General features: G+C 32.7%; 10 protein-coding genes, 1 long non-coding RNA gene and 1 other non-coding gene across 18 annotated transcripts; 5 read left to right on the top strand and 7 right to left on the bottom strand.

Annotated features, from left to right (window-relative positions):
- The first annotated feature begins 4,245 nt into the window (after positions 1–4,245).
- LOC137826417 (LOB domain-containing protein 21-like) lies at positions 4,246–5,080 on the top strand. Its single transcript, XM_068632376.1, has one exon. It carries the CDS (start codon positions 4,407–4,409, stop codon positions 4,959–4,961), a length of 555 nt encoding a protein of 184 aa, XP_068488477.1. The 5' UTR covers positions 4,246–4,406; the 3' UTR covers positions 4,962–5,080.
- A 10,188-nt stretch (positions 5,081–15,268) lies between these two features.
- LOC137826964 (U-box domain-containing protein 1-like) lies at positions 15,269–17,856 on the top strand. The gene has a single exon (XM_068633129.1). The coding sequence runs from the start codon at positions 15,702–15,704 to the stop codon at positions 17,751–17,753; it is 2,052 nt and encodes a 683-aa protein (XP_068489230.1). The 5' UTR covers positions 15,269–15,701; the 3' UTR covers positions 17,754–17,856.
- Positions 17,857–20,173: 2,317 nt separating this feature from the next.
- Positions 20,174–25,341, bottom strand: LOC137826398 (uncharacterized). Its single transcript, XM_068632357.1, has 4 exons — positions 24,699–25,341; positions 23,689–24,174; positions 21,056–21,568; positions 20,174–20,564 (listed from the first exon to the last, which is right to left on the bottom strand). The coding sequence occupies exons 1-4, from the start codon at positions 25,227–25,229 to the stop codon at positions 20,481–20,483; spliced, it is 1,614 nt and encodes a 537-aa protein (XP_068488458.1). The 5' UTR covers positions 25,230–25,341; the 3' UTR covers positions 20,174–20,480.
- A 4,353-nt stretch (positions 25,342–29,694) lies between these two features.
- On the bottom strand, positions 29,695–33,766 carry LOC137824398 (probable inactive receptor-like protein kinase At3g56050). 2 transcript variants are annotated; one of them, XM_068630032.1, is made up of 9 exons: positions 33,376–33,766; positions 33,155–33,293; positions 32,665–32,736; positions 32,425–32,568; positions 32,195–32,335; positions 31,654–32,036; positions 30,956–31,146; positions 30,730–30,862; positions 29,695–30,565 (listed from the first exon to the last, which is right to left on the bottom strand). In XM_068630032.1, exons 1-9 carry the CDS (start codon positions 33,488–33,490, stop codon positions 29,988–29,990), a joined length of 1,896 nt encoding a protein of 631 aa, XP_068486133.1. In that variant the 5' UTR covers positions 33,491–33,766; the 3' UTR covers positions 29,695–29,987. The 2 variants fall into 2 exon arrangements, with proteins under 2 accessions (XP_068486133.1, XP_068486134.1); XM_068630033.1 differs by lacking the exons at positions 33,155–33,293; positions 33,376–33,766 and adding an exon at positions 33,097–33,119.
- Positions 33,767–43,206: 9,440 nt separating this feature from the next.
- On the bottom strand, positions 43,207–44,664 carry LOC137826281 (uncharacterized). The gene is made up of 2 exons (XR_011083472.1): positions 43,837–44,664; positions 43,207–43,607 (listed from the first exon to the last, which is right to left on the bottom strand). It is a non-coding gene; the product is annotated as an uncharacterized lncRNA (long non-coding RNA).
- A 2,061-nt stretch (positions 44,665–46,725) lies between these two features.
- On the bottom strand, positions 46,726–52,052 carry LOC137826935 (sister chromatid cohesion 1 protein 1-like). 6 transcript variants are annotated; one of them, XM_068633095.1, is made up of 21 exons: positions 51,912–52,052; positions 51,757–51,835; positions 51,455–51,523; positions 51,280–51,338; positions 51,124–51,166; positions 50,973–50,994; positions 50,811–50,887; positions 50,570–50,690; positions 50,414–50,471; positions 50,256–50,334; positions 50,070–50,173; positions 49,338–49,411; positions 49,109–49,261; positions 48,769–48,934; positions 48,623–48,702; positions 48,393–48,534; positions 48,218–48,293; positions 47,935–48,053; positions 47,742–47,823; positions 47,543–47,655; positions 46,726–46,988 (listed from the first exon to the last, which is right to left on the bottom strand). In XM_068633095.1, exons 2-21 carry the CDS (start codon positions 51,807–51,809, stop codon positions 46,906–46,908), a joined length of 1,773 nt encoding a protein of 590 aa, XP_068489196.1. In that variant the 5' UTR covers positions 51,810–51,835; positions 51,912–52,052; the 3' UTR covers positions 46,726–46,905. The 6 variants fall into 6 exon arrangements, with proteins under 6 accessions (XP_068489196.1, XP_068489195.1, XP_068489192.1 ...); XM_068633094.1 differs by lacking the exons at positions 50,973–50,994; positions 51,757–51,835; positions 51,912–52,052 and having other exon boundaries at positions 48,623–48,690; positions 49,338–49,396; positions 51,122–51,166; positions 51,455–51,626; XM_068633091.1 differs by lacking the exons at positions 50,973–50,994; positions 51,757–51,835; positions 51,912–52,052 and having other exon boundaries at positions 48,623–48,690; positions 51,122–51,166; positions 51,455–51,625.
- A 162-nt stretch (positions 52,053–52,214) lies between these two features.
- On the top strand, positions 52,215–53,579 carry LOC137826936 (protein VAPYRIN-like). Its single transcript, XM_068633096.1, has 2 exons — positions 52,215–53,000; positions 53,078–53,579. The coding sequence occupies exons 1-2, from the start codon at positions 52,356–52,358 to the stop codon at positions 53,492–53,494; spliced, it is 1,062 nt and encodes a 353-aa protein (XP_068489197.1). The 5' UTR covers positions 52,215–52,355; the 3' UTR covers positions 53,495–53,579.
- A 19,282-nt stretch (positions 53,580–72,861) lies between these two features.
- Positions 72,862–77,203, top strand: LOC137826934 (probable methyltransferase PMT23). The gene is made up of 8 exons (XM_068633088.1): positions 72,862–73,640; positions 73,894–74,043; positions 74,587–74,857; positions 74,972–75,082; positions 75,296–75,467; positions 75,960–76,214; positions 76,446–76,640; positions 76,784–77,203. Exons 1-8 carry the CDS (start codon positions 73,176–73,178, stop codon positions 76,980–76,982), a joined length of 1,818 nt encoding a protein of 605 aa, XP_068489189.1. The 5' UTR covers positions 72,862–73,175; the 3' UTR covers positions 76,983–77,203.
- Positions 77,204–77,402: 199 nt separating this feature from the next.
- On the bottom strand, positions 77,403–83,648 carry LOC137826932 (peptide-N4-(N-acetyl-beta-glucosaminyl)asparagine amidase A). The gene has a single exon (XM_068633087.1). It carries the CDS (start codon positions 79,405–79,407, stop codon positions 77,545–77,547), a length of 1,863 nt encoding a protein of 620 aa, XP_068489188.1. The 5' UTR covers positions 79,408–83,648; the 3' UTR covers positions 77,403–77,544.
- TRNAK-CUU (transfer RNA lysine (anticodon CUU)) lies at positions 80,625–80,697 on the bottom strand. The gene has a single exon. It is a non-coding gene; the product is annotated as a tRNA-Lys (tRNA).
- A 1,854-nt stretch (positions 83,649–85,502) lies between the features above and the next one.
- On the top strand, positions 85,503–87,921 carry LOC137825660 (small ribosomal subunit protein eS4z-like). Its single transcript, XM_068631388.1, has 5 exons — positions 85,503–85,721; positions 86,113–86,190; positions 86,272–86,452; positions 86,950–87,047; positions 87,323–87,921. The coding sequence occupies exons 1-5, from the start codon at positions 85,719–85,721 to the stop codon at positions 87,755–87,757; spliced, it is 795 nt and encodes a 264-aa protein (XP_068487489.1). The 5' UTR covers positions 85,503–85,718; the 3' UTR covers positions 87,758–87,921.
- A 3,333-nt stretch (positions 87,922–91,254) lies between these two features.
- On the bottom strand, positions 91,255–94,024 carry LOC137827228 (ferritin-2, chloroplastic). The gene is made up of 8 exons (XM_068633484.1): positions 93,584–94,024; positions 93,404–93,487; positions 93,243–93,303; positions 93,046–93,133; positions 91,935–91,996; positions 91,741–91,806; positions 91,546–91,609; positions 91,255–91,426 (listed from the first exon to the last, which is right to left on the bottom strand). Exons 1-8 carry the CDS (start codon positions 93,856–93,858, stop codon positions 91,383–91,385), a joined length of 744 nt encoding a protein of 247 aa, XP_068489585.1. The 5' UTR covers positions 93,859–94,024; the 3' UTR covers positions 91,255–91,382.
- Positions 94,025–109,567: the final 15,543 nt, after the last annotated feature.

Raw genomic sequence — 109,567 nt, 5'->3', positions numbered from 1 at the left:
TCATTTCATTATTGATGGCGGAAAACCAAAATTTTCTCGTAATAGCGCGTTCAAGTTATTGTATATCATGTAAAACATTTGCTTACAATTGTCTCATTCTATTATGTTTGTGAGGATACAAGTTAATTTAGAGTGAACCATTTCTTAACTATAAATTCTATTATTTTTCTCATTATTATTCTTTCTCAACCATTCCTTATTATATTGCTAAGTCGAAGTGGAAATTATCCTATTTACGGAAATGAGTGTTGTACTATATTAGCAGTTTGTTAGTTCTATCAAGAGACAAATTCAATTTCAATAAATACATCATATAATAGAAAAAAAAGTGTTTGTTTTGTTTTATATTAATTTATAGAGAGAGAATTATTACTTGTTTGGATAATTTTTTTTTTCAATATCTAAAATATAAACAATGTAAAAAGAAAATAATATTTTAGATTTATTATAATAATTTTAAAGTAGGTTCTTATATTACTTATTGTTTACAAAATTGGATTTTGTTGACCTAGTGAGAGAGATGCTTAAATATAAAGATTATCTGTTATTAGATTATATATTCTCTTTTTTTTAATCAATAAAAACGTAAATGAGATACCTCAATCCATAAATACAATTCTGTATGTAAGAAGTAGGCTATGAGATATAACTTTAGTAAAATATATCAAGTTAGGAAGGTGAACAACTATGAGATAACTCTAGATTATAATTTGGTTTGTAACTATATATTAAGAAGTAAATTTTAGACATAACTCAACCCCTTAAAACTCAATGAGGTGAGGTTTGCATCCATTTATATACTATGAAAGACTCTAATTTCTAGTCGATGTGGGATCTCCAACACTATAGTTGACATAACTTTGAATAATATTTGTTATTATAATTTTATTCAATTTATCTTTATTTGTTTAAAAGTAGGTTCAAGTTTTATTTTCATTATACTATTATATCACATATCTATTTCAATTTGTTTTATAAAACTTCTTGTTATAAAATTAGTTGTTAAGATACCAGTTATCACAAAAATTATAATCATTACACAAACTAATTGTTACAAAACTAATTATTTCTTAAGACAAGTTTTTGCTGTGTAATTCAATATGTACAAAATCCAATATAATGGAAATTGATTTCGAATTTTGAAAATATTCCAACGCCACAAAGAGAAAACAAATAGTTGTATAACCAAATTTAATAAGAAATTATGAGGAAGAACTTTTTCAAGTGTTTCAATCTTAATTTGTAATTATACATCGAACAACTTACACTAGAAAAAAAAATATAACGTATTTTTTTATTGATAAAAGAATAAAAAAAAAACTTTCAAGATGTTTCCATCCATATAAAAATATATCACAATTATAAAAATTCTATTTCTCTTTTCCAAACAACATCCACCTAAATTAGTATAAAGTTTACACTTAGACTAGCACAAATGAAAAAGAATATAATGTATGCAAGCATTATAATACAAAGATGATATAATTATTAAAGATAAGAGTCAAACATATGATAATAGTTTTGAATATGATAATGAAAGGAATGAGATATCACTCAAGAATATTTTTAATATCCTAATTTTACTTACACATACGTATAAAGGAGAGTGCATCTTCGTGACAAATAATTGCACGGAAAATTTCAGTCTAACTTTAAATAATATATTTGGAAATGTTTTAGGCGGCAGAATGATCAAAATAATTGTGTAATGTAATAAACATTTTACTGTTATTTTTTTATATTATAAAATTAAACTTTTTATACTTTAAATTTGGTAGACGTGTTAAAATAATTGTTTGGATGTTATGAAATTTTGTATGCATGTTGAAATATTATTTATTATATTTTTAAAAATATTTATTCATATTAAATTAATATTTAATTATAATAATTAATTCAATTTAACAAGTTAAGAAAAAATAAATTGCAAATAAAAATTAAAAAAGTTTACAATATGTATATAAGAATCCACCTTAGATTAAAACTTATGAAAATGTAATATATGAACTTATTATGAGTGATGTGGGAACATTCACTTACTTAAGTTGTTTAGTCAATTTTTATGCTTTTATTTTGAAAACAATGGTACAATGTACTTTAAAACATGATATTATTCATTACGAGTCATGATTATTATAGGGTGATAGTTATTGTTAATCCAATTAAGAGATCATAATTGAAAATGTACTCAAAAGACAGTTTGTCTCTAAAGCTTCCACATGCCTAACTCTAGTCTAGAAAGAAGATCAAATAGATTAAATCAGAAAAAAATTATTGGATTCTCATTCAACCTTAGATTGAATGATCTCTTTTTAGCCAACAAAGAATTTTAGTTTTTTTCTTTCATATATATTTGTATCTTTTGCACATTTCAAATGCTCTTTTGATGTTACGTACTTTCAATTATTTTTTTATTTATCCATATACTTAAACACAAAAATAGTTAAATATTTATATTTTTTGAGTTTTAAGTTAAACAAATCAATTATCAAAATTATTGTGATTGGTTAAGATATATAAGAATCTATCCGAAAATCTTATTTAAAGAAAGGAGAATTGTTAGTGGTGTCAACCTCATTTTAGGAAATCGAAATTGAATAAAGAGGGAAAAAGAAAGTAATATTTGATATTTACATAAGAAAATAGAGAAAATAGTGTAATTTGAATAATTTAAAAGTGTGAAAATGTGGGTCCAAAGGTGGGGTTATGATCAGTGCACCTAACAATGCAATCTGCAATTATTATATTAGATTCCATAATGAGATAGGAAATCTTTACAGTTGCACCCACACAGTGATGTGCAATGATAGAGAGTCACTCCGTTTAACCTTCTACCTGTTCATCCATCTTTTCTATCCCAAAATGCTTAAACATAAAATCTAATAATAAACTCACTTTGCCCACGCTTGCAAAATGGAAGTCAATCACTTTATCATTACCACCTGCTTTTGCTTTTATCCTAAACAATTCATTTTTTATTAAATATATCAAATTAAATATATTTTTTCTTCCAGAATTTTTCAGCAAAATTAGTTTATTAATTTTTATTCATAGTTCAAGGTTTAGGTCTAAATACTTGCAATAAAAAATGAGTTATTATTATTTTTTATGTGTCAAACATTTTCAGTATAAATTATGATATTAAAAAAATTATGTTAACTCTATATGGATGTATAGTTTGTGTAAAAAATTTGATTGTTAGGCTAAAAATTTATTTCAACAATTTTCTTATTACAAAATAGTTTTTTTTAGAGGTTTTGACCATTATGGGATTTTTTTTCGTTTTTATTAAAATGGGGTTGTTTTAAAAAAAATTATAAATTTGGACAAGTTGTCAATTTGGCACGACTTCATATGTAGAAGTTGTGTCAAGTTGGCACGACTTCTACCACATCAATCCCTGAAGTCGTGTCAAGTTGGTCACATCACAATTACTAAAACATCAAAAAAAATATATATAAATTTTGACTACTAAAATCAATTTTGAGTTATCCTTAAATATATTACTTAAAATACTATAAAAAAAACATTACTTAAAATTCATTACTTGCTAACCAAACTAATTTGGTAAATATTAAAGATAAAGGGTACTCACAGCTGACACCTTGTATTTCTTCTTTTGTGAATAAAAAGGAAATACTTAATTAAAAGTTACTATATGCAACAATATGTTTAATTTGGTGTGGTTAAATTTGACAGGTATTCGTTGTTATGTTTACATTAGTTATAATTAGTTCCATCTTAATTTTTGAAAATTTAATTTCTGAATTATGTGGTTAAAAAGCAATATATAGTAGTGGATGTAATAAAAGGGAGATTGATGAGGGTGGTAGCAGAAGTAAAAAATAACGGAAAAAACGAAATATCTAATGATAAAGAAAGCATAAAAACAACATTTCACTAGCTTTAATTTTGGCTCCACTCTGTTGTACTGAAGATTCCAACTACATTTAAAGTACTCAATTCGATCTTATTGCTTTCTTTCTAATGACCATACCTCTCACTGCCAAGGGATAATTTAGCTTTTTTTGAGAATATTTCTTTTCTTCTATCAATCAAAATATCCTCATCTTTATTCATGAACTATCATATCTAACTTGAAAACTACCAACTCATACCACCCATTGTCCACATGAATCAATTATTTGGACCTACTTTTGCACTCCCAATTTGAATGGATGCCATAGGTGCAAAAATAAATAAATAAAAATTATGAACAAATGAAAATAAATGCATTAAAAGAACAACACTGGCCCATGCAAGTCCCTTACCTGCGACCTAGCTGAGCCAATGGGCAAGGTAACATGGTTTGCCTTAAATACCAATTCTGCAAAATACCTTTGGAGAGAACCATATACTTATAAGTGCAAACACTATAGTAAAGTGGAAGGAATATTTTGAGAGCCATGAAGGGTTACGAGCCACGTTCAAGTTCCTCTTGTGCAGCCTGCAAGTTCTTGAAGAGACGATGCATACCCAATTGTATATTTGCACCTTACTTTCGCTCTGATGAGTGCAAGAAATTTGCCAAGGTGCACAAGGTGTTTGGAGCCAGCAATGTGAGCAAGATCCTCATTGAAGTTCCCGAGGAGCAGAGAGAGGACACGGTGAATTCTCTTGCTTATGAAGCAGAAGCCAGGCTCAGGGACCCCATTTATGGATGTATTGGTGCCATAGCTCTTCTGCAGAGGAAGATGGTGGAGCTTCAACACGACCTTGCCATTGCTAAGGACCGTCTTGCTCGCTATGCTGCTGCTGCCACCACTCCTTCCACCACTACCACTACCGCCACCACCACCACCAATACCTTCAATTCCCATGTTAGTTTGCCACCCTTCCCTGAATTTTTCTCTTGCACCGATTTCAACGACAACTTCTTCCACAACTCTTCCTCTCAATCTCCGCCATTGACCAGACATGAAATGGTCGATGATTTCATTCCAATCCCTTATATATTATGATCTAATGTTCCCTCTCCTTTGTTGCAATTGTTCTGAATTCCGATCAATCAGAAGCAGCGACTACGTTGTATATGCTAATAAATAAACACTCCTGCAATGAATTGGTCTTAATTTTTAAATATTTTGCTTCGTGATTCCTGTTCAGCTACTTGAACACCACTTTCACCTACTGTTATTCTTCTATACATCTTGATTCGAAATTCAAAATAGTTTCAATTTTTCAAGTGAATCATAAAATAATAACGCAAATTATATTAAAATAGGTTATAGTCAAATAATAGACGTGTATATAAATTTTGTCCATGCTAGAAACTACAGGATGATAATGATTTTCTTGGTCTTATGATGATTTTTCAAGTTGATGCTCCTCTTGATGGTACACTGACCATAAATTTGGGCCCCTAAACACACGTATATTCTAATAATGTATCTCCATTCATCAAAATTTTGGTGTTATCTCTTCTTCTGAGAGACGTGAAATGCATAAAAAACTTGAAAGAGAGAAGAAGAAGAAGATTTTGCAAAGTGAGATAAGGTATTTGTGATGTAAAGTGAAGAGGGTGGAGTGTTTGGTAGTTTGATTCCCTTAATCCCTCTTTGGTGGCTGGAGAGGGAAGTGGGTCTAACAGTAGTAGTGCGTGAGGGTTAGGGATTGATCTTGATCGGACGGTTGGCGTGGAAGGTTGGTTTCCACACCCAATGGTCCGTTGTTTGTTTGAAGGGAAAAGGACGCGCATTAAAGAAGTGGGGTCTGTGTTAGAAATTGGAGGAGGATAGGTGCATTATCATCTTCCATCCCTTTCCTCACTCACTCTACCACCACACCATCACTTTGAGTTTGAGGTGACATTTATCCTCCTATTTTATCACCTCCCACTCCATATACCTAATCTAAATCAAACATCAACACAACTTTAACATTTCCTCTAAACATTAGTTTAACTTAATTAAAAGGTAAATCATTTCTCACATCAACAATTACTTTAGCGCACTGGAAGTTTGGCACTGGAAGTTTGGTACTAAGTAAAGTGCAAAGAATCCGGGATATGTTTTTCTTATTCTGATTAGTATCTTAATTCACTTATGTTTGTCAAAAAAATATTTGGAGGTCTACCTGATAAATATAGAGATTTTAATGGTGTATCTTATAGGTGTTTGTGGGTTATGACCCACCTTTCTGTTTTCTTGCAATAATAAGGAAGTTACTTAGCGTTGACAATTAATTGCAATTAAATGGAGGTTACTTGCCACAATTAATTGTAATCAAAGGGAAGTTATTTTCAATTAATTGTTTTTATTATTGTTGTCTCCTAGAACCACTATATATAGTGACTTCTTTCGAGCAATGTAACACATAACACACAACAACAAACACTTGCTTCCTCTTTTTTTTTTTTTTCTATACTCTCTATTTCTTCTCTTGGGTATAAGTGTTTAACCCATATAGAGAGAATTTGTTTTCGGGTTATTTATCTATTAGCCTGAGAGGAATTCATTGTACTCCCAGTACCATTATAGTGGAAGTTTTGACTCTCTCGCCGGTGGTTTTTTACTTCTATTTAAAGGGTTTTCCATCTAAAAATTTCTGGTATCATTCTCATTTTTTCTTGTTATTTTAATTTTTCATAATCTTTGGTTGAAATCTTGAGTGTTTGTATCTGAGATAAAATTTAAAGTATTTTTGTCTGTGCAACCGAGAGAAAAAGACTTAGATTGATATTTTGTATAAGAATTGAGGTATTCCTAAAATACCTCTTATTTATTTATATTTTTTATAAAAAAGTCAACAATTTCTGTTAAAAAAAATTAGAATCAAGTTAATATTTAAACTAATCCACCACTACATTAACCAAAACATATTTAAACTTATGTTTCACTGTTTTTTTTTATTAATTATGTAATCAATGTAAAGTAATCAACAATCAAGATCAACCGCCTTTTTTTTCAACTAAAGTAGTTAGATTAAAATTGGATGGTCAAATTAAAATAATAAAGTTACTGTATATTATATTTTTAGATATAATATTTAGAATATTAATTATGTGATTGTAACTGAGAAAAAACTTCCATTTTAAATTCATTTTACTTTGAAATAATCTTTTTCTTTTTCTTTAATTCTAATTTTATATTTTATGTCATTTTATAAATTTTAAAACTTCATTCTTAAATGGGAATATATGTAAGAGTTTTTTTATCTGTCGTTGAGTTGAGCATTATACTTTTTAATATTATTCTTAAGTCTTATTTTTGTAATATTCTAAGGATAATGAGAAATTTTAAAAAATATTAAAATTCATATCAAATTTTAAAAAAAATAAGAAACTTAATTTTACACATTTCTAATAAAAAATAATTTTACTTAATCGATGCTAACCCAATTTTTTTACAAAAATTAAAACATATTTAATATTATTAGAGTAATATATTTTTTAAAATATGTTTATTATTAAAACATATTTAATATTATTTGAATTGGTTAAATTCATTGTAATATCTTATTTTTAAAATATATTTAATATTTATTTAAATTGATTGACGTTAAATTTTTTTTGAATATTTTTATATATCATTAAAATATATAATAATTTTATGTATTAAATATTATAGAAAAATTATAAATATTTGATGTCGTCTTAGAGTCGATTTCATCTATTGTAATAATATCTCATGTTACTAGACGTTAAATTTTAAAGCTATCTTTACATTTCCTTGTAGTGAAATACTCAATAAAATTATTCTTTTTAATAAAAAATCAATTTAAAGTTTTTAAATTTAATTGATAGTTAGTACTTAATTAATTCTTTTTATTTAATGCAATCTTAACTTAGTTATTAAATTTTAATTTGATGCACAAGTTTTTCCACTTTAAATGAAGATTTGGAGAACAAAAATAAACAAGATGTGAGGTGTATATAAATGAATGGCCCTAGCTTGACTCGGTCAAAAGCTTGTGAGCGGCAACCGACCATACTCCTATCTCACCAATTTATTAACTCGAATACCATTATTTAAATCAGGTTCTCTATTATTTATTTTGTTTTATTGAAAATTCACTCTATCAGTTGAATTACCATTTTGTCTTAAAAAAGTGGTTTGTTAAATTTAGAAAAATATAAACTATAAATGAAATATAGACTTTTTTTTATAATGTGATCATTAATTTAAACTAATTGAAATATTTACTAGCTTTATTTTTAATTTTTAAAAGAGAGAGTTAACTTTATCAATCTTGTTTCAACCTTTTCAATTTTTCAACATCAAGAGAAATTATTTGTATCAATCAAGTTTCAATATCAACTCTATTGAAATTATTATGATCAATCACGGTATTCGAAGTATTTCAGAACAGATGGAGTACTCTGCACTGATCTTGGACCCGAACTAGTATCAAACACCAACACGACCTTTACCTCAAAATCCTGACTTCTTTCGCTTGAAAACCTCAAAAATAGAAACATGGCTAGAGAAAGACATATTTACCTCAAGAAAGAAAAAAAAAACATTCTTGAATAGTCGGACGATCAAAGACAAGTTTGTGAGTGGACCTAAGGTTGATCCCACTCGCTATTTATAGGTGCGAGGATGAACATGGCGAACCAAGAGTCACGAATCCCTAACTATTAGATCCCCTTGCATCTTACGACCCATAAAATGTAATGTTTCAAATGCTTTTGTACCGCATGACAAACATTTATTGCGCTTGCTATCGAAGGAGGATATGACTCTTTGTAAATTATTTCAATATTTCGTTGCTTGAGCTCATGGGGCCACATGTTTATACCTAATACCCCAAACTAATGGGATCTGACCTATGAACATCGTTGGAAGAAATGAATTTTTCTTTCCTAACTCTACTATTCTTTGAACTTTGAGCTTGGAGGCTAGTGTAACGTTCAGTATCTCGACCTCTCGAGATTAACCTTCATCCTTTGAACACTCGAACTTGAGAAACCTTTTGTACCATTCAGTTTCTCTGCCTCTTAGTCTTGTCGATCCAATGGTCGAACGATCATCAATCCCCATTCGTGTCACTTGATCCATAAGTCAAGTTGGCTTTCCACATGAATTGCCTAATCAACATACCTTTAAAAAAATGAGAACTTAATAGTAGACCTTAATCAAAGATTATCTTGCTAGGCAAATTGTAAACACAAATTAACAAAAAAATTTGGTATGAGCAAGCCCATCACAAAAAGATATAAATAGATTGTCATGGAATAGGTAGAAATTATATTCAATATCATTTATAACTCCTAAATACCCTATACTAACTTGTGTATCATAGTGTATAAAAATATCATTCCTTCCTATGCACTTTAAAGAAAGTACACACACAAAAAGAAATATGTAAAATGATTGTGACTTAGTTAGACTCATTCTATCTTTGTAAGAATAGTTTGGTTTAGATTGTGAAAAAGAATTTTACTTCGTTATTCACAAAGACCTAGACTTTTGTAGTGAACAATTTCTAGCTATGTCTCTTTAGATATCCTCCAATATTTTTTACTAGCACAAGTTGTTAGAACTTGTCTTTATCACACCCCAAAAGTAGAACGTTTAAAATCTGAGCATTTTCCCACTTAAACGCATCTAAAGTTTTTCCCCCCAATGGATCAATATACTTGTTTTTCTCTTTTTGTTTAACAAAGCTGAAATGAAATCAACATTTACAAGCCACTACTAAAACTAAACATATTATAAGTCTACTAAGTTGAAATGAGTTATTATCTTTATTTTTTCCGATGGTAATAAGAAAGGTCAAAATAGGTCTTATATAGCGTGTCAACGAATTTAAATAATTTTAATTGCATTTTATAATTTTATTATCACTAAATATATAAGATAATATTTTAAGATGGTGACATTAATTTTTCGATTACTTCACTTTTATTTGTTTCATGTAATGTCAAATGTTCTATAATAGTGCAATAGAAAATATATGTTGATTGGAGGAAGAAGCATCTTTCTGGTGTGTTCAATAAGTGAAGGAAAAACATAACAGCCAAAGATGAGGTAGGGGAATGGTACTAAGCCAGACCAATTACAGTTTACTGAAGGTATTCCAAATTTTTCTCTTGCTACTAAATAATAAATACAAACACAGTGTTTGCTGCTTCTTTGTTCAGAGATCACAACGTTAAAGTGAAACCAAAAAAAGTAAAACCAAATATATCATCAACTGTTTCACTGCTTACCATATCAATGACATGCACAAACTATTTTGCATCTTTTTTCTTTAGTTTGGAAAGTGACTGTCACACAGTAGTGGAGAGATTCTGCATTTGGAAATTTCACTGTAAACATTATGTTCAAGTCTTTTCGTTTTGAATCTTTGGAAATCAATTCTTCTATCTATAATAAAGCAAAATAGACGTTTTCAATGTATACCTTTTCTTCTAACTTTTTTTCTTTTTAAAAAATGAAGTGTACATTAGTTTACCCTAATGTTAAGTCTCTTAGTAAATTAAGAAAAGATAATCAATTTAGCTGTGCGATGTGGATTTTTTTATAAATAATTGTTTTTGTATAGTCTCACATCATTTAGGAGTTGAGGTCAAAGACAGTTTATATACTTCCTCCTTCTCAATCCTCTGATACGGTTTTTCAAGACAAAATTGTGACAGAACACCAACCTCCAAAACAGACAATACCTTGAATACGATAATTGACCATGACGGACTTGAGGTCGAAACAATAATACATTTTAAAAAATTACAAAATGAGTTCAGAAAAACTTTATTTTTCCAAATAGCATCTATCCCTATTCACACTTTGAGAATTCGACTATCTGGATATTGAATCCTAATTGCAAAAAAATTCAGTTTTTATCAGTCCCTTTATAAAAAAAAACAACTCAGAAGAACCAAATTCCATTGACATTTTAGACGACAGAAACTCAAAACGAAGATCCCTAGTGCAAAATAAGGACGATTCTATGGAATTTTTGTGGTGGTTGTAATGACAACATAAATTCAGCAACATAAAATTTTTATATCGATTAAAAAACTGATAATAAATCCATCGACTCTTTATGAATTGAATTCCCACTATAAACAGTGATGTGCTATTTAGGAAAATAAAGTTTCTCAAGTCCATTTCGAGATTTTTTTTAAAAAATGTATTATTTATTTATGGAAAAATTTCGTGCGATGTGTTTTGAGCTTCCGTAAATAAAGGGTACTTTTTTCTGTTTTTGTTGCACGAAAATATGAAAAGTTGATGAGAAGAATGAAAAGTTGAAAGAAATAGTTGTAGTAAGATATATGAAGAAGATGGGAATGATTGAGAATTGAAGTGAAATTGGTTGTAGCTGCTAAATGGCTATGGATGATGATGAAGGCACCTAGCCTAGGCTTTGTAGTTGACTTCCTAGTCAACTGTAAGTCATTGGCTAATAGAAGTTCCATAAGATTGGAGACTTCATTCAAGGGAATCATGGGCTCAACAAGATCATGGGTTGACTCACCTTAAAGTTTGCATCAAATATATGCTTTTAACAGTCATATTTTTTCATATCTACAATCTTTTTATTGTTTCATAAAGAAAATATTACGTAAGAGTAAATGCATAGTCTCTCTAAACCCAAATGTAAATAAATCTAACTATATATTATTTTAATTAAGAAAGCTAACATATTAATTTTACTTATTATATTAAAATAATCTTTAAAAAAATATCTTTCATTGGAATTTAATATAAAAATAAGAAAAATTATCATCGAAAATAAAAACTTAATTAATTCAAGATTTCATATAGCCTACTTTATGTCTTCTCTAGCATATAAATTGTATGTACGAAACTTCTTATAAATATAGTCAATTCTAAATTTTCGTAATAATTAATAAAAATATCTATTAATTGATCATTATAATTGACAAATTTAGTTTTGATATATTCATATATAATATTTTTTTCAAATAAAATAACAATTAATTTCAATATTTTGTACTATCATCATGAAAGATTATATTTGAATTAATATGATTAGTAACTTATTGTACACTGTGTCAAGTATTTTAAATAATTTTAATTGCATTTATATTTTTCTAATCATTAAATATTAGATAATATTTTATGATGGCTAATTTTTCAACTCTTTCCTTTTGAATTTTTTTTTTCATGCTTGTGATCTACAATAACTATGTTGTGTGTTGTATTTAATTTAGTTTTAGTACTGTGTGTTTTGTAGTAGGTATGTGAATAAAGGTAAACAATATTTTAATATTTGTTCTGGGCTGAAACTAGAGTGACCCATAATTCAGAAGATACTCTATGACTCATCTAGCAAAAAGGCCTAGGGCACTGCCATTCCCACACTACATTTTCTAAGTTCATCCTATACTATTATGTTGTTTTTTCTTCTAATGATACTTTTGAGGAAACATTTTTTCTCTCAATATACAATACAAATGTATTTTTATTATTGTGTAAGGGTGTGGTGAAGTAATACACAACCAAAAAATAATTAATCACGGACAATGACACCATTTACATTCATTCAATATTTTAAAAAATATATCATTTTATTATAATATAATATTTTATTTGTGGGATATATGCATTTTTTAAGAGAAGTGTAAAAAAGAAATTTTCCTTTCATCATATACCATGAGCTAATAAACCATTGATTTAAGGACCATACATTTTATGGTGACACTTTGTTTATGAGTTATTGTTTTACGCAAAATATGATGAGAAATCCAAAGAAGATTCCCACTAGACACGAACTTAACCAAGTGGTTAAGTGTGAATGTTCACTTCTATAGGGTAAATAGAAAACACAATTATAAGGTGAAGATGCACTTATGTTAAATGGAGTTAGAGGATCTAAATATATTTTTTGTGTTGCCGGAACTTTTATGTCTAGTATATGTTATGAATCTTATGCATCTAGTATTTGAGAGTTTGTTTATTTGGATTCATGTTAGATTTTATTGAAGTATTATGTAGAAACTTTATGAAGCTACTTCGTGTAACATTTAGTACTAGATTTAAATATCCTTTAAATACTTCTATTTCTTTTTCGATAAAAAAACAAAGAATATACACATGTTTTTCTAATTTTTTTTGTCATTTCTTAGCTTCTACTTTGAACATACTTGGATGTGAAAGTTTTTGTATGTGACTTACTATTACCCTATCCACTTCGACTTAAAATGAGGAATCCCATAAAATTGTTGGAATTTTTGTCCATTAGGGCCAACAAACAACAATGCTAGTTAGGATAGTAATGATCGGTATCTAACCCACTTATTGTGATTTTGTTAATTATTCGTATATGTGAAAAGATGTTTGTAGATTTTTTTTTACTCCTAATATTCATGAATATTTATAGATATTTTTTTATTTTTATAATTTTGAATAAAATTATTTAAAAACAAATTTTTAAAATATAAATTCACATAAAAATATAATTCAAATAAATTTGTATAATAAAATATTCATGCAAATAAATTTTTTCATTTCGAAAAGCAACTTTAAACTAGTTACACACAAAGTATAAGTTTTAAAAATTGATAAAAGTAAATAAAAATTCGGACAATTTAACATAAACATCAAATTTAGGTGATAATGCAAGGAGTTAAGGAAGCTTCTATTAATTCTTCACTCCAAAGGGATACATTGAATTAAGGGATTGGTTTCCCGGTTTATAGTTACTTTTATTAAATAATTATTCAAACTAAATATACAAATTTAGTTTAATTTTAATATAAATTCAAACCAAATAAAACTAATGTTTTATGATTCAATTTGGATTGATTAGGTTTTGTTAATGTAAAACATTTTTTATAGAATTATTGTTAAACTTTTTTATAGAAAATTGTTAAACATTTTTTATAACTTTAAATAAAACAATATATTGTAAATTATTTTGTACAATTATTATTATATTTATAACTTTAATTTGTATATATTTATAAATAAATTATATTATCTTGTTTTAATAACGGGCACAAAATTTAATCAAATCATAAAACAAGTAGGCATAATTATTATTTAACTCTAAATATATAATATTATATTTAAATATAATAAGCAATTTTATATAGTTTTTATTTTTCAATCGAGAATTTGAACAAGCCGTTTATATTAAGAAAATAAAAAAAATGATTTTCATCAGGCTTTCAATTTTTTAGATTAATTTTCATTTTTTCAAAGAGTTGTATTCAAAACACTCCTATATTGAAACCAGTAAATTAAAATTGTTGTCCCTGTGATATAGACAAACAAACATAAAAAATTGAGAAGTGAAGTGGTCTTAGTTGGCTAAATAATGTTCCCCTATATATGTCCTAGCTACATACATATAGAGAACACTATATTAGCTTCATTTGTTTGTGACATGTAATCATAAAATCATTATTGTAGGGAAAAAGTTTGACCTACATAGCCCAGGAACCGGCCAGAAACATAAAATTTTTGCTACAGTGGAGGAGACCTTTTACTGTTTCAAAATTCCAGAATTTGTTATATTCATTGATTTTATGTACAATCTGGGAGTTTCTTCTGAGGTCAAAAGCACCAAAACAGTATAATTTTTCCTTGAAATTATCATAGAATACATTTTTATTATGTGAGTCAGAAGTATCTTCATTGAAGTCATCTTCCATACGTGTAAAAAATATTTGTGAAGAAGTCGTCACTATTATCTATAAATTGGTGAAAATTCAGTAAATTGAACTCGTCCTCTGCATATACGAATTCGGTGTTTAATTGTTTTTTTTTTCCCTTTAAAATGCAATAATAAGTTTTATAAAGTTTTGAAAAAAAACACTTTAAAATCATAGCTTTATTGAATTTTTACAACGACTTTTTCATAATTGTTTTTCATAAAAATATTATGTGTATGAAAGAAGACTTCAATGGACAGGACTCGTGCGTGCTTGCTTCGGGCGCTTGCCTATTTTTATAATAAAAAAAAAGTTTTGTAACCATTTTGCTAATTTTGGAGAAAAATTGTACAATTTTTGGTGCTTTTGTCTTCTTCTATGTTTGCAACTAGTTTTAGATGTAACTCTGTGTAGCTAATTTGCGTCTAATATCTGGCCTTTGACATTTAATACATGATGCAAAAGCAAGAACAGTAGTTGAAATGGAATGTGAAAGTTTGGATTCTATTGTAGAGAAGACAGATATGACATCAGAAGCGGTAAGTGGATGGCACGATGATCCGTTGAGGATTTCAGGAGTCATGATCTAAGTATAATGCTTAACTTTCATGAAACGGCAGATCAAGAAAATGAAAATGTTATGCATCTGTTGGGGTGCTGTGGCATGAACATTTATCAAATGTCAAGTTGCATGAAAAATATTCATTTGGAGATCGTGAAAAATATTTTCAAAGGTGGAGAAACCAAGCAACTGATAGCTGTTTAACAAGGCTCATTATCATAAACTATTCACGTTTGAATAGAAAAATGGCTCAAAGTATTCATGTTTGAATTAAAAACTGGCTGGGGAATACCACTAATCTTGCATGCCAGGAGAATCCTCCAAATGGCAGCCCCCCAAGTAATCATCAACTCTCTTTAATACTTTTCTTCTTGTCTTTATACAAACTTGACAAATAGAAAGAGCCAAAAATACGATGCATTTAACTAAACAGCTAACCTCTTTGACAATTATTTTGATGTAAAAAAATGCCTTAGAAAAGGTCTCAGAATAATCCAATTCCTTGAAGAGGCAAATTTTGTGAACCATGAGAATGAAGGAAACACCCTCTTTAAGGTGAGGGACACAATGAATGATGTTCTATCTGCTATGATGGTTTCCCAAGGCTTGTTACCATCTGGATCTCTGCTAGATTCTTTGATTCACATATCCAAAGAAGTTGACTCGATGGAGAAGCTTCCCTTCGTACACACCAGAAACGTTTCATCCATGATCAGGAGGGTCAAGATTCTTTCTTCTTTGTTTGAAGAGATGCAAGAAGCGGGTACTCCACTTCCTCCTTCTTCAATCCTGTGTCTCACAGAACTCTTCTCTGTGATAAGAAGAGTTAAGGTTTTGATCCAAGATTGCAAGGATGGAAGCTCTCTTTGGAGTCTCATACAGTTAGAATTCATTTCCAACCAATTTTACGTGCTAGTAAAGGAGATGGGAAGGGCCCTTGAAATCCTTCCTTTGAGTTTGCTTAATGTAACATCAGATATTAGGGAACAAGTGGAGCTTCTTCACAAGCAAGCAAAGAGGGCTGAGTTACTCATTGATCCTAGAGAGCTTCAACGAAGAGAACAACTTAAACAAGCAATGACCAACAATAGTTTACAAAACAAGAAGAACAAAGGGTTTATTGACTTTGCAAAAGTGGAAGAAATACTTAGCAGCATTGGTCTGAGAACCCCATCGGATTATGATGGAGAAATATCCAAGTTAGAGGCTGAAGCTCAGAACCAAGCTGGCACAGGAGGACTGATCATTGTCTCCAATATAAACAACCTCGTATCGTTGGTCTCTTATTCCAAATCCATGATATTCAGAGATGGAGAGAGTGGTAGAAATGAAGAAGATTGTAAGCCACTGTCTTCATTTTTGTATAGCAAAGTACATGATAGTTCTTCATCCTCTCAGTCCATGACACCGAATGTTCCTGATGAATTTCGTTGTCCAATATCACTTGACTTAATGAGGGACCCCGTGATTGTGTCATCAGGGCACACATATGATAGAACATCAATTGCACAGTGGATAAACTCTGGTCATCATACTTGCCCCAAAAGTGGGCAAAGGTTAATTCACACTGCTTTAATACCCAACTATGCATTGAAGAGCCTTGTTCAGCAATGGTGCTATGACAACAATGTCCCTGTGAATGAGCCTACGACCGAGGGAAACAACAAGAAGAAGAAAAACTCGAAGGAGGAGGCTATCGACCATATTTCTGCAAACAAAGCTGCTGCAGATGCTGTCAAAATGACAGCAGAATTTCTTGTTGGAAAGTTGGCAACTGGTTCTGCTGATATCCAAAGGCAAGCTGCATATGAACTTCGGTTACTTGCAAAAACCGGAATGGTTAACCGAAGTGTCATAGCTGAGGTAGGAGCTATTCCCTTTCTTGTAACACTTCTAGGATCTCAAGATTCAAGAATTCAAGAGCATGCAGTGACAACGTTGTTCAACCTCTCGATATTTGACAACAACAAGATTTTGATCATGGCGGCAGGAGCAGTTGATAGCATAGTAGAAGTACTTGAATCAGGGAAGACGATGGAGGCAAGGGAGAATGCAGCAGCATCAATATATAGTTTGTCTATGGTGGATGAGCTCAAAGTGCAAATTGGAGGAAGATCAAGGGCAATACCTGCCTTAGTTGGACTCTTGAAAGAAGGCACTTCAATAGGGAAAAAAGATGCTGCATCTGCACTGTTCAATCTTGCAGTTTACAATCCTAACAAGGTTAGTATTGTAAAGGGTGGGGCAGTTCCTATGCTGGTTGAGTTGCTGATGGATGACAAGGCTGGCATAACAGATGATGCACTTGCAGTGCTTGCTTTGCTCCTTGGTTGCTCTGAGGGGTTAGAAGAGATAAGAAATAGTAGAGCATTGGTGCCACTTCTTATTGATCTTATGAGATTTGGTTCAGTGAAAGGGAAGGAAAATTCAATAACCCTTTTGCTAGGACTGTGCAAACAAGAGGGGGAAGTGGTGGCAAGGAGGCTCTTGGCAAATCCAAGAAGCATTCCTTCTCTTCAAAGCTTGGCTGCTGATGGATCTTTGAGAGCTAGGAGAAAAGCAGATGCACTGCTCAGACTCCTCAATAGGTGCTGCTCTCAGCCTCATCAATCTCTTTGATGAGACCACTAGTAGAGTAGGCTCTGTAATCACATCACTTCACAGTTGTATATTTTGTGAATCAATGGTATACTTCAAAAATAGTTCATCATTTACTGTTTACATTTTTGGTTTCAAAACTATGGAGCTTTGCTCAATGACTCCTGAGTAGGAAATAATCCCTGGATGAGTGGTTTCTGAGACTAATTATTTATTTATTTTACTTAGTTTTAATAATTATATATGAAGTTTATATTAAATTAAATCAATAATGCAAAGAGAAATTCTATGTAGTCATTTAATCTTAGTTTATTAACTATGTCAGCTGGTGTAGTAAATGGAAGGCTAAAAATTGGATTGGTGAGGTATGTTACAAGGTGTTGAAGATTTTAGATACATTTTTTATTCTACAGAATGTGACACATTATTTGAATTTTGATGGTAGAGGTTATTCTATTTAAACTAATGTGGTTGAGCTAGCCTCTTAACTATGTAATTATATTAAAATCCATTGGATATTATAGTGTGATATTAAACTTAAATGGTATGACATGTTTGATTTGGTTTTATTTTCAATTTTATATATACAAGTGAAAATATTTGTAAGTGAAGTTACAAATATGGTGTTGTTTTTTCTTACTACTGTTTGATGTGGTATATTAAGAATAAAAGTTATATTAAATTATTAGCAATTTAACTATTAAATCTTGAATCACTAATATATATTGCTTCAATTTCCATTTCAATTTCAAAAACATTATTACTTCATTCCTTGGGTGGGAAATGAAATTTCTTTGAAAATAACGATTATACCATATACTAAATATTATTATGGTTTAAATTGAAAGATATTTTCGTTAGGCAATTGCTTCCTGCACCTATCATTACACCCAATTACACTGGAAAAAGACAAAAATACCTTTAGAAAAATGGGTACATATAAAATTACATTTTAGCCTTCTTTTTTAGAACACAATAATCTCTTCCGAATAAATATTTTTGGAATGTATTATTTTCAATTTCAGATTTTTTTATCTGGAATGAGATTTTGATTTTTCTTTTTGGATTTTTATATCCAGAACACAATAATCTCTTATGGATCAATTTTTTCGGAGTACATTATTTTCAATTTCAGATTTTCATTTTCGGAATAAAGAATATTTTTGGAATTTTGAAATTGTGTTGGGTGCAGGTTCAAAAGTGTTGGGTACAGATAGCAATTGCCTTTTTGTTAACGGGCCTAAGCCCAATAACTAAAGAAACTAGCTATTCAAATGAAGAATACCGGACGTGGAGGATCATGAAACTCATTTAATTGTAATATTTTGATAAATATACGATTTAATTGCAATTTTGATCCTCCAATATTATAATTATTTGATTTTAATTTTCAATTTTTAATTATGTCAACGTCGTTAAGGTCTTCTAAGTTTATATTATATTATTCATTTTTAATTTTAATAAACTATTTGTTCTTTACAAAAGAATTTGGCAAGAATTGAAAAATATGCAAAAAAATAAAAATAAAGTTGTAGTTACCAAAAAAGTTATTTTATTATAGAATCATAATTTATATAAATTAAAACTGCATACCCTTTGTATGTCATCTAACATTTGTTTCAAATTTAATGACTAAATTTATCAAGTATAATTAAATGAAGTTGTTTATTATATACAAAATAAATAAATAAAATAGCAAGCTACATCCAAACTTTTAACCAATAGTTTTTCTGCTTCAATTTAATTTTATTGAGTACACTTTTGATATTTATATACAAACAAATACCAACGCATCATGGACTAGTTCATTAATAAAATCGCTTCCCTACACCAGCTATTTTTATTATATTACTTATTATCTTCTTTTTCTTAATTAATTAGAACTTCTTGGCATATTTTTAATTATATTATTACTTTATTTTTATTTGTATAATTGATCTTCTTAATAATTTATCCATTTCAATTTAAAACTAACTTTATTTCAAAATTTAAATATTTTATTATAAATTTAAATGATCATTTCTATGTTCTTACCAGAAACTAGTCCACCTTTAAGTCAAATGGAGTGAAATTTCGATCACTTGAAATGAGTAATCACATATATAAACAATAATGAGAAAATAATGAAAGTTAATCGCATCTTTTATAACTTACCTTTTAGTTGGATACTTTTATAATATTAAGTCTTATTGTAACTAAATAATATATTAGAAATATAATAAAAAATAATCAAGCATATAAACTTTATCTAAAAAATAATTATTAATTGATACCTTAATAATAATATATTTCTGAAACATCCAAGAGTATATTATTTATCCTAAAATAACTTATTTATAAAAACTATTTAACCATTAAATTTAGAAATCATAAGCTTTGTAGTCCGTGCATATGATGGGTCTAACTGCATCTTACAAAAGAAACAAAATATTACAGAAAAATACGCAGAAATTACAAAGTATGACTAAAAAAATCTCCACACGGATGAAATCTCAACCAATGAAAGAGTGGTTTGTACTTTACAATCCAAGCAAGCTGGAAAAAGTTAAGAATTCTCAGTGGCAATGCATCTAAAATTGCAGTATAGAGTGCGTTATTTTCGGTGAGAAAATATGCTATGAATGAATGCCCTCGTATTTTGCTACACTTAAGGTAAGAAAATGAAAATACCGTGCCGAGATAGCAAAGAACTATTTAACGATTGGAGAACTACATCAAAATATAACAAAAAATGGTAGAGAACGGCTGCTACCAAGGAGCTGAAAAACTAAACCTAAATCCAGTCTTCCCACGATCTTGCTCACCCTTTCTGAGTATGTAAAAGTAGTTACCCTGAAACAAGATATACGTTCGTGAAGAAACACATAAATAGCAAATTAGAAAGAAAAAAAAAAAAGGTATGGTGGAGTGCGGGAGATGGGTACCACAAGAAAGAGATCTACTAATCCTGGTAACAATCCTAACCTATCAATTCAACAGATTGTTCACCTAAACTTACCTTGCTAAATTCAAATACCAAGTGATATCATTGCTGATAAATACATACAGATATGTCATAAGTGGTCAGTTCAAAACTGAATGTGGGAAAAGACCAAAAAGAGTAAAATGATTTAACCCACTAACAAGACTTCAAGATTAAAAAAATTCTATAATTCTCTTTTCTTTTCTTCACACTCTTTATTGTCGAAATATAACATGTTTACCCAAAATCCTCTATTTTGTCTTCATAACTGACATTTTACTTCAAACTCTCCCCAAACTCTCAACTTTTAGTTAGTTTGATCTTTCTAATTAAATATAAAGAAATTAAAATAGATGCAGACCTCTAGGCGGAAGAGTCTAGTAGGAATAACAAATCCACATCCCACAGACATTCGAAAGGATTCCAAGAACTTCCGAGGAGAGAAGTGCCTGTATTCATTCTGAGATAATTTCGCAGCATTCCCAGAACCAGCAAAAACATGACCATGTATTCCATGTTCTCTCAACCACCTAATTGGAAGATCAAAAGAGAGATCAGCAAAAGCAGTAACAGCAAGATCTCCGCCAATGAAGTCCCATCCAGAGGAATCAACGTTGTCATCATCAGATCCATCTCTATTTACCCTCCGAGGTTCACTAGGACCTAATCCTCTAGTTTTAAATCCCCATAAGGTTGTTGGCCCTCCTAGGGTGCAAACTGGAGAAAAATCACCGCCCAAATAAAACCTTTCTGGAAGGGGAGATGGCTTGGTTTTGAATCCATGACCCCATGGAAAAACAGCACCAGCAGATATCCCAAGGTTTAGAGCTGTATTGTAAAACCCAAAAGGGACGGCAAAGCGAACATCAAACTCCTGCTTTAGAACTTTAGAGTTAACAGAGTTGCTCAATAAAGAGTTTTCAAATATAACAGCACCGAAAATAAAAATTACAATGTAGAAGAGTAAACACCATTTTTGTCCCCAAAATTGTAAGGCACTATCATAATAGTCTCTGCATGTAACTTTTCGCAAATAAGTCTCAGAAATTGGATTCTGTTAGTCAAGTTAGTCCTTATAAATAGTCATTCACTAACTTCATTAACCAACGTTTGATGTGCCATGCTATCTGCCCTTTTGGCAGAAACATGGATGCCCAGTTATTTGTAGTAATGGCCACTTCTTCCTTACATTGTCATATGTTACTGTAAAATACCAGGGTGTCAAAATGGCAGATAAAGTACCACATGAAATATTGGCCAAAGGAATTAGTAGACGACTAACAACAGGGACAAACGCAATTCAAGTTCAGGGACTTATTTCCCAGCGTTAAAACCCACAGACTATTATGACATCCCTTTATAATTTCAGGAAGAAAATGGAGGTTTACACGATGTTTTCTACAACAAATGTTATGTTACTGTGACCATAGTCCATGCCTTAAAGGCTGCCTCATCCTCAACAATTACTACAACCAAAAGCATCCAGCACAAATCACCAAGAAAAAGAATGAGCAGGCCATGCATCTACCATCCAGTAACTGATTCCTTTGCCATACACAGTGCAACCGCACAAAAATTATGGGAACTATCTTCCTACCACTGGTTAAAGTTATTAAAGAGAGGTAAAAATAAAGAAAAAGAAATATAATTTACCATGAACTAACTCATAGAAAAACAAGTGGAAAGAAAGAAGAAACAGCCCCATAATGTTAGTCATAATGATGTCCAACAACACAAACAAACTATTTTGGGGTAGTTTGATTATTCATTTCTCTATTTCTTGTTTTTATTTTATATTATTTTATTCAAGGTCTCAATTAATGATAAAAACAACAAGATTTAACCAGTAAGATTTAGATTCATAGAAAATAAAAATCTATGTCAGATGAAAGTTGCACTTGTTAGCATCATCCAAGAAAGACTGGAAATGGGAACAAGGGAAATTTTTACTAAAATGCATCCGTGACATAGCATTTATTATACTTCCCCATATAAGTGGTATCTTAATCAGAACCCAAGTCCCTTCCCTCTACAAAATAGCCCTCCTAATGAAAAATTTGTTTGACTTTTCCAAATTATTGTTCAAAAGGAAATACATATTTTGGTCAGTAAGGTTTATCTAATTATCTTGGCTGAATTTCTTAGTTATAGGCTAATCTCACATGCCCATATATGAAGCAAGTACATAAATATTATCTCTTTAAATTAGAAGACACAAAGCATCTAGAACTGATTTGATATACGTTAAAATATTAAAGAGCACTTTGCATCTAATTCATGCAGGATAGGCTGCAAATGGCAAAGAGTTCCTTGAACCTCGTACTTGTGAAATCCTTCCTTGGACATTTGCACTGAGGTGAGATTTCAGTCCCACCAAGGGATATTGAACTCAAAAATGAATAATAAGGCTATAAGCAACCAATCAAGTTCTAGAGACAAATTAATTACGAAAACGAAAAATAAATATATCTATCATTCATCACACGCATTGTCCCAAGGGAGAGTAGCAAGTACCCCTTTATCATCACAAACAATAAAATCCAACTGAATGAGGTCAACATGGTAACAAATGACGTATAGGGGGCCATTTGTTAGTGCACTTCTTAAGATAAAAATATTTAATTTTTTTCTACAATAAATAGATTTTGAAAAAACAAAACTTAAAAACAGAAAAAGAAGAAGCAATTTCAGTGTTTTTCCAAATGCAACGACTACTTATAAGAGAAGAGATCTTTGATGAAGGAGATGAACTCCTTCCATATAAAAAAATATAGTGTTTTGGTCATATATTTCTCTACTTATTCATTCTATCAAATCATTTTAAAATTTCAGATCACATCAATTTGTGAATTCTAGCCACTCTCGAGATTATTTCAATACTTCTTACACCAAAATCATTTAACACGAGTGTTAATATGTATTAAGCATTGTCCTTAAATTTGCAGAGTATCAGATTAATATTAATTGAAGGAAAATAAAAGGATTTAGTCACACCTGGCGCAGAAACCGCAAGCTCCTGGGATCTGGAGTAAGGCCACCAACATGTGTGGAGGAAAGAAAAGCATATCCTTTTGTTGGTCTGATAGGAGAATTTCTCCTATCAATTTTAAATGTATACTTCAAAGAAGACACTAAACCATGACCAAGCTGCCTTCTTATAGACCTGGATGACATCTGTGATGGATCTGATAAGGTACGCCATCCAAGAGTGTATGCTAAGTCATGGTGCTCCGTCGAGATCAAGCCAAGAGAAGCACCCAGTAACTGATCTTTGTACGAGGAAGCCTCTTGCCAATCTTGGGAAAGCATGGATAGCCGTGCCACAATAGGAGTTAAAAACCCTCTAACTCGAGGGGCATGCACCCCGGCACTCACCTCAGTCCCTTGGTTGGCCCCATAGGCCAAAGAAGCATCCCATAGATCACCATAGCCCAAAAAGTTCTTATACTTAAGAGCACCTTCAGCAGTCCAAGAACTAGTCTACAAACAACACAATTTTCGCACAAATAAAAATTAGATTCCCTTGCCCTTGTTGACACCTCAAACCAAACAGGAAAAAAATTGTTCGGACAAAACTTAGATACATTCCCATAGGTGTTGTTTGTATTGTTCTCTCATCAGAATTAGAGTATCATCTCAGTAATCCAACAATAAAGCTTTGTATTAAAGGATTATATAAATTACCGAGATGAATATCCAATTCTGATGAAAAATAGTAGAGACAACACCTTAGGAACTTAAAGTAAGTTTTGTCTAAATACTATGATGCAGTAGAATATACTTAAAAAGCGTGAGGCCATAGACTGTCAAGGTTAGTTTCACTTAAATCTATGCTCGACTAGCTAAGTAATACTAAAGATCACAGTTAATTTTCTCACTTCTCACTTGATACGCTCTCGTATATTTGCACACTCGTTTCTGTACAATGCAATGCCTCAAACCAAAGTTACATGTATCCAGTTCAAGTCAATGCATTATATCAAAATGATGAGAAGAAAGTGTACCGAGGGTTTGTTATAAACGTTGAATTTGGCTGAAACTTTGTTACCGGTTTCAACAACGTCGACAATGACATTGACAGTGTTTGGGAGTTCTCGCGGCCCAGCCTCGAGGCGAAACATGCAGGAATCGAAGGTTTGGAGTTCCTGAAGCCTGGCAATGGCGATTTGCGAAACTTGCATAAGCTCCTGCATGCTGGTGGCGTTCTCTACGCCTCTGAGCTCCGCTTGAATTACCCAATCCTTGGTCTTAGTGTTGCCGTTTATGACCACGTCGTGCACTCGGATCGGAACCAGCTCCGACGACAACCGCCGCGATAGGGTTTCCACCTTGAAACGCTGCTCGCGCAGCTTGGTCGCTGCCGATTGGGGAATTCCGCGATTCGGTTGCTGAACGACGTCGTCGTCCTCGTCGTATTGGTCATCATCTTCTTCTTCTTCATCATCTTCAATATCGTGGTGGTGGTTAGGTTCCGCATCGCCGTTGGTTGAGTGTTGAAGAGAGGGTTCTTCAGTGCTTGTCATTGTTATTGGCATGGAACAACACACCAAAGACTGAGTGCGAGTAGAAGTAGTTGATTCAGTTCAGTCTGTTACACACTAAGCAATAGCCGTTTTTTAAAAAAAGCTTTCCGCTATTAAAAAAAAACTATAAATTACACATTTCCAAAACATTTTAAATCTATAAAAATATCTTTAATTTTTAAAGTTTTTTTTTTATAATTATCTTTGAAAAAGATTATCCACACTTTTTCTGGGCTAGGCTAAATTATACTGTCCTTTTCGCCAGATGTGCCTAATTAATTTTTTTTTTAATGCAATAGTATTATCTCTGTCGAAGACATAAATATCTATTATATATTTACATTTGATATAGACAATTCTTTTGAGAATATTTTTTATTTCAATTTGACTTTTGGGTAATTATTTTTCAACATTAAAATTTTGAAAGATAAAATAACATTATGAATGTAATAATAAATAGTGATGTTTACAATTTCATTTTTCCTTTGCTGAGAAATTTTTTTTTTTCATTTTTCCTTATACATTCTTAAATAAATAATAACAATTAAAATTGATGAGCGTCGAGTACATTGAAAATTGCAAAGATAATATTACTCTCAGTTACGAAGAAATTTATTCACATTAAATTATATTAAAGTATAACATATATTTAATCTGCAATTAATAATTTTTTCAGCATCAATGTAACGCGTAAACCATGCAAAGCGCAGGAATTTGTCACCAATCTTTCAAAAAAAAAAGTATATAATTTTCAAACTAATAAAAAGCTTTTGGAAAAAAGGACGAAATATAATTTACCAATTTTATCATAAAATGGTAAAGGAAATGGACAGTTACATAATGCCATAATCATATTTTTAATTCAATTATTTAAGAAACTAAATTATTTATTAAAAATGATGATTATTTGTATGGATATGCTGGATGAACGTCATAAAGAATATTAGTGGGCTAGAAAATTTCTCTGCAGCTATTATGATATAAAGTGGAAGAATTTTGGTTCTGTCCTCTTCAGAAAATCAAAACTAAATTCTTCCATATTTGTGTAAGTACAAAATGGAAGTTTAGTAGAAGGAATAAGTAGATAAAAAAAAATATAGTAAAATAAAATAAAATTATAGATTTTTTTAAAATAGATCTTTAACTTGAGAAGTAAGAATCCACGTAACATAGTCCATAAAATGTCTTTATTATAAAAATATAATTATAATATTTGGTTTTCTCACTCTATAAGGATAACGCTTAATCTCACATAAATATGTTGGAATACAATATCTTTCTAACCTCACTAAAATTTATAATCTCAAACTATGGTGAATATCAATTCTCTTATTTACTCTATGTTGCTCTTCTCACTTACTTGTCTTTTCTTTTCCTCACAAGTTCCTTTTATATAGAGAAGAAGAGAGAAACTTTCTTCATAAAGAGATAATGGATAACTAATACTTGTCACATGGATATATTATGAATAAAGATGTCACTTAGCCTAAGCGTAATTAGAAATATACTTGAAATGTTGATTGTTTTATAACATTTGTTCGTAATAATAAGAAGTTTTTATAAATATGCGAGAAATCGATATTTAGGAGACTCTCTTAATAATTTTGTATGCGATGAATCAATATGAATGATTTTTATATTATGCATCAATGTTAATCAAGATGGAATATTATATGTTTCTGAAATACAAACGAGCAAGAAGGATGAATCTCAATCCCAATTGACTCATACAAATTATTTACTTTGTTTTATTTAATTTCTTACAAATGCGTCATACACACAACCTTTCAACAAATTTTTACATATTGTCTTATATTTAATGAATATTATACTTGAGAATTTAACTATTTCTTGTGAGTTTAATATTCGTCCTTAAGGACAATTTATTACTTCTATCACGGTACACTTATCGTAGAATAGTCATCAGTCTCTTATTAATTAAGGAGAGATTCCCAACAAATCTCCCCCTTCCCGACTTAATTTAGGGGTTTATTAATCCAGCTCCCTTGCAATAGTCTGTTAGCTTCTTAACTGAAATTGTCTTGGTCAACATGTCTTACTATTTGTCATATATATGAACATTCTCTAGTTGCAACTCACCATCCTCAAAAGCATTTTGTATTCAATGATAACAATAATCAATGTGTTTTGCCCGATAATGAACTGTAGTATTCTTAGCTAGGTGGATTACACTTTGATTGTCAGAATGGATAACATTTCTTTCTTGAACATGACCCAATTCATGCAAGAGGTTTTTATTATGTTTACCTTTTTGCCAACTTCAGATGCAACAATGTACTCTATTTCAGTTGTTGATAAAACAACACATCTTTGTAACTTTTGAATTGTCAAGATACAGTTCCCCTGCAAAAGTAGTTAGATACCTTGATGTAGATTTTATGGAGTTTACATCTCCAAGCATGTCTACATCTATGTATCTTACCAACATAGGATCTTCATTACCAAAACATAAAACATAAACATCTTTTATTAGTTCCCTTTAAATATCTCAGTGTCCACTTCACTGCATTTCAATGCTCTTTGCTAGGATTGGACAAGAATTGACTCACAACACCAACTACATGGGCAACATCTGATCTTGTGCAAATCATGGTGTACATTAGGTTTCCTACAATAGAAGAATAAGACACTTTGCTCATCTTTTTCTTTTCTTCTTCACTAGTTGGACATTGCATTGTGCTTAGCTTGAAATGTTCAGCAAGTGGAACACTAACGGGTCTTGCCTTATCCATGTTGAATCTTTTGAGAACTTTCTCAATTTACTACTCTTGTGATAGTCATATCAACTTCTTAGAACAATCTTTGATTACCTTCATCCCAAGGATCTATATCACTTATTTCCTCAGTCTTAAGATTACTCACAACAGTAAAAGCATACATGTTTCTCAGTGCAAATACACTCTAGACCTTCTCAAATAAACTAGCATGATAACTTGTGTTCTGTCTTATACACCACTGGCTTACTCTTTTTGTTTTGATGCTGAGATTGTTAACAAACTTAATGATATTGATTCTTCTCTCTATAAAAGACTCATTGGTTAGCTCATATATCTTACTAACACTTGATTATATATCACTTATGTGGTTCATCAATTAAGTCAATTTGTTTCCCCTCCTACTACTCATCATCAAATTCTCAGATATCTAAAAGGAGTTCTTGGTCATGGTATTTTTCTAAGCAATAACAACATTCTTCAGCTCAAAGCCTTCAACGATTCTTACTGGGCAACTTGTCCTCGGACTCGTAAATTTGTCACAGACTACTCAGTCTATCTGAGTAACTCTATTATATCATGGAAATCAAATAAACAAGTCACTATATCCAATAGTTCCTTTAAAGCAGAATATGTGTGCTTGCTCCAACTAATTGTGAAATTCAATGGACCATTTACCTTCTTAAAGACCTCCATGTTCCTTTTTAAAAAATGACTCTCCTTTATTGTGACAACCAATCAGCCATACAAATTACTTCAAATCAAGTGTTTTATGAGAAAATGAAGCATATCGAGATAGATTGTCACATCATCTGACAAAAAATCAATACTGGATTACTAAAGCTTCTTCCCATTGCCTCTTTTCTTCAAGATGCAAACATTTTTACTAAAGTCCTTCATCCTTCTATGTTCAAAAGTTTATTTTCCAAGCTTGAAATGATAAATATATATTCCCACTTTGAAAAGATGCTAAAATCTATAGATTGTCTAGTCAGTTTGTGTGAATCATCTACCACTAGATCGTCTCATGAGTTAGTTTGTTGGCTTTGGTTTTTCTGTTTCAGTCTTTTATGTTGTATATATACCATCTTTGTCTAGCTCTCATGGACAATAATAAGAAGTTTTATTTTTATTTTCTTCCCAAACTCTTTCTCTCTCTCGTCTCTTCGTGTTAATCCTAAATGGAGAATTTTAGGAGTTTTCCAAACCAGTTTCTGAAAGGATGTACGTATTGTTACTTTTTATGTTTAATTTCGTAACCGTTGTGAGCAAGAATGTCATACTAAAAAACACGTGGATCAATCGATGTGAAATTATTTTAGTTTAACTAATGTTCAAATATGAATGTTAGGTACATAATAATGTCAAATACTTGGAAAGTGAATTTTGTTATTTACAATAATCAGATCAATTCAACCAGGATTATCTCTCATAAACATATGTCTATAAGAAACTTTATAATTAGTGGTGCATCTTTTTAAGAAAGAAGAATAAACTTAATAATTGATCCTCTAAACTAATTGCTTGTTCGTATTAATAATTAGTTGTTTTTGTAGCACCTAAGGGACCATGCGCAAGAAGAAGACAAAAAGAATGATGAAGTTTTTGAATTGTCATCAGCAAACATGATCTCCACCATCGAAATGATGGAAGAGAGAAGTAAAAATTAAGTTGAAGGAAATTTTACTTTCCCCGAAATCTAATCCTAGAAACTATAGTTTGTTTGACCCATTTGAACAGAATGAAAGAGTTTGAAATATCTTGATTCGCCTCATGAACTGAATTGAAATGAACTGATATACAAAAAACTGCTTCTCTGTGCAATTCCATAAACTACAATTGAAAGAAGCACCGAAAGAACATCACCCCACTTTTTTGGTCTCCCACACGTCATTTGCGACCATGTTCTACAACATAACAAAAATAGATACATCTTAGCAACTTTTTATGCCTTCACCTAAGGAAAAAAGGATCACATCACAATGCTAAAACCTCTGGAGCTTAACTACAATCTGCTTCACTGGTTTCAAAGCGCTTATGTACAAGCAATCTCAAGCTCTGCCCACCAAAGTGGAGAAAGTTTTGGAACTGCTGATTCGGGTGTTATCTTTGTTATCTCTCTTAGTCTCTCACTGACATCTTTCATTGTTGGTCTTTGCTTTGGATCAGGGTGCACACAAGATCTAATCAATGCAGCAACTTGTTCCAGCTGATCCTCTTGGTAAGATACAAGAATTGGATCCACCATATCTTTGAGGGGTTGGTCTCCTTGTAAATAGTGTGATGCCCAGTTTTCAAGTGAGTCCCTTTGTTCCACTGAATAAGGGAGACGACCAGTAACCATCTCAAATAACAAAACACCAAAGCTATAAACATTACTTTCAAGAGTTGCTTTTGGCACGTCAATAGCTTTTCTCTCAGCTGAGGTTATGTCATAGGAGAAACTCAAATCTGAGAGTTTGGAAGCATAGTCATCAGTCAAGTAAACAGCTTGAGAATTCAGCTTGATAAGGGCCATAGGAGGATCCAATTGGTGCATATGCTGCAAGCAGTAAGCCATACCCGTTGCAACTCTAAGCCTTGTTAACCAATCCAAGTGCTCAGCCTCTTTTACTGCCATTCACAAGAACAAACACATCAGCCTATTCACCAACTCAAACACAACAATAACTAGTTCTATGACTTTCAACAACGTTAAACAATAATTTAGAACGTGTTAAAGAAAGCATGTTGCTATACTTGGTGTTATAATTACTCTAAAATGATAAAACACTCACTGTGTAAATGCTCAAATAGTGTTCCATTTGGGGCATATTCAAAAACCAACATTCTGGTGAAAGGCTCCTCTTCTTCACAGTATCCAATAAGATTGACAAAATTCTTGTGGTTCACTTTCGATAACGTATCTATCTGAAACCACAACGGTTAGTTATAATTACAATGCTTAAATTGCAATTCTACTGTTAAGTTTGTTTGGTCTTTTTCTGTTATGATAATTGATACCTTGTTTCTAAATTGAACTTCTAAAGTCTTTGACCAATTCTTGGATAATGTCACCGGAACAGAAGTTACAGCTATTTCAACTCCACTAGACAAAGTTCCTTTGTACAGTGTGCCAATAGGTGAAGTACCAATTACATTACTAAAATCTTCACATGCTACTTCAAGATCCAATCTCCTTAGCTTTTGCGCACCTGAAAATGTAGAACTCTGTTATGCATGTACACAGGCAGAACACTTGCATATGAGCATTACAAATCTTGCTCAATAATATTGGCATGCAGTCATTCAAAGCCAGATCAATAAGATGACCGAAGAACCCTGAAAACAAGTTAAATAAGTTCCTATTGTTTGTGGTGTTTCAGGAATCCTGAGTCAGTATGCATTATGGGATTTAGATCTTCTATTTTTTATTAAAAAGACATGATCCTTCCTAGAAACAGAAGTACAGTTTTTTAATAATAAGTAGTAGACCTTGTACCTAATGATGTAGGTCCTAGCATGATAGGCAATTCCTTAGGGATATTTTGTGATATTCTCTTTTTAGATTTGAAGTTTTATTTTGATAATATGTGTAATAAAATTCACACGAGATCATGTAATATCAAGTAAAACTTCAAATTTGATTTGAGAACATTAAAACACTTTACAACTGTATCTAAGTTTTATCATGATAAAAATTGTGTGCTGCTTAGATTTACCAGTTACAAATGCCTTCTGAAGCTGTCCACTTAGTCCCGTGGTCCAAGGTCTGACATTAGCCACCTTTGTTTTACAAATATATATGCCAATGGATGAAAAAAGAAGAAACACTGCACCACCTATAACTCCAACCAACATATGAAACTTTGGTGAAGTGCTTTTTTCAGTTTTGGATTGTGCTCCAGAACCTGGTGTAGAATGGGGAGAAGGAGAACTAGAAGCATTTTTCTCAGGGGGAGTTAGCTTTGGCACTGGTAAATGAGGAGAAGGCTTCTCTTGAGGTGGATTAACCGCACGATTACGAGAGTCATTATTTTCACGATGGAATAGTTTTGGACGTTGAAGTAGGCCACGAGTAGTACCTTTACCTTGACCAATATGCCTTTAAAAAGAAAAATGTGTGAACTTGTTTTTTAGAAAAAAGAAATAGGATAAGCCTATCATACTAAGAGAATATATATATAATGAACACGACTAGAATACAAAATACAAGTACATAATTCCAGAGATGGACCACCTTTCAATTAATTAGTAACATACCATGTGGTGGCTCTTTCTATGCAAGCTGGCATTTTAGCAGCATAAGTTAGCTGATTTTCATCTACTTGGCACTCAGAAAGCATCCTCAGTTCATTGATTTCCGGAGAGAAACCAACAAGAAATTCATTGTTATCCAGCAAACTACAATTAGAAGAAACTGAGTGAGTATATGTGGCAGAATTTTCTGAAAAAGAAAAGTGAAATTGAACTGTTCAAAGAGGGTCATCTACAGGATTGCCAGGGAGATATTACTCCCAAGATCAGCTGGTAGAAGTCCACTGAAGTTGTTGTATCCCAAATCCAAAACCTCCAATTCTTTTAACTCCACAAATCCTTCAGGGATGGTCCCAGAGAAAGAGTTGTTCCGCAAAATACTATATTCACCCTCCAATTATTAGAACAAAGGCCAAAATAGAATTAATGAAGGAAAGGAACTGAGATAGTGAATGCAACCAGGTAACGAAAATTACATGGAGTTTATGTGGACAAGTTTCACAAGCTCAGGTGCCAGAGTTCCTCCAAGGCAGAGATCCTTCAAATTCCTGAGCAAAAAATCACTCTAGTTTAAAACACTAGTGATTAGATAAAACACAGGAGACAAATGTTCAAAAACTGTTATCGTAACAGCATGTTTGTGGAGTTTTCAAACTCCTGAGCAAATCAATCTTTCGTGTTTAATAATATGAACACTGGTGAATAATTTAATAATTTTAACTTGAGAGACTAATTATGAAAATTTGTTATATGACAACAACCACTGTCTGTGGAGTTCATAAATTGAGTTAAAACACTTTTAAAATCCATTGAGCCAAATGAATTTGATGACACAAAGAGAACTTAGAAAATTAAAAAGAAAAAACATAAACACTCCTCTTCTTTTCTAATGTGACCATAAATTATACCACAGCATTGTTTCCAAATAAGCAGTTTCTGAGAAAAAGGCTAAAAATCAGCACTTACAAGGCCACAACTCTTCCATCTGAGCACTCAACTCCAAACCAATTACAAGGGTCAAAAGACGCCTCATCATCAACCCAATTTGACAAAGCACCAAAAGGGTCACTCACTATTCTCTGCCTCAACTTCAAAAGAGCATAACCTGCACACAGAAACCACGTTTCAGCATGATCCAAGTAGCCACAAGATTCCACAAACCCAAAATCCCAGCACTAGTCAAGTACCTTCTTCATTCAAAGAACAGCACAAACCCAAGTTCTGAAACAAGAAAAAAACCGCCACAAGCCGCCAAGCTATATAAAGATCCTGCAACCGACTGAGTTTCCTTTTCTTTTCCATTCTTGCTGCAAGTACACGGTCTTTCTTGCAAGAATTAAAGGTTAATATCCAAAGGAAGCTACGTTGGAGAAGATATAGAAAGAAAGAAGCAAAAGGGTGATGTCTAAGGTATAAACCATGGACTGGTTCTAAGTTCTAAGGTAACATGTAATGACACATTCAGTTGAGATTGGTGTGTGTTTTGTATCAGTGAATGGACCCAAGAGACTTGAAAGCGCGTTCGCTGTCACTGAGCTAACAAGTCATAATAGTAGAACGGTGCAAGCACTGAGAGCCAAGGACAATAACATGTTCACATAACCTTTTTAATACGTTATAGTTAATTTCAGGGAAATATATTAAAAAATATCTTGTGATGCTATTAATTGTTTCAAGATTTTAATAACTATATTATTTTTAAAAATAGTTTTTATTGTCTCTTTATGAAGTCTGATTGTATATTTTAATATTCTTATTCTGACAAAATTTCACCTCAAAATATCAAATATCAGATTTTTTTTCACTAAAAACTTTTAACGTAATTTGAGTATATAGTTTAATATATTTCAGGCATAAATAGATTTTAAAAATCTATAAATTTGATTTTGTTTGATTTTAGTTATTATGAATAATGTTACCTAAAACTCGTATTTTTTATGCAATTAAAAAAAGAATATAAAAAGTAATTTTTGTTTATGATATATTCTTTTACTGATGTTTTTTTACGTGGAAAGTTATAAACACGTGTCATGTATTATGCAATATAAAATAAAAAAAATAATATGTGATTATCTTCTTTGGATAATAGTTGTTAAAAAATAATGATTATATAATAAAAGGAATATACAAAATAGTATTCACACAATATTTTTAATTAAAAATTATTAAAAAATGTATGTATTTGTATTATTTTAAAAAAAATATTTAATGGAATTGTATACATAAAAATAATATAACTATTTTAATTTGAAATATTTTTATCATCTTAAATATTTTAGCTAATATTTCTATTTTTATTTAATGTTAAAATTAGTGGTAAAAATTTAAATCAAGATATAAAAAATTTCTCAAACAAGATAAAAATATATTTACATAGAAATAAAACATGTTAAAATCTAGATTTTATCATTCATATATATATATATATATATAAATGGCCCCAAAACTTACCTTTCTCCCACATCATATCATCCTTATAAAAAAAACACAGCCATTCATTCATTCTTTTATGTCCATTTCTTATTTCTTCTATGCTCTTAGAGGCTATGACTTGACTATAAGACTTGTGCTTGAATATATATATGGTGATCATACCAAGACAATATTTTCTCCTATTGTCATTAAAAAATCATATAAATATTACTTGACCAAAAGTTTATTGAATAGTTGCTTGATAATTATTTATTAAATAATAGTTGAGTTATAAATTAAGTTCTAAGCTTGTTTTTAATTCAATAAGTAAGTTTTAATTTTAAATATTTACAAGAAAAATTGGTGTAGAAAATGTTGGGTATGAAGCTAGGACCAATTGGGTTGGGCTCACTAGACACATGTTTAGTGAGTGAGCTTAATCATTGTGTCACTTTATTATCTCTATTTAAATAGATCATTGTGCTTGTAATTTTGTACGCAACAGGAAAGAAATAAAACCTAATAGTTGCTCGTGTGGATGTAGGTTGCAGTTGGTGATCAAACCACGTTAAATCTTGTGTTGTTTATTTTCTGCAATTGATTTGTGATTGTGTGTTTTCACATCAGAAAAGCTTATAGACAACGATTTTTAGAACTCTTAGACAACAATTTTGCAATTGCAACTATCAGCATGTAATTTATACTATTGAGTAATAAACTACAATCTGCATACAAGACACATCTAAACGACGATTATTTTAATTGTAGTGTATATGAAAATCAAATATAGTCAAAGTATACCCATAGAAGGGTATAAACGGCAATTTTGGCAAAAATCGTCATCTATACTCTTCTTCCTGTTACTTTTTTTCAAATAGTCTCATTATAGACGACGGTTTTGGTCAAAATCGTCGTCTATATTGTTTATAAACAACGATTTTGACAACAACTACTGTCTATTATGAAACTTTATTTTAGTCAATTATGTATGTGTTTCCACCTCTTAATTAACCTGTTCATTTAAAAAATCAGCTAGATATATATTCAAACACATTCTTTCAAACAATCAAATTATATACATTGATAAATCTATTACAAACACTAATATATATTCCTATCTATCTAATTTCTATATATTATTCATTATCTATCCTAGAGTAATAATAATTAATCATTGTGTCCCTTTATTATCTCTATTTAAGATCATTGCGCTTATAATTTTGTACGCAACAGGAAAAAAATAAAACCTAATAGTTGCTCGTGTGGATGTAGGTTGCAGTTGGTGACTGAACCACGTTAAATCTTGTGTTGTTTATTTTCTGCAGTTGATTTGTGATTGTGTGTTGTTTCCGCGTGCGATTTTCCCATCAGAAAAGCTTATAGACAACAATTTTTAGAACTCTTACACAACAATTTTGCAACTACAACTATTGACATGTAATTTATACTATTGAGTAATAGACTACGATCTGCATACAAGACACATCTAAACGACGATTATTTTGATTGTAGTGTATATGAAAATCAAATATAGTCAAAGTATACCCGTAGAAGGATATAAACGACAATTTTGACAAAAATCGTCATCTATACTCTTCTTCCTATTACTTTTTTTTCAAATAGTCTCATTATAGACGACGGTTTTGGTCAAAATTGTCGTCTATATTATTTATAAACAACGATTTTGACAATAACTACTGTCTATTATGAAACTTTTTTTTAGTCAATTATGTATGTGTTTCCTCCTCTTAATTAACCTGTTCATTTAAAAAATCAGCTAGATACATATTCAAACACATTCTTTCAAACAATCAAATTATATACATTGATAAATCTATTACAAACACTAATATATATTCTTATCTATCTAATTCCTATATATTATTCATTATCTATCCTAGAGTAATAATAATTAATCATTGTGTCCCTTTATTATCTCTATGTAAAGAGATCATTGCGCTTGTAATTTTGTACGCAACAGGAAAAGAATAAAACCTAATAGTTGCTCGTGTGGATGTAGGTTGCAGTTGGCGACCAAACCACGTTAAATCTTGTGTTGTTTATTTTCTGCAGTTGATTTGTGATTGTGTGTGTTGTTTACGCGTGCGTTTTTCCCATCAGAAAAGCTCATAGACAACGATTTTTATAACTCTTAGACAACAATTTTGCAACTGCAACTATCACCATGTAATTTATACTATTGAGTAATAGACTACGATCTGCATACAAGACACATCTAAACGACGATTATTTTGATTGTAGTGTATATGAGAATCAAATATAGTCAAAGTATACCCGTAGAAGGGTATAAACGGCAATTTTGGCAAAAATTGTCATCTATACTCTTCTTCCTGTTACCTTTTTTTCAAATAGTCTCATTATAGACGACGGTTTTGGTCAAAATCGTCGTCTATATTGTTTATAAACAACGATTTTGACAACAACTACTGTCTATTATGAAACTTTATTTTAGTCAATTTTGTTTGATGCGTTTCCTCCTCTTAATTAACCTGTTCATTTAAAAAGTCAGCTAGATACATATTCAAACACATTCTTTCAAACAATCAAATTATATACATTGATAAATCTATTACAAACACTAATATATATTCCTATCTATCTAATTCCTATATATTATTCATTATCTATCCTAGAGTAATAGTAATTAACGAAGTATGTGACCCAAACATTTTTCACATAATCTGGTGCTCTCAAAGGTAGTGGTTGATCATCTGTAAAAAATTGTATTACAAAATAAGTTCAAATTAGTGTTAAGGTATATATATTTTTATTATAAAAAAATAATTTAAATATTATTACCTTCTCCCAATATTTTTGAATCCCTACCCTTATAAATCTTTCATTGCATAATGTAGTAACCACACTCATAGCCTTCTGGTGGTTTATTACACGAAAATTCAATATAAATTAAAAGTTAATATTGATATTTTGATAAACAATGAAGAGAGGAAGACAAAAATTATAAACTTTTAGGTTCAACAATGTCAACTTCTGATAATTTGCACTATGTGGACCTCTGAAATGATATGAACCAAAAGTACGTAAAATATATGACAGGTCAATAATAAGTTACGTACTAATAATAAGTTACGTATTAATGAACTAATAAAAAGTATTGTTCTTCTTAAACTGTTCACCTAGAAAATGTATTCAGTATTAAACGGGAAATTAAGGGTCTCTCAAACGGTAAATAATTGTCGAGGGTTAAACACCTCCGAACTCAATATCAACACGTATAAAATAATTATAAATATACATGTAATATAAAATTAACAAATCTAATCTAATCATACATGCATTTCAATAAATAATATCAATTATAAATCCTACAATTATTTATAAAATAATATTACTCTAATTACAATCTAACTAATTAATAATTCTATTCTAACCTAACAATTAAAATACTCATGAAAAATAATAAATTAATAATAACTACAAAAAATTATAAAAAAATAGAAATTAACATTCTAAAAAATAAATAAAAATTGGCTTGTTTGAAGGAGAATTGGCTTACTTGAGCGAAAATATAAAAAAATCAACATCTACAACAACATAGTCCATTTTTTAAGTTTCATCAATTACAATCATCAAATATTGAAACCTATAACAAAAGTGATATCACACAATAAATTTCATTCATTCAGCTACACTAATTTTATTTCAAACTTGAGCATTTTGAAAACATATTCAACAATACACAATCATACATAATATCAACCATAATCAAAACTTACACTACAAAAGAATTAGTATTATCTACGAATTTTTAGCCACGGATCTGAGTTCGTAGGTAAATTCAGCATTATCTACGAATATTAACTATGAACAACATTACATACGGGCATTACCCACAGATTCTGATCCGTAGGTAAATTCAACATTATCTACCAACTATTACCCATGGATCTTATTACCTACCAACTTTTACCTACGAATCTCTATTACCTACCAACTATTACTCACGAATCTCTATTACCTACCAACTATTATCATAGTAATTATATACATAATATTAAAAATATTATTATAATATGAAAAATTATAAAATCATAATTAATATTCATAAATAATAAAAATCATAACTAATAAGTATACATATTATTAATATTAATATAATAATTTAAATAATAAAATTAGTATTATATTAATAATAATAATAGTATTTATGATATTAGTAATATAACAAAATTAATAATATTTAACAATATTGATAATATTTAACAATATTGATAATATTTAATAATATCAATAATATTAATATTATTTAATAATATTAATAATAATAATGATATTAAATATATGAATAATGTTATTAATTTTTATTTAATTAATTATATTAATATTGATAATTATACTTATAAGTATAATAATAATCATAACATGACAACAAAATTTGATTGGTGTAATGGTTAAAGGTTTTATGGACATTCCTCAAGGGACTTGGCTTCGTGTTAGTTTAATAGTAAGAAAAATGAGAGAAGAATAAATCTTTAAAATAAACACAAACCGTTTAAAATCTTATTGAATATAAATGATTATTGACTCTCAACTAGTGATGAATGTGATCAAATTTTTCAAATAGATGAAGTATGAAAAAAGAAAAGTAAAAAAAAGTGAAAAAAAAAACTAAAGAGGAAGAGAAAAAGGGCAGACGATTGAGTTCCTAAGAACTCATTATAATTCAACAACCGTAAAGAGAATATATATATATATATATATATATATATAATTATTATATCTTAATTGTTTTTCTAAATTTTTGTACGAAATTTCTTTTAAAAAAAGTTCAGTAATTTTAACAACAAATAACATAAGTTAATTATATAGTGAATAAGTTTAAATTCACTGGGTTTGACTTGGTAATAAAAGTTTGGATAGTTTGTACGATCTTTTAAATTTATTCAATATTAAAAAGAGAATGAATAATTTAATTAGTAAAACTGTAGAAAAAATAAATAAAGTTTTAGCAACCTTCTAAAAGAGATCAATTCAAAGGAAATTTTAAAGGAAATAAAAAGTATAAAAAAAATCATAAACTATTATTTAATTATAAACTCTTATGCAAGATAAATTTGTTTATTTTTAAAAAATAATTAAAATTTTAATTGGTTAACTGTATAAAATGGAGACTGGGTTATCCAATATAAGAACGGGTGAAGAGAAAAAGTATATATCTTATTCCACTTCTTTTAATTCGGTTTATTTTAAACATTAATAAATAAATTAAATAAGCTAATGAAAGAAATTTATCCTATATTATAATACAGTAACATAAAAAAATCTATACAAATTTAAGTAAATGTTAAGTTATGCATTATTTCAAGATTTGAGGGATTATATACTATTAGGAAGTTTACCAATTAATAAGGTTGGTCAATGCTTAAGAAACAACAACAAGAGGATCAACAAATTAAAAAAAAAATAGAGAAAAATCAGGTCTTCTAGGAAATCTAATTATAGTTTTAAAGAAACAATTGATTATAAATATGATGTTTCAAGGATAATACAGTGACAATGAATGTTTTAGCTTAAGAGATATCTTAAACTTTTTTTAATAATATTAATTATTATTATTATATGCATAATATATTAAGTTTTGGAATGGAAAAGTGTCATTTCAAAATGAAAAAGAGTTATAATTTATAAAAGAAAATTATTTATCTCTCATTTTCCTAACATGCATGTTATCAAAATAAATTGGTTAAGAAAACATTATTTTTTTAAAAATTAACCTTTGAGTAAAATCAAACCAGTTCATGTACCTAACAAGTATCATAGGAAAAAAAAACAGTATATATACGTAGGGAAGTTCATTTTGGGTGGGTGAAACATTATTTTAAGTATGTACTATTTAAGCTTTATTTGATTTATAGGTCAAAAGGGAGTTTATATACTTCTTTATATAAAACAATACAATTTTTTCCAAAGGGAGAAAATCCTCCCACTGCTAAATTTTGTTTAAAAAATACATACAAATAGGCAGTTAATCTGACAATATTTTTGTCCTCATCTAAAATGTTTTTTAGTTATTTAAATCCAAAAAAAATTACTAACATGTGAATTTGATAAGTTGGTAAAATTTTGAATTTGAAAATCTGAAAGGAAACAATATGATTGAATAGAGAACCTACTAAAAATAGGCAGTTAGATATTTTTTCTATGAAGATTAGTGATTAACAATGCAGATAAAAAACCTCATATAAACAGCATAATTACCCAGAAATAATTAGCAAGAAAATTTATGATCGAGAGGATGTATATTCGTCATTTATATATAATTATCTAAATATGCATATCGCATTAAAACATGACATCTTTCTATCATTAAAATTGTTATCATGAATTTTAAAAACTAATTTCTTTTCTCATTGTTGTGTCATAATATTGTATCTTTGGTTTAGTTTATATGATTATGTTTTTTATGACAACCAGTTAATTATCATAATTCTTTTAATTTTGATTAAATTTAATTTATTGATTTAAAATTATGATTTATTTCTATATTTGAGTTCGTAAAAAGTGTTATTGTTTCTTCCTTATGATATATCATTCACGAACTTTAATTATTTCACATTAAAACTTATATATTTTATTCTTTATTAGTATATTAACTTATAGTTTTAACTTCTTTACATCGTTAAAAATCAAACATGATAGATATTTTTATTAGTCCCACAATTGTAACATGAGTTATCTCAAGCCAGAATTTAATTTAGAGGAAAATAATTCATGAAACAAAAAAGTAATTTACAGATGAAAACAAAATTAAAATATTATAGAAAAAATTACTGCCCAATTATATAATTTTCTAAAAGGTTGCTCTGTAACTGGGTTGTGGTTGAATTATAAAAAGTGGTGTATCCTTTTATTTTTTAACCTGTTTTATGTTATACTTTAAGTCGAGGGAATCCAACTCGACTTTAAAACACCACTGAAACATAGTTTTAAAAAATAGAAGATAAAATTATGAATTTGTATTCTCTGTGGAGCTTATTTGTGTCCTATTTACTCTACTTTTAAAATATATTAATCTTGATATTATATCATATATTAAAAATTTAATATATTAAAATTAGGGTATTGTAAAATCACAATGAAAGAACATAAAAGACTTAAGAAATGTACTCTAAAATTATAATATTTTCATATTAATATTATTTTTATAAATGTGTATATTATAAAATAAGTTTTAGTTTGTTGTTATTTAATTTTGGATAACTATGACACTTGGTCAAAATATTTGCTATCAATAGCCTATTTGTCACTTTTAGCGGAATATTTACTCTAAAAAAACTGAATTGCTATTTTAATGGAATATTTACTGTGGATTACACAAATTTCATTAACAATACTGGATTTCACTCACATTACTGAAAGTCGAGATTGTAGAAATAAATCTAATTTCATTTATATGTAGATATTTATCCTATAGAGAGAGTCCATAACCATAACCTCTAGAGAGAGATCAGTGAGGAGGAAGCCGAATCAATTGAGGTATGAGGTATGGTGTATATTTATGTTCTTGTACCCGTTTAATATGAAAATCAAAAATCCAAAAAACCTCTTAATAATATAATATGAAATTCAAAAAACCTCTTTATAATATAATATGAAAATTAAAAAAAAACAAATATGAATATTCACAATATATTGATAATTATAATAGAGGGTTATACAGTTATTTATCATGATTCCGACAACCCCACTGTATTGGAAATTATTAGGGTTAATCAAAACAAAAAAGGATGAAGAGACTAAGAGACTTTAGGTGTTCAATGAAGTTAAAAACTAGAGAGGTCATGGATCATGTGAAAAGGATACCTCGACCCACCAAGTTTAAGTTTTGATTTGAAAACATATTTAAAGATCATGACATGCCCGTTAAGGGCGCAAGGAGCAAGTTCCCAAGCGTTTATTTAGGTAGAGCTTTGATTTCTTGATCAACGATATCTTTCCAGCTGAGATGAGCTATAATAATGAAAAGAATATTATTTGGATCATGTGAAATGTTGGCATGAGATGTGGATATTGTGAGGCATATTTGGGCTTGTAAGAGAGCATACAGATCTGGAAAGAGCGTTAATACTGTGGTTTTTTCACTTCATTATCAAAAACAAAATCTAGAAGTTCTCCTTCTCATGTAAACTAAAAAAAAAATACTTATATTTAGATTGTATGTATGATAATTTTCAATTAGAAAAAACACATCAAGTCAATTGCTCGACTTCTGTCTAACTATGCACTTTCATGCGTAGCATGTTGCATAGAATTTAGAACACAGAATAAAATAAACATATGACAATTTCACGAGAACAATCATGGCACCAAATGTATTTTCCTCCAAGAAGGTTTTTTTTGGATAAACATAGTCAATGTTCATCCTAGTTCCTAACTTCCTACCCACTTTCATTCTGATTTAAGGTGCACAATGAATCCCACGACGCTTCAAAATATAATTTCAGTTCTTAAAAAACTTTTTTGTTTTGTTCATAGTTAGTCCTTACATTATAAAGACAAAACAATATAGATCATGAGACAAGCTGGGGTCATGTTAACGTGATAAAAGATGAGAATTGAGCATGAAGAAATTTGCACTATAAAAGAAGTGGGCCAAGCAATCAAAATCAGTACTAAAAAAAAGAGGGAAATAGAAAATGGGCCAGACCCTAAACAAGGTCCAACACACGCGGTTCCCACCTCCTAAGACAATTGTCCACGACCTACCCCAATGATAATTGAGTATGAACAAGAACAAAAACTGAATCGAAAACTGTGAGAACAGTTTCGACCCTTTGAAGCAAATTTGGCATCACCCACCACCAGACACAAACAATTTCGGATGATTTGGTAATGCTAAACGAAACTTCTCAGAGATACCATTGTGTGCTGTCAGTTAGTACATGACTCCAGCATGTCATGCACCAAGTGAATCAATAGTGTTTGAATTGTGCCATTACAACAAATCAAACCTAGATCATAAGCCCTAAAACCGTGTAATAATAACAAAATACTATTAATAATTAATTAACAATTAATAATGACGTAAGCCTATTCAGATTTGAAGATCCTCCAGACTACACGATTTCAATTAATATATGTAATGTACTCATATTGAAGAAAAGCAAGTGAGAAAGTCTTTATTTATTTATAAACATAAATGATTAATTTAATTATTTCAGTGAGTTGTCTGTGAGCTGTGAGCAGTAACTAACCGATGGAGTAAGTTATTTGGTGTGGCGCGGGTGCACAAAGAAGCAAGCAGGGCACCGAATCAAGCCGTTAGGATTGCAAGACGAACAGCTTCGAAATCCGTTTTTTTCGGTGAAGATTTTGTGGCTTCCGTTGCACTCATCGCACACTACGAATCTGAAACCTCCGCAACAGTCGCAAGCGTTCTGATTCGAGCGCGGGAGCCGTTCAATGAGGCGGTGGAGCTCGCCACTCTCGTGAAGCTGACGGACATCGTCGGCGCCGCCGATGTAGACGCCGCCGACGAAGACGCGTGGCAAGGCGAGATTGCTGCGGCGGCCGAGAACGGCGTGGAGTTCGTCGCGGAAGCGGTCGTCGATGGAGACGTCGCGCTCGTCGACGGCGACGCGGAGGCCGCGGAGGATGGATCGGACGGCTCGGCAGTCGTCGAAGGTGCGGCGGACGACGCGGAGGCTGGTGAAGTAGACGACGACGCCTTGGTCAAGGCCGGGCGGGAGAGCGGCGGGGACGGTAGCGCGCGAGGCACCCCAGGCGCGTAGGACGGCGGTGGAGATCCGGACGCGGCGGAATAGCGACGGAGATTTTGGAGCAGTAGGGCCGGATTCGGGCTTTTCTTGGAGGAGGCTCTGAATGTCTTTGAAAGATGAGCAGGAGAAGCTTAAGGAGCGAGATCGAGAATGCGACGACAACGGAGATGAGGAGGGCGACGGTGACGGCGGTGGAGTGTTGCGGAACCGGTTGGGTGAATTAAGCCACGGTGGCCACATGAGAAGTTATTAGAAGGGAAAAGGGTTTTGTGGGGAGTGAAGTGGAGTGAGAGGGTAATGAGCAAAGGAGAAGAAACGTTAAGAGTGTGGGGGTTATAAATGGAAAAAGGGTTATTAATGGTAGGTGTTATACATGATGCGTCATCATTGTTACTCCATAATCATAACCCTACCTACAGCTGCATGTGCCTTTCTTCCTTTTTATTATGCCTTTCTACAGATATTTTTATTCTCAAGCTTTTTAAATCTTCAGACTTCACGATAAATCTTATAAATTATATTATTAGAAAAATATGGCATACATTTTAGGCCAAAAACTACCACTTTAAATATATAAATGGGTTGATTATTAAAGACCAGATTTGTCATCCATAAATTTAAAGTGAATTTATATTTAATTTAAATAATCGTTTTCAGAAGTGAGTTAGTATAATCCACATCACTTTTTTGAATTTTTTTTAATAAATATGTAAATTTTGATTCCATTAAAATAATTAAACATTTAATTTGAAGTTTTAAATTAATAATGTTACATCTATTATTGTAATAAGAAATTACAAAATCATTAAATATGAAAGGTATGATATGTTATATATTTAAAATACACTTGTACGAAAAACCAACTTAAGTAACCATAAAATTAGAGATATTTAAAAAATTAGAGATATTTGAATTAGTATGGGTAAGGTGGTCATGGATTAGATCTTGAAAAATTCAATCCAAATTTAAATATTTGGAATAGATTTTAAATCCATATCCATGTTTTTATAAAACTAATATAGATTTTTACATAATCAAAATTCAAGTATTTGGATTGGATTTTCAATCTAAATCCATATTTTTTATAAAATTAATTTAGATTTTTATAAAATTAATTTGAATTTTTATAAATTCAAATCTAAATTCATAATTTTATAACAAAAATTAAATTTTAAATCTAAATTTATATTTTCTAAAAAAACTAACAATATTATATAAATATAAAGAAAATATCATAAAATAATATCAACAATTATAACTATTATAAAATTTAAAAGTTTACAAATACAACATATTATTCTTGAACATCTCACAAGTAAGGAAGGCTAGTCATAGATTGGATTTTGAAAAATCTAATTCGTATCCAATCCAGATTTAAATATTTGAATCAGATTTTAAATTTAAATCCATATTTTCTATAAAAAAATAATTTAAATTTTTATAAATCTAAATCCATATTTTTATAAAAAAAATTGAATTTCAAAATTAAATCTATATTTTCTAAAAAAAATAACATAATATTAATATAATCATATGTAAAAAAATTAATATCATATAAATATTAAGAAAATATAATAAAATTATAATTTAATAATACTAAAAATTAACATTACAGGTAATCATTATTCAGAAAAAGTAATTGTATATAATTACAAACTATACACAAAATTGGTGATTTTTTTAATGTTATTGTTAAATAATGAGTAAAAAAATCAACCATTAACTGTATAGAATATCCTTTAAAAGTAAATATATTTTTTGATAAATTTTTTTGGTAATATTACTATTTGCATATGGTCCCTCTCAAATCTCTCAAATGTATATACTAGAAGACAACTGAAAATTTATACAGTATTTAAATGAAAAAATAAAATAAAAAAATTGTTTGTGAAAAAAAATATATGCAGTAAAAAATCCAAACAAATTTTTTAAAATTTTAATATATGATTTTGTGATAGTTAAGTGTTTTTTTTTATAGAATAAGAGCTTTAGTTTTAACAAAAGAAAATAACAATAATAGAAATAAATTATTCTAAGAATTAAAAAAAGATAATAAAGTATAAATGAAAAAAGAAAAAGAATGGAGAAGTATATGCAAGTAAATGAGTTACTGTGTGATATTTCTAAAAATATATTCCTTGTTAACAAAGGTCATACTGGTGCAGAGGGATGCCGTAGGTAATTGGTAAGTTAATAAAAAAAATAAAGTTTCATTAGCGTATTCGATCGAGAGAATTGAATATGAATTGGAAATTTGGATTTTCTAGTAAGATCATTTAAGTAAAATGGATATACGATCTTGAAAATTAATAAAATTCTGAAATAGTATTAAAGTTAAAAAAACTTAAAAATTTATAAGAGAAGTGACAAATGAAGAACATGTTTGTAATACTTGAAAAATACCAGCAGTAGCAATTTGGATAATCGATAGAAGTTACAAGTATGTCATAACTATATGATTGCAAACTAAATTCAACGTCAATATAACTTAGTGATAAAGGGCCCAAGCTGCATTAGTGATAAGCAAATTAGAACCGAAATTCATCACATTTTTAATCCTCTAGAGAAGAGAATCTCTCCATAGGGTTCTTTTTGCTCCACTTTCAAAGCATCACGAGAAGCAAGAACTGTGCATATGAAAATGTATTAATATTGTAAAATAATTCTATAGTATTATCCAATCATAAATAGTTATGTTTACAATAATTATTCTAATGATGGTGTAAAGTAGTGAATATAGTCATTAAACTACTATTTTAAAGATTTAAATTAATATATGACCATTTTTGTTTTAAGCATCCATAAATTTTTTATTCAAATTGAGAATATAAAAAAATTATTTAAATCATTAAAATATATTTACTGTGTATTTTGCCATATAACTATTACATTAACTTTTCTAATTAATTATATTTAAAAAATCTTTTATTCCATTTTATCATCAAGTATTTTCCTAATATACTATTAATAAACATAAGAGTCTTAATATGTATATTATATCTTAACACAAAAGATCATATTACAATATTTTAATTTAACAAAAAATATAAACATGCGTGGAATAGAATTATCGGAGATAATACCGGATACAAAAATCAACTTTTATTTATTTATTTATTAGATAAATAATTTAAAAAAATATTAAATACTTAACATAAAAATTGAGAATTTAAATGTATACCACAAACTTGATAGAAAAGTTGTGATGCCGATGTCCGTGTCATTCCAGCAGCAAGAATATGAAGGGATTCAACAGGAGGAGCTCCAGGCGTGTCAAAGTGTGCCTTCATCTGTCTGTTCAAACACAAGAAATATGCATTATTATTACCTAAAATGAAATCTGTAATGATGGTTAATAATTACTTAAAAGAGATTCATACGCTTGTATGGAATCGGTTATGTTGTCACTGGGAAGATTGATGTTTACTTGCGTTTGCGTGGGTCCTGTTTCCACGAGAAGTTCTGAAAAGGAACTTGTGAGGCTGACTTGTCTCAAGTGAATAAAGAATATACCATTACAGGTGGTCCTCTTCCAATCTTAGAAAAAGCCTTAATATAACAAGTAATATATACCTTGATCGGGCGTGGGACCATCTTCATAAAGCCTAGCTAACTTGAAATTTACATCCTCCACTAGTGGCTCAAGACCTCCACTGCTGTTTGCAGATGAAGAATACCTTCTATTTTTTAATCTGTTAATATTTCTGAAACATCAGACTACAACAAACAAATCTTATTCAACAAGTGCAAAACTACAATTATCTTTTTGTCCTCTAGACATCAAGGTGGAATGGACATTTGAAACTATGACGACTTATTGAACAATATGCGATAGGTTATAAATTGAACCAACTACCTTCCCGAATCAAAGTCTGAATGTGAGGCAGGACCATGTTCAGAGGCTGGTCTTGGAAAGGAATGTGCACTGTCTACTAGAAAAACATATTGAAGAACAATTATGTGTATTTTCTTAGTCATGGATGTCCATTGGAGAATTGAAATATCCAATATAGAAATCAATAAAAAAATACCGGCTTTCATTGATGAGACATGCGGAGTAGATTCACGCCCTCTCAATAGACTAGCCGTCAGTTCATCCATGAGGATATTTTTCCGCTGCTTCTCCATTGGAGGGGCCTGGTGGTCTAGCATACTGTCAAAATCTTCAGAAGGCTTCACATTTGAACATTTTATTAGAAATAAGTTGCATGTCCTCCTAAAATAAAGAAAAGCAAACCAAAAGATGGAGTATAAGACTAACAAATTGCATGAAATCTCCATTGTGTACTCCTTGAGGTGATGAAAATGATGGTTCTGGAGGATGGTGGGCTGAAATCCTTTCTGCATAAAATTAAGTTTGTTACTTTCTTAAGATCAACTAATAACAGAGAGAGACTTTACGCTGACCTGAAGGTGAATCTTGGAGTGGTTGAATGCTCTTAATCCATAAGTCAAGAATAGGTGCTGGATAATATATATTGTTATTTTCAGCTGTAAATGAATCACCAATTAGCGCAACAGGTGGCAGCTTCATGAGGTTGGCTATCTTTGTCGATGACAAGACATTGGTTTGCTGCAACAGAGAGAATGTATTCTTTATACGGGAAGCATTTTGTAGAGAATATAATTAGATTTCAAATTTTATCTGCTTCTCTTTTTTTTTTTTTTTCTTTTTTATGATATTGGACTCTCTAATTATCTTTCTTTCAAAAATTGTCTGGTTCCTAGAATATCATATATGAGAAACCTTTTTCTTTCTACTCCTTCGCGAGACAATATCAGAAGCATTCTGAAGCCAGTGTTGGTATATGTGAACAGGAATAATGGTTTGTTCATAATCCATTTCTACATCCAATCGTCCTCCTCTTTTTCTTTTATTTGGTACTCGCCTTCTAGGTTCCTGTTGCATAGTATTCTAAGGTTAGTCATTTCTTTTTCTCATTAATAGTCATTGTAGAATTAAATAATAGTATTACCTGTATAAGTGTCATGGCTTCATTAGGTTGCTGAAGGTCCCGTTGTCTAGGATGAAGGTCTGGAAACATATCAGCTGCAGAAGTTATATGTCAGCAAACAAATTTCATTCTCATTTACTTTTTATATTGACAAGATTTAATTATTTACACAACATGTCGATTTTAATAAATGGTAATACAGCTGAAATGTAATCCCATGATCACTACATTATAATAATAATACTTCAGTTTCTATGCTAAAGATGCCCCTTTTTACAAGTCAACTTATGAATGATGCTAAAATAACGTTTTACCTACACGCCACCAACTAAAAGTTCGAATTGTTTATCTTCTATAGTCATTTGTCAACACTAAATCCCTCTCTGTTAGGAAAGGTGATACACGGGCTGTGCATACAATTCAGTACAGAAAGTCCATTATTCCCCTACAATTCTTAAGCTATATGTACAAATCTAGTAATATGGCACTCCCTTACTCCTTTACACTCCTTAACAAATATATACAGTTCAAGTTGTAGCCAAGCTCAATCCGGACAACTCAATTTTCAAGCTTATAAGAACAGGTCATGGCTGAATTTGGTCTAGATGGTACACTACTCTCTTCCATCAAAAACCCAGTTGCGTAAGCTACATGCGTAGGGTACAGACTAGGGAAATGTTGAGAAATTAAAAAAAAACGCACATAAGGTGTAAGGAAAGACGTGTTTTGACAAATGTTTGGTATCCTAATTACCTCTGGTGGGCTGGTCTTCATGAGGTGGGGAGGGTATAAGGGATGGAATTTGATCTGCAGATGTTATATTTACCTGTGTTTCCTCATCTCCTTCAATATCAAACCTACCACAACATCCAAAAGTAAATGAATTATTGCAAGAAATTAAAGACTACTATACAAAAAAGGATGATTGAAACTAAAAACCTCTCAAAGCGATTGAATGGACCCGTATTAGCTTGGAATGTTTCAAAGCGTTCAAATAAGGTAATGTTCTCTACGTCAGCTGAGAATGATAAGAGTGAGCAAATTGACACTTGCATGAACTTTACATATATATGTTTAGTACATCTAAGGAAGACAACCTTGATGGAGATCTTGGTCTCCAATATTAGTGAAGGGGTCATCCACACTATCAAGTCGCTGCAATAAACAGGGTTTGGATTAGCTCAACCTATCAATGTTTATTGATTAGTTATTTTCCCTTTCTAATTTCATGCATTGAGACAAGGTACGCATACCATAGCGAAAAAGGCGTTATGTTGGACTCCCATTGTGGTGCCTGTGTTGGAAAACTGAAGGGACTGTTCAATATCTGCCACGTTTGTGTCACTAATCCCTGGTAGAGTAACAGTCTCTTTCCTGTCATAGAGAAAGAGTTACTATAGAGCATTATTGATTAATGATATACGGACAACCCCATTTAAGTATATATTTATTTTTCTTAAATCTTTTAAAAAACAGTATACAAATGTGACTAACTTAGCCTTGGATTTTGCCTTGGGGAGCAATGTTGGATCTGGGCCAGTCTTCACCTTCCATGCTTCGTTTATCTCGACCTGTACCAACAGTGAAAACAAATGTAAAAAAAGAAAGAAAGAAAATAACTGAATTCTTAAAAAATGTCAAAGTTGAGTTTCTTACCAATAAACGGGTCACGTCATCAGCAAGAAAAAGAAAAGATAAAATTAAAAACTAAAAGTAAAGAATTCGGATAAATCGTTGTGTGCTGAGAGGGACTTTCAAACATTTTAATGCTAGGTTAATCATGAAAATAAGGATTCGAAGTTTACCATAAAGGAGCTTCACTTTTCTCTCATACACAATCACCACTCCTCCTGATAAAAACGCAACAACCAGTAAGCAGAGGCACGGAGATATGCTACATTTCTACCTATTAACTGAAATAGAAATTGAAACTGAAGATAGCATTGAATCAACGAGAGAGCACCCATGAGAATTCCAGAAAGTCTAAGAGCCATAGGAACCGATGGGTTCAGAATCTCTTCGCTATAAAACAAGTACAAGAAAAAAAATAATATATCAGCTCCTTTAGTTGGCAATGTATAGGACTCTAGCGGCTCGCCACTCTAGGCTACGAAAAAAAAACGTAAAGTAACCATTACCAGATCTTAATGATGTTAAGCTTGTCCAGCTTTCTTCGGTTTATCTTTGCGTGCATAGTTGCAGCCATCCTTCATGAAGAAGGAGTAAGAATGCGACTAATATTTTTATTTTTCATTTTAGAAACAAACGCAGATGTTAAACAAATTTGAAATCCAACAAGCATGATGACCGAAAATAGAATCAGTGATGTAACAGAGAAAACAGAGAAAACAGAGAACAGTTGGAATCAGAGTTATAATTTATAACAAATACAGAGTAGATGGCAGAAGACGATAGATGAAATAAATGGAAACGGAGTTACCATATCTGGCCAAGAGGAGCCTTTCGAGCAAGAAGCTGGTGCGAGTAAAACATCTTCAATGCAAGAGAAATTCAACTATCTGTATTCACAAAATAGCAAAACCTCCGATTATCTTAAATTAGAAAACGCAAAGATAGAAAAATTTGAAAACAAACCTTGCAAAAGACTCACTACTCCCTTCGCTTTACAACACTTTCTACCCGCCAAATGCAATGGCTTATAATGTAATGCAGCAAGCAAGTAACAAACACGCCTATGCTAACAACTAACGTGACAAACAAATAACTACCCGCTGTGCACCGAATTTCCCCGTGCTACAAAGCATGACTGTAACACGTGTCAGTGGAGTAGCAGTGCAGCAGTGCACTCTGGATGTTAGAGTGGGCTCCACATGTCAACGATTTTTCTCCTTGTTTCTTCATTGAAGGTGAATTCGTTAGAAAAAGGTGAAAACCTATAAAAATTGGACACGCGCCTTGAGGGACGTTAGGCTTACATCACAGTGTCACGTGACTCTCATTTTCATTGCTCCATCTATTCTTCACTCACCAACTACCAAGCCCAATCCGAATCCCGCAGAGAGAATCGAGCTTTGGTGTATGGAGGAGGCACTGGTGGAAGTGTGCGAGCCCGCAGAGGTGCGCATAGAGTTCGCACTCAACTGCAAATGCCGAGCCACGGTGCGGCTTCGCTCTCTAAACCCAACCTCACCAGTGGCCTTCAAGATCCAAACCTCATCGCCAAAAAAGTTTCTGGTCAACCCACCGAGTGGACTCATTCTCCCTTTATCCTTCGCCACCTTCAAAGTCATCCTTAAGCCGCAGTCTCATCTCCCTCGCTCCTTCCCTCGCTCCCCCTCCGACCGCTTCCTCGTGAAAACCGCCGAGTTCGCCGCGAACTCGTCCGGGTCCACTCACCCCGAGTCCATCAACTCGTGGTTCGCCTCTCGCCCCTACGGATTCAAAACTCGGGACATCAAACTGAAGGTGGCCTTCGTGGGACCCCTCCTCCTAAACGATGCCGTCACGCGCGGAGAATTGGACGCGGTTAGAAACCTAATCAAACGACAGCGTTCCATGCTCGCGGATTTGTCACCCGCCGAAGCCGAGTCGCTCCTCGGCGCCGCCACAAAGCTGCAGGAGCCGGACGACATGGTTCACCTCCTCCTGGAAGCCGGCTTGAGAATAGTCCCCAGCCCCAACGCCTCTGATGAAGTACACGTGGCAGAAGATACGAACACAAATGTAAGTGAAAGAAAACATCCCAAATTAATTTGCCCATCACTTATAATGTTCTGTTTTCATATTTTTGCTGTGTTCAGAGAGAAGAGGTGGAGGTGGGAGAAGCAATATTTGAGGCTTCGAGGAATGGAGAGGCGAATGAAGTGAAGGCACTGTTGCGAAGAGGTGGTGAGAGTGTGAAGTATCGTGATCAATATGGTTTGACGGCGCTTCATGCTGCGGCTTTCAAAGGGCATAAGGATGTGATGAAGGTGCTTATTGAATTAGCGGGTTTGGACTTGGAATGTGAAGACGAGGAAGGTCACGTGCCCTTGCATATGGCGGTGGAGAGTGGCGATGTGGAGACGGTACAAGTGTTGGTTGAGAAGGGTGTGAACCTTAATGTTGTGAATAAGAGGGGTGCTACCCCTTTGTACATGGCTAGAATTTGGGGACACCATGATATCTGCGAATTGCTGGTTAACAGGGGAGCCTTGTATTCTCTAACTCCCACTTAGAAGTATTTCTCGTCAAATATTGTTGTCAAATTCAGGGTCTTGTGTATAATATGATAATAATGTTACTCGTTATGTTATTGTTTTATATGCCTATGTTATTGTTTTATATGCCTATTTATTTTTTTGGTAATCATGTTAACATCAGAAATAACTCAAAAACTCAGAAATAACCCAAAAGTAAAAAACTTAGTCAGGTTAACCTTAATCTTAGTAAAAATCAATCAATCAATCGGAATAAAATATTATATTATAATAAAATAATAATTTTGTTAAATGTAAAAGGGTTCTTTCCAAGATGAGTTTTGAGGATCTCATATGGCACCAAAGTGATTTTTTGCAAATTGTAATTATTGATGTTGGAATTCACAAGTGAGATAGAAGTCAGAACATAAAAATATTATGAGAATGTAAGAAATTGAGATACTCAGTATTTGCCTATTTACAAGGTTTTATGGATTGTATCACACTTATCTTTTTCTATCATTTATTCTTACATAATATTTATGAAAAAAAAAATTCAAACAAATATTAACATAATTGATTACAACTGGATTTTATAAATTAATATATTTTTCATAAATCGTTAAAAGGGGATCTCTAATATCGATTTAGAAGGATGGTGTTATGGAACATATTTAGGTCTTTTGGATCTCTTTCCTTTATCATGCACCATAGTTATGCATCAAGTGTGAATCTAATTAGTGTCAAATTGATACCAAATCGATTTGAACCTTGTCATCCTAATTCTGACTTAAGTCAATTTAATGCGTATCTGATTTGACCAGGACAACACAATAAATGGAATTGGTGTCAAGTTGCCCAATCCAAAATAGTAACCATAGTCCCTTGAAACCAAACCACATAAAATAAGCTTTTATTGACATCTTAGTAATATCTTACAAATTCTAGGTGTAATTTTTTTGGTTATAGTGGGATTAATTTGTGTTAGAAAAAAAAAATACATAAAGGTTTTTAACTACAAAGGGAATTAATATCATGGTTGACCAATAATTTGACACTTCGGTATAACTGATTCTCTACCTACCTGACTCGAATATCTACTTATATATATATATATAATATAATTGTCAATGTTGTATCATAACTCAATTGTAAGGTAACACCTTCATATACTTGTTAATGAAGTCTAATTCAAGATATTAAAAGTTATCCAATTCAATATCTTAAAATCTATAAATACATATTAATTTTATAAAAAGTTGTTTTGGTTCAAAATAGTGATTTTAAGAATAATATCATAACATATGCTTTTGTGCTACCTTTGTTATAGGATTCCACGTGTGAGTTTAAGTCTCACACTGACTTAAAATGATAAAGATGAACAACATATAAAAAAGAAACTAATAAATTATCTAAAGTTTTTTTTGTAGGAGGTGTTATAATTTTTTATATGAGTTAGCTCATGACTCATCAAATCTCCCTAATGTATCTTCTCTAGAACACTTATCAATAGAATCAAAATTCATTATTTATCTTAAAAATTGTACCGTCTCGAATCGGGTAGGCATTTGGCCGAGCTCACTAAAGGTTCATCTGGGGAAAGTAACAGCGTGAGAACTTAGCATGGGTCGCGAACCGACCTAACAAGCAAAAAAACACAACTAGTTTTGGCCTTGGCCCAGTATCGCGCAACGCCAGCGATAGACAATTCCACTTAAGGAAAGTGTAACGTTTTTCCTGCACACATATATTCCCGATAGCGTAATAAATATAAATATCATATTCTCGATAACGTAATAAATATTATCCTCAGTATCCCTGATTACGTTGTTTAATTATTCTGATTTATATACTTTATATCCAGATTTTATACAAAATTATTGTGATATGAGACATTAATGGCTGGAAGGACTAGGGTTAGAAATTCAAGCCCATGAAGACTTATAAATAGACAACCACCCACAGGGAGTATCTCAACTGGCATCTTTGCAATATATTCCACTATATACACTATATTTTATGTTCTCACTAACTTGAGCGTCGGAATGTAATCGCAGGTGGAACTCGCCTCGTTCAAGAAGATCAGTTCACTAAAGCCTAGAGGCAGTTACCAATGCCTCATCCAGTTGGTCGACCAAGTACCAGAAGGGAAAATGAGAAGAGCTCACCCATAATCCGACCGACTTCGAGCCGGTGAGAACATTTGACGTCCACCGTGGAGCAGGTAAAATTGTCCCTACTACCACCAATCACTTACGATATACACATGATTTTGATATTGATTTTGCAAATCTTGTTTCAAGATTTAAATCTATTGAGAGATTAGGCTTGTAAAAAAAAGACAAATTGGAAAAGATAAGACAAATCTCTATAAATAGAACATGAATCCCAAAAATAAGATAAGTATTATTTTATGCAATACATACTTCAGTGACATATTTTATGCTCTTACCCACTTGATCGTTGGAGTATTAGCAACACGTGAAATCTAAGAAGGGTACTTTACAATTATATATTATATTCTTGCTTATTTATACTCTTCAACAGGAATCCTACCGACCGCATTATCGCTTTGTGCGACCAGAAAATATTATTATTGCCTCGTGCGATCAAAATTATTATTGTCCCAATATAATTGTTGTTATTTAGATCTGTTATGATTATCATCACTTCGGATCTGAATAGTTCAATCGAAAAATAACTAGAGTTTTTAATCTGATCACTATAATAACGAACCAGAGTAGTTCGGTCGGCACCTAACCGGAGAATTCAATCAGGTAGCGTACATAACGAACCCGAGCAGTTAGGTTGAAATCTTACACCAGAGTTTTAAATCAAATTTGGTAGCGTACATAACGAACCCGAGCAGTTCGGTCGAAATCTGACACCGGAATTCAATTTGGTAGTGTACATAACAAACCCGAACAGTTCGGTAGAAATCAAATTCCAGAGTTTTACAATTGGTAGCGTACATAACAAATCCGAGCAGTTCGGTCGAAATCTGGCTCCAGAGTTTTAAATCTGGTAGGGTACATAACGAACCCGAGCAGTTCAGTCGAAATCTTTCACCAGAGTTTTAAATCTGGTAGCGTACATAAAGAACCCGAGCAGTTCGATCGAAATCTGATACCAAAATTCAATCTGGTAGTGTACATAACGAACCCGAGCAGTTCGATTGAAATCTGATACCATAATTCAATCTGGTAGTGTACATAACGAATCTGAGCAGTTCAGTCGAAATTTGTCACCATAATTCAATCTAGTAGTGTACATAACGAACTCGAGCAATTCGGTCGAAATCTTACACTAGAGTTTTATTTCTGATAGCGTACATAACGAACTCAAGCATTTCGGTCGAAATCTTACACCAAAGTTTTAAATTTGATAGCATACATAACGAACCCAAGAAGTTCAGTGTGGTAGCACATGAAACGAGCACGAGTAGTCTAGCCAAGACCAAGCATCGGAGTTGTCAACTTGGCTAGTTTAACCACGACTTTGGACTACCAAGAATTGGGTCGATGTGGCTGACCTGCTAGGGTTTAGGCCGAGTTGGCCGACCTGCCAGGTGGCTCGGTATCCAAGTCTACAGGATCAAACGCTCTAAGCATTTTCGCCTCGTTAATTCGACTCAAGACTGGGGGGTTGTGTACCGTCCTGAGACTGTCAAGAGTTGGGCCGACGTGGCCAACTTACTAGGGTTTGGGCCTGAATTTTTAATAAGTTTTTCCTTTTGAAAAATGAGTCGATGTCAGGAATTGGGCCAACGTGGCCGACCTACCAGGGTTTAGGCCGAGTTGGCTGACTTACCAAGCATCGATTCCTTAGTTGGCTATGCTTCAGGTTGCCGATTACTGAGCTTTTTAGATGCGTTCTCGAGGTACAATCATATCCGCATGCACTTGAGTGATGAAAGCAAGACTGCTTTTATGACCGAATTCGCAAGCTATTGTTACAAGGTCATGCCTTTTGGCCTTAAAAATATCAGTGTCAACTATCAGAGGTTGATGGACAGAATTCTTACCCCCTTGCTAGGGCGAAATGTCCAAGCATACGTGGACGACATAGGTAATATCCACAACCACCAGTCCGTAGGTAATACCAACGACCACCAATCCGTAAGTGATACCAACGACTACCAGTCTGTAGGTAAACCGACGACCACTAGTCTGTAGATAAAATCTACTCACATTATCCACCAACTATATTCCATGGGTTAATCCATAATCCTATATCCTTCAAAATGTATATTCATGTATTTAAATAAATGCCTTTTTTAACACCTATATAAATTTAATGTATCCAACACATATCCAAAATATACTAATTGAACAATCTATTACCAAACATCATCCAATACACCTAACATAAAAGAAAAGAAAACAAAACACACATTTAATTTGAAATTCAAACATAATATAATTAAAGTCTCATCATATAAAAGATAAACTCAAGTCCACTTGAAATATCTATAAAAATCCACACAAACTTCAAACATAAATAAAGATCCATAATTCAAAAGTTAAGTGAACTTGTAATATATTCTACAATTTAAAAAAAAACTACAAACATAATCCTAATAGCCTGCATAATCAGTATTGTCATCTTGTTGCCTGGGTGGTTTCTTTTGCCCTGGTGGTTCTTGGTACAACATTTTGCCTGGGTGATGAACAACAAACTTAATCGGATAACACAACATCGAAAAGGAAAATGTCCTTATCAATCAATTGTCAAAATTCTAATGTATATTAAATTAATTCTAACAATTTTCCCTATTTCCTCTTAATTATGTATGAATCAATTCCATAAGACATCTAAGATTGAAAAAAGAAATATATTTTGAATATTTTGTTTAAATGTCAAATTCTAATATATTAAATTAATTCTAACAATTTTCCCTATTTCCTCTTAATTATGTATGAATCAATTCCAGAAGACATATAAGATTGAAAAAGAAATATATTTTGAATATTTTGTTTAAATGCCACTGTGTGGTTTTGTTATAGGTTGGTCTAAAAAGGGTTATAGATTTGAATTCCAATTCCAATACATCACAAAAAAGAAAAAAAAAATGTAAATGCATTTGAAACATGTACTCTAAAATGTTTCAGGTGGTAAAATCATTAAGCCATGTCGCAGTAAAAAAAAAGACATTGGTTATTTTTCTTAACTACAAAAGAGCATATAATATATATAGCATACATTTCATGACTTTTTTTTAATCTCATCGGTAGTGATCTAGATATGGTCATAATAAGTTAACTTGATTATTTCATAAATAAATTCATTGTAGTCTAACCAGCAGTACGTAACTCTTAGCCTAATCACTACTATCAACATAAATAAATTGTTATATAAACATACTCACATGCTTTTTTGGGGCCAACTTTGATCTTCATCAAAACTCCAGCTTCACACAAAGCAAAGAAAGCCTCGATAAAAGGCAATAATCTATGTGTTCCTGGAGGAAGAGGTGGTGATGTAGAAGAACCTTGTAGATTCTGAGCAACATTTATGTTTGACATGTTAGGAGAGAAAGAGCTCTGTCCAAGTTGCATCTCAGTTGAACTTATACAAACTCAGTTCTTGCGACAATGGCTCAAGCGCAGTGTGTAAATTCCAAATAGTTGCTTGATCATCATGTTGATCCACGCCATTATCCATATCCATCTTACCCACAGTATTAAGTGAAGTGAGTGAACTAAGGGCTTGCAGCACACGTAGAATGGCTGCACCAACCATAGACGATCCAATACCTAACGGACGACACATGCAAGGCCGACCAAGAGAAGGCGATGAAGCAACAATGCACCCGGTACACCATGATCAACGAAGATTTGTACCGGAGAGGCTACTCGACCCCCTTGCTAAAATGCATCACCAATAAAAGGGTCGAGTACATTCTGGCCGAGATCCATGAGGGAATATGCGGAAATCACGCCGGGGCGAGGACGATGGCCGCCAAGGTCTTGAGAGCCGGCTACTACTGGTCGACCATACAAGGCGACTGTGCCGAATACGTGAAAAAATGCGCCAAGTGCCAAGAGTTCGGCCCCCTCCACCACACCAGGCCGGAAGAACTGCACAACATCATCTCCCCGTGGCCGTTCGCCATGTGGGGGATGGACACTATCGGTCCATTCTCCCCAGGGAAGGGGCAGACCAAGTTCCTCCTGGTGGGAGTCGACTACTTCACAAAATGGATCGAGGCCGAACCCCTCGCCTCCATCTCGGCGAAGAATGTACAAAACTTCGTATGGAGGAGCATTGTCTGCCGATTCGGCGTCCCACACACAATAGTAACTGACAATGGCCGACAGTTCATCGACCGAGGCCTACAGTCCTTCTATGACGACCTGGGCATCAAGTCCATCACGACCACGGTAGTGTTGAAGCTGGAGGAAGCTTCTTCCCTACCAAGGCTTGATGTGTGTTTGATGAAGAAAATGGCTTGAGTGCTTTGAAGATTGTAATAGGTTTTTAGATTCATTTGTAATTAGGCTTGTAAGTGTGTATGATTGCCTTTTGCTGTGTAACCTATCCTAGATGCCTAACCAAGTCTAGATCAAGCACATGATATGGTTAAATGGTTTTTGAAAAGCTTTTTAAAATGGTTTTAACAGTTTTAAAACAGTACACAAATAAATCTGTTTTATGGAGAAAGAATCTGTTTATTTCTTCTCTGTTAAAAGGCTTTTTCTAAAATTCAGTTAGAGCACCACAGGCAAAGCTTAGACAGTTATTTCAGTTAAAGCTGAGCTGGCCTGTGTGCTATATTTTAATTTGTTTCACTGAGAAAGAACAGGTTTATTCCTTGGTGAGTTGAAAGGTTTTTCACAAGTTAGTTAGGGCTCCAAAGGTACCACTCAGACAGTTATTTCTGTTAAGCTGAGTTGGCAATTTTCACAAAATAAATCTGTTAAGTTCAAAAATGAATCTGTTGTTTTCTTAACTGCTTTTCAACTCTTTTTTGAAAAGAAGTTAGAAACTGCTTTCTATATAAAGAAAAGTCTATCTCACATGAATTAGTGCTGAGGAATTACGCTTTTGACAGAGATCAAACAATTTCCATGTGAGAAGAAGGATTGAAAGATTTTTTGAAAGGTTTTCCAAAGAGATTTTCAAGTGTGCTTGTTCTAGGAAACCTTTGAGCTTGGTGAAGGTGCTGGTGCAGTTCTGCAGCAAATTGAACTACTGGTTTTGAGTTCTTGCATCTTCTTTTCAGGTGTAATCTTTCCTTTATTCTGTTTTGTAAAGGTGTAAGTGTTAGTCACTCCTTGATAGGGTTTCTTGGAGTGCAAGGTGTGCTGAAATAGGGTTTTTCAGCATTGTGTGTGTTGTTCTTGTAGTGTTCAAGAACTGCTGGTTTTGTAAGTGATTGGTAATGTTTTTAGTGAATTCCACCTTGGGGTAAGGTGAGACTGGATGTAGCTCTGTATGAATGAACCAGTATAAAAATGTGTGTATCTTGTATTCTCATCCCTGCACTCTTTTCTGGTTTTTTTTGCTTAATTCTGTCAAGAACTAAATCTGTTCTTTTTAAATTGAATCTGTTAATTCTGGGTTAAGTGAAAACTGTTCTTCCTGATTTGTTGAAGTTTTCTGATCATATACAAGGTTGCTGCATGTAATGGTTTAAGTGAATTGTGAACAAACTGATCATTCATTAAAACCTAAGAAAGGATCATACTTCTTGAAATCTTGTGTTGTGTAACTTTTGATTGATTTCTAAGCATAGCTGTATCCTTCATCCTCACAATATTAAGTTGATCTGGTTCTGTTATAATTTTTTGTTGAACACAATTTTACATTGAACAAAATTCAAATTGTGCCAAGACTGCTCTGAAGAATCAATCTGTTTCATGTAAAAACAAATTGTTCTTTTTGCCTCTGGAATACTGAAAAATTGTGTGTTCTTGCGAAAATTTTATAAGCTCAATTCACCCCTCCCCTCTTGAACTTAGACACTAATAGACCCAACAGGTAGAACACCCACAAACCAATGGGCAGGCCGAGACCGCCAACAAGGTCATACTCAACGAGTTGAAGAAGCGGCTGGGCAAAGCAAAGGGCCGATGGACCGAGGAACTGATCGAGGTACTTTGGGCGTACAAGTGCACCCCCCAAACTACCACACAGGAAACACCCTACAGTCTGACGTACGGAACCGAGGTCATGATCCCAGTTGAGGTGGCCGAGCCCACCATACGAAGGCAAATGTTCGATCTCACCCTAAACGAGGAAAGCCTAGCGGTCAACCTCGACCTGGTAAGTGAGCTTCGTGACAAAAGCAAGATTCGGGAGGCTGCCTGCAAAGCCCGGGCGTCCAGACGATACAACACCAAAGTCCGGCCGAGAGGTTTCCAGAAGGGCAATCTCGTGTGGAGAATGCACAGCGACGCAAGAAAAAATGAAGGGAAGTTCTCATCCAATTGGGAGGTGCCTTTCCGAGTCTGAGAAGTCGCACAAGGAGGAGCCTATCATTTAGAATGGCTTTCAGGAAAAATTGTACCGAGGACGTGGAATGCCACGCACCTCAAGTTCTATTACAGCTAAAATCAATAAAATCACGCACTCTTTCCTCACCCAACCAGAGAGGTTTTAACGAGGCGTTTTCATCAAAGTGTTGGAAATATTCTACCGAACAAGCAATGGCCGACCGCCACTTACACTTGCTCGATTAACATCGCAAGTGCCGGCCAATCGCCAACCAAACTTGCTCGATTAACATTGCAAGTAGTGACCGAACGCCCACTTGCTCGATTAACATCGCGAGTGCCGGCCAACCGATCGCCCACTTGCTCGATTAACATCGCAAGTAGTGACCGAACGCCCACTTGCTCGATTAACATCGCGAGTGTCGGCCAACTGATCGCCCACTTGCTCGATTAACATCGCAAGTGCCGGCCAATCGCCAACCAAACTTGCTCGATTAACATCGCAAATTAAGGCCGAACGCCCGAATTTAACGTTCGTAATTAATGGCCGATCGCCCATATTTTACTTGCTCAAATTTAACATTCGCAATTGATGGCCGATCGCCCATATTTTACTTGCTCGAATTTGACGATTCGCAATTATTGGCCGATCGCCCATATTTTACTTGCTCGAATTCAACATTCGCAATTAGTGGCCGATCGCCCATATTTTACTTGCCCGAATTCAATGTTCGCAATTAGTGGCCGATCGCCCATATTTTACTTGCTCGAATTTGACATTCGCAATTAATGGCCGATCGCCCATATTTTACTTGCTCGAATTTTAAACGATTTGCAGTTAATGGTCGATCGCCCAAGTTTTACTTGCTCGTATTTTAAGCATTCGCAGTTATAACCGACCGCCTGAATCAATGGGAGACCGATTGGTTAACTTGTCAATTTTATGCCAAACTAATAAAGGAAAAGCTGAATGATATATTAATAAGCAAGAAATTTCGGGTGATACATCAAAGCACAAAATAAGAAGGCCACGCCCCGGCCTCGGAGGATGCTAAAAAAAAGGAAAAGGCCACAACCCGGCCAAAGGCAAGCCTAATCCTGAATTTCAACACATTCACCCTCCTCGGCCTCAGCCTCCACACCCTGAGCTTCGGCCTCCCCCTCCTCGGTCCCGGCCGGCTCAGTTTCTTGGCCGATCAGCGTAGCCACCTCAGAACTTGGTACCAGCCGACCCTGATGAACCTCATAATCCATGTTAAAATCATCAGTGGCCGGCGGCCCCCCGTAAAGCACATGGGCTTGGCGCACCGCCCGATCGAAGCATTGCTTGAGCAACTCCTCCAACTCTTCATAATTTTGGTCGAGCTCAGCCTCGACCTGCTCCTTCGCAGCTTGGAAGGCGGCCAACTCAGCAGCCGAGGATGAAAGCTTCTCCTCGGCCATCTTCTTAACCTCGGCAGCTTCAGCCGCCGCCCTCAGAGCCTCCTTCCTAGCCGAGGCCAAAAGTCGCCTCGCCTCAGCAGCATCCTTCTTGGCGAGCTCCCTTTCAGCAGCCTCCCGGGCAACGCTGGCCGAGAGGTCATCGTTGGCAGTCAAAGACCGCTTCAGATTTTCACGAGTCTCGGCCAGTTCCTGCCCCATCCGAGAAATTTCCTCGGCATGCCGGTCGTGGCCTTCAACCCCGTGCTCAACGAGGACGATGGACCGACACATCAGCCCAAGGCCGCTCCTCACCAAGTCCATGGGGGCGACCGACCGGAGCGACTCCCGAGTCCCCTCGGGGAGATTCACGCGAACCTTGCGCATGAACATGTGATTCCCCCCAAGAAGATCCAGGGCCGAGGATGAAGGCCGGTGGCCGCTGGCTTGAGGCCCGGACGCCTGTTCCACGCGCCGGGGGGACAGAGGGACCGCCTCGGCGATCTCGCGACGAGGAGGCGGTGTCGGCAGAGAGTCGGGGGAACGATGGGTGGTAGCAATGTTGCCTCCATCCCTCGGCCTCTTCTTGGACTTATGGGAGGGACCGGCCTCGCCCCGTCCAGCACCAGAGGCGGTCGCGGGAATAACATCAATACTCTGGCGCCCCTTTCGAGCAGCCGCCCTCTCCCGATACTTGTCAAGGACGACGCCGGTCGGTTTCTCTTGAACCATCGTAGCTGCAAACCAAAAAACACAAGTTAGAACAACGGAAATATAAAACACCGACTGACACAACAAGGACGAGCCCATACCCCTAATGGCCGCCCAACGCGCCGTCTCGGCATATGCACCGATCAACGATCGGCAAGGAAGCTTCCTTGGGAGGGTGTCGAAGAAGGAAAGAATCTCTACCTCTTCCTCACTCCCCGTCGGCCTCGGCCAACTCTTAAAATCTGTGGCCTTGGACGTCCAATATAGGGGGAATCGAGACTTACCGTCTCGATCAAAGAAAAAGGCCGTCGCCTCAGGCCGAATGACGACCTTGACTAACCTCTCTTTAAACCTCTTGTACGAGACCGCGAAAGGGTCGAACAAAACATGCCCTGGCCGACCGGCCAAAGAGAGCCAAGAGGCAAGGCGACCGGGATGAGAGCCATAATAGCAAAGAAAAGAAGAAGGGGTTGGGCGAAGCCGCATGACGTCACACAACAAGCGAAATGGCTGAAGGGACGCCCATGTATTTGGGTGTACTTGGGTAGGGGCCACGTTGAGCGCCCGAAGGACGCCCATTGTGAACTTGTCGAAGGGGAGGGACACATGAAGGTCAGAAAAGAAGCAGGTATACATATAAAAGAAGGGAGGACCGGCACCAGCCCGATCCATACATACCCGCTCGATCGGCCCACAAGGCAAGATCCTGAAGTAGTCCGGATCCCTGGAATCGTCAGAATCCTCGCCCACTTTCAACACCGGGTACTTAGCCAAAAACTTGGCCACAGACTTTTCGGTGTCATAAGTGGACGAGAACTCAACAACCTTAGGATCCACCCAACTAAGATCCACTAGAGGAATAGCCGTCGGGAGAGATTCCGGCTGGTCAATGACGACGGCCGGAGGAGAGTCTGGCCGATCGATGACGTTGACCGGGGGAAAGTCCGACCGGTCAACAGCGTTAACCGGGTCGTCCCCCCTGACCACCTCCACCAGGGGTGGCGCCTCGGCCACCTGATGACTTTTTACGGCAAGTGCACCGCGTTTGTCAGAAGTAATAATTGTCCCTAAGGACGGATATCGATCCCACAAAGAACAGTGAATCATCGAGTACAATATTCGCTAAATATAACAACAGAACAATAAAAAAGAGTGTGAAGTGATTATGTTGGCACTGATCAATAAGAAAACAAACAAAGAATTAGTTGCTTCAATTGGAAAAATTGGGATTAAGTTTCATCTCTCTCACTCTCATGTATTTTGATTAGCATGTTAATATTAAGTTCTTTAATTGAAATTGATGCCCGTATAAAAATCATTTATATCGATTCCTCGCATATAAAATCCTTAAGAATGTTCCCTAACTATCGATCTCTCGCATACTTATAAGAACAACTTAGAACGAAGCTCAGACGTTTAATAGCAATTAACATTTCAAGTCTATTCCTAGCACTCAAATATGTTAAGTATTGTTGTTTAGGTCCGAACCCTAAAAATACCTCCCGGTCAGATTTAAGATTCTCAATTTGTCACGGAGAATTAAAAGTAAAACAACAATACCAATAATCAATCAAGAACTGAATATTAATATATAAAATATCACCTCAATACATAAGAGTTTGAGCAGATTACTCCCAATCCCAAAGGGTAGAATTAGCCACGCATACTTCTATCACCTTCCATTCTCCCAATTGGGTTACAATTCACTCTATGGTGTTTTCCTCTCAATCTGACACACTAAGGTTGAGCCTCTAGCCCTCTATTTATCCTAGTTTTCTAGGGTTAGGTTGTTTATTGTGTCGCGCTAATGGGCTAAATGATAAAACATAAAAAGGCCCAATCTTTCTTTCTTTCTTTTTTTCTTTCATTCTGGGACCTTCTATCTTTATCTTTTTGGCTCAAATCATTCATCTTTAATCCAAATCTCCAATCTTCCTCAGAAATCTGCAATTAACACCAAATTTGGGAATAAAATACTCTTATTCAAATAAAGATCATAAAAAATGTAAAAAGGTATAAATTCATAAATTAGGGATTATTTTATATGTAAATTAGCAATAAATCCTCATAAGTGCCTATATTTTAATATGAAATATTACTGAAATTAGACACTTATCACCACCCCAGCCGACAAGGAATCGGCGGCAGATGAAGAAGAGGTTGACGAAGAAGAGGTTAACAAAGAGGAAGAATGACCCTGACCGAGAGAGGGGGAAGAATGGCCGGACGAAGAAGACGTTGGCCGAGACACGGTCGACATCACTAACCTTTGAAAAATGAGGGAAGGCGAAGCTTTATAAAGAGGCCGAACGGTCACTCGGTTCTCAGAGCGGTGGGCGAGGGAAGGCTCGGCTATCAGACAAACTCACTCAGAAAATGCAGGGTCTCGACACTGTTGGAGACCCCTATTTATAAGGCCCATGGGCCTCGGAATTCGAAACGTCGAATCAATCTCAACCGTTAGATCTCTTAGATCCAACGGTTCAAAGCACTTCCCGCCCAAAAAACCCCTCATTAATGTCAATCACGTCACGTCACCAAAGGTCACGTCACGCCGCCCAGGTCACGTCACACCTCGAGAAATGAGATAGCCGCACGACCAAGGGAGACCGACCGACACCCATCATTAAAGACTCACCGGACATATCTAACCCATCTGCCCTCGAGCCTGGAGGGCAAGTGTACCGGTACGGGACGAGGTCGGGACCCACCTGGCTGCCCGATGCCCAATCAACCTGACCGAGACCAGGGGAACCTGGCTGAGACCTTAGAAGACTTGGCCGACAGGCCGAGAGGCTGAGGCCTTAGAAGACTTGGCCGACAGGCCGAGAGGCTGAGACCTTAGAAGACTTGGCCAAGGGGCCGAGAGGCCGAGACCTTGGGAGACTTGTGCCGAGAGGCCAAGAGGCCGAGACCTTTGGAGACTTGTGCCGAGAGGCCGAGACCTTAGAAGACTTAACTAAGACGACCGAGACCACAAGGATTTGGCCGATGGCCGACCCGCATCAAGGGAACTTGGCCGATGGCCGAACCCTATCACAATTAACGCTCAAACCGAGATCAGTGAAGCTAATCCATCATCAAGAATTAGGTAATGCAACCCTAAGCGGTATCCACCTCGATAAACGGGCCCAACAAGGTAGGCCCATTAGAATAATATAAATAGCGCGCATCCCAAGGAGTAAGGTATGTCATTTATTACTGTTCACCTACCTAAGAGCTGACCACCCGCTTTACTGACTTGAGCGTTGGAGTGCCTTCGCAGGTACCCCCACCATCCGGTGATTCGCCCGACGACCGAGCGCCGAGTACCGAAGGATAAGCCAGAAGACGAGAAGAATCACAGTTCATCACACAGTCACCTGCCCGACCGAAGGAAGGAGAAGAAGACTTCAATAGTTCTCTAGGTCCCATCTCCCTAGCAGGAACACTTATATAAATACAAATCCTAAATAAATAAAAATAAGATTTTTAAGCTTTTAAATTTTTTAAATAAATACAGGATTTTAAATTATTTTACTTAAATAAAAATCTTAAATAAATAAAATTTATAATTTTTTCAAAATCCTTAATAAATATAAATCCAAAAAAATTTAATGTCATTCTTAAATAAAAAATATAAATTAATCAAATTTATAAGTTTTATAAAATCCTAAATAAATACACATCCTAAATTATTTTATTCTCTATTTAAATAATAATTTAAAATAAATAATATTTCTAAAATTTTCAAAGTCTTAAACAAATACAAAATTTAAATGATTTAATGTTATACTTAAATAAAAATATAAAATAAAATAAATTCTTAAATTATTTAAAATCTTAAATAAATAAAAATATAAAAAAAATTATTTAAAATCTCAAAGAAATTCAAATCTAAATTATTTAATCACTTACTTAAATAAAAAAAAATTCAATAAAAATTATAATAAATAAAATTTTTAAATTATTCAAAATCCTAAATAAATACAAATCTCAACTTATTCTATGTCATACTTCAATAAAAATCTTAAATAAATAAAATTTATAAGTTTTGTCGGTAATCATTTTAACATAAAAAAATTGATGTTAGTTTGGTAGGACATGCTTTATGCAATTCTTTTATAAACATTAAGTGTGTGACAAATTACTATATGAATGAGGACTCCTATATCTTTGATTGAAAAATTGTAATATGTTATATATATGTTAGTATATTGATAGTGTGATATGATTAATACATGATCAAAATTAGTTCACTGTATATAATGTTATAAATTCTTTAGTTAGCAATTTATTGGCGGCTAGTTACTGTTCATGAAGAAGGAGCGAGAAGCCACTAATAATTTTATTTTTCATTTTAAAAAGAAAAGTAGATGTTAAAACAAAATTGAAATCCAGTGTGATCGATTAGATTATACAAATAAAAAAAATGATGACAAAGAAGAGAAGAGTTATAACTTATAACAAATACAGAAAAAAGAACAAAAAATGAAATAAATGGAAACGGAATTACTAATAACTTTTCAATCAAGTAACTGATGTGGGTAATATATCTTCAATACAAGAGAAATTCAACTAATTCAACTATCTGTATATACAAATAAAACTGTATTCACAAAAGTAGCAAAACCTCGGATTATGTTAAATTAGAAAACTCATATTGAAAGCAAACCTTGCAAAAGAGAAGGATGCATAGAAGAATTTGAAAGCAAACCTTGCAAAAGAGAATATAGCATTGGACCAACAAGAGAGCACCTACTTATAAGTGTATTTCTCATCAAATACTTAGAAGTGTCATCAAATATTGACACCAAAGGGTCATGTATATGATGATAATTGTATTACTCGTTATGTTATTGTTTCATATGCCTATTTTTTATTTTAGCAGTCATGTTAATCCTACTAAAAATCATCATCACACAATATCTATCAAAAAAATATTATATAATAAAATAATAATTTTATTAGGTGTAAAAGGATTATTGCCGAAATGAGTTTTGATGATACGAGATGGTAACAAAGTAATTTCTTTGCAAATCATAATTCTTGATGTTGAAATTCATAAAGTGAGAGTAAATTTTACCTAAATAAAATTATTCAACGCTCAAGTCAGTGAATGCATAAAAATATCATGATTGTAATATATATATATATATATATATATATATATATATATTTATTGAGAATATAAAAATTGAGATACTTCCAAAACTATTTGCCTATTTATAAGGTTTTTATACCGTTAAAAAGAGATCCCTAATATCTCAACTGATTTTCAGGGATGGTGTTAGGAGACGTATTTGGGTCTTTTGGATCTTTTTCCTTTACCATGGACCGCGGTTATGCATCAACTATGAATCCTATTAGGGTCAAGTCAGTACCAAACTGACCTGAACCTTGTTGTCCCAATTTCGACTTAGGTCAAATCAACGCGTTTTCGATTTGATAAGGACGACACAGTAAATGGAATTGGTGTCAAGTTGTCCAATCCAAAATTAGTAACCATTGTCCCTTGAAAATCAAACCACATAAATAAGCTTTTATTGACACCTTAGTAATATTTTACAAATTTTATGTGTGATTTTTTGTTACGGTGGGATTAATTTGTGTCAGAACAAAATACATAAATGTTTTTAACTGTAAAGGGAATTAATATCATGGTTGACCAATAGTTTGACACCTCGGTATAACTAATCCTCTACTTACTTGACCCGAATATCTACTTGGAGACATATATAAAAATATAACTTCCAAACTTGTATCATATCTGAATTGTAGAGTAACACCTTCATATATTTGTTAATGGAGTCTAAATAAAGATATTAAAAGTTATCTAATTCAATATCTTAAAATCTATAAATACATATTAATTTTATAAAAATTTGTTTTGGTTCAAAATAGTGATTTTAAGATTAATCTCATAAGAAGTTGTTCTGGTTTAAAGTAATGATTTTAGGTCAATGAATTCAAGTTTTTTTTTTCCAATCCAAAGGGGTGTTGTATTTATAGGGATCCATTCAAAAAGTTCACCTTAACAATTTTAATTACTGAAAAAATTATTCGAGAGACAAAAAGGTTTGAGGTACTAAAAAAATGAATTCTCATATTCAAGGGTTCAGTTCTTAAGCTTCCAAAATTTTGGTAACAAAATTTTCATTTTTGCCAATATTGTTAGGTTTTGCTAGAGAAACCCTGAAGAAGACCTTTAAGTTTCTCTATAGGTAATCATGATTTTCTGAGAGTTACGTCATTCCTTGGCGTAAAGAGAGCAATCATATCTAAGAAGATGACTCCAAAGTTCATAGGTCTTTACTAGATCCTCAAGAGAATATGTTTTACTGCTTATAAACTTGTTTTGTCTCTTCCGTTAACCAACATTCATTATGTCTTTTGTGTATCGTAACTAAGGAAATATATATAATTGGTCATAATCATATTCTAATGTCTAATTTAGTTAAATAAAAGATCTTTCTTTTAAAGTGAAGTTAGTTAAAATTTTGAATTCTCAAGTAAAGTAACTTCATGGAAGAAACATTGACATAATCAAAGTATTGTGAAATCTCATATTCTGTGATTCCACTTGAGGAATAAAAGAGAATATAACATAATCATATCCTAATTTTTCTTGGTAAGCTAATTTTCGAAGATGAAATTTTTTGTTGTTGAGAATAATTGTAACACCCTGGAAAAAATAAAGGACTCAACCCCCAACCCACCTTCTTTTTTCTTTTTCTCTATCCCTCCCCCTTCTCTCTTCAATTTCTCTCTCATACCTCATCTATTTCAAAATTTGATCATGTCATGTTGTAGTTGAGAAGTCAGGGTACATTTGTACCCGATCAAATTTCCAAACAGAGTAAACTCATTTTTGCTCTAAAGATCCCTTATTATTTGTTTTTCTCTATGATTTAGTCATCAATCTTAGTGGGACCAGTTGAGAAAAGTGTTTCTCTCAACTTGATTAAGCTCGTACTAAAATTTGGTAATATTGGATAACTTGCTCTAGGTAGAAGAAGCTCTAGTATGGAGGGGACATGGTCCCAATATTCAATTTATGAAGAATTATTTTATACTAAGAGACTTAGATGGTGTTCAATTTATAGAGTATATTGCATATGTGACAATATATTGTTGTCACATGAGCTCAAATAAGTGCAACTCAAACCACCTCTAATAGACAACAATTATTTTGTTTCATCACCCCAATTTATTGTGGAGTGTATGGACAAGATGTTGAACTTTTGATTGCATATATTCTCCTCCACTTTCATTGCGTAGGACTTGAACTTGTGATTTTTACTTAGTCTCAATCATTTTGCAAATTTTTTGAAATAGTCCTCCAACTTCACTTTTAGACTTCATTCAAACATAACCAAATGATCTGAATACAAACGTCATAGTACAAAGTTTAAGTGTCTATTTGATCAAATATATTTGGAAATAATTTCTTTATGTAATTAAAAGAGGCATGTCTTGAACGTTTATGCCATAACCAAATATCCTCACCTTTCTCACTTCTTGAAACCCTTTTGTTATTTAACACTTGATCAAGTCTCTTTGAATTTTTTATGTTTAATCCATGTAATACAATCCTCAACTAATATCATAACCAATAGTCTTCCTCTTTTGAATATCATTAAAAACAAAAGAGTTAGACCAAAAAATTACAACAAAAATAAAATTTTGGTTATTTAAGAGACTCGCAATAGGTTATATTTTAGAAAAGCAATGATAAGAACAATATCAAAGTTTATATTGTTTGAAATAAAGACAATTCTTTCTCCAATATAGTGGATTTATTGTCATTGGCTATGGAAATATTTTTTGTTATGAAAGTTTAAATTTTTAATTTATCTACATCAAAAGTCACATGATTGTAACACAAATGTCAGTCATTCATGTGTCATTTAAAAGAGTAGATGTGGTTATTAAGCTCTTATAATTGGAATCATCACTACCTCCAATTATAGTAAGCATCATGTTTTTGTCACCGTCTTATTTCTTATTGGTAGAACAATTTGAAATTTTTGAATTCTTCTTTTTGATGTATAATTGTGATCCCATCACTCGGGATCCTATGATTTCATAATATTATTTTTTTGTTGTGTTCATTCTTATTACGCTAATGCTAAGTACACTTATAATTACTTTTTTTTCCGAAAAAAAATATTGCTTATTGTCATTATCGTTGTGGAATAAGAAATAATATATTTTATTCTAAAACCTTATGGAATAACAAATCATAAGTGTAAGATTAGTTTCTTTTATAAATGAGAACTAAAGTAGTAGATATCAAAATTATATAAACTTTTGACCCTTATAATTTTGATGAATATGTAATTTCGATCCCATAAAATTTTGATTAGAAATTTGGTTTCTTATTTTTTAAAATTAAAATAATTTTTTTCTATTGTTAATATACCATCTAATTTCTAACATAAAATGCTAAATGTTTGTAAGTGAGAGTCACACAGCAAAGAGTTTCTTTCCACTGTTCCGGAACTTATGGTTTTGTTTTATTTCACTTCTTTTACTTTATTAGGTCTCCTAGGAGCATCTATAGTTGCAAGATAGAATAACAGTGTCAATTAATCATGCACCAAAGAAATGAATAATAAAGATTAACAACAAAATTTGATACATATTACCCTTACAATCTCTTATTAATAGTGAAATTAAGTTGTTTAATTTTAAAAATTAAAACATCAAATTTAAAATTACAATTTTTTAATCGCACTTATAAAATTTAACCCTAGATTAAAAAAAATTAATGTTACAAAATATCATTATCACATTATATATTTTAAATTACTCAACGTCCTTCTACATTTTAAATGATGAAAAAAATTACCATTTACCTAATTATATAACATGAACTGGGGTAGGTGTACCTTGGTAAAAAAAAAAAACACAACGCTACCATTGTCAGTGTCAACTCGTCGTTTGGAGAGTGCGTGAATCTGGTTTGAGTTGAAGTCGTGTTCTTGGAGTTCTGAATCTGACAACCAAAGTACACACTGTTTAGGATCCGAAGGAAAACCACACGATCCCCTCTTTTCTATCCTTTGATCTTGTTCTGACAGCGACATGTCCCCTTCTTCCTCGTAAGCTCATGTATCATCATCATCTTTATGTCTATTCTGTGTCTCCCAGCAGAGTGAGAAACCAAAATGGCAATTGTAGCTGAAGACTTCTTCAAGGAGAGGAAATACCCTTTCATTTTCACTCTCTTAATCTTGCTCATTTGTGTCGCGCTCTTCCTCTTCAGCTTCTCCAACACCACCTCAAACCCTGTTGCTTTCGATTCTGTTATCCAACACCAAGCATCTCCTCATCATGCTTCAAAACCGAAAGTGCAAGAACTACCTCCAAAGGTGACCAATGTCACAGCTGAAGAAGACCAAGGTTTGCCCCAAGAGGAGAATGCTTTGACCATCGATTGGAAGTTGTGTGAGGACCCGCAGAATGTTGATTTTATTCCATGTTTGGATAATTTTGTGGCCATTAAGGCTCTTAAGTCGAGGAAGCACATGGAGCACAGGGAAAGACATTGCCCTGAGACTAGTCTTCACTGCTTGTTGCCTCTCCCCAAAGGGTATAAAGTCCCAGTTCCGTGGCCTAAGAGCAGAGATAAGGTGAGATTCATAAAAATTGAATAAATTGTTAGTGTGGTACTCTTTAATCATTTACATATTATTCTGCAGATTATTGAAGAAATTGGTGTACTCTTAACTTTACTTGTATTCTGAATGAGTTTTGCTTTATGATTTGTCAAATACTAATTTATTCTAACAAAGTAATGAAAGTAGGGTTGAGTTGTTATTTGTTAAGTACTATTTGAGTCTTTTAATCAATGGAGAAGGAATTTTATATTTTCTTTATTTTCAGATTTGGTATGATAACATCCCTCATCCAAAGCTGGTGGAGTACAAGAAAGACCAACACTGGGTAGTAAAGTCGGGAGAATATCTGGTTTTTCCAGGTGGTGGTACTCAATTCAAAGATGGAGTTGATCATTATATTGAGTTCATGCAGAAGGTATTTTGCCATGTGGATTCACATGATTTACCATGATTAGGATATGCGCTTTAATATTTTATTCTCCATGTGTGACTATTATAGATACTGATAAACTTTAATGAATTATTGAAAAAAACCAAAAAATTGGGAGGACATGGAGAGTGACTGAGAAGAGACTTACTACATTTTGGATCTTGCTTGGCCTACATATTGATATCAAAGGAACACATCAAAAAGCTCGGAGTTTATGATTAGGAATGTTAGGCAGGAGCAGTAGTTGAAATTGTTTTGCTTAGTGCTGTTAGATGCAATGCTTTGTTACTTCTTTCTAGTAGGATTGATGGAAGTGTCTAAGATCTGACATAAAGAGTTGGCATCTTTTAACTTGGAGTACTTGGCATTCATTTATTGTTTTATCCATTAAAATGAATGACATTTTGTTGTAATGAGGGCTTAGCAATGTTTCGTTTTGATTTATGCATGACTTAAGCCAGTACATCTATGGTGGTAGTACTAGTTTTTGAATATCTGGTTTGTTGATTTTTTTTTGTTATACACTAGACATTGCCAGCAATTAAATGGGGAAAGCATACCAGGGTTGTTCTAGATGTTGGCTGTGGTGTTGCTAGTTTCGGTGGCTATTTGCTGGACAAAAATGTTATTACTATGTCATTTGCCCCAAAGGATGAACATGAAGCTCAGATACAGTTTGCCTTGGAACGAGGAATTCCTGCAACTCTTTCTGTCATTGGAACACAAAAGTTGACTTTTCCAGATAATGGCTTTGATTTGATCCATTGTGCACGATGTAGGGTTCACTGGGATGCAGATGGTACTTATATTTTTTTTTCTAGCTTCCACTTTCCATATCAGGACTTCCTTCCATGTTCCCTTTATATCAATCTCTGATAGAGATGTTTATTCACAAATACTGTCACAAATTTAGGTGGGAAGCCCTTATTTGAGCTCAACAGGATTCTTAGACCTGGTGGTTTCTTTGCATGGTCTGCAACACCAGTCTACCGAGATGATGACAGAGATCAGAAAGTATGGAATGGTTTGTCTTCCTCTCTTTCTCTCACCTTCATCCTCTGTCTATTTGTGTCATTGTCTTTCCTTCCCTGTAGTTATAATTTTTTCATTTGTGTTGAGAATGTATCTTATTTAATACACGGATATATTGAATTCTTGTATGACCTAACCTTGATGCTCCAAACAAATTTGTTCTGTCTTCTTAGCTTTATGTTTAAGATTTTTTTTCAAACTGCAGCCATGGTGGATATAACAAAAGCCATGTGCTGGAAGGTTGTGGCTAAGGCTCATGATTCATCTGGAATTGGACTTGTTATATACCAGAAGCCCACTTCATCTTCTTGCTATGAGAAACGTAAAGAGAACAATCCACCATTGTGTGAAAATGAAGATGGGAAGAATAGCTCATGGTATTTTCTCTCTTCTTGGGATCTTATTTCTATAATGCTTATGTTTCTATCGATTTATACTTTCTACATTACAACAACACAAAATAAATGAACATTGTCTCTAAGAAAAAGGCCAAAGAGACTATTGCGAGCAATGCTAGATATTATCACCTTCTATCTCGTTTATGAGTAAAAATCACTTTTTTTTCTCAAATATAAGCAAAATTGCGAACTTTCATTTTATTTAATGATCTTTTTCCTAAAATACCCTAACTTTAATTAATGTGTAACCTTTGACTACACTATTATAGTTTTTGTTTTCCAAAAAATATATTTTAGGAAGAATATTAAAAGACTAATAAAATTTAATGTAGTTAACTGATTTTCTTAATATGTCTCAAATTAGTTTACTGATTTTCTCATTTTGCTTATAAATGAGAATGAAGGTAGCCCTATGCTTAGTTTAGTTTCTATCTTTGCTAATTTCCTCCTCATGCTTATGATTATGTTTAGGTATGCCAGGCTCAATAGTTGCCTTACTCCTCTTCCGGTTGATGATATGGGTAACCTGCTGAGCTGGCCCAAGTCTTGGCCCCAGAGGCTTACCAGTAAGCCACCTAGCTTACCTACTGATTCAGTTTCCAAGGACAAGTTCTTCAAGGACAGCAAACACTGGTCTGAATTAGTTTCAGATGTTTATGTGAATGGTCTTTCAATAAACTGGTTAACTGTTCGAAATGTAATGGACATGAATGCTGGTTATGCAGGGTAAAGTAATATTTTTTTTTTAAATTCTAGCTCCTTTCCCCTTACATTCTTTATATGTGTAGTATTAACCATATACTTGATTTTCTTTCAGACCTACAAATGATGTAACAATGGCATGTTATCTTCTGTCACGTGCATTTAAATTTGCATTATCTTATATCGCATTAAACCTTTATTGACCAGTTTCCTCCAAGTTTCTTTGAAACTGATACTGTGTCTGTTATTTTGCAGATTTGCTGCTGCTCTTGTTGATCTACCTGTCTGGGTGATGAATGTAGTACCTATTGATGTGCCTGATACTCTTGATATTGTAATGGACAGAGGGTTGATAGGAATGTACCATGATTGGTGCGAGTCCTTTAGTACATATCCTCGCACATACGATCTTCTTCACTCTAGCTTTCTTTTCAAATATCTTGGACAAAGGTATGGCTATTGAAGAAGCTAATATCTATAAGATCATGTTATTTCTCCTTTTATTACTATTATTCTAGGACACTGTCACTTTTACACACCAGGTATGTGTTAAAGAAAGGTATATCATTCTGATAATGAACATTTTTTGCCAGATGTGACATTTTAGATGTGGCAGTGGAGATTGATCGCATATTGAGACCAAATGGATATCTCGTGGTTCAAGATTCTATGGAGACACTTAACAAGCTCACTCCAATTTTGCGTTCACTTCACTGGTCTGTAAGGTTGCATCAAGATCAGTTTCTTGTAGGTAGGAAGGGTTTCTGGCGACCTACGAGTTCTTCAGACTGAATGGGCATTAGGTAATCTTCAATCACCCATGTATGATGTATCGGTATATTCTGGAGTAATAGGTGCAAAAAGAATGAATTTTAAGAAAGGAATATTTTATCGACGAGTAGACGAGTAATCTTGTCCGAGTGTGAAATTTGTTAACCATACCTTTATTTATAGTGATAGTATACTTACTCATTGTTCTCAAAATAGTTAAAAACAACTATTTTTCTTGTTTATTTTCATTATTTTTGTACCGGCTTTTGAATAAGTGACAAAGTAAAAATAGAATATGTTAGGGACTTGCATAGATGGCCAGCATAATTCTTTAAGCTGAACTTGCTCATGTGCAAGCTCTACTCTGGCAGGAACCACATATTTATGTTATGATCCTTGCTCATGTGTTTTCCTTGGGTGTCTAGATCCAGGCACAGTGACTGAATGGAAGCAATACATACATACATGCAGATTCAAAAGATACTACAGTACTACACATTCCTTCCCCTAGAAAAAATAAAACTAAAACCCTATGCAGGAAACTACATAATACATGTACGAGAAAAGCAACTACAAAAAATCCTCACAATTCACAAACAAAAGTTGAATTGTCCAAGACAATCAATCCATTAGACGCAGCAACATTCCGGGAGTAGCACCTGAACCTATCAAGATAACTATAATTCTGCGTGGTGCTTGCCTGACCCGACACAACAGAGTGACCCTTCACCTCGATCCAGCCCTTGGAATTCTGGGCATTGGTAATGGATTTCACGAAGCACCCACTTACATGCTTCTCATTGAGATTATGAGAAAGATCGGTGGCAAGCCGGTACGTACCATCGGGAAACTCTTGAGTGGTGGTGACAACCCTTAAAGGGTACCTTCGCCTAACCTTCAACTTAGTAATAGATTCACCATTTCCATCGATCACCTTCACTTTTTTCTTTGCCTTGAACTTCTGCTTAACGGTCTTGATAGTCCCATTGTGTTGGAACTTTATTATGTTCTTGAACGAGAATCCCTGAGAAACCGTGGTGGTGATGTTGCCAGCACTTGTCATGACCCACCCTGTGATATGCGTTTCCTTCTCCGCGTCTACATCAAACGACCCATCTAGCCCTCGAAACCCCTCTTGCCGTTCGATCGAAGTTTCAGGACTGTGATGAACCACGGGATTAGCATGAACCACCTCTGATTCATGGTCCAACCAAAGGTGCAAGTTTGCGTTCACCAGCCAGTAAGATATACCCTTCACCACCCCTATTCCGAACTCGTGCTCCTTCCCATCCAGAACTTTCCCCAAAAATGGCGTCAAATCGATGTCGTACGAGGGAAGGTCAAAAGCCCCAATCGACACCATGGGCTCCCAGAACAAAGGATTTATCCCGCCGGTGAATATCACCGGGAACGGAATCTCCCACCCGACAACCTGGCCGTCGATCGTGACGTAAACTTCCCTGTACGCGCCATTCCCACGCTCCGTTGCCAAACCGTTCGCCTTGATGTAAGAATTCGGCGGGTTTGAGTACCAAAACTCGTCGTTTCCGTGAAAAGAAACGTATAATTCAAGCACCGCGCGATAGGTGTTTCTCGGAATTTGAATTTTCCGGGAGCAGGAACTTTTCTCCCCCTCCACCTTGAACCAAAACCCTCGCCGTCCGTCGTCGGAGATCGGAATAATCAAATCCGCTGGCGACTCATTCACGTTCCTGGTACCAGGATCCTGGATAAGAGATCGAGAATTGGGCAGAGAAATTGAATTGAAAGTGAGCTCCTCGGGGCAGGGGACAAACGGAACCCTGACGGGGGCTTTAACAGCATAGTCATTGTAGTATAGGAGAGTGACGGTGACGTGGTAGACGCCAGTGAACTCGTTGTCGACGATGTTTTCAAGCATCATGGTGAGGTCAAGGTTGTGTTTGGCGAGGAGGGAGGAGTATCTGGTGACGTCCTTGCGGATGTTCCAGAAGATGCCGTCAGCGGTGGGCTCGGCGGTGCTGGTGCGGAAAAGCTCGGCGCCGGCGATCCAGATGGCGGCAATGCGATCGTACTGCTCGCCCTTGCAGCGGGCGTGGAAGTGGAGCACGACGCGGGACCACGGGCCGGGGCAGCGTGGGGGAGGGCTGTAGGAGGTGGTGTACGGAGGAGAGTCGATAGTGTGGGCAAAGGAGTGGTGGAGGGCACGGTGGGTGCAGGAGGGAGTGGGTTCGTGTGACGGCGGAGGGTAACCCACCTCGAAGTATTCTCGGTTACTCCCATGGAGGGGTCTGATGAAACGGTCTGGTTGGGAGTGTGACAACGTTGTCATAAAGAGAAGGAAAAAGAAACAGAGGAACGGATTAACAAATCTCTCCCTCTCAGTATTCATGGCTAGAAGAAGAATCATACGTGAAATTTGAAATGAAGGTGATTCTGGTTTTAGAACTTTGGATACCTCCCCCATTGTCTTTGCTTCATTTTCAATCCTTTAGAATGGCATTATTTATATAATAATAGCTTTTTGGATACTACTATCTCAGGAAATTTCTTCCTCCTATTTTTCTTATCACCATCCCACACAACACTAAACTCCGCGTTCATTCATTCAGTACTTCCTCTCTCTCTTTTCATCCCATTGCAACTTTTGACATGTCCAAAACAAGAACCTAAACTTCAATCATGAACTTTTTTATTCCAATTTAATTTACTTTTTCTTTTGTTAGCAGTATTAGGTAAAAAAAATGAGGAACTTTAATGAATACGCTGTTCATGAAAAATGAGTAAATTTAAGAGTGATGCTTGTGTTGTGTTTTTTATAGTAAGGATTACATTTTACCTTAAATAAAAATAAGGTTATCTTTGATCTTTCTCTATTTTGTACTTTTCCTTTGTCATCTTTTCTCCTATTGTTTCATCACCATGCATGTCACTAGACAACTTAGTGGAATCATTGCAAGTAGGCAATTTGAGCCACAATCAACATTATGAAAAAGTAATTGATAACACTACCTGAAAAAACTAATAAAGCAATACTACAATTGCGTACTATTGTAGATATGATAAGAGATTTAAGTGGAAAATAGAAAGAAAAGGGATAAAAGATAAGATGAACTACATTGAATATGATACAAAATTTAGGTGGAAATAATAGAAAGGGGGAAAGAGAAGAAAATATAACAAAAGGATAAAGGGGTACAAAGATCCAAGAATTCAGAAGTTCATTCTCTTGTTATTATTCCTAATTTTCTATCAACAATATATATTAAATACCTTTAATTGATTAAATTCACGTTGAAAATAGTTGAGCAACTAGCTTTCATAAAGGGATACAAAGAAATCTTAAATAAACTATGTATGGGTTGAAATTGTTAAAAGAAACACATCTTCCAATAATCTTTCCAAAGTTAGCATTTGCTTAAGTAACCGCAAACTTTTTAAAATTCTGATCAAAATATTTTGACAACATCACTATTTGATAACACATATTTTATTAAAAAAAACATGTAAGAGATAAGATAATTTTGTGATTATATTACTTAGATATAATGAGATAGCATATAATTTTTTTATGTTAAATACTTTCTCATCAAATTAATAATAATGATATTTGAAACAAAGATTCATTTAAACCATTTTATGGAAGAAAATAATTCAAAGAAAGAAAAAACAAAAACAATCACACGCCCACCGTGGGGCTCGAACCCACGACCACAAGGTTAAGAGCCTTGCGCTCTACCAACTGAGCTAGACGGGCTTATTGATTATTTGCATTATCTCTTAGATTAGTTCTTATAAATAAAATCTCTTTTTAGTAAAAAATAAAGATTCCAAACAAATGTTTAACTGGCCACAACAAAACAGTGAATTTCCTTTTTGCACAAGGGTTAAACTTTACCTAAATAAAAACAAGGTGTTTTTTTTTATATCTTTTACTATTTTAGGACTAATTGGTAAAAGTGTAGTTATTTTACAATTATGAAATTATGATTTTTTTAAAATATTGTCACTAGAAAAGCTCTACTTGACTAGACCTTTTAGTGTCGTAATATTTTAAAAAAAAATGGTTTACTAATATCATGTGGTGTTCACGTTATGAAAAGTGTAATAAAATAGTATTTTAAATTCTATTATTTAAAAATAAATAATAAATAAACACATACTATTTTTATTAAATTATTTTATTTTACATTTGTTTATTTTATTATTATTTTTAATTATCCAAACAAAATGTTTTTAATGCATATATTTCTCATTCAATGGGTAGGACAAAACATGTTACAAACAAAATAATAATAATAATAATACATATATCTTTATGTTCATACTCATCTACTTCTGTGATAAAATGTGTGCTTAAAAATAAAATTTGAGTATGATGGAAACTGTCCAGCGACACACGATCCCATAATAAGGAGGATGAATACCTAGAGGTTGTTTATTGATTTAATTGCAAATATGAGTTTAGGGTATATTGAAGAACGAAAATCACCTTGGCATGGAGCACATGGACGTCCACATGACAACATAGGAAGTGGAGAGGATTTAGCATGGAATGTGTGAACTAAACATGGAAAGTATGACTCCACATGACACTTTCTCGTTTGAGAGTTTTATTTTGAATTTTCAAATTTTGGCTCCAAAATGTTCAGCCTTTTGTCCTATAAGTTGAGGTGCTTAACTCTCATTTTACAAGATTAATGAATGAGTGAAATTGCTGCCAAAATATTGAGTCAATTCTCTCTCTTGTCTTGCCTTTTTAGGATAAACACTTTAGTCTTCAACTCTCCACCTAGCTCAAGTGATTAAGCCTCACCTATCACTCTCCATACTTAGCATGCACCTCCAAGGAAATCGCAAGCTCCATGTGAGCCTCCTTGCACGCCTCCTCCATTAAAGCTTCCGCCAATCCTCTCCAAAATTCAATCAAAGAATTCGGTCATGAAGGCACAATCCATCAGAGTATTTTGTATATTGTTACAACTTTTTGGTTTTCTTGTCACCAAATTAAAAACCTGTTACTTGATGGAAAAATAATAATATATATAAGTAAATAAAAATTGAATTATGAAAAGAAGCATGTCCTTGAATAACAATTTATTAATTTTGACATACTTATTATCTGTTATTTTATGGTCTTATTTTGTTTTTACTTTAATTAGAATGTACATATATAATATATTGTTTCTATTAGACTGATCGATGAAATAAGGTTATTTTTATTCTCTATTTTAAACTCTTAGTCTTTGTTTTGATGGATAATTGTACTCTTCAAGTGGATTTGGAGGTTGAGAATTATAGATATTTTTTGTGTTTGGGAGGCATGATTTATGATGATTTGCGTGTAAAGAAAGGAGAGAGAGGAGGAAAGAAGCACCATCTCTAAACTATGAAGAGTTGTGTGGAAATTTTGGACAATGAAGTTGTTTTATATTTATGACCTTGCATTGGTAATGTTTAATGCTTCGTGTACATGCATGTGGTTGGAATTGGAAGAGGGTGAACTGGAAAATGCATGGTGAAGGATTGAGTTATGGATCATAATTGATTATAAAAAAATGGTTAATTAGTTACCGATGTTGCCATAATTGATTGAAAAATTATTAAAAATAACAAAGACATTGTTTGAGTATCATGAACATTGTTGGATATTTGGTAGGGTATATTCATTTGAGTTTTTTTTTAAGTAAATGTTGTTTAGAGAGAGTACGGGGTTGCATGACTTGGTGTTTGTTTAAAAAGTGAAACAAGGATAAACGTAAGTGTATGCATGGATTTGAAGAAGTGGAAATGAATGTGTATGAATGGAATAAGTTATAAATCGATTATAACCAAATCTCTAATCAATTACGGTATTATGTAGTCGCTTAAGGTTGTTTGTGTAATTAATTAATCTAGGCTTCTTAATCGATTAGATGTGGGGCTTAATCAATTATGTCATCATGCGTTATCAATTATAGTCCATTGTTTATATTAAATAAGGTAAAAAAATGTGTAATGGGTTGAGATTAGTATTATGAATGTTATATACAGGAATTTAATTAATTATTTTTTACATATGGTACTTTTTTTTTAATTTTTTAATAAATTATAAAAAAAAAAGTTAGAATATTTGATAGGTATATTTGTGGTGCTATTTTATTTCCATATTTTTTCTCAGACTTAATTATTTTTATTATTGTAAATTAGACTTATCAAATTTACATTTGAATAAGATCATGTTTATTATCAATTTTATTTTTTCATCAATATAATATAAATTATGATTACTAATAATATTTCCTTTACCTAATAATGTTTCTTCAAAATATTTAAATATGATTTTTTTTCTTTAATTACAAATTTCAAACACAAGTATATAAATAAAAATATAAAGTTTTAATTATAAACATTCTTCTTTGTTTTAAATCCTAACTTGCAAAATTGTAAGTTAGGAGTATTTTCGTAAATCAATTAATAACACAATTATATCCTTTACATAATAATATTAATTCTAAAAAAATAATTACGATTTTTTAATTACAACTTTTAAACACAGTTACAAAAATAATATATATATATATATATATATATATATTATTTTTTATTTAAATATTTCACAATTTCAAAACATATATTTTTTTTTTTACATTTCAATCCTATCAATCATATTTTACAAATTTTATACTCAAATCTACTCATTTCTCCTAAACTCAAACAAAAACAACTTTTCACTTTTTTTTTCTTCCCTCTTTCTCCTTCTTCCAAGCAAAACATTAATCATATCACTATTATTTTGGCATAAAAGTCTCCTTATTGTCATATATTTATTTATCTTATTTTATTTTTGTTTTGGCATAAAGGTCCCTTTCATTATCAAATACTTATTTATAAAAAAATATTTTATTTATGTTTCAATAGTTATTTTCATGATAATATTTTTAATATCTTAACTTGTAATACAGTTTACTACTCTTTTCGTTATCATCCTAACTACGAATTTGTCCTAGTAACCTTTGTGAACACTCAATTCTGTCTGAGATGCAAGAAAGAGAAAAATAAAAGGTAAATAAATATATGGGTATTATGAAAAGGGAAAAGTAATATTAATAGAGAATGTAAGTAAATGTTTGTAAAGTATCATAATAGTAATTTTTTTTAAACGATCCAAGTCGACATTATTTAAAAAAAATAATTATGCATTCTAGAAGTATTTATGAAATGTTTACTTCATAAAGAAGTTGTATTTCTAATACTACTTCATTTTTTTTTTTATTTAAGAACATGTACGTATGTATAATATTTTTTATTCTAATTTTTTCCACGAGTAGATGTAAAAGTTATACTTTACATATGAAAAAGTTCATTTTATCCAAATAATTAGTGAGAATTACCTATATAGTAAAATGGAAACTTATATTTCAAATAGAAAAAATCCCAATAGAAAAAATTATTTTGTCTTTTGGATTGATTGATTTGGAAGGAATAGTTGAGAGAAAAATAAAAAGTTTTATTATACTAAAATTATTTTAATTACTAATAATATTTTCATGTATAAATTTTGCATTAACATTTTCTAAAGTTATTAAGTGATACAAATGTTTGATAATGTTTTCCAAAGTAAAAAATTATTCAATTTAATTGTTGAATATTTGATATTAATATATTTTATTAGGCATATTAAATTTTCAATATTTAAATGAATTTTTCTATATTATAGAGTGGCAATATTTAGAGTAAGAATTTAATTTTCATAAGTATATAAACTAATTTATAAAATCATTCTTATAACTAATCTTAGTTTAAAAAATACATTTATTTTTATTCTTCTAATAATTTTTTTATCCAAACAAATATTTTTTATGGTTTGAATTATTGTTTTGAATTTGATTACTTGTCCTCTAAATTATAATTTCTTAAAAAAAACATCGGAGGAAAGATGACTCTCAAGGAGTTGTTAATATGGACCGAAAATTTTAGTTAAAGATATTTTTTCTAACATTTTTTTAGAGTTTATTTTAATATGTTTTTTTTTTTGAGTTAAAAGGAAACTCTCATCAAATTACATTTTAATTCAAATTTTTATTTGACTCATTATTTTTACATAAATAAATGTAGTGCATTTTCTTTTTAAATTTAATATTAATTCTTTCTTTCAAATATAATGGGATTTTTTTTTATATACATAAGTATATACCATTAATATTAATAAAAATAAATTTTAAATTTACTAATTTTATAAAATAAATAAATTATATTAAGTAAAGTAAAATCGGTAATTAATTGTAACCACTACAAGTTAGAAACTGTTATATAACAGAAATATAATTTTTGCCAATTAGAGTAACTACCGTCAAATTATCTTTCAATTTCAAATTTTATTTAACTCATTATTTTTAATTAAATATAGTATACGTCTTTAATATTATTTTTTTTAGTTTTAAATTTAAGTAATTATAAAATAGCAAAATAATAAAAATAAAACAATAAAATAAAATATTTATATAAAAATAAAATAGGAATAAATTTGTGTAAAAAAAAAAAATTCTCTAAATTTATGGGGTACAATTTAAATTTATAGGATGCAGAATGCATAGCCCTTCGCAGAACGAGAATACGGCCATTCTAAAAAAAAGCCCATTATACCGAATTCAGCTAAAAAAAGGCCCATGATCCAGAACTCAACCACAAATTAGGGTTTTATGCACAACCCTCTTCATAAGTGCCGCAGCTACTCTTTCAGTTTTTCAGTTTAGTGCCGTAGCAGTGGAGCACTAGTGTTTCCTTTGCAATTCCAAAATGGTTCGTATTCTTCTACTCTTCTTTGTGGTTTTGAACATTCTCATATTCATACTAGGTTTTGATCTGTTTCTTAGTCTTAGTCTGGTATGTTTTCTGTTCGTATTAAATCTTAATTTTAGCGAGATGGTGCGTAATAATCCATCTAATGTCATATTTTAACTCAATGAGTTTTACCTCCGAATTATGTACACTGGGTTTTTTTGATTTTACTATGTGCTGCACACTATTTATCCAAACAAACTGGTGGAAGATAAAGTTGTTATATGGTATTTCTTGGAGGATCCATTGTTATAAACCCTAACTTTTATATATTTAATTTTAGGTTTGCTGTTTGTATCTGCCTTTTATTTTGGATTTAATTTGTTAACTTTGGTGCTTGTGGTTGTTACAGGCTAGGGGATTGAAGAAACATTTGAAGAGGCTCAATGCTCCTAAGCATTGGATGCTTGACAAATTGGGTGGTGCATTTGTAAGTGGAAGTTTTTTCAAAATTTTATCAGTTTAGGGAAGCATTTTAGAAACTGATGAGTATTTTTTCTTTCCTGCATAGGCTCCCAAACCCTCATCTGGACCCCACAAATCGAGGGAGTGCCTTCCTCTCATACTCATCCTCCGAAATCGGTTGAAGTATGCTCTTACCTACCGTGAAGTCATTGCTATTCTGATGCAGCGACATGTGCTTGTTGATGGCAAAGTCAGGACAGACAAGACATACCCTTCTGGTTTCATGGGTATGTTTGTGGCATGCTAATTGTTAGAATAACTCTTTGCATGATTTTATTGGACTAAATGTATGCAGTAGGGGTTAATAATATGCTATTGTGTACAACAGTGTTATTGATGTTTGATTCTGATGTTTTATTAATATGAATTATTTAGTGAAACCTCTGTATGTTGGAACAGATAAAAATTATAATATATTAAGGATTTTGATTTTGAATAGGAAGTAGAGTATTTAGTGAATTAACTAGATTCATACTCTAAAGAATGCTGAATACACCTGATTCTCTGTTTCATATACAAACACTCTATGTTTACCAGTGTTTCTTGAATCATTTGTTATGATAAATTGTGGGCACTAATTTGACGGTCAAATTAGTCCCAGAGTCTTGTCGCTGACTCTCTCTACCCCCTCCACCCACTGAACAAAGTGTCTGTCATTTGCAGGATAATTCTTTTGTTTTTTCAGGATCAATGATTGTATTCTAAGTTTTATTTTTCTATGTAGATGTTGTATCTATACCTAAAACAAACGAGAACTTCCGCCTGCTCTATGACACCAAAGGTCGTTTCCGTCTTCACTCTGTCAGGGATGATGAGGCCAAGGTACTTATTATACGGTTATTTTGAACATATTTATTCTATGTGCCATAATACTCTCAAGGTACTTATTATATGGTTGTTTTGAATATTTGTTATTCATTATCAACCTATTTTCCATTATACCGTAAATATATAATAAGTAATTTAGAAGACTTGCTTCACTGTTTTATGGTCTTGCATAAAATGTGTTGATACTAATGGACCTATAAATGTCAATTTCAGAACTTGCTTAGTTATGGTTTAATGTGTATTCCTCCTTGTATGTGTGTTTATGGCAGTTTAAGCTGTGCAAGGTAAAGTCGGTGCAGTTTGGTCAGAAAGGTATTCCATACCTGAACACCTTTGATGGTCGTACCATCCGATACCCAGACCCTGTCATCAGAGCCAATGACACCATTAAGCTGGATCTGGAGGAAAACAAGATCGTTGATTTTATCAAATTTGATGTTGGTAACGTTGTTATGGTTACTGGAGGAAGAAACAGGGGGCGTGTTGGAGTTATTAAGAGCAGGGAGAGGCAAAAGGGCAGCTTTGACACAATTCACGTTCAGGATGCCACTGGACATGAATTTGCTACTCGTTTGGCAAACGTGTTCACTATTGGGAAGGGGACAAAGCCTTTGATATCACTTCCCAAGGGTAAGGGTATTAAGCTATCCATCATTGAGGAAGCTAGAAAAAGGACTGCCGCTCAGCAAGCAACTGCTGCTTAATTCCCCCTTCTGAATTAATAGACTTGAGCATTTCGTAGTTTAATTCTATGTTTTTGGTGTTTAATTCCTTTTGTCCGACAGATTTTTGTTGTTGAATTTTGACTCTTGCACTATACAACTTCATTGTGGCTGTTAAATTCATGATGTAATCTTTTCTTTCTCCAGTATTTATTTACTTGTTTTCTGGTTGCACAAATCGCAAAATCGGTTTTTATCTAAGTAGAATAATCGCGTAGTTATAGTCCCTATTGAACTGAATATGATTTTTGGTGTGCTTTATTAAATGAATCTATGGATTATATTTTTTAAAGGAAATTTCTTTTAAAATATATTTATGACGTTTATGTTAATAACTATTTATGTGAGTTAACTTTTAAATATTGCAGCCTCTTTTTCTGAAGCAGAAATAATCATTCAAGAAAGTTGGTTCAAATATTTAATACGCATCCTTCAGAATCCTAGAATTGTTTATAAAACGTTATATTCATCGTTGCTTAGGGTAAATGTTTTCACTTTAAAGAATCTATGTATTGTCTTTAATTTTTATAAAATTGTTTAGTTTCTGGGTAATTTTTAGATTAAGAATTGTATTAAGTAGGGATTTCTAATTTTGAAAATGTTACCCCGTACTAACATTATCAAAAACTATTTATCCATTATTGTGATTCCAAATGGTTTTGTACTGGGTAAATTATTCTCCTTTCTTGAATATTTATTATTACATTTTTTTGTGGCAAAACTCTCATCATCCTGATTAGTTTGTATGAGACGTAGGTATGAAGTTATTATTTGATAAAATTGATATTAGTAAAATTATTGGCATTAGTATATTACGTATAATTTGTTATTAAATAGTATTTAATAAGTTTGTTTTTATATTTTTATTAAAATGTATGTTAAATATTATTTAAATTATGATTAAAAGTGTTAAAACGAAAAGGAGTAAAGTATTATTAATTAATATAAGAGGAAAGAGGTTAGAGTATGAGAAGAAATTGAAGTTAATGTGGATGGTACACTTGTGTCTACAAGTGTTCGTGAATACGGAAGTAAGTGTGTCATGTGTTTTGGATTAAGAGATTTGATGTGTTTTGGATTAAGAGATGTGATGAGAAAGAAAGACAATATGCTCTTAGGAATGAATCTTTGTACTGATATTTTTACACTATTAACACATACAAATCGATTTTCACATTATTAAGATAAAGAAATCGATTCTCAAATCGATTTTCATAATATTTTTTAAAATACAAAAATTTTATTTTACAAAAATTTTAAATATTCAATTAATTTTAAATATAATTATATAATTAAATATAATATAATATAACAAAACTAAAAAATAATACAATATAATATAAATAAGAATAAAAAATAATATAATATAATATAATAAAAAAATAACATAATTTAATAAAAAAGTAATATAGTATTTTCTTACCATGATTGTATGTAAACGTAAATAGTATGTCCTAAATGACAATGTGTACACCAAAATATTTTAAACAAACATTTAAGTATAATCAATAGATTGTCTCATACAAATACATTTTTCAATATTTTTGAATCAAATGAAGTTCTTTCTCATACGACTATATAATATATGAATTTCATGACAAAATCATAAACTACAAATATATTTTAAGTTGGTCAATCTTTTCTCCTGCAAAAACGAGGAGCATCCAATTGTGCCACCTTCATACATACACCAATGCTATCTATGACACCTAAGCAATCCTATGAAGTAAAAAAATCATAATGTCAATAACAATGAACACATATATCGTGTATGTCAAGTGAGACTTTAGATTGTTACAATGTAACCTTAAAGTATGAGTAAAATCGGTGTATGTCAAGTCAGACTTTAGATTGTTACAATGTAACCTTCAAGTATGAGTAAAATCGGTTGTTGTTTAAGATATAAGTTGCACTTCGGTTTCAAATGATTGATTTAAGAATTTTCCATCCAACATCAAAATTGCATTCAGCACATTATGAAAATGACATGACACTATTTCTCATAGCGATAAAAGAAGAATGAAACATTTTGATTTTTTATGTTATATCCAATTACTTGTATAAAATTAACAATGTTTTTCTCATTTACAAACTCAATTTCCCTTAATTAGTGATATAAATTAGTGAATATGCGAAATAGTTATTTTTATTTAGGATTAAGGTTACTATTATGGCTATGATTATAGTTTAAGGTTTAGAGTTTAAGATTAAGGTATATTATGGCTATGATTATAGTTTAAGGTTTAGAGTTTAGGTTTAATGATGATAAGTATGTTTAAATTTAGGAATCAGGTTAATGGTTAGGAATATGATAAAGGGTTAAAGTTTAGAATTAATGGTTAGGGATATTCTTAAAGATTAAGGTTATGATTAGAGTTAGGGGTTAAGGTTAGAGTTAAGAGTAAGGTTAAGAGTTAGGGTTACAACACAATAAGATCCACACCTCAACCTTTATATAAGCTAATCCAAGTCATTCATCAAAGATTCAATTTCCATTCAGAGGTAGCTATCATCCAAAGCCAAACCAAATGTGACCATAATAGAAATAGTGTAAGACCAATCTGATGATGATCTAAACAAAGCAACCAACAATAACAAGAGTGATACAATAACAAGCACACATCAAAATATATTTTTATTTAACACGTGAACTGTTTAAATTTTTTTATTTAATCAAAATAATAATAACATTTTATACATTAATATATAAATTTTCAAAACAAAGCATTCAAACATGTTGCAAAGAAGAGATAAATAAAAATTAAACTACTAAACTTAAAATGTTTTTTTTTTACTTCAAAATGTTTTTTTATAGGAATGGGAGTAAGATTTTCCTTACACAGTAACAATTTTATCTTGATGATTCAAACTATAGAAACAGAGTCCTCATAAACAACAAACAAAACATGAAAAAGTAATAAACCTTTTTAACATCAAACTTCCCTTTGCAACTTACAATCAATTAACTTATAAAATTGTTCATAATGGTTTATAAAATGTTCAAATGTCTTTCATACAACACAACAACCATATAAATATAAAAAAATGGAAAACAATCCACGATTATCCTTTCAAGGGTGTTGATAATCGATTACTTGAATTGGACAATTGATAACTTCAACCTTCAATAACCAGTGAAAGGAATAAAAAAGTTAAGTTAAAAATGAATAACCTCTTATCAGTGGTTATCAGTGGATAGCGTGAGATACATGCGAAGTTAATAAGTAAAAACAATGTTACCCATATTGAAGAAAATGGCAATATTACAAAACTACACAACAAAAACTATTTATCTCAATAAAATAAATAATGAAATATTGAATTAATTATAAAATATGTTTGTTGAAAATAGTACATCAAATTTTCATTATTATATGGTGAGATTTATTACATTAATTGCCTTTATTTTAGGGAGAATGTTTTGAAATAAAGTTTGTTTTGCCCTGATCAAATAATAAATAAACTTCAAAACATGGATGTGTCCAAAACAGTTCTCATTTATTTTATTCATCCTTAGTTTCAGTTCCACCATCTAGCACAAGACTCGAAATTCACTAGATGAGAAAGATACACATAGTAACAAGAGAAAGGGGGAAAACAGTAATCATCAAGCTGCCTCGTGTAGCAGCATCTGATCAAAGTGCCACACACCTGAAAGTTCATCCAGGAAAACAAATAAGATACAACGATACTTTGATCAGATACAACTATACTTTGATCATTGGTCTCGGGAAAGTAAAATGCAAATACCAGAGTTTGAAATTTCTTACCATGTCCTTTGCCAACTCTTCTGAGCTGAGCAACATACTCAGATATTCTTTTGATGGCTTCCACCTAAGAAAGAAACAACTAAAGATTAGTCTTGTTTTGCCAAATGCCATGCATAAAACACAAAGAAATATGTACAATATCTCACTATTTGAAAAATTGCCGGTTGCAACACCAAATTTACAATGCATTTATACCTGTTCACCCAGAAACTCGCTTTCGACGAAGTCTGTCAACTGCACGTCACCGTTCTTCGTGGCAACCTGAAGATACATGCATCAAGTTCAAAGTAAGGGACTTCTTTTAACAAATCATTATCGACATAGACAAGACCAATGAAATGAAACAACGCAGCAAAACCAGAACTAAGATCCAATAAAAGGTGGCTTACACTGTGCAAGTGAAGGAGCTTTTCGTTCGTTAGTTTCTCTAATGATAGAGCGAGTTCCATTGCTGAAACAAGAGGAAGAAAACATGTTTAACTCTGACAAATAATGAATCCAGTGGATAACTTCAAGAGGAAAAAGCCGAAAGAAGTTAAAATATATTGAACAAGTTGACGCTTTAATTCGTATTTACCATTTTCGTAATAAATATTGTATCTCTAAATAGTAATAATATACAAATGTAACATCCAATCTGGATTTTATTTAATTTAAATAACATTAGTGGCCAGAACAAACTTGCTTGTGATTAAGTTTATCCGTAAATACTTGAGAAAATAAAAATAAACTATATAAGATAACTTCTATAAATTAATTAATTTATAATAAATGAATTAAACATTTTAATTTGTAGAAAAACACATTTCATTGTTTCTTCTTATTTTTATTTCATTTTAATTAGTAGAAAAACACATTTCTTATGTATATCATGCTATGTTTATGAAGTATAAATAAATGCATATTGTTATAATTCAGTCCTGATACCTCCTGGTATCACAAATACAAATTAGAAATAGCGATATGAAGAATATTTTTGAAATAAATAATTAAATACTATAAATGACGTGTATATCTCAAATGCAATAATTTTTAATTAGAATTGACAGAAGAACCCGACCACAACTCTCATAGCTATGTGGAAAGGGTAAAATAGAGACCAATACAAATAGTGAAGGATAAAATCCTACTTTCATACAAACGAAAAACGGAGAGGTTTATGTTTAGGAGTGCTCCTTAAATTTCTTTTCATACAAACTCCCATTCGTAAAACTTTCCAATTTGATTGACAATAAATTATGAGTACACAAATAAATAAAAGGTCTCACAACATTCACATATGTATTTGCATAATTCCAAATCATTTGTGATTCATCATAAGATGCTAAGAATAGTATCAAATATGTACAGAGTCTTTCACGAACTATTATATCAACTAAGAATTCCAATTCTAGAGACGATCTAAAAACTCGTAAGATTTCAAGAATCAAAACCACAAATCACACACATGATCTGAACTGAAAACACTAAAAAGAGAAATTACAAGGCCAGAAAACTAACCGTACAGGGCATCCCCCTTATCTGCATGATCATACTCAGAAAGCGGCATCACAATTGACTGCAACTTCACTTTTCCACCACGCTTGTTCTGAAAATGAATAAAACAAATACATCGCAACAACACAATTACAATTCAGAGTTCAACATGAACGTCAATCAATACGCCAAAATAATTAAAATAAGTCAAAGTAAAAAACCTGATACTCCATCAATTTCTCAGCATGCTCTCGTTCTTCTTCACTCGATTCCTTGAAAAACCTTTTCAAAACAATAATTAGTAATTACAAAATTATCACTCCTCATTAGTAGCAGTATCAAATAAAAAGATAAATTAAAAAGTTAACAAACCGTGACTTACTTAGCAAGACCTCTCAGCGCAACGTTATCCCTATCGAAGTACGCAAACATAGCATGATATACATACGAAACGTTATACTCCACACTGCATCCAAAAAACGACAATCAGAACGATAAAATAACAAAGTGAAATGAAAACAACGAGAAAGAAGAGAGAGAGAGAGAGAGAGAGAGGAGCAACTTGATTTGTTCGTTAACGACGGCTTCAGATTCGTCAACGTATTTTTGGCGTGCGAGAGAAGCTTGTGGAACGATGGGAACGAGATCGAGCTCCTTCTTTACCTCCTCGAACGGTTCAAAAATCACGCCGGTTAGGGCGCGGTGGTTCGTGGATCCTTTGGCGGCGCGAACCACCAACCGGCTCGCTTTGTTTCCCTGAACGGGAACCAAACGCGAAGGTTCGGCGTTGGGGTTGAAGAGGGAGAGTGACGAAGCAGCAGCGGTTCGGAGAAGCATGGTTTAGATTCGGAATTCCGCTAAAAGGGGGATTTGAAAAACAGACGAAGACGGAAGGGAACGGAAAGGGTTTGTTTCGTAGGAATGGCGACTGTGTTAATATTGTGAGCGTGGTGATCGAGATGGGCGTGTGAGAGTAAATGGAGAACTTGGTGAAGTGAGAACCGTTGGATGCGACAAAACGTGGAGGGCTGATATGCAAAGCTAGGATTGGGCGCGTGGCATACTCGTGGTCTTGCTGAGTATCATTATTGTGTTGTCCCCTCGAAATATCTAGAATCAAATAGTTTCTCTAATCCTTTTTGGGACCCTTTACAGTTTTATATTTGGAACCTTTTTTCGTTTGTCTTTTCTCCAATTGTATTTTTGTGTGAAGATGGCATGTATATCAAAGTTACAATGAAAGCATGTGTCAAGAGTATATTGTGAATTATTATACTCTTAGAATTATTGAAACAGCTTAACGTGTTATTTATTCTAATATAACTTTGAGGAAGTGTTTAGTATAAAATTATTTTCATGTAAAAAATTATCATTCTTGAAAATATAATTATAATTCTGGAGAATAACTAAAGTATATTTAATCTGTCGTAGAGCATGTTAGGTTTTTGTGGAAAAAAATTGAATTATGTTACTTCAAAAGACGATGATACCAAAGTAGTAAGTTTTGAGTTTAATCTTGATTAAATAAATTGTAAACATAAAAAATAGAAATTTTGTAATATCTTAATATAGATAATCTAGATAGTGAATATGACTTAGTCATAATATTTTGAGTTTTTTTTTAATAAAAAATATGTTTCACGCTATAAATATTCAAAACGTTTTAAGTTTTGATATGGATAATAATAAATAAAACTAATATAAATAATTGAATTATCTTTCAAATAGAACTAAATTTAGTCTAGTGGAAGCAAGATATTTGTAGCATGATAAAAAAATACAACTAAATTTATTATACTTGGTCAATAAGTAGAATTAAAATTTTAATTAATGTTTAAATATTTCTTCACTTTTTTTTTGGTTTATTTTATGTCTTCATTGATATGGAAAATGTGGTGTGTGATTCCACGAGAGATGAGCATTGGCTTACTTTGATTTGTTCTTCTTTTCTTAACTGTCTAGAAATAGCTTGCAGTTTTTTTTCTTCTTAAATTGCAATGTGAAAGTAGCTTTAGGTGGGAAAAAGCAAGTTAGAAACATAAAAGCTAAATTAGCGAATAAGATCTATGCTTATCCTGATCAGTGTCACCATGAAAGCTAAATCAGGAAGTATCAAAAAGCAATCAAATAAAATCATTATTAATTACTATTGCTGACCCTGACAATGAGATGTATCTGTATGAGATAAAGCAGGAGATATTTTTTATTCTCAATTTCATTATTATTATGCATATATTTTGAGGAAATAAATTATATTTTTATTATATGTTGCATTTATTTATTAGAATCGTAATAATAATAGACATAAAGGAAAAGGATAAATTATTCATTTATTTTTTTAATGTAAACAGATGGTAATTTGGTTGGCAATGGTATACAGCCCAAGACTTTGATTGGGCTTATTGAGCGCAAGTTTGTTCAGAAACTCAATCAATTTTTATATTTCATTTAAGTTTTTAGATGATCATATTTAGAAGTGAGTTATGAGTTATGATTTTTCATATCTGGAATGGTGTACTATAAATGATGTTAAGGATTAAGATCTGGAACTTATTTATGTTTCTTATGAATCTTGACATCCAAAATGTCATTTATGTTGTCTAGATAAGCTTCCGGATAGTGAAATCTGGAACTGACATATTACATATTTGTATATCCAAAATTTTGTAATTTGAATTATGAATATTCGAAAGGCAAAAAAAAATTTAAATAATTAAGAACAATACAATTCTGAATTGATATAGTGAAGGAAAATCAGCCCAAAAATTGTATTAGGGTTAAAATATCGAAACTATAAATGTTTTAATATTGTCATAAGAAACAGTGACAAGGGGTGTAAAATTAGTACGGCGATAGATTAAGTTAAATTAAAATTGACTTTTTAAAGTAAACACTAATATATATTAGGAAAATGTTGGTTGAACAACCGCTTATCTCATTGCTCAGTGTACGTGGCAAAAAAACAAATATTAAATTGTTGTTGCAGGGCCCACAATTTTTTTTGAAAAGGTTTAATCTTTGGTTCGAATTTCCATTAGGGTTACGATACTCTCCCTCTTTCAATTTCTTCTTCTTTTGGTGGTTGAACTCTCTCTCTTTCAATTTCTTCTTCTTTTGGTGGCTGAACTCTCCCTCTTTCAATTTCTTCTTCTTTTTGGTCCCGTGGTTCACCAGTGCACCGTTCCCTCTTGCAGTTTATTGTTGTATTGGTTTCCTGTGTCGTGGTTTCGTGGTCTTGTTCTTCGTTGTCGTCGTCGGTCGGTGTTTGCTCGGTGGACGCCCTCCATCTCTTTTCACGGTGGTTAGGTGATAAAGGTAATATATTTTTTATTCAATGGATTCTGAAGTGAAACATTGTTGTTGTGTGATTTTGATGTTGTTGTAGAGCCTATTTTGATTCAATTTTAGTTTGATTTTCGTGTTGAAGGAAGTTTGAAGCTTTTCTTCCTTGAATGTTGAACTGTTGGTATTATTGTTATTACTAGACACATTGATATAAAATTGATAAATTTTTTTCACAGTGATGAAGTTAGAGCATATAAATTGTATGTTCTAATCGTTAAACAAACGAGTTTGGTAATTGTTGGTTTAGGGTTTAGTAGGAATATGTGGTTGGGGTGGGCATGATGTGGGCAGAAAGTGCGTTAGATAAGATTTTTAGAGTCCATCAGCTTATTGAGTGTGATTGTATAAGTTGGGAGACCATGAGCATTTGGCATGCTGCATCTATTGCATGTCGAGCTTTGAGGTTGTTGTTAGTAGAGGATAATTGTTTGAAACACTTTGTAGGCAAGACTAATAAGAATATAATTCCAAAAGCCCAAATTAGAACAGCTTCGTACAACTAGATTAATTGAAAATAGAACACGATAGGGTAACCTCATCATAAAAAATACTCGCAAATTATTTATTACCCCAACTCTGTGTTGTGCACAAATATGTATTAGGTCTTTCATGCTGTTGACAACCTCCGAAATTTGTCAAGCATTGTAGCATGTAATATATTGGTTGAGAAAATACAAAGCATAACAAATCAAAGGTTTTCTTTATAGTACTCAACATTTGACATACACTTTCAGGTAGAATTTAATACCATACCTGCAAACATCTCACATATGTTTCAGAAAAACCCAAGTCATTAAGCGATTCCAACTCCAAAATTTGTGGAAGCTGGCGCCATGCTGTTTATACCCTGATGCAAAATAAACATTACATTAAGCTTTGAAGCTTGAGTCCAGTGTCATTGTAATTGTTTGTTACCTAGATGTGACTTAGAATGTTCTAAGCAGTAGATACTTTTTAACCAATCATTGTTATAAAATGCTGAAAAACAGAGTGTGGTTGACAAAAGGGAATGAGAATATGAATTTGTAATCTATATTTAAGAAATTACCATGAGATGCTCTTAATTTTGTATAGCATGATTGTAAAAATATGAATGTGTGACTTTGCATCTCTGTATGTATAAAACATGTTATTTCTGTGAAGCAGGGCAGTAGAGTGCAACCAAACATGCCCATGGGGTAAAATGTCATACTACAATAAGATCTGTTTGTTTCCAATTTTACGGTTAATGATTTCCAAACAATATTTTTTTTCCTGTGATTTTGGCCCTAATTATATACAATTGGATAGCCGTTCAATAAACCCAACAAATATGAAGAAACATAGTTTGCACCATATCCTTTTTGTTAAGTTGTTGTTATCCATGTATGTAGAGTTGTTTTTATCCATTTATATACCGAAATCACAGTATGCAGCATGAGTGTAGGGCAGTATCCAGTGATCACAAATTCACTAAATTTAGAGGTTTGTTGTATGTGGTGACCCTAGTAGGAATATGTGGTGACCACATTAAACTTCCTGCACAATCCCTTTGCAAACTTATTCTGGAAATGTGAAGTGAGTGTTGGTGTTGGTTTGGATGGGCATGATGTTGGCAGAAAATGCGTTAGATCAGATTTTAGAGTCCATGAGTGTAAGGCAGTGTCCAGTGATCACAAATTCACTCAACTTAGGGCATTGTTGTATGTGGTGATCTTAGAAGGAATATGTGGTGACCACATTATAATTCCTGCACAGTCCCTGTGCAAACTTATTATGTAAATGTGAAGAGCGTGTTAGTGTTGGTTAGGTTGGGCATGATGTGGGCAGAAAGTGTGTTATATCAGGTTTTGAGAGTCCATGAGTGTAGGGTAGCGTCCAGTGATAAAAAATTCACTCAACTTAGAGGATTGCAGTATGTGGTGACCCAAGTAGGAAGATGTGGTGACCCGCATTAGACTTCTTGTACACACCCAGTGCAAACTTGTTATGGAAATGTGAAGTGCGTGTTGGTTGGGGTGGACATTACGTGGGAAGAAAGTGTGTTAGATCAGGTCTTTAGAGGGCATGAGTGCAAGGCAGTGTCAAGTGAGCAATTATTCACTCAACTTAGAGGATTGCAGTATGTGATGACCCAAGTAGGAACATCTGGTGACCCACATTAGACTTCCCTGTACAGACCCAGTGCAAACTTATTCTGGAAATGTGAAGTCCGTGTTGGTTGGGGTGGGCATGATGCGGGCAAAAAGTGAGTTAGATCAGGTTTTGAGAGTCCATGAGTGAAGGGCAGTGTCCACTGATGACAAATTCACTCAACTTAGAGGATTGCAGTATGTGGTAACCCAAGTAGTAACATGTGGTGACCCACATTAGACTTCCTGTACACACCAATGCAAATTTATTCTAGAAATGTGAAGTGTGTGTTGGTTGGGGTGGATAGTCCCCCCATCAAGGTAGTCAAACAAAAACTTCCTATACAGCTAAACGGGTTAGTATTGAAATGAAAACTTTTGTTATTTTTATGCATATTCATATGTAAATATTTTTATGTGCTTTTCTTTATGTAGTTATGATTGTTGAGTATTGGTTTTGAAATATATTGAGCTGTGAAATGGTATGGTTGACTATGACGGAAAGACGATGCCTGAATACAACAACGTACGTATTTGTTCCCTTCACTAGTAGAGTACAAGTTATAAGTTTTATTATGCACTGAAAATTGATTTTCAAAATTAATTTCAGGACGAGCTTCAAGCATTCCGTCAAGAAATGGTTTGTAATTGGGTCCTTGATGCACGTAATGCAGAAAGAGAAAATGTGTTGAGGGAGTTCAACTTTCGTGGAACTTCATAATGATGGTGGTTGAGAGTGCGTTGCATGTGAAGCTGCATGTTCTGCAATTATGTAGTTATTCATTACATGTTTTAGTGTATCCTAGGAGCATTCATAACTGTAGAAACATAATGGATTACATACACTTCCATTGAGTTGAATAATGTGCGAACTTTTTAATGCTGAGAATTGAAGACGAATATTGTTGTACCATAAGATGCAACAAACCTTCTAATTACACTTAAAATTAGTTTCCATCATTTGTAATTATGATGAGAGGTTTTTCTAGAAATGATTTTATTCGTATTCAAACCCAAAGGATCCATTAGCAGGTGCCACATACTGTGGAAGGTTAATTTAACAGTCGTTCGTGGTTAAGTATGACTTCGTTCTTAGTTCGCTGGACTCAGCCAAAAAAAAGTTATAAATATTTACATTTGTGCATTTTGCTACACTAAAATAAGTTTAAAGTTAACAATATTATGTTAAAGTTTAAAATTTGGCAACTTTTTTACCAAGTATTTGGGTAAAACATAAACAACTACGATCAAAGCGAGGAAGACAAAATTTCATGATACTATGCCTAAGCAGCATTCCATCCAAAAAATTTCGTGCAAGCTCAAATGGACCCCCCTTCAGCACTGACCTATTTTCGCTCAATCCAAATTATTTTCGTGCAAACTAAAATGGACCCCTTCAGCACTGCCCCGTTTTCGCTCAATCCAAAAAATTTCATGCAAGCTAAAATGGACTCCTTCAACACTGGACTATTTTCGCTCAAACCAAAAATTTTCCTGTAAGCTAAAATGGACTCTTTTAGCACTGTCCTATTTTCGATCAATCCAAATTATTTTCGTGCAAGCTAAAATGGACCCCTTCAGCACTGTCTCGTTTTCGCTCAATCCAAAAATTTTCGAGCAAGCTAAAATGGACTCCTTTAGAACTATACTATTTTCGCTCAAACCAAAAATTTTCGTGCAAGCTAAAATGGACCCTTTTAGCACTGTCCTATTTTCGATCAATCCAAATTATTTTCGTGTAAGCTAAAATGGACCCCTTTAGCACTGCCCCGTTTTCGCTCAATCCAAAAAAAATTTGTGCAAGCTAAAATGGACCCCTTCAGCACTGCCCTATTTTAGATCAATCTAAATTATTTTTGTGCAAGCTAAAATGGACCCCTTTAGCACTGCCCCTTTTTCGTTCAATCCAAAAATTTTCGTGCAAGCTAAAATGGACCCCTTCAGCACTGGACTATTTTCGCTCTATCCAAAAAATTTCGTGCAAGCTAAAATGGACCCCTTCAGCACTGGACTATCTTCGCTCAATCCAAAAAATTTCATGCAAGCTAAAATGGACCCCTTCAGCACTGCCCCGTTTTCGCTCAATCCAAAAAAAATTGTGCAAGCTGAAATGGACCCCTTTAGCACTGCCCTATTTTCGGTCAATCTAAATTATTTTCGTACAAGCTAAAATGGACCCCTTAAGCACTGCCCCGTTTTCGCTCAATCCAATTTTTGTAGTAGAACCTAAAGTGGACCCCTTGAGCAGTTTACCATTTTGGCCCAATCCAATTTTTTAGTAGAAGCTAAAGTGCAACCATTGAGGGAAAATGCATGACTGCTAATACTACTCACATAATTGATCGATTTAGAATAAATTATCCTCATTTTCGGGATAACCATGTACACTGTAATCTTACAAAATATTTTGAATATGGTAAAAAAACTTTCATTCAAACATATACAACCAGTCATTGCATGTGGGTGGCTGAACATGTACCACAATTGTTCAATATTACATAACAAAATTGTACATGTGTCATTCATTAACTCCATCCTTAATACATTGTTCACATTCGTCAAGATTACATCCTTATGTACTCTTTCGATCCTTTCAGTTTATGTAACAAAAAAATTACTATTATACACATCTTTATTACAGGATCCAACAGGAATAGTTAGAGCAAGTGTACATGCAAAGGTGTTAAAAGATCCGGAATTTGGATCACAAATTGCAGTAGGATCAGTCTTTGTGCTAAAGAATGTATTTATCTTCCATAAAACTCTTTTTTCAAATAAGTCCATTTCATATTTCATGAAATCATTAATATTGTTATAGGTAGTCATATTTAGTTCGAATCAAAGAACATTCTACCTTAATATATAACCATAAACAACATTGTTAAGGTATTTAGCTTTCATTATAACTATAGTACAAACAACTGTGCCTTTCGTTACAATATTCATGCCTATAGGTTTTAAAATTTAACATATGTACACCATCTGATTCATGCCTATAGGTTTTAAAATTTGACATATGTCCACCATCTGATGAGGAATTTCGTTGTTCTCATCCAGTAATACGCGATCCACCGACTCTAGGTACAGTTTCAAAAATTGTCTATACTTAAAAAACAATGTCCTATATCCAATATTCTAATTCACATTTCAATATCCAAAATATATTCATATGCAAAACAATTGGAGTTATTGAATAAGAGGGAGGAAGATAGAATCCGACGTTCAAGGATGGTTTAAACTTCCACATCTTACAAACATGGCTACATGCACAATAAAGACTATTATTGTATAATTGAGGATGAAAAGTTGTATTTATAAGCACATGTTTGAACAATGCTTATTACATGTGTTAAGTGAATTTTTTGGTTACTTGTCCTTCTTAGCTTCTATGAACTTAGTGTGTGTTGACACTGTCATACATTCAAATTTAAAAAATATGTTCACTTCAACCACATAAATGGAAGACAATTAAAATTAAATAAAACTTCAAAAAGTCCAACCAAGTTAGAGTTACTAAAATTACAACGCAGTTGCTAAATACATGTCTTAAATTCTCTAACCACATTACACCCAATGAAATAAACATGTATCATTCCTAACAACTACTTCGTAATAAACATACTTAAGTACTAAACATGTCATGTACGATCCCTTTCAATTATGACTAACAAAATCATTTTTTCCCCTTCCATACCTAGTCCATGGTGATTTCATCACAACCGACTTCACACGTTTCCTTGCTCTATGCTTCACTCGGGGGAATATGATACTTTTTTCTTCTCCCCCATCTTGGTCTTTGGGTATGTCTTGCTCTTGGGGTACGTCTTACTCTTCAGGTACGTCTTCCTGTTCGGGTACATGTTGCTCTTCGGGTACACCTTGCTCATCAGATAGGCCTTGCTCTTCGTGTACGCCTTGCTCTTTAGGTATGCCTTGCTCACTGGGTTCGTCTTTATCATTAACGTAAGACGTCTGCATATGTTCGTCAACATTGAATACGTTATTTAAAACCAAACAACAATGAAAGAACATCAATCTTTAAAAAATGAAACAATTCACACTTCATCGCCCACTACAAGCAACACTCACTCACTTCCCATTTCCAGAACAAGTTTCACTGGGTTTGTGTAGGAAGTAAGAAGTGGGTCACCACATATTCCCTGAAGGGTCACCACATACTGTCAGTCTCTAACTTTACTAAATTTTGGGGTTAATTCACAGGGTCCTACTCTCACAGCCTCTAAATAACTCATTTAATTCACTTTCTCCCCACCTCGTGTTCCTCCCTAACCAACACGAACACAATTGACATTTCAAGAAAAAGTTCCCCTGTTAGGTCTGTGCAGGAACTGTGATGTGAGTCACCACATACTCTTACTGGGGTCACCACATACTGCAACCCTCTAAGTTTACTAGATTTCTGCTCACTTGTCATTGCCTTACACTCATGCCCTCTAAAGTCTTGATCTAAGACACTTTCTCCCCACATCATGCCCATCCCAAACCCTAAACATGAACACTCACTTCATATTTCCATAACAAGTTTCATTGGGTTTGTGCAGGAAGTAAGAAGTGGGTCACCACATATTCCTTGAAGGGTCACCACGTACTGTTAGTCTCTAACTTTACTAAATTTTGGGGTTAATTCACAGGGTCCTACTCTCATAACCTCTAAATAACTCATTTAATCCACTTTCTCCCCATTGACATTTCAAGAAAAAGTTCCCCAGTTAAGTTTGTGCAGGAAGTCTCATGTGGGTCACCACATACTCCTACTAGGGACACAACATACTGCAACCCTCTAAATTCAGTGAACATTGTGGTTACTTGACACTATCCTACTTTGTTGGCCTATATAAAAAACCGATTTAACCCACTTTCTCCCCACCTAGTGCCCTCCCCAACCAACATCAACACTAACACTAACACAAACACTAACACTCTCTTTTTAACTTTCTTATCCATGTCAACATTACAAAATTTCCTTAAAAATTTTGGTACCTCATCAACCTAACATTCCAAACAAACACTCTGCATATTTTTACAGTAAGACACATATTTCCAACAATAAAATATTTTCCACAAAAAATCAAGTCATACTCCAGAAAATGGGTCCCAGTTTTTGGACAACTCTAAATGAGTTGCTCCACCAATCCCTTTTCTTTATGTATCCTAACATGCTACTATGAAAAAAAAATACTACAATAATAGTGAAATACAGACCCACAAAGTAAACCCAACATCAAATACGAATATATATTTATCTTAGCAGTCTATGCGAAAAATCAGGTTTGGCTCATACAAGGGTCGCCACAGGACAAATAACAAGAATGACCCAACAACAAAAATCACACAACAACAAGGTTTCACTTAATAAACAAATGAAAAAAATAAATGTATTACCTTTCAAAACAGGATGTGCAAGAGGAGAATGCCACCCAACCACTGTGAAAACAGGATGTCCAAGATGACACCGCCGCCCAACCACCGTGAAAGGAGGATATCGAAGACGACACCACCGCCAAACCACCCTGAAAATTGATGCACCTACGACGACCACGAATGCCGCTGCACATAAAGGTTGCGGAGAACTTGGAACAAATAGCTTGCGGAGAAGACGATGTGGTGGAGAAGACGATGTTGTGGAGAAGACGATATGGTGGAGAAGATGATGTGGTGAAGAAGACGATGTGGTGGAGAAGAAGAAACCTAATTTCAGCCCCTTTCCTAAAACCTAATTTCACATTCTACCGCACCCTAAACACTTAATTTCAGATTTTTCCTGAACCCCACAATTCAAATAAAATAATATTTGTTCTGCCACGTTGACAGTTGTATGGTGGAACAACTCATTTAGAGTTGTCCAAAAATCGGGACTCTATATATTATTGCTTCATTATTACTTTTATTTAAAATTGTGGACCCGTAAAAACTTTCTTCTCTAGCGATTATAATTTAGAATAAATAAACGTTGCAGCTTAAAGCTTATGATCTTTGAGATAAGCCATTAAGTAAATTTCTTGATTTACTAATTTGACAATATTTTATTTTTAAATTTATATTTGATTATTAAATTTAAATGAAAACTGAGACAAAAAAAATATTTAACTTTTCATAATATTTTGTTAATAAGTTAGTCATCAATCCAACCTGTAAGTATATAATATATAAATGATATGTTGTGTAATGGTGTGTTTGTAGTAATTAATATATATATATATATATATATAAATTTTATTTTACAACCAATTATGTGAAATTGAGTTAAATATAAATTTATTTTCTAAAATAAAAATTTAATGTCGGAAATTCCAAGTTGTAATTAATTGAAATACATATACAACAAGTAAAATTTTTCGTATATATCATAAATATAAACTCTAAGGAGAGATTATGTAATTGTGTTTGAGATGTAAGAAAAAAGAAAAAAATACAGTTATAACATTTCATATAAATAATTGTATTTATGTATTTTTTAATTAGAAATGATAAAACATTTTTTTTTGTCTATTGTATTTTCTCCATCTATTTTGTATTTATTTATGGTTATGTTTGTTTTATTCTTAATATATTGGTATCTAGAGCTTGTGTGAAAGACCCGTGTGAATGAGAGATCAACATTTTCGGTGAGTTGAAGCAATATTGTGAGTATGCTTTCATGACTATTCTAAATGTTACATAACCTCTTAGTAAGTGGAAACGACTATGTCGATTGATGCATGAAAATGGATGCTACTCTTGGATTTCAAAAACCTCCCAAGAACAAAAGAAAACCTATAAAGAGATTGAGAGGTCATATTGCAAGACTCAAGTTTTATTGCATTAATTGTTTTTACAAATTTTTAAAAAAATTATAAAGTCACATCATCAAAGCAAGTGTGGGATATTCTAAAATAAGCATGTGTAAGGTTGTAATATCTTCAAATACTGTATGAACTGCCATCCATGAGTTAGCAAAAAACACTTATTGATTATTTCAACAAAATCCATGTTGTGGCTAATTCATGCGAGTCTGTGATGAGATGTTGACTAATTCTAAATTTTTTGAAAAACTACTTAGAAGCCTATCTTCTCGATTTAACCATATAATTGTTGTTATAGAGGAGTTGTAATCTTAGGACTATTGCAAAACTCTTTAGAAACACATTAGTGGATAGTGATTGAGAAAAGAAGTCATAAAAAGGGTACAAACACAAGCTTTGCAAGACAAAAATAGTCAAAAGAATAGAGAGGTTGTGGTGGTTAGAATAAAAGTGGTAGGTGGATTTAAAGGAGACATAAATAGAGATTTAAATGACTTCACCTCTTAAGATCACTCTCGTTGTAGCAATAACAATATTAAGAGAAAATTTCTATACTATAGGAAAAATCAATATAAAAAGAGGGGTTTAAGAACGAATCTTAATATAAGAAGAGTAAAATGGTATAGTTATGATAAATTTGTCCATTACTCTAATTGTAATGACAATGCCAAAAAAAAAAGACAAGAAAAATAATAAGGCTCATTTGACAGAAAATGAATTTGATTCAGAATCAGTGCTACTAATAATGACCACAAATAATGAAATATTATTCCTCATGATATGCTCAAATCATATTAACCATATAAGCATTCTATGTTCTACTTTCACCTCCATTTACCATGTTTGGATCTATTTCCTTTTTAGCGAATACTTAGTTAAAATATCAAAGAAAGTTTAAGAAAAAAATAGGTTATGTATTGACAATGTAAAAAACATTGCACCATCTTTAGTCACACATAACCATGTATGGTAAACTTATTAACTTTTATAATAACTACTTTAAAAATCATAATACTATGTTAAAATTTCTAATTTAAGATGTTATATATCACAATTACCTATGGATGTGTCTCTTTTCTTTTAAGTTACTTAAACCCCCGAAACCCCTATATTTTACATGGGCGTTTACCACGTCATTGTCACTCTCCTCTAATACAACGACTACGTTGTTAAAGGCCTCGTCAGGGTTCTGTTTTGCCTTACCCCAAGGAGCTCACTTTCAATCCAATTTCTCTGCCCAAATCTCGATCTCTTATCCAGATTCTGGTACTAGGAACGTGAATGTATTGTAGTAAATGAGGCTTCAAAATACAAACAAAATTGACTTCGGAGGCGTGAATGATCACTGTTTGTAAGGATTTATTTGTGGTGTATTGCGTAAGTCCTCCAGGATACAACAAAAACTTATTAGAAATTTTTGAGGATTAGAACTAGCAAGTTACTTTTAAAAGAGTAAGAATCCAATAAACCCTGAAAAATAATTATAAAGTAAAAGAAAATAAAATAAGTGAAGAGAGAGAAAGAGGAAAAAGGTGAAAAGGTGAGAGGAAGCTGAATGTGAGATGCGGAAGATGAGAGACAATGAAGATGTGTGAGTGAAGAGGATGAAACCTCTCTTTATATAGGGAGAGGAACCAAGAAATGTGTTGCATTTTCATAACCGATTTGCATCTTCATAAACCGCATTTGAACGTTTCAGCTTCTCAACTACACCAACATTGTTCAACCTCCAAAAAACCAGGCAATGCAGGGGCGGAACGACTTCTCCACTGCAGCAAAGTTTCTGAAAGACTAGGTAAGGAGAAGCGAAACATGCACTTGCAACGGTAACATTTTCTATTTTGGCGGTTTGCAAAATATCTCTACGCGTTCGATCTATACGCGTTTGATTTGTTTAGGGTTTACAACAATCCCCGCAAAAGATATAACATATAGATAAAGAAAAAAAAAAGAAAATTTTGGGTTCATCTAAGATGTAATGCATTGAGCTGGTATAACAAGCTATATGAACCAATATTAGATTGATGAACTTAACACAAAGTGTAGTTGGTATAACAAGTTATATGAACCAAGACACTTAGTATGTGTTAGAGGTTTATAAATTACAATACACCCCCACATTACTTGTTGTTATCAACGTGTTGCGCTTACTAGGCCATGCACGTGCTCGATATTCATGAGTGTTATAGAGATCTCGGCAAGATCTCATGCAAGCGGCCCCACTTGACACTTATATAGGTGATTTCATCAAGTATATGCTGCAAATCATACACCACCCGTAAGGGATATAAAAATCATTACAACTTTGTAAATCGTTAAAACTCTTTTATCTTAGAATTTTAACCATAAAGTTTATCCTCTCGATAATGTAATATCTAGCACTTTCACACACTATAAGAATGGAAAAAATTGATTTTAAATCAATATTAGTGCTAGCAGAACTAACAAGTGACTTGTTTTTACCCATACGAACCTTATTCCTGGAATCTCCAATTACAAAGGTTGGGTTTCCATCACTTGTTTGTTTGTAAGTGGCTTAAGTCCCATTCCCCTCGATATTTCTAAAATTAGTTTTCTCCCTATGGGTTTTGTCCGAGGATCTGCCAAATTCCATTATGACTTGACATAGCCAATAGAAATCGTTCTACTCTTTAGGAGCTGCTTCACTAAATTATGTCTCAATTGTATATGTTTGTTCTTTCCATTGTAAGTTTTATTTTTAGCTATAACTATTGTCGATTGGCAATCACAATGCATTGATACAAATGAGGTTGGTTTCATTCCTAACATAATGTTTGCTAAGAAGTTTTTCAACCACTCATCTTCACTACAAGCCATTTTGAGAGCAACAAACTCAGATTCCATTGTTGATCTTGCAATAATAGTTTGTCTGGCTGATCTCCATATAATTGCACCACCCCCAAGTGTAAATACATAACCATTAGTGGATTTTGTCTCATCTGAATCAGAGATTCAGTTAGCATCACTGTACCCTTCTAGCACAGGGGTGATGGAGGAAGGATTTTGGAACCCCTGTGCATGAGATGGAACTCCGTAAGCACCTCTGTCAGCCATATAAGCACCTCTCTCTCTGCCACATAAGCATCACTTGATGCCGCAAGCTGTGACTTAACGAAAATGACCAATATGGATACATTTTAAAATACATATGGACCAAATTGATTTTTTTTTAAAACCACTATACTAAATTGAATATTAACCCTAAATGTAGGGACGAATTAGATAATTAATTATAAAATTTATAAGTTTTTCAAAATCTTAAATAAATACAAATAAAAAAAAATTAATGTCAATTTTAAATAAAAATAAAAAATAAAAAAAAATTCTTAAATTATTCAAAATCCTAAATAAATACATATCTTAAATTATTTAATGTCATTCTTAAATAAAAAATTTAAATTGTTTCAAAATTCTAAATAAATTATTTTATTTTCTACATAAAATATAATCTAAAATAAATATTATTTCTAAAATTTTAAAAATCCTAAATAAATCCAAAATCTAAATTATTCAATATTATACTTAAATAAAAATATGAAATAAATTAAATTCTTAAATTATTCAAAATCTTATATAAAAATAAATTCTAACTTAGTTTATGTTATATTTAAATAAAAACTCAAATAAATAAATTTTTTATAATCTTAAATAAATACAAATTTTTAAATTATTTTATTTTCTACTTAAATAAAAATCTTAAATAAATAAAATTTGTAAGTTTTTCAAAATCCTTAATAAATATAAATTAAAAAAAATTAATGTAATTCTTTAATAAAAATAAAAAAAATCAAGAGAACTCCTAAATTGTTAATTTTTTAAATAAACACATATTCTAAATTATTTAATGTCATTCTTAAATAAAAAAAAATTAATTAATTTTCTAAGTTTTTCAAAATTTTAAATAAATACACATCATAAATTATTTTATTATCTACTTAAATAATAATCTAAAATAAATAATATTTCTAAAAATTTTAAAGTCTGAAATAATATAAAATCTAAATAATTTAATGTTCTACTTCATTAAAAATATAAAATAAATTAAATTCCTAAATTATTCAAAATCCTAAATAAATAAAAATTATAAATTATTTATTATCATACTTAAATAAAAATATGAAATAAATAAAATTCTTAAATTATTTAATAAATATAAATCTAAATTATTTAATGTCTTACTTAAATTAAAAAAATTTAATAAAAAATTGTAATAAATAAAATTTCTAAATTATTGAAAATCTTAAATAAACACAAATCCTTGTTTTA

This window comes from Phaseolus vulgaris, chromosome 8 (assembly GCF_000499845.2).
Source record: "Phaseolus vulgaris cultivar G19833 chromosome 8, P. vulgaris v2.0, whole genome shotgun sequence".
In the NCBI taxonomy this organism is placed as follows: Eukaryota; Viridiplantae; Streptophyta; class Magnoliopsida; order Fabales; family Fabaceae; genus Phaseolus; species Phaseolus vulgaris.
This window is presented reverse-complemented; position numbering and strand designations above follow the sequence as displayed.

Bases quoted from the DNA above. Each gene is read 5' to 3' on its own strand.
- LOC137826932 (XM_068633087.1), bottom strand. From the start codon at position 79,407: ATGGGGGAGGTATCCAAAGTTCTAAAACCAGAATCACCTTCATTTCAA.
- LOC137825660 (XM_068631388.1), top strand. The intron at 86,453-86,949 runs GTATGTTTGTGG...TTTTCTATGTAG, and splicing joins ATACCCTTCTGGTTTCATGG to ATGTTGTATCTATACCTAAA. The intron at 87,048-87,322 runs GTACTTATTATA...TGTTTATGGCAG, and splicing joins TCAGGGATGATGAGGCCAAG to TTTAAGCTGTGCAAGGTAAA.
- LOC137826398 (XM_068632357.1), bottom strand. From the start codon at position 25,229: ATGCCAATAACAATGACAAGCACTGAAGAACCCTCTCTTCAACACTCA. The intron at 21,569-23,688 runs GTGTGACTAAAT...GTTCTAAAGCAG, and splicing joins GCTTGCGGTTTCTGCGCCAG to GAGTTTGATGTTCGCTTTGC. The intron at 20,565-21,055 runs GTCTGCATCTAT...ATCTTGTTTCAG, and splicing joins CTAGACTCTTCCGCCTAGAG to GGTAACTACTTTTACATACT.
- LOC137826964 (XM_068633129.1), top strand. From the start codon at position 15,702: ATGAATGATGTTCTATCTGCTATGATGGTTTCCCAAGGCTTGTTACCA.
- LOC137826935 (XM_068633095.1), bottom strand. From the start codon at position 51,809: ATGTTTTACTCGCACCAGCTTCTTGCTCGAAAGGCTCCTCTTGGCCAG. The intron at 51,524-51,756 runs GTAACTCCGTTT...TTCTTCATGAAG, and splicing joins GCTCCTCTTGGCCAGATATG to GATGGCTGCAACTATGCACG. The intron at 48,703-48,768 runs GTCAGCGTAAAG...AATTTTATGCAG, and splicing joins ACTCCAAGATTCACCTTCAG to AAAGGATTTCAGCCCACCAT.
- LOC137824398 (XM_068630032.1), bottom strand. From the start codon at position 33,490: ATGGAAAAGAAAAGGAAACTCAGTCGGTTGCAGGATCTTTATATAGCT. The intron at 32,336-32,424 runs GTAGATGACCCT...TTCTAATTGTAG, and splicing joins AATATCTCCCTGGCAATCCT to TTTGCTGGATAACAATGAAT. The intron at 30,566-30,729 runs GTGAGTGTTTTA...TGTGAATGGCAG, and splicing joins ACTATTTGAGCATTTACACA to TAAAAGAGGCTGAGCACTTG.
- LOC137826936 (XM_068633096.1), top strand. From the start codon at position 52,356: ATGGAGGAGGCACTGGTGGAAGTGTGCGAGCCCGCAGAGGTGCGCATA. The intron at 53,001-53,077 runs GTAAGTGAAAGA...TGCTGTGTTCAG, and splicing joins CAGAAGATACGAACACAAAT to AGAGAAGAGGTGGAGGTGGG.
- LOC137826934 (XM_068633088.1), top strand. From the start codon at position 73,176: ATGGCAATTGTAGCTGAAGACTTCTTCAAGGAGAGGAAATACCCTTTC. The intron at 73,641-73,893 runs GTGAGATTCATA...CTTTATTTTCAG, and splicing joins GGCCTAAGAGCAGAGATAAG to ATTTGGTATGATAACATCCC. The intron at 75,083-75,295 runs GTTTGTCTTCCT...TTCAAACTGCAG, and splicing joins AGATCAGAAAGTATGGAATG to CCATGGTGGATATAACAAAA.
- LOC137827228 (XM_068633484.1), bottom strand. From the start codon at position 93,858: ATGCTTCTCCGAACCGCTGCTGCTTCGTCACTCTCCCTCTTCAACCCC. The intron at 91,610-91,740 runs GTATAAATGCAT...TTTCTTTCTTAG, and splicing joins GCGAGTTTCTGGGTGAACAG to GTGGAAGCCATCAAAAGAAT. The intron at 91,427-91,545 runs GTAAGAAATTTC...ATGAACTTTCAG, and splicing joins AAGAGTTGGCAAAGGACATG to GTGTGTGGCACTTTGATCAG.
- LOC137826417 (XM_068632376.1), top strand. From the start codon at position 4,407: ATGAAGGGTTACGAGCCACGTTCAAGTTCCTCTTGTGCAGCCTGCAAG.